At 44.3% G+C, this 140,369-nt stretch overlaps 1 protein-coding gene, 1 non-coding gene and 1 pseudogene across 3 annotated transcripts; 1 reads left to right on the top strand and 2 right to left on the bottom strand.

Moving 5' to 3' along the window:
* Window positions 1-21,613: 21,613 nt before the first annotated feature.
* On the bottom strand, window positions 21,614-58,174 carry ATP6V1C1 (ATPase H+ transporting V1 subunit C1). 2 transcript variants are annotated; one of them, XM_059672003.1, is made up of 13 exons: window positions 57,989-58,174; window positions 38,594-38,764; window positions 37,801-37,868; window positions 35,142-35,227; window positions 33,613-33,707; window positions 31,568-31,659; window positions 30,440-30,538; window positions 29,195-29,263; window positions 25,265-25,357; window positions 25,082-25,175; window positions 24,273-24,370; window positions 23,332-23,458; window positions 21,614-22,231 (listed from the first exon to the last, which is right to left on the bottom strand). In XM_059672003.1, exons 2-13 carry the CDS (start codon window positions 38,723-38,725, stop codon window positions 22,136-22,138), a joined length of 1,149 nt encoding a protein of 382 aa, XP_059527986.1. In that variant the 5' UTR covers window positions 38,726-38,764; window positions 57,989-58,174; the 3' UTR covers window positions 21,614-22,135. The 2 variants fall into 2 exon arrangements, with proteins under 2 accessions (XP_059527986.1, XP_059527987.1); XM_059672004.1 differs by lacking the exons at window positions 37,801-37,868; window positions 57,989-58,174 and having other exon boundaries at window positions 38,594-38,729.
* Window positions 58,175-70,414: 12,240 nt separating this feature from the next.
* Window positions 70,415-70,518, bottom strand: LOC132220235 (U6 spliceosomal RNA). Its single transcript, XR_009449737.1, has one exon. It is a non-coding gene; the product is annotated as a U6 spliceosomal RNA (small nuclear RNA).
* A 51,216-nt stretch (window positions 70,519-121,734) lies between these two features.
* On the top strand, window positions 121,735-121,792 carry LOC132220247 (U7 small nuclear RNA; annotated as a pseudogene).
* Window positions 121,793-140,369: the final 18,577 nt, after the last annotated feature.

Here is a 140,369-nt window from a genome sequence, read left to right on the forward strand (position 1 = left end):
TCCTTCCTTCCTTCCTTCGTTAACCTAGGATATTTTTCCACTGATTTTTAGAGAGAGTGGAAGGGAAGGGAAGAGACAGGGAGAGAAAGAAACATCAATGTGAAAGAGACACATCGATTGGTTGCCTCCTGCATGTGGCCCGATCAGAGGGTCTGGTGCCCGGACCAGGGGGCCTGCAACTGAGGTAGATGCCCTTGACTGGAATCGAACCCAGGACCCTTCAGTCCACAGGTTGACACTATCCACTGAGCCAAACCGGCCAGGGCTTCAGCACGTTCTTTCTTTCAGTGTCTTCAGAACGGTCTCTGCCTGAGTTGGCGTCCTGTGGCACTTTATCATTCCCCAGGTGGAAACCCAGGAAAAAGCCGCTGCTGATGTTTCAAGCTTCTGATTTCATTATACCTCCTTCCATTGAGAAGATGTAACGAATAACTGATTTGTTCTCTCCCGAGGGAATGTGTGCCGCCTTCTGCGGGAAATGGCCTGGGGGAGAAATCTGGTGAAGATGAGGTGGATGGGCAATTTTTTTTTTTAAATGAAAAACAGCTTCAAGTTGTGCATTATAATAGGAGAAAAGGGGACCGGATTATAGGTGAGAATAGAAAGCCATATTCCCACAGAACTAATTCCAAAGAGAATTCTGAAAACCCAGAGAAATTTTGATAAAACATCTACGTAGCATTCCATATTCTTCAGGACCTTTAGAGCATCATTATCTGTATCTTCTAACACTGGAGTGGGGTGGGGGTGGGGGGGCGGCTAGTGAGATTGTCCTCTGCTTCCTCTTCACCTGGAACAAGAAACGGGTGAGTAATTTGCCAAAGGTTAGGTTTCCTTAAACCAGTGGTTGCCAACCTTTTGGACCTCACAGACCACCAGTTCGCGACTGCTCTAAGTGTCAGGCGCAGGGGTCCTCAAACTACGGCCCGCGGGCCACATGCGGCCTGCCGAGAACATTTATCCGGCCCGCCGGGTGTTTTTGCTGCCGCTGTGTACATAGGAATTTGTTCATAGTTTTTTTTAAACTATAGTCCGGCCCTCCAACGGTCTGAGGGACAGTGAACTGGCCCCCTGTTTAAAAAGTTTGAGGACCTCTGGATTAGAGCCTAGGTCTCCCAGTTCACATGCATGGAGTCTGACTCCTCGTTAGAAAAAAAGGAGTGGTTTTCCATGGATTTGAATAATGCCTTCCGCAATGTTCATTAAGACCCAGGGTCCTGCTCCCATGCGTCAGCTTTCTCTGATTGTCCCTTCACCTTGAACCCATGAAGATTTTGATAGCGCACGAAGCTGAAGAGTAGTTTGAGACTCAGCAGGCCTCCGTGAGAATATAATCTGATGAAAAGAGAAGAACTGAAATAGATGGGATCGATTTTGGCTGGCACTTTTTGGCAGAAGATGACTAGTTTGCCATGCCAGGAGCCCAAGAGCACAGGGCTTGGGTTTCTAAGGCAAAGCTCAAGATGAGGAATAGAATGTTCTCACCTCTGACCACGGCCACAAGCATGGAGACAAACTAGTTTCCTGGAGCTTTGGAAAGTTCTCAGAAATGTTTGCGCAGCGCAAAGTAGGCCAGATAATTGAGATTCTTTCTCAAAGAGAAAAGAGAGTGCTTTCAGACAATGTTGATTTGCTGTTTGCTTAATTATAACCTGGAACTCCCATCATTAACAACGAGAGACGTGGTACATCGTATTCATTTCCTTTTGCAAAGAGTTGCTTTGCAAATAAAAACGAGTCCCGGGGAGGTGGGAAAAATACACATTTATTTTCATGCTTATTATACTGCTCCTAGGGTGGGGCGGGCTGTCACTGTACTTATGTGGAAAGTTAGACCACACCACAGCAAAGAAGCTGGGGGGGAGGGGGGGGCACGGATGGTGACTTTCATTCATCATTTCCCAGATAAGGGGGACAGGACCACAGTCATTTACACCGTCAATGCCATTTGGGCTGTTGCTGCCATGATTGAGGTAGAGCGATGACGGGAGGGGTCGAGACGCTGGGGAGCCAGGCTATCTCTCAATCCCGCCTCCCTAAATTATTGTGGAAATGAGGCTCCGTCTGCTTTCTGCCAGTCTTCAGTCGACAGGAAAGTAATTGCCTATCCTCAATGAAAAACATGACTTCCTGATTATAGTAAATAGGGGGAAGAGAAAAAATGAACAGAGCAGACAACCAGGTCTTTCATCTGTAATTACCCGGTGGAAATGCTGCCTGGGGGGCGAGGAGGGGAGGGGCTCAGAGCTGGCGGCTCAGGAGCTGATGGAAAAGAAGACGAGGTGCCCACAGGTCTTTTTTGAAGGCCGAAGTTGTCCATATGCATGAAGCTCCTTGCACACTGCCCATGAGAGGGGTAGACCTGACTCTGCCTGTGTTTGGGGGTAATTAAAGCAAGAAGTTAGAGTGTTTTGTGCATTCTTTCTCCCCTCAAACAAAGCTGTGTTCAAATTCTGGTTCAACATCATGGGCACCTTTCTGTCTTCCAGCCTCATTTACGAAATGGAAATGAGTGTGGAACCTGCTTCATGGTGTTGTCGGGGAGACGGGGCAGTACGCGGTAAGTTCTGAAGACGCTCGTTTTTCAACCTTTAAACATGTTTTATTCTTCTCATTGTCATTTCTTGATCGACTGGGGCAGCGGGGTCTAATTTCTGTCCTGCCTTTGCCATTGTAGAACTGCCTTTGCCTGCTCCCTCACAGTGTCCCGGAAGTCCTGGCATCCTCAGAGCAAGACAGAGTTAACCCCCAGAGGGTCTCCAAGGTGTGGAGGCAGCTCTCCCTTTGTCTGTGTCCCCACCTCCAGGCAGAGAAGCAGAGGTCACAGTCAGGACCAGGTTTCTGCACAGATGCAACTGCATTTTGCACCCAGAGTCAACCAGGGGAACCAGCTGGAGACGCCGGCGGGTGACATCCCTGCAAGGACACTCCTGAAAAACAGTGACTCAGCGGGACCCTTGGTGCCCTGGAGCAGGCTTCCCAGGCTGCCACGGGAACCCTCAGAGGGAGGCACGGTCCTCCACCCGCCCCGATGACTAATCGCTCACATTTATGGAGCACTTGTATGTTCCAGTCTCTGTGTAATGAGTACTTTGAACATAGATCAGCTCATTTAATCTTCACAGCAACGCTAGGAGGACTCATAATGAGAACACCGAGGCTGAGGAAGGTTAAACGACTTGTGATTTGTCCCCTGTCAACCATAACACGAAAGCCCGGATTTAAACTCGGGTCTATATGACACCAAAGTCCATGCATTGATCACAAGGGGGAAAATCAGGAGTTCTGTTTTGCAACTCAACAAAATTATGATTTTTTTTTTAAAAAAAGGAGACATTGCCACAGATATCACAGATATACAAAGGTTCATAAGAGGCTACTAGAAATAAGTAGACACGAACAAATTCCTGGACAGCCTAGAAGACACGGAAACATTCTTAGAAACTTAAAACCTACCAAGACTGAATCGGGGAGAAATAGGAAATCTGAATAGACCAATCACTAGTAAGGAGATTGAGCCAGTAATCAAATGTCTCCCAACAAAGGAGTTCTGTTTTGGATACCTGGAAGTTAAACATGCCTGGGAGAGAAGTAGGCAATCGGATAAAAAAGCTGAGAAATAAAAGAGAGGTCTGGGTTGGTGCCAGGAACAAAAGTGTGAGATTCCCTGAGGGAGAGAAGAGATCAAGCCCCGAGGAAACTTCTCTTTAGAGAATGGACAGAGGAAAATGAACTTGAGGAGAAAACTGAGAAGGGGAAATCAGAGAAGCAGGAAGCAAACCCAGCAGATGTGTTGTTCCAGGAGCCAAGAAGAGAGCCTGCCAAGCAGAGAGCACCTGGTTTAACTACGGCTGCTGAGAGTTGGCGGCGGTCAAGGATGAAACTCAGCCTGTTGGATTCCAGTGCGTGGAGGTCACAGGTGACTTGGTGAGAGGGATATCCGTGGAGGGGTGGAGTCAGAGCCAGAGGTAAGTGGGTGACTGAGTGAGTGAGCATATGATTCTAATTTTACTCGTTCTTGAAACCCCACAATAGCAACTTAATAAAGTGATCGTCTTGAACATAAATCCATGTGGAGGGTGAAATGGGGTGGGGGTTGGGGACGAAACAAACCACAAAGTTTTGAGAAATGGACACCGTTTAGATAAGTTTTAACTTATTTAGGAGCCTGAAGAAAGCTGAATCCTAAGTCAGTAGTGAGGCAACTTAAAACCAACACAATTTACACCTTTAAAGTCTCAGGAAACTTTAAAAGTGGAGTTGATTGCCTGGCCAAACTGGCTTAGTAGTTGAGAGGTGACCTCTGAATCAGGAGGTCACGGTTCATTCCTAGTCAGGGTACATGCTTGGGTTGCAGGCTAGATCCCCAGTGTGGGGCGTGCAGGAGGCAGCCGATCAATGATTCCCTCTCATCATTGATGTTTCTATCTCCCTCTCCCTTGCTCTCTGAAATCAATAAAAATATATTTTTTTAAAAACAGGATGGCTTTGAAAGAGGCATTTCAATTTATCAGGACAATATCCCCCATTAAAAAAAAGTGTAGGTGAGATAAGGGGACTGAGAATTGGCATTAAACCAGAAAAACTGGTTGAATATAGTTTAAAAAGAAATATCTGCAGAACCTCTACCATCCTCTGAGTAGTCTTTTAGCAGTTCTTCCCCATCTGGCAGAAGATTGGATTTGTTCTCTGCAAAAAAACTCACCGTGAGGCCCTAGATGGGGGCACTAAGTGGGAAGATTAAGAAACTATATGCTGCCCGGCCGGTGTGGCTCGGTGATTGAGCGTCGACCCGTGAACCAGAAGGTCACAGTTCAATTCCCAGGCAGGGCACATGCCTGGGTTTCAGGCTCAGTCCCCAGTAGGGGGCATGCAGGAGGCAGCGGATTGGTGATTCTCTCCTATCATTGATGTTTCTCTCTCCATCTCCCTTCCTCTCTCTCTGAAAGCACTAAAAACATATTTAAAAAAATAAAAAAGGAAATAAAACACCTGTGTTGCTTTCCCAAGTATAGCCTTTGGAACACGTGTACCACTATCACCTGAGTGCTTACTACTAGTAAAATGCACACTCCTGGGTCCCATTCCAGACCTACTGAGCCTGGCCTCTCGGGGTTGAGCCTAAGAATCTGTATTAATGCTCAGTCCCCACAGAGGGAAAATCGGACACAGAGACCCAGCTTTCCTTTCCACAGTCATATTCCTGTAGCTTTTGTCCATTCATCATGGTATGAACATACCCAGTGCATCCATTATAAAGCTAAAGCAAAACTAAGAAAATAGTAGCTAAAAAGATAGCACCCCCTAGTGCCAACAAGACGGGAACTGAATTGGCTTGGGTGCTGTCTGTCTCCTGTCAGAACACAGCACGGGCCTAGTCCAGACCTGGGCCCTGGAGCCATTGCTGTGCTGGGATTCTGGTCACAGCTCAGTGATTATAATGCACAAAATAATGTGATTGAAGATGATGGGAAGTGGGGGCCATAATAAGAGCTAATATAATAACTTAATGTAGACTGTGTTCACCAGGAATTTAGAAGTGTTTCGAGAAGCCATGGCTGAGTAGTCAGGAGACTCTTTGCAGGTGGGACCCAGGAGGGGCTGGGAGAAGAACTCACTCTAAAGCAAGGGAGAGTCAGACGTGGGCTGGGTCCAAAGAAAATGAGCCCATTTCAAATAGAAGAGCTAATTTTGAATACAGCAGAGGCTGATTCTAAATTTCCACTTCTTTTAAAAATATTTTTTTCTTGATTTCAGAGAGGAAGGAAGAGGGAGAGAGGATAGAAACATCTATGATGAGAGAGAATTATCGATCAGCTGCCTCCCGCATGCCCCCCATCGGGAACTAAGTCCTCAACCCAGGCATGTGCCCTGACCAGGAATCCAATCTTGACCTCCTGATTCATGGGCTGATGCTCAACCACCGAGCTACACTGGCCAGGCACTCTTCCACTTCTTAAGCACAGACCATGTGCCAGTCACCTTATACCCACAAGATAGGGGGTGTTATCATCCCATTTTACAGATGAAAAAAATAAGGCTCTGAGATGTTACCTTACTTACACGAGGCTATAATACTAAGTAGCTGACAGAGCCAGGAATTGAACTGAGCTCTATTCTGCATGGTTGCCTCTGTACCAGGCTGTCTGGAAACCATAGCTTGTTGTTGAACAAGCCAGGAGGCGTGGGTCACCCTGGACTCTACCCACCTCCCCCACCACACCCCCACTTTCCACTCCAAAGCAACTCCAGAGCCAAGCCAATCAATTCTACCACCTAAATGTTTCTCAGGTTGTACCTCCTCTCCATTCAACGGCCACACTCTTGGTTCAGCCTCTAAATTATTTCTCCTCCTTTACAATTCTTTGTCTCTAGCAACACCCCTACTCCAAACCCTCTCTCCGTGAACGAACTTTCTCCGATACACCTGACCATTGCGCTCCTGCAACTGAGATCTTCCACAGGCTTCCTATTCCCTTGAGGCTGAAATCCCAACTCCCTGTTCCTGACACTGCCTGTCCCCAGGTGAGCTCTTGTTGGGTCTCTGCAAAACCTGTGACATAATTAATAAAAATGGGCTTCTCTCTTGGAGGTTCCCATTAACCAATACGACCTACCATCAGAGCATCACTTCCTCCATACTCTATTAGTTAAGGCAATCACAAAAGCCCAACCAGGTGTAAAGAGAGGGAACATGAACTTCATCTCTTGAAGGAGAGTGGCAAGGTCCTAAAAGAATATATGGGGCCTGGCAGGTGTGGCTCAGTGGTTGAGTGTCAACCTATGAACCAGGAGGTCAAGGTTCGATTCCCAGCACATGCCCAGGTTTTGGGCTTGATCCCCAGTAGGGGCCGTGCAGGAGGCAGCCGATCAATGATTCTCAAATTGATGTTTCTATCTCTCTCTCTCCCTCTCCTTTCCTCTCTGAAATAAATAAAAATATGTATTTAAAAAAAACAATATATGGGGTGAAAAATATTGTTATGACCTTTTTTTGGAAAACACAATTTGATGCAGTATTACTATAGTTTCCATTTACATAGTTGCTTAGAGTTGCAGCTCAGAGGCCTGCAGCGGCAGGCGGGGAACGTTGGAGTCCTCCGTCACTGAAGCAAGCAAGCCTCATGTTAGTTTCAAGCTGCCTGGCTGCCGGCAGCCATCTTGGCTGGCAGTTAATTTGCATATTGCCCTGATTAGCCAATGGGAAGGGTAGCAGTCGTACGCCAATTACCATGTTTCTCTTTTATTAGATAGGATATATTATTGATTTCAGAGAGGAAGGGAGAGGGAGAGAGAGATAGAAGCATCAATGAGGAGAGAGAACCATTAATTGGCTGCCAACTGGAGATGAACCTGCAACCGGGGCATGTGCCCTTGGTCGGAATCAAACCTCGGGACCCTTTAGTCCGCAGGTCGAGGCTCTATCCACTGAGCCACACAGGCTAGGGCCTGCATGCTCTTTCATTGGTAAATGCTAGCTGGGGCTGGGAGTACCCCCGTGGCCATGTGGGCTCAGTCCCCAGGGTGCAGGTCACAGCAGCCCAGCCAGAGGGGATCGCACAGCCTCTTCTCACGCGTGACCTTCCTCCGGACGCACGGGGTGCGCCTCTGTATTCGCTTCCTGGGGCCCCTGGAACAAAGCGCCCTGTGCTCTCTCCCAGTTCTGGGGGCCAGAAGTCTGAAGTCAGGTGTCGGCAGGTTCTGAAGGTGAACCTGTCCCCTGCCTCTCTCCTGGAATCCCTGGTGGCTCTGTGACTTATCCATGCATCGCTGCAGTCTCTGCTCTGTCACTTCCTTCCCCAAGCCTTCCAGCGAGCCCACCCCCAGGGGGATGGAAGCCCCATGAATGCACAAAGGCCTCTTTAAAAATCTCTCCAGGCTCCCTCTCTGTTATGTGCTGGCTTCACGGCATCTGTTTTCACCCCCTGGGTTACAATTCAGGCCCATCTTCCCCTTCCGGAGCCTCTATTGAGGGTTGGAAACCCAGTCAGAGGACGATGCCACCGCCTTCCTTGGCCACACAGGAGCGATGGCTCCATGACACACAGAGCTGGTGTTTCTCCTGCCCCCCACCCCCACCCCCCAAGTCTTGTTCTGAAGGATTTGTCTTAACCACACACAAACCTGACAGGTATTTCTCCCAAAGCATCAGTGGGGAGGAGCTGAAGTGACATTTTTTTAAAAATAAAGAGATGTAATATTTAAAGAGGGAGTTTTCTATGTCACCCCCTTGGGGAAGGGAGCCCTTAATATTCCCATCAACGTTGACACGTGTGAATCACAGCCGTTTCGTTCCTCTGAAAGCATCGTGACTCATCACGAGAAGCCGGCTGTGGGCTGCACATTCTTCTTCCGACGGAGCAGGCTCTGCCCAAGGAAGACCCGCGCACACCACTCCCAGCCGCGTGCGACCACTCCCAGCCTTCCGTTTACTTCTTTCCAGACACTGCAGACTGACTGGGGTGACCTTAGCAGAGGTTCTCAACCTGTGGGTCGCGACCCCTTTGGCGGTCGAACGACCCTTTCACAGGGGTCGCCTAAGACCATCCTGCATATCAGATATTTACATGACGATTCATCACAGTAGCAACATTACAGTGATGAAGTAGCAACGACAATAATTTTATGGTTGGGTCACAACAGGAGGAACTGTATTCAAAGGGCCAGAAGGTTGAGAACCACTAATCTAACTCCTTCCATCTCCACCTGGTTTTTTATGCGAGGCGGCTGCTCCTGAGAAATCACCCTCCTCTCCTCCATGGCTAGGGTGAAGGCTTTGAGTCTTGTTCGAGTCCCTGCAATCCTTGCGAAGCCCCAGCAAAGTCCTAGACCCCTCTCCTCTGGAGGCACCTGGGGTCAAGGACCACACGAGACTCCCGGGGTGGCCGGGCACTTTTTGGTCCCCTGAGTCAGCCTCTGCGCCGGTCACAGGAAACTCCAGAGATCCAGACCCGGCCTCGACCCGCGCCCTCTTTCCTCAGCTGATTCCCCTATTGTTCTGCCTGAAAAGAGACATCTGTAAGCTGCCGGCTCCAATTACTGCCGTTTCTCTCTAAAATGCTACCATTTCTAAACGTTTTCAACTGAAATTGGGTGGCTTCCCTTTCTAATTAACTCAAGTGGCCTCTTCCCTGATGGTGGCAGCTATAATTATGCCCCACTTAACTCAGAGAGGGCTGTGCAAACCAGGGGGATGTCCAAGGTCACCTTGCTGTCACTCCTCGTTTATCTGGGCTTGGATTCTGGAAAGAGAAGGACATTGCTGACAGATGGGTTGTTTTCTCCCTCCGGCTCAGAGGGATGGGCTGACATGCACGTGTCAGTCCCTTCCTTTCAGCCCCTGAGAGCAGCCGACTCAGCCAGGGCAGGCCCAGGGTGTGTGTTCAGTGATGTTGTGTGACGGCGGGAGGAGGAAGACGGCTGGTCCCGTCATTATTTAAAATCACTTCCACCCACTGGGCTGAGTCGCCGGAACGTCACTGCCTGGGTTTTGCATCCGTCTGAGAAGTATACCTCTGTGGAGCTTTCCACGCTCGGCCGGCCAGGTGCCCTTCGCTCACTCGGCCCCCTGAAGGGAAGGCTGCGGGGATCTCACCCACAGCTGCTTCTCTCCCAGGCGCCTAAATAGTCCCTCTTCCTGACAACAGCGATGCCCACGCCTGTGCAGCACCTGACGTTGCCAACCTGAGCTCTCAGGGAGGCAGTGCGACACCCACGTCACACAAGAAAACTACGATTTTTATGGGCTGAGAGGGACTTGACCCAAGGCAACCGGAGAGCAGTCTGGACCAGAATCCAGGTGTCCTGCCTCCTGGCCTAATCCTGGACCAACAGAGGACCTTTGGGTTTAAAAACACAGACCCCCTGACCCAGCCAGAGTGGCTCAGCTCAGTTGCTTGAACGTCATCCTGTGCACTGAACTGAAAGGTTGCCAGTTTGGTTCCCATCAGGCTGTGTACAGAAGGCAGCTGATCAATGTTTCTCTCTCACATCGATGTTTCTCTCTCTCTCTCTCTGTTCCCCTCTCTAAGCATGACTTCCAGTGAGGATTTCAAAAAATAATAAATTAATTAATTAATAATAAAAACACAGACCCCTGTTTTCAAATGCACCCGCAGCAGGCCAATGGACAGAGAGGAAAATCCACTTTGGCCGAAATGATGTGAACACCTGGCACTTGATTTCAGAACAAATAAGACCATTTCCTTTTTTTCCTTGAACCTCAGGTTATGATAAATATTCTCTCCCTGATGATCAAAATCTCAAACAAGAATATAAAAGGCTTGGCTGGTTTTCAGAACACTCATGACTGTTCAAAAGGAAAAGGATGATTCCCCCAAGCAGTGAGCTCTGGTGCTTCTGGGAACACAGCCTTGGGCCAGGCAGGCGTGGGGAAGAGCCCTGTGTGACTTGGGGCAGGTGACCATGGCTCTGGATCTCATTACATGTGGTTGTCGCCATCACAAAAGTGTTATAAAGATTAAATGAGATCATGAATATAAAGCTCTTAGCACAGAGTCTGTCACTTATAAAACCCTCTATAAATGTTGGTGATATTATAAATAGTCAATAATTGTCTTCTGCGAAATAGAGTTACATACTAAGTAAGTAATGGCTCTGGCCTCACTTTTTAAAATTTTAATTTTTGATTAACCAAACCATTTGTTTATTTATTTTACAGTCAATATTATTTTATGTTAGTTTCAGGTATATAACATAGTTATTAAACAATTATATATTTTATAAAGTGATACCCCCCATATTGCCAGTACCCACCTGGCACCATACCTAATTATTACAATATTATTGACTATATTCCCTATGCTGTATTTTACATCCCCGTGACTATTTTGTAACTAGCAACCTGTACCTCTTAATCCCTTCACCTTTCACCCAGTCCCCCAATTCCCTCCTCTCTGGCAGCCATCAGTCTGTTCTCTATATCTATGAGTCTGTTTCTGTTTTGTTTGTTCACTGTTTTTTAAGATTCCACATACAAGTGAAATCATATGGTATTTGTCCTCTGTCTGACTTATTTCACTCAGCACAATACACTGCAGTCCAACCTCTGGTCTCACCTTTTTTTTTTTTCATTTGTTTCCTCCCATTCACCACCACATTGGTTTTTTTTCCTCAAACACTAGGGCAGTGGTCGGCAAACTGTGGCTCGGCAAACTGCGGCTCGCGAACCACATGCGGCTCTTTGACCCCTGAGTGTGGCTCTTCCACAAAATACCGACTTCTGCGCACAGGCCACGAAGTTTCAATCACACTGTACGTGCGCGCCCGCATGTGGTATTTTGTTGAAGAGCAACACTCAAGGGGCCAAAGAGCCGCATGTGGCTCGGGAGCCGCAGTTTGCTGACTATGGCACTAGGGGATTCCTGGATGTTAGCTCCTCTGTGTACTCCAGCGTCCCTCTGGGCCTGTCTGTGGGGCGCCTTTTGAGCAGGCCCCCCTTCTCCCCTTGCTGGGTGTTGGAGCCCCTCAGAACTGCCCGCCTGTGGCCAGCACTCGCTGTCCTGTGGCATCATCTCCTTACCGCAGCTTGGCACTGAATATTAAGGAATTTACAAATGAAGGACCTACCACTGAAACTAGGTGTGTCTCTCCAGAGAGCCTCTTCCCCTAAGTCGTAGGAGCCGTTGATCCTCAGATAAATGCCAGAGAAACCATAACAAGCACCACAGAGAGTATAAGATCACTCAGCAACATCACGGTGAGGGCCTGGAAGACGGAGCTACAGGACCTGCACACATAAATCCTGTGAGTCCGCCTTCGCTCCCTGTTTTAGGACGGCGGTCATCACAAACACAACCTAACCCGCTAAGGCTGGAGAGGGGAACGTGCAGGCACGGAACTCCCAAGTGCAGGCACGCATCAGGCTTCAGGCGATTCTGACTCCAGGGGCTCCATCTACTGGTTTCCATGTTTCCCTTTTGTTGTTGTTAATCCTCAACCGAGGATACTTTTCCCATTGATTTTTAGAGAGAGTGGGAGGGAGGGAGGGAGGGAGGGAGGGAGGGAGGGATGGAGAGAGAAACCTCCATGGGTTGCCTCCAGCAGCTTTAGGAATAAATGGATGGGATTTGGTGACCAGTTAAAAGTGAGGGAGGCTGAGTGGGTGGGATAGGCCTCCCCTTGATTAACTAGGTGTGCCCCAGGGGACAGGGGACAGGCTGGGGAAAGCCAGTGCTCTCAGCCAGGGGCAGCACCGCATCCCTGGGGGCATTTGGAAATGGGGGGAAGTGAGGCCGGTGTTTGGGTTGTTCCAGTGAGCAGACAGGACCAAACACCCTTCAAGCCACAGGGACAGTCTCCTCCACGGAGAACTGTCAGATCCCAAAAGCCAAAAGTGCCCCCTCTGAGACATGCTGGCGACGATCTCAAAGGACACCCACCTGCCAGACTGCAGAGATGTGGGAATGAGTGACCAAACCTCAGGAAAGAGGTGACCCCGGAATCCATGCGCTAGACGGATGGCACGAAGGAGCGCTCACAGTGCAGGCCATTCTGAAACCCCAGCCAGCCGACGTCAAGGCGTGGTCTCGGGGGCAGCAGCACGTGGGTCCATCAGCATCACCTGGGGTCCATTAGCAAAGCCGCGGGCCCCGCCCTAACCCGCTGAATCAGGAGTCCCGCGTGGCCGACCGCCTGCGGTGGAGCGAGCCCGCCAGCACGGTGACGCTGATGAGCAACCACGTGTGAGAGCCACTGGGCAGCAGGGCCAGAAACAAGAAATGAGAGTTTCTGAAAACAAAGAACAAAGAAAAAGGAGTGATAAAAAGTGACAAATGCTATGGAGTCAAGCAGAGCAGCCACTGCATTTGATTAAACAGGATGCTTTCAATGACGTGACCAAGACTCGTTGTAGCGGATGGGCCGACAGTGGCCAGCGGCGTTCAGCAGGCTGAGGCTGACTTGGAGGTAAGAAGAACAAAGAATGGAAGTAAAAGCAACAGGAGGAATCAGCAGTAGCTCCAGGGGACATAGGGCCCAGGAGGGTTCTCAGGATGGAAGAACAGACTCATGCTTACATAACACAGATATAACGAGAAAAAATAAACCGGGAAGAGGAGAAAATGATAGGAGTACAAACAGTGCCGGAGACCTATGCACCAGGAGGCGGGCGCTGGGCGGTAAGACTGGAGCAGAGTAGAGTGTTGCCTTCGGAAGGGGCAGGGAAACGCTGGTAGGAGGACACACCTTCCCAGAAATGGGAGGGCAGAGGCACAGCAGCCTGGAGGTGCTGGAAAACGAGGGCGTTCAGCTCGTGGCATGAGCACCCCGTAGCTCAGTGGTTCTCAACCTTGGCTGCACGTTAGAATCACCTGGGAATCTTTTTAAAATCCTGATTTCTGGACCTCATCCTCCGGAATGACTTTAAAATCAGGATTTTAAGAAGATTCCCAGGTGATTCTAATGTGCAGCCAAGGTTGAGAACCACTGCAGTAGCTTCCCAGGAGTAACAAGCCCAGTTGCCTCCAGTTAAATCCCAGTTTGACCATTCAATAGCTGTGACCTTAGGCAAAGTCACTCACCTCTCTGAATCTCAAGTCTCTCCCACTGGGAAAGAGGAGGGCTGATCTTAGGCAGAGAGCAAAGGGGCAGGAGTTGGGACGGGACCTTGAGAAATGGGGACATTTGGAACGATTCCTGTGGGGAATGGGAGACGGTTGACCAGAGACCAGTAAAAAGAGCACATGGTAAAAGGGTACACGACCAGAATGCAAAACCAAGGTGACAAAAAACTTAAAAAAAAAAAAAACACAATGTCACAGCTCTGAACGCAGATTTCAGTTTTTTCTCTTGGTTCAGCTTCTGTATATATCCAACAACAAATAACCAATAACCCCCAAACCCAGGAATGATGCGTGGTGACTGAGAAAGCAAGTGCTGCCTGTGATGAGTTGATTTGATGTGTCAACCTGACTGGGCCACGGGGTGCCCAGATAGGTGGTCAAACATTATTCTGGGTGTTTCTGTGAGGGTGTTTTGGGAGGAGAATAACATTTAAATTGATGGAGTTGAGTGAGCAGATTGCCCTCCCTGATGTGGGTGGGCCTCGTCCAATCAGTTGAAGGCCCACCCACATCCATCCTCCAAGTAAGGGAGAATTCCGATGGCCTTTGATCTGGGACATCAACTCTTCCTGGTTCTATAGCAGCTTCTGGACTTTAGTCTCAAAGTGGGCTACTGGCTCCAGATATTTTGGACTTTGCAGCCTCCATGATCCTATGAGCCAGTTCATTATAAAAATCCCATACGTAGATCTCCCATTGGTTTTCTTCTCCTGGAGAACTCTGACTGATACGCTGCCTGATTGCAGGGTCTAGCATTCTCCCTCTCAACTTCAGAAAATATTTGACATGGCTGCACACCCCCTGCTTTCTTTTAAACTGCAATCCTCCCAGGAGAAAAAGCAGGTTTGTTGGAAAGGGGTTCTGAAATGAAGGGGGTGGAGGGAAGAAAAAAATAAACAGAAGGAATTACCCAGGTGAAGACTACCTGAGTGTTAAAAAAAAAAAAAAATATATATATATATATATATATATATATATATATATATATATATATATATATATATATATATATCGTATAAAATTAAGAAGCAGAGAATAGGAGGGGAAACTAGAAAACAAAAAAAGCATAAAAATAAGTTAAACAATGGCATTTAAGAAAGAGAAAAAGAAGAGGAGCCCAGTAAGTGTTTCTGTGGCTTTACAAGTTTCATGTGGGATTCGGTGGGTTCTGGAGGCTGGTTAAACCAGGACAACGCTGCACCTCATCAGAGCTGCAGAGCTGACTCCCCGGCCGGAGGAACTGCCGCTGTGTGCCTGGTGTGCAGATAAGAGCCTTCCAGATCAAGTATTTTAGAAAAGAAACCCTGACGCAAGGGCAAGCAGCCAATGAAAAGCTGGAAAGCTATGACTGTGGAAAATTTGACATTTCCTTTCAACATCAGTACCTGATTACACAGCCCTGTTCCAGAGTGGTACACTAACACTTCCCAATTCCTATATCCCAATGCTATTTCCTCTGGAAGAACGGGAGGGAGCCGTAATAGCTGAGACAAATGAACACCTCAAATGACTTTAGAGGCAGAGGCCACAGAGAGGTTGAGTAGCAAGAATTTAATGACAGATTTACATTTCTTCTGTTAATGAGTGGAGGTCACAGCCACTGGTCTCCCAGGAAAAGGCTGTAGCAGTTTGAAGCTGTTCATTATAAAAATAAGAAGCAGCCCTAACTGGTTTGGCTCAGTGGATAGAGCATCAGCCTGCGGACTAAAGGATCCCAGGTTCGATTCCGGTCAAGGGCATGTACCTTGGTTGCAGGTACATACCCAGCAGGGGGTGTGCAGGAGACAGCTGATGGATGTTTCTCTCTCATCAATGTTTCTAACTCTCTCTCTCTCCCTTCCTCTCTGTAAAAAATCAATAAAATATATATATTTTTAAAAAGAAGCCATCCCTTCCTCTTTAAAAAAAAAAAAAAAAAAAAAAAGAAGAAGAAGAAGCAAAGGCCCAGCTGGCGTGGCTCAGTGGTTGAGCATTGACCTATGAACCAGGAGGTCATGGTCTGATTCCCAGTCAGGGCACATGCTTGGGTTGCAAGCTCAATCCCCAGCAGGGTGCAGGAGGCAGCCAATCAATGATCTCTCTCCCTTCCTCTCTGAAATCAATAAAAATATATTTTTTAAAAAAAGAAAGCAAGCACAGATTAAAACCTGGCAGATGGGGCAGCTCCTGGAGGCAGGAGAGAAAAGCAGACCAGCCCTGGGAGCATTCACAACCATCACCCCGTGGTCAGTTCCCCCATCAAAGAGACTCTGGTCCAAGTGAAAAACGAGTATTAAACAGTATTCGACTTGTAGAAAAGACACAGAGAGGCAAATTCAAATTTCAAAAAATAAAGGAAAAATTCCAATTTGGACAAAGGGACCCTTTTCTGGGAGAAAAAGAGGAGTGGGGGGCCTTGGGATGTGAGCAGGGCCTTGGCATTCCTGTCGGTGGTGCCAGGGTGGTTGGGGGCAGCTAGTTAGTTATTAACCAAAGAGAAGGCCCTAAGCCTGATTGACTAGGAAGCTACAGCGTCCAGACACTCCGGGGACGGGACAGCTGCATTGCCGCCAAGGGGATCAGCCTCTCTCTGTGCCCGCCCCGCCTCCCCGCCCTGCAGAGGGAGGAATCCTGGGGGTTTGGGGGTGGGGGAATGGTACTGGGGAAATTCCTCTACGAGGCATGCGCAGAGGCTAAGATGGTGCAGGGAATGGGCCCAGCGCAAGCCCTCGATGTGCCAGGAAAGAGATTGGGGGGTAGTTTGAAAGAAAGCTTACTCCTTCCCAAACCCAAGGAGATAGAATCAAAGCTTAACGAAGGCTTGGGGTTTGTTCATTCATTGGCTCATCCTCGCCATCCAGCCTGGGTGGCAGCCGTGCGGCCGGGGCAGTGAGACGCAGGCCAGCGCAGCCGGGAACAGAGGCTAAGCCAGACTAGGGATAATGGCACAGCATCCCTGGGCCCTGGCCCCTCTCCTGGGATCGGTGAGGACAAGTGTGGGCCGTCCGCTCAGAGGCTGCACTCCTTTCCAAGTGAGATGGAGCCAGGCCAGCGGGCACCTGGGGACAGTCTTTGTTTTCGCTCCCGTAACTTTCGCCACAGTACCGCCTCCTGCCACAATGCATGCATCCTTGAAATGCGTTTCCCACGATACCGTGAAAGAATCCTGTTTCCATCAGCAACAGGGTGAAGGAAAGGTGAGCAGGGAGGGGGACAGGGAGGCCCGTTGGAGGCTGCCAGCAGACTGGGGGGAGGGGGGCTGGGAGTGGAGGAGGGAAGGAGGGCCCCTGGGTGCTTGAGGGCCTGAACGCCAAGGGTGAGAGACACCCCGTGAGCCAAGAGCAGGGAAAGGGGAGAAGCTAGAGCACTGGCTACACTCCCTCCCCCCTTGGCCGGTTGTCCTGCAGTGCCCAGCGGCGCCACTGGCCTGGAGGAAGAGGTAAGATCCCTGCCACCTATCACTGATGAAAACAACCCAAGACAAGGTGCTACCCTTCCGTATACAGCCTGCCTCTTTCCCAGGGCCCCAGTACGGCACTAGGCTTCTTGTCAGAGACTGGAACTGTTCATTATTATCTGAACCTCCTAAACTCCTAACAGTCAACAGAGACAACTAAGGTTCAAGATCCTGTGCTGAGCGTCTCCTTGCTGCCTCCCTACAGAGCCTGGCCCAGCAAACGGCCGCACACAACGTGCTCTCAGGGAGCACTGACAGCAGAAATGACGCTGCCGTCAGAACCGCACAGCTGTGTTTTCAGTCCCGCTGAGTCAATATTTTCCATCAGAAACAGCTTTGGGTCTTTCAGTATCGCACCCCATTCACCCTCATACACAAAGGCACAGAGTACGTGTAGTTGTCTTCTGTGACCAGAGAGAAAGACAGCTGTCTGGGCAGCCGACCGAGGCACATCCTCAGTGGTTCAGAAAGCAACCTCTCCTCTCCTCGTGTCTCAGACTCGTGGGGAAATTAAACCTGGAGAGCAGAGTGACTAGGAGCCAGGCTGGCTCTTCCAGTTAGAGGAACAAATGACGCCAAAGGACACGCGGCATATTGGAAACTCAAGTTATGGGGCTCATGACTCCAATGTGACCAACTACCTGCCCTGTCCAAGGCAGGCGCCACTAGCCACTGTGCCTCCTTACTGCTCAGCAGCATGTGTCCAGGACCTAAATCAAGGCCTGGTCCCTAGTTTGTCCTCAGTAACTATTGGCTGAATACGTGCTTATTTATCTATGTATGCACACCCAGAGATGGACATGTGGACATGTATCTTTACTTTTTTCATTTTACCTTTGTTTGACATGTGGGAATTTTGTCACTGGTTGGCACAAGTCATCTGAAAGGTGTTTGGGTTCTACACACACACACACACACACACACGCTGGATTAAGTCACAGAATGAATGAGTCGTCTACCATTTTCTGAGAACTTTATGTCAATAAACACTTCTAACAAAACATTCCAAATCAGAATGGATTTCTCTACATTGACTGTATTTCATCACCAAACCATGAGGAGGGGCAGGGGGAAAACTACCTGCTTGCTTTTCGTGGCACCACAGTGCCCTCTTGCGGTAAAATCAGTACCCGTGCACAAAAGTCAATTTTTATTTTAAAACACAAGTTACTTTATGCTTCCAGTAACATTAAACCCTGTACCAAGGCATAATTACTTGGAAAATCGACCCAAATATGTACCTAGATAGTTAAATATGAAACCTGGCCAGTTGTATTGGTGAAAAGATAAATGATGGACGACCTGTCACAGAACTCTCCACACCAGGAAATGGTGAAGTACACGAAAGCTGCTCTTTGGATTTAATATTCTGATCATTTCTGTTCATCCTCTGGTTAAACAAATGCTTTCAAGTTCAGGTAGTGTTGTACATACAATTTATCTCTCCCCACCACCCCCAACCTTTTTTTGGTCTAAAACTAGGTTGTGGGTTAGATTCCCGGTGTGGGGCATGCAGGAGGCAGCCGATCAATGATTCTCTCATCATTGACATTCCTCTCTCTCTCCCTCTCCCCTCCTCTTTTTAATGCCGCTGTGCTCACCAGCTGTGAGCCCGGCTTCTGGCTGAGTGGTGCTCCCCCAGTGGGAGCGCACTGACCACCAGGGGGTAGCTCCTGCGTTGAGCGTCTGCCCCCTGATGGTCAGTGCACATCATAGTGACCGGTCATTCTGGTTGTCCCACTGTAAGGGTCGCCTAGGCTTTTATTATATAGATATTACTTTAAAGGTACTTGATTTGTGCTCATTCAAAAAGCCATATGGATTATGTTCCACCAGACCACAGTGTCTGCTTCAGAGCAACTCCAGCAGGTACTATCAGAGGCAGGGAAATGTTCGTGGTTGAGTAAGTCAGGCTACTGAAATTAGTATGCAACACCTAGACATCCTTGCCCATCGGTGACAAAATGTTCGGGGCTCCCGGGTTCCTGCCAAACACCTACACAACTTAATATCTCAAGATACACACCCAATGTCTTCTTTTTAATCCTCACCAGAGGATATTTTTCCTTTTTTTTTTTTTTTTAGAGAGAGTGGAAGGGGGAGAGAAAGAAACATTGATGTGAGAGAAACCCATCGATTAGTTGCCTCCCACACACGCCCTGACCGGGGCCAGGGATCGAACCCATGACCCTTGGGTCCACAGGCCAATGCTCAACACTGAGCACCTGGCCCAATGTCTTTTCTTCTCTTAAAATGTTTTTATTGATTTTTTTTTGAGAAAGGCAGAGGAATAGAAACATCAATGACAGGGACATCATCGATTGGCTGCCTCCTGCATGCCACCTACTGGGGATCAAGCCTGCAACTCAGGCATGTGCCCTGACCAGGGATCAAATCATGACCTCCTGGTTCATAGGTCGATGCTCAACCACTGAGCAACACCGGCTGGGCCCAATGTCTTCTCCACATCACTAACGTAAACTCTGGTTATGGAATGCGTTTGGCTCACTTACACAGTAAGTACCTAGTGGAGGGCAGGAGACATGGTGCCAAGGAATGATCTCAGCAGTCAGAACTTTGAGGTTCAAGTTCTAATTCCGACTCAAATTTTGTGAGTTTTAACAAAGAAATCCCTTCACTTCTTTGACCCTCGGCCCCTGCAGAGTAGAATGGGGACCAGCAGTCCTCCCACCATGAACAGGGAAGGGACGAGGTGGTGGGTGTGCACACCAGCTGAAGGGTCTCAGCTCTACCCTAGAGAACCAGTAGATTCGTCACAATGCAAGGCCAGCGATGAAACAGCCCCTTCCCAGGAAAGGGAGCTGCCAGTAACAACGTAAATAATCCACCACAACTGAGCTCGGAGACACTCAAACTGCTTTAATGTTATGTTACAGACACAAGCTCTGTTATTCACCTTGCCCGCCCCCACAATTACTTCTTTCTGGTCTTCAGACTCCACAGTGTCCCGGGCCATGAAATTCCAGATCACACACTCGTGAACGAGGAGCGACCAGCACTCCTCCAGGATTGTAAGTCCATGTTTCAAGCACTTACCAGGCACCTTTCTAAGTTCTCTATGTGCGTTTGGGAATTTGCCTCCCCAGCACAGCAGCCCTGTGAGAGGGGGATCTCTAGGCCGTGAAGGAGGGACCGAGCGTGGAGACCACAGAGCTGTTCCGTGGCAGAGCTGGGCTCTGGCTCCAGAGCTACACTCAGCCACTCCGCTGGACTGCGTCCCTGAGAAAAGTCATAGCGGAAGTCCCGTAGTTCCAGACCTATGCTGGGATTTTAGACTTGATACAATTCTACCTACTCCTATCAGGATAATATTAAAGTCTAAATCAAACCTTAAATATTGCGTAGGCCTACAAATCTTTTAATCAGCAAAACACATTGCCCATGATAGAGATTATATTCCTTTTACAGATCCTAAGACTCAAAGAATACTCGTAAGAAACAGAACCAGAATTTTATATCAACGGCAAAACTTTTCAGCTTCCTCTTATCCGAAGGAAAACTGAAAATAAAATCTGCATTCCAAACAGGTTTTCAATGAACATTAATGGATGACTTGGTAGTATGTGTCAAAATGTAAGCATACACACCTTCCAATCTGCTTCCAGGATCTCTTACAGAAATACTAATAGAAGGAAACAAAGACATCTGTGCCAGATGTTTACTAAAGCAGTAGCGAAAACTAATACAAGCTGACAGCCATCCCGTCAGCTGTATTATGGCACAAACACATGAGGGAAAACCACACAGCTGGTTAAAGAATGAGGTAGCTCTAGGTACACGGACACGTACGGTTATCTTGGGTATACTAGTAAGAAAAAAGGTGACAGAGTATGTGCAATATGCTCTTATTTTTGTTTAAAAATAAACTGTGTGCGCGTGTGTGTGTGTGTGTGTGTGCACATGCATGTATCTGTGTGTGACATATGCTGTGGAGATAAAAAAAAAAAAAAAGGCCTGGAAGAATACATACATAAACTCCCTTGGGAAGAAGCAATTGGCTGGGGGTGGGAAGGTGGGGAGGGCAGGGAGGGCTGTGGAGGGAGCAGGCATCATCTCTCATGTTTTACTTATAGAAGTCTATATAGTTTGAAGTTAACAATTAATTTTGAAATACAAAGATCTTGGAGACTAATTTTCTAGAGAAAATAGGATCGTTTATAAATGCCCTTAAAATGAAATGTAAACTTCTTTCTCCCACTTAACTAGGTGGTAAGGGCACAGGAAGGGCAGCTCTGCCACAAAACCCTCGTTTAAAAGCTCTAACGATGCTAAACTAAGTCGTGCACTAAGGCTAGCAATGCTTCTATCTTCAGACTATGTCATAAATGTCAAAATAAAGGCTTTTATAATTATAGAACTTTAAAATGTGTAAAATACTTAGACAAAACAAGTGACTAAAGCTGCAGTTTTGCTATACTTTATTCATAATCGGCCCTACTTCCTAATGATTTGAGAACTATGAGTCTAGTGTCCAAAGGTAAATGCCCATCCTGAAAGTGGCACAGCAAGTGAGCTCTGATCCGTCATTAAACTCTCAAGCTGAACTGTAATCTGAAGGTACGCACGCCACATACAGCTTTGCACAGGTAATTTTATTCTCTCCTGTGGATGTCAACAAAGCTCCGAGATTTCATTTGAAACATTGAGAAAGCACATACCTGAATATTGTCACATGTCTTTACATCACGATTCAGTAACTATTAAACAGTTATGTCTACTAAACACAGGGAGCAAAATGGCATACATGTTTACACCATTCCCTTGTAAACAAGGCTTCTGTGCACAACAGTAACAAATGGAATTACGCATATCACAACATTGTGAGGAAAGACCTCTTTAAATAAACTATTCTGTTTATAAATAGACTCTGATTTTTTTAGTACACATTTACAGACCTGATCAATAAAAAGAAACAAGACATACATTTTTCTTTTAAAGGAAAATGTTTGGAAATGGACCACGATGGGAGAATTCACCTAGGAAAAGGGTCAGAAGCAAGCAAAGGGCAATAGAGTTAAAAGCACTGCCATACTTCAGCCTATTTCTGTTAGCATACACCAACACAAGGACAGGGCTGTCTGGGAGGAGCTCGTTTTCACTTGAATTCCAGCAAGTTGCAATCGATCTTGTAGTATACATAGGGGTAGTATTCCTGCTGACTCAGGTTTAAGCCTGGGATATCCATAGGCGCCTATGGAAATCAGACAAAGTGCTCGATTATGTACTTACAGAATGCAAACAAAGAAGTAAAGTATTACCATGTACCGTCTATTAAACACCTCCTCTGAACTAAGTTTATGCATTTCTGCTCATTTAATTTGAGGTAGGCATTATCATCTTCATTTTGCAAATGAGGAAACCACCTCAGAAAGGTTGACTTGCCCTAGGAAACAGCGCAGTCAGGCCAAACGTCAAGCCTGTTGTGACTCCAAAGCCTGTGTGTCTACCTGGTCCTGCCAGCCCTTTTTATGCACACTGTAAAGAACTGTTTTTAAATCTCAGGCTTGGAGTATTGAGTTTCCAGGATAAAAGAAAATAAAGTATTGGATAAAATAAGCGAAGCTTTGTTTTAAAGATATCATAAATTACAAATGCATGTTATAAGAATTTACTGTTAGGAAATTATGTAGCAAATATTTAGACCTATTTTATAGACAATTCCATGAAAATGCAGACGGTCATTTCTTGCACTTTCTATCAAAAAAACCTTGATTTTCATAGGTTCTAACTAATACACATGTGAGATTTACCATCCTAAAGAGGGGTAAAAAAATCAAAATATTTGAAATAAAAAATATAAAAGCCCACTACAATTTTAAACAATGACAAAAACACATGTGCTTTATTTTCTATTTAAAAGATGAAATAAACACATACCATTTTAGAAAAACAATTTGCTTTACAATGCTCATCTATTAACTCATTACTTCTACCAAATAAAGTTAAAATAACTACTAATTTTCTTCTCTGCAAGAAAAGAATTATAATTTTTGTAAATAACTAGTATCACTGGTTGGTTCTGTATTTCTGCAACTATGACCATCTGGTTTAAAGCAAGATAATTATTGGCTTTTAGCATTCCCAGTTCTAACTAGTATAAAACAGGGTAAACAAGGTAAATTACTGGCTATGTTTATCAAACAATTAACTGAGAATCTCAAAAGTACTTAGAAATAACTTCTAAAAAATGGGTAACATGATATTCACTATCCCTTTTCTGTCTATCTTTTCCAATTTTTTCTGAAATTCATTCCAGTTCTTATTCTCCAAGGCTATCTAATAAGTACTTACATCAATGATCGCTGCTGCACTGCTATCTAGATGTTTATACAATTCATATAATACTTCTCTTAGTTTCTTCATTGTTTTCTTATTGGGCTGAAGTAGCATTGCTTGGAAGTTCACTGGCAAGCCATACCTTGTAAGGAAGCAAAAATATATTATGTAACACAAACACACACATAGACTTTATTGTGAAAGCAAGTATTTTCATACTCTTCTTTAATCACAGCTAATGGGGAGATGGTACCTCATTTTACAAGTTCAACTAATATACATAGAAACTCAAGCCTTCTCTGGTCCTCATTGTCCACTAGGTATTTTTCTTTAAAATGAGAGCCAATTATCTATTAGGAATTACTTTAATTACTCTTTAATTTTTAAGGAAATCTATGAATAAAATAGTGATAATGTGTAAACTTAGTAAATACTTTCAAGATAAACAATGAGATTACTCACATCTACTTTGAAAATTCCAAGTAATTTTAAAATAGCATAGCTGCAGGTATGTCTATAACAATTTCTAATAGGAGTAACATGTACACAGGATCACAAGATGATTTAGATTTTATGTCAAAATATTAAATATTATAGGTTAAATGAAACAATGATTTCATATAAGTCATTAGTATACTGTGTACATGTAAATATCTGAAAGATCTTCTTTTAAACAAACATTGGCTAATATTGTATAATCTATGTTTGGCTTAAACACATGAGAAGAGACTCTGAGAGCATAGCAGCAGGGAGCTCTGGTCCTAAACCCAGTGTTAAGAGACACGACTAACACACAATCAATAGCTGGATGACACCGACAGCCTCTCCTCACGACTGGCCCTTTGGTTTCTACAAGCCCATTTCCTATGACTGGGCTGTGTGATATAATAAAGGGGTCCAATATAAAGGCATCTATAAGCTCTTCATACCCATGTTTCTCAATTAACTTTCTTTACCTTAAAACAGACTCTACAAAAACCCTCAATGCTTTCACATGAATCCATGCAATAAATGCTTCACTGAAATTCACTTTCAGCCACCGCACAAGTGGTCCCTATAAAAGAGGGAAAAAATTACCACAAATCTGGTCTTGAAAATGGCAAGTAGGAATTAGATGAACCAATTGGTTTGCTTAGCTATTACTTGGTTAGGGTTAGTTTTCTTCCAACTAAGATAATATGGTTTATAAAGTTCTTAGAAATAACTTTAAATGAAATTTGCTTTTCTTTTCTCTTTCATTACAAGAGAAACACCTTTTCACTAGTCACGTCTCCCCTTCCTCACAATCTTTTGGTCTTCACAATAGTCCTGTATTTGAAGATGGCAAGAAAGTGGACACCAAATCCATTCCTGTTCCCATTTTGCCTAGAACATAACAATTCTCCAATGATTTCAATAAATTGCTTCAGTAAAATATTGTGGCATTAAAAACATTTGCCTCAAGAAAAGAAAAAGTCTTACTGGAAAGGAAAGTTACTACTTAAATAACGCTTCCACCACAGGGGTTCCAATCAAAACTCTGCATTTAAAATTAATTTCTGATATCGATTAAATGGGAGTAATTAATTTTAGGTATGTATTTTAAGATAACCACTCACAAATCTCAGCTTTAGAAAAAACTCATTCTGCTTATTTAATAGAAAAAATACTTAAAATCAAATGTCTTAAAAGCAAAATGGGAGCTTTGCTTTCTTAAATCAAATAAAAGCAACATCAGGTTTTCTTCTGTTTAACAAGGCTACTGCTAAATGTTAAGAACACATACAAATTGCTTCTTCTTGTCAGTAGAAAGCCTGTTCATTTCTTCTTTGTCTGCTTTCATCTCCTCTTCATTATACTGGAAATCACGAACAATGAATCTAAACGTGGGGGGAAAACAAAATTGTCCACACCAGTGTATAGGTGATTTAACAAAATAAAAAAAACAAAGAAAAAATAATGATCTTACTTGTTTTCCCTGGCTTTGTGTCTGAAGTCATCAACTGCCTTCCTAAACAAGGTGACATTACAAAGGTAACTGTCTTGGTCCTCTGAGAGCACACTACGGAAAGAAGACGAAGTCTGGTTAAAACTTACGTTGACTTGTTCTCTTTAATAGTGAAGACAGGATTCAGAAACACTGGGGGAGGAGGAGGAAGAGTAGGGTGTGGCAGCCCTCCCAAACCATCTCAATGCTACCCATCTGTATTGCCTCAAACACTGAGGACACTGAGTCTTGGACGTTCTTACTCACCGTAATAGCCCTGTATTACATTGACTGCATCCTAGCCGATAATATTACACAGTAACTCAAGGAGAGCTCCCAAACTCTGAGAACCACGCTGTTCAATCCACATCCGTGCCGGGCTGGCCGAGGCAACCGTCCGGCAGCTGGGTTGTATCCAGAGTCTCCTTGCTTCCTTGCTGCATCCTCTTCTCTTCTGGAAACCTCATTCTCTCTCCAGGCCAGCCCAACCCCCGGGCCTGGCCCACCCACTGCACTGCCAGAACCTCTCACCTCAGATCCTTCCTTTTCTCCCAGCACACCCTAGATCAAAACTAACACAGACGTCTAAATAACCTCTGAAAAAACACTCTTTTATGCATCTCGGGGCTCCATGTTAGGCTTTTTAAAAAAATATATATTTTTTTTTATTGATTTCTAAGAGGAAGGGAGAGGGAGAGAGAGAATCATTGATGGGCTGCCTCCTGCACGCTCCCACTGAGGACTGAGCGAGCAACCTGAGCATGTGCCCTGACCTGGAATCGAACCGTGACCTCCTGGTTCATAGGTCCATGTTCAACCACTAAGCCATATGGGTCGGTCCATGTTAACCTTTATAACGGGGTGGGGAACATCTGGCCAGTGAGAATCATTTGGTCTGGCCCTGCCAAGACAATAGGGGTGAGTTAATTAAATGTTTTACCAAATACTAGTATAGCAGGCTAATCTTTAAGTTGATAATTTTGTATGGCCTGTGAATGATGTTATAAATATCCAAATAAGGCTTGGCAGAAAATGGTTCCCCACCCCTGCTTTAGAAGAACCCAGAGAGGTCGGCACGTCCATCCAGTCACAGCTCTCAGGGACGTCACTGAAAAGACCTGCCATATGCACTGCTCCCAGTCAACCTAGCTGCTTCATCGTCAAGACATCTTCCCTGATTTTCTTCATAAACGTGATCTCTGCAGCCCTAACCAGTTTAGCTCAGTGGATAGAGCATCAGCCTGCAGACTCAAGGGTCCCAGGTTCGATTCCGGTCAAGGGCATGTACCTTGGTTGCGGGCACATCCCCAGTAAGGGGTGTGCAGGAGGCAGCTGATGGATGTTTCTCTCTCATTGATGTTTCTAACTCTCTATCCCTCTCCCTTCCTCTCTGTAAAAAATCAATAGAATATATATTTTTTAAAAAGTGATCTCTGCAACCTCTGTCCCAAAACAAGAGGAAGTGTCCTCTGCACAGTGGCTCGTGTGTCTTTTTCTAGGCCTTCCTAGCGAGGCTCCTGAGCCTCATCTGGAGCTCTAGCTCCTTGAATTAAAACCTCCATGAAGCAGCAATGAGTTTTTTTCTGACAACAGAGGCAGAGGTGAACCAGTGACCTGACCCTTTCAAATGACCTTAACAAGCAAAAGCAGACAGACAAAAAGGAAAGTGGTAATTCTGAAAGCATAAATGCCAAGTACCTCTTTCCGAACTGCTTTTTTTTTTTTTTTTTTTTTTTTTTTTTTTTTTTTAACAAAAGAAGCAGAACAGCAGCCCGGCCTCCACTTTCTTGGTTGTTAATACTGACATGGTATTTATACACATCCATGCACATAACACACAATAATGGCAATATTTCAAACTGCCCAATACTTGAAGACTTTAGGTAGAATATTTTGCAAATAGCTAGATTTTATGCATTTTTAAATATATTTTTATTGATTTCAGAGAGGAAGGGAGAGGGGGAGAGAGATAGAAATATTGATGATGAGAGAGAATCATTGATTGGCTGCCTCCTGCACTGCGCCCCCATCCCTACTGGGGATCAAGCCCCCAAACCAGGCATGTGCCCTGACCGGGAATGGAACTGTGACCTCCTGGTTTCTAGGTTGACACTCAACCACTGAACCATATGAGTCTAGATTTTATGCATTTTTAAATGAATGTTTCTTTCAGGTTTGAGATAGTATTTTTCAATCTATTCTTCTACCTCAGAATTCCACTTTCATCTTCACTCCTCCCAAGTATCATGCCAAAAAGCCACAAGTATTACTGCTTATAACTGAGTTAAAAATAAAGCACTTAGGACAATGACTAGCACGTAGTAATTACTCCAAAATGTTAGTTATTATGATAACCACAAACCCAGCACACGCCACAGAGCCCTTTCCTCAACAGCGGACAGGATTCCAGACGAACCCACTAGCCTGTCCCCACAGGCACTGACCTTCCTCCCCCGGCCCGGTGCTGGCTGCACGCTGCTCTGCTCTGGACTACATTTAGACAGTAAGGTTTCAAGTCAGTGATTCCAAATGACTTCTGAGCTGAGAAACAGAGTAGAACAGATGTCTTCACTGGGTGAGGAAGGGCTGGGACTCTCAGGTGGTCATGAGCACTTATAGGTCGTTCAGAAGACTGGTACTGCCTGGGCTAACCTGTTACTGCCTGACACTTTTTCTTTGAAACTACTATAGTGACTTTAAAAGATGGACATCTCTAAAGTAAGATTATTTACTTATTTACTTAGTGTTTTTTTGTTTTTATATATTTTTTTTATTGATTTCAGAGAAGAAGGGAGAGGGACAGAGAGAGAAACATCAATGATAAGAGAGAATGATTGGTAGGCTGCCTCCTGCATACCCCACACTGGGGATTGAGCCCACAACCCAGGCATGTGCCCTGACTGGTAATCAAACCTGTGACCTTCTGGTTCATAGGTCAATGCTCAACCACTTAGCCATGCCAGCCGGGTTCTAAAGTAATATTTTAAAGTCCTTCCTTTAGAATAAATCAGGGCTTACTTAACTAGCCTACACACCACTCCCCTGGAACCCAGGTTTGGCAAATGTACAACTTGGGGGGGACATACCGTGTGCATGGGGTCCTTCTTCTCCTCCCTCCCCTGCCTCCCAGACAAAGTCAGCCCCTACGGCTTTAATGCCCACAGAGGTATAAGAGGTGTGATCTGTCAGGATAAAGAGCTTCCGTGGGAAACTAGTGTCAAGACACATTAGTCTTCAATTTACCATGGGAAGGGCTGGTGTGAATGAAAGGGACAGCCCCCCTCCCTCACCATACTCCCTCCAAAAAAATATTTCATGATGGGCACTGGTTTGTGGTTTAGGTTTCAAAAAAATCAACATCTGGCCCAGCTGGCGTGGCTCAGTGGTTAAGTGTTGGCCTATGAACCAGGAGGTTACGGTTTGATTCCTGGTCAGCGCAAATGCCCAGGTTGCGAGCTCAATCCCCAGTGTGGGGCGTGCAGGAGGCAGCCTATCAATGATTCTCTCTCATCATTGATGTTTCTATATCTTCCTCTCCCATCCTCTCTAAAAGCAATAAAAATATATTTTTAAAAAGAATTTTCAGAAGGTAGCAGCAGGGAAAGTGCCACATGAGACCCGGGTTCTAGTACTGGCCCTGCATGAACAGACGTGTGACTCTGGACAAACCACCTCACTTCTATGGCCTCAAATGTCTGTACCAGTCAACATGAGCAGGCCAACCAGATTGTGCAATCCCAGGTCTAAAAGTATGACAGCTGGAGTTAATATAACTCATTGATAAGGTGAAAAGATGATTTTAAAATATAAATTTACCACAAAGGAAAGACATAAAGGCATTTCCTAACCCAACATCCAGACTGTAAAAGGAATTCCAGGAAAGAAACGGGTTTTACAAATACTCTGACTTACTTGCTAGACCTGGGAACAACCATCTCGGCTAGTGTTTCATACTGCTTCATCCAGTCATTGTGGTTTAACCTGCAGGAAAGGTGCAGTAAGTACTGGGGGAAAACAAGTCCTACCTCCTGCCATACCCAGGTGGAGAAAAATGATGGGACAAACAGGAAATGTGGCTATAGTAAGTATACGTCAAACCTATTTAACAAAATATTCAAGTATCCTACTGAGAATGAATTTCAAACACACTTGGTGAGTGAAACGGGAACTACATTACATCCAGGAACTACTGCAAAGCAGACACAGCCCAGAACGAAGTTTAGAAAGGAAATAAAGCAAAGTATAGATTCTCAACTACTTTCAAACTTTAGGGTTGAAGTATATTACCTCATTTTTTAAAAAGAAAGAAAAAGGCCATGCATGACAAACCATGACCATTTCTTTTCAGGGCCATTAAGAAAGGCTGGAAGGAACTATATTTACTGAAAGCACCAAGTACCAGGAAGTGTTCAGTAAATAAAGGGACAGCAAACTATGCTGCCACAGCGAATTGTGCAACACCCTTCTCTAAAGAACACTGGCTTTTGGGGGTGTGGAAAGTGACACTTATGTCAGTAATTTAAAATAAAGAACTTTAGTATTTGTGGACCAGGACAGAAAATAATTCATTGTTTAAGGTGCTTAGGTTCTATGTTTCAATTACTGTATACAGAAAACTGTGAAAACTTCTGGTTTTAAACACAAATTTTAAATAAAGGTTAAATGAGACCAATCTTTTATCTGGGCAAAGGTATTTTCCTATATATTATAAAAACACAAATACACAGAAATTGATGATAAAAAAAATCAGTGTTCCAGTACAGCAGGGCTGAGTTACATAACTCACACACGAAATACAACTTCTGGAGCCCTTAGTTTCTGTGTTGTGTGTTTTTTTAAACTAGGTAATTAGTCTTCCTTTGCTTATATTTGAATTTTGTTGTTGTGGTTAATCCTCACTCGAGGATATTTTTTCCATTGCTATTCTGAGAGAGAGGAAAGGAGTGAGGGAAGGGGAGAGAGAGACGCACACACCAATTGGTTGCCTCCCACATGAGCTCTGGAACCTGCAACTCTTGACCAGGGAATCGAACCTGGCACCCTTTAGTGCGAGTCCCTTTACACTTGGATTTTATGGAAAACTTCAAATTAAAATGTCAGATACAAACATTTTTCTTGTATTTTAACAGGCAAAAAATCTTTTTAATAAAAACATACTTGGGAACTACAACCAGTAACGTGACGAGATACTCTGAGTCAAGAACAAAGTCATCCTTCTTCACAATTTCTGAGAGGCTTCTAGTTAGCAAACTTCCTCTGAGGGAGAAGGAAAAATCATTAGGCTGATAATATGGGCTCCCACAACACAAGAAAGAAACAGCAAGCTAATTATATTCACACACTAGAAAGACATCTCAAGAGAGGCATTAGTATAGTTAACATTTTTACTTTATAAGTCATCAAAATTTAGCTATTTCTCACCCCTGCGATGAAGGAAATGGCAACATTTATCAAAATCTGTCTCTAGTGTCTGCCTTTGTGTTTGCCTTAATTATTGGAAGATGGGTCTTCTGTTGACTACATTTATAATATCTTGACTGGGAAAGTGTTATTCATTAGATATCAACTAAAGTCTATTTCATCATAATTATGAAATTATATCATCTATACCTTGGTTTTCCTCCCTCTCCCTGGGTATCTTTGATACCAGGCAATTTTGGTTAGTTAACCCAATAATCAACTCTTCCAATCAGTCTTCATGTAGTGTACCAGTACTGATCCTTTCATAATAAAAATGTCTTGCCTGTTTGCACCACTGACAGTAAATATATCAACCACCTTTTCCTCTGGGATATAAATGCTTAACTTCAACAGTTAAGTGCTTAAAGCTACATCTGTAGTACTTATGCTACAAGGAGATCAACCAGAAGAAGTGTATTTGATTTTAAGTAAACCTAAGGTGGAAAACACCTAAACTTGGAAAACAAAGAATGAATATCGGATTATAAAAGAATTCCTCTATAGAATTCTTCTAAACAGACTGTGCAATTAAACTATGATTTGATTTGAAACAATTAATTTTAGACATTTTTCTACCAAATGCATAAAGCAGGGCTGAGCGCTTGAGCAGCACTCACAGGTGTTATTTATGAAACAAGTATAATAAATCAACCTCACATCTGTTTTGACTAGACTCAATTAATACACTTTTCTCCATGAAGTGAAAAAATACCACTTTGATTATAGAAACAGCTGGAACTTTACTAAACCCCAACAATATCTCATTCAGTGTATGCTACAGTGCTTCTCTAATTCTTAATATTCACAAATACTTGATATGCTTACGCATTCTTTCGTTCCAAATTCTGAAGATTCCCTTTCAGGTTATTATATGCAGATGCTCGAGATTTCAGGTCATTGTCGATCTGAGTCACTCCCTTTAAAAATAAAATAGGCCCAGAGACAAAGAAGCATGGAACAGACTGTCAAATCTCAGAGGGAAGGTGGGGGTGGGTGGGTGGGTGGGAAGAGATCAACCAAAGAACTTGTATGCATATATGCATAACTCATGGACACAGACAACAGGGTGATGGAGGCCTAAGGTAGGGGGTGGGGGGCAGGGGTGGCTTATAAGGGATCAATGGGAGGAAGAAAGGGACATATGTAATACTTTCAACAATAAAGATTTAATAAAAAAATAAAATCAATAAAAAATAAATAAAATAAGCAATATTTTCCTAAATCCACCTCTATTAATACAATTAAAGTAGCTGTACTTAAACACTAACTTCAAAAAATAACAACAATTAGTTCCTAATGTAAAAATATTTTAAAAGCACATCTTCATAAGGTCATTTTTAAAATAACCTACTTTATTTTTAATAACCATGGTAATTTCTATATGAATCTTTTCTACTAAAGATAATGTTTTAGACCACATGTATTTTAATTATTTACTATATTACTTCTTAAACCTAAATGGAATCTAGGCCACCAGTTTAGAGATTACTAATTAAAAGGCCTCAATTTATACGGCTGAAGGATTAATTCCCAAAGGAACTAAATTAAAGTTGTATTGTTCACAACTCTATTATTACTATTATTACACAAAATGTTTTCTCAATATACTCTGAATTGTAGTTGAATTTATTTATAAATTTTACAAAAGCTGATTTTTCAAAAAGATGACTAAAACTACTAATACTTTAGGGAGACAACACAAAGCAGATTTCACATTTGAAAGATTTCACACTTGAGTCTGAGGCCTTTGTCCACTCAGCAATCCTGACAGTATCTGAAAAACTAGTTTCAACTCAGCTCTACCATTATTAGCTTTGTGTACTGGTAAGTCCCTTGACTTTCTCTGAGCCTGTTTCCTCATCTATATAGTATCAGGAAGAAGAACACTAAATCCTTGATAAGAATAAAAAAATAAGGCTCAGTCTTAGTAAGAACACCATTTTATATTATCAAAATACTCAAGTTCATTGAATTTTATGATTTTAGTTAAAATCCTTGATAATCTTTTTTTTAATTTAATTTTTTTTTTATTGCTTAAAGTATTACAAAGGGTATTACATATGTGTCCATTAAAATCCTTGATAATCTATTCAGTTACATTTAACTATAGAGCACACTATACAAGTAAAATCATAGAGGGTTAAGCAAAGTCTGTCCAAGTAGTTTAAACCATACTTTTCACCCTAGCCAGGTCATAAAAATGTTGACAAATAGCTCTTTGTCTATTTGCCTCGTTATAATTTCAGGTAAGACTTTTACATTTTTTCTCAAGCTCCAGGACTTTGCAATATAAAAGGAGCTTTTAACTCAGTGAGTTCATGGATGGGCTTCAGGATCTGTGTACTCTCTGAAACTGTACACAGATTCATGTGGTATATGAGCGTGGCGTCCTTCTGGGCAGAGAAGCAATAATGACTGTCAGAAGGCGCCAGAGAACACATAAAGTTTAACGTCTAAATCAGCACTGCACATAAAACATAAGTGGCCATTGCCATCCACATGACTCATAAATCCTTAATAGACTCCATTTTCCTGCTCTACAACACCTCAGTTACCCTTAAAATGTGTATAAGCGATAATTACAGAATTTTAAAGATTCTTATTTTACCATTGTTGATGCAATATTTAAATGAACTATGTAAATAAGTAAACTATACAACTTGGATACTTTACACATGAAAGTGCTATACTTATTAACATTTTTTTTTTTTTTAGTAAAGTTGTAGTTAGGGTAGCTCCTGTTTGTATCAATCATCTGTAATTAAGTTGCCTTGTCAAAACCTAAAGCGTATTTCCATAGCTAAATGCTAATAAAATGAAAGTAGCCACTATAAATCGATGTGTCCTACCTGTGTTATTTTTTATCTTACCTTGGCAATTATTTCAGAAATATTTTTCAGAGACTGTTTGATTGGATATTTAGCCATGTCCCACTGAAATCTTGTTATATAAGTAACCAAGTCAACTGAAATAAGGAAATAAATTAATTACTGAGGAGAAGCAATAGAATTTTTTGTAGTCTGTTACACAGTAAACATTCAGATATTTGAAATTGGCATTTGGAAAATCAGTAAAGATATATCATCATTTCTGAAATGTTCTGATTAAATAAATGTATAACATATGTTAACATCAGTTACTCAAAATTTTATGTTGCAATTTGATTGAATCATTTTTTTTTGATTGAATCTTTTATACTTACTCAAAAATATTTTAAATAATATATCTTTATTGATTTCTCAGAGGAAAGGAGAGAGAGGTAGAAACATCAATGATTAGAATCATTGATCGGCTGCCTCCTGCACACACTACACTGGGGGTCGGGCCCATAACCTCGGTATGTGCCCTGACCAGGAATTGAACCCAAGAACCTGTAACCTATTGGTGCATAGATCAACACTCAACCATTGAGCCACACTGGCCAGGCAAAATACTGCTACTTTTGAGAGTCTGACCACACTACTCCATAATGCTGCCTCGGCATCCATCCCTTTTGTGTGGCCAACTGGCCTGCAGGGGCCTAGAAATTACACTCCCTCTCCCTCAATAACAGCCGTAAATAACAGCCTCCAGAGTCACAACCAAGTGTAAGTTCCTGACTGAACTCTCCCTGATCCCTCACTGCCCAGGGCCTTCCCCTGTGTACCCTTTAGAGAAGGCCCTCTCCAAGTTACCAAAACCTACTCTTTTTGGTCTCAATTGACCAATCAGGACTTAGCCTGGGAATCCCAAAGCACTCCATCCACGGACCCTATTAAAGGCATGTGTCCTGATGCTCTGGCCTGTACCCTGCCTTGACCTCTCCATGGGCCCTACCTCCTCCAGGACCTGAGAGTAATAAACTTCTCAATTTCACTTTCCCTTTTGTTGAACAGTGGCTCACCATCCCATGACGCCCTGGGGCTCTACTTAATAAATGTTAATTTAACAAAGTCACATTAGTGACTTTATAGTAGGCAATACAGAATAGAAGGAAATACAGAATAGAAAGTTATTTTGTATTGTAATGACATAAAACTAAAGATCAGCCTAATTTAAAATAAAGAAAATGCTAAAGTGGTATTTCATAACAAACAACAAATGCAGTACAAATGACAACAATGATGTCAAAGCCACCTTTATAAAGCTACTAGTAGCCTGCACACAAATCTGTGCGCCAGTAGCTCACTGCCGCCCTCCTGTAGCTCTCCACTGCCCACTTGCCCACTTATAGCTCGCTGACCCACCCTCCTGCTGATCCCTGATCCAGTCGTTATGTGGTCGGTTGTTATGTAACGACCATTTGCATATTACATCTTTATTATCTAGGATTATTTCACAAAGCAAACTCTTTTTTGTTTTTGTAGCTTAGTCATTCACTTTGTATAAGTCAACATCAAATCATGAGACATTAGCTTACCTCCATTTGCCAGCAGATTCTCCTGGACTTTATCTTTACTATCCTCCAATACATCAGCCATATATTGGGCCACTTTCTTAACCACCCTTGGGAGAAAAGAAAATCAACAATAACTTTCAGGAGAAAGACCCAAATTCCATGCTATACAATGAACACACTACATAAAGACATGAAACTGATTATATATGTTCCCCTTACACATCTACACTAATAAAAGAGAAACATGTAAAGTGACCGTCCCTGCGCTATGCCCACCAGCCAATCAGAGTGATATGCAAATTAACCCAACAAAGATGGCAGTTAATTTGCATACACAGGCACGGAGTGAAGACTAAAGACAGTGTAGAAGGAAGCCAAGCGCTGCAGAAGGGAGCGAAGCGGCGGAGAAGGGAGGGAGCGAGGTGGTGGAGACGGGAGGGAGGGAAGTGGCAGAGATGGAGGGAGCAAAGTGGCCGAGAAGGGAGGGAGCCGAGGCAGCGGAGACAGGAGGGAGCGAGGCAGCGGAGAAGGGAGCGAAGCCTGCCTCGGTCGGCTTCGCTCCCTTCTCTGCTTCGCTCCGGCCTCAGGAAGCCCTACTCTTGCAGGAATCTTCCTGCAACGGGCCTCTAGTATCTATATAATATGAAACAAATGGGTCCTAACTTCTTTAAATAATGTTTTAAGGATAAAATGGACCAAAATTTTGTTTTATGCAAAACTCAACTGAATAACCATAGAGTTTCAAAGAGACTACATGAAATATATTTATTAATCTGAAAAGGTAGTGAGAAACAGTTTGTAAATAGCCATATATTATAAACTGAAAAACTGGGCAATGGATCTGCAAGGACCAAGAACAAAGGAGGAGGCAGAGAGCTAGTGAGCATTCACCAATTATATGCTTTCACTTAGGATGAAAGGGAGCTGGTAGGCAACAGAATACAAGCAACAGTAATGATTCAGCAACATTTGCAAGAAGCAATCATATACAAGAAACCTCAATGCCAAACTTCTGAGGCACCTAGATATCACCCTGTCAATTTCTTCATTTTATAAGTAAAGACATCGAATTATAAATAGAATAAGTGACTTAGTAACAAAACCAGTTAGTGGCGGATTTGTGACTAGAAATGTGGTGTTTTGACTCTGATGTCTGGTGTTCTTTCCCTTATCCAGTTGTGCCACTAGGCCCTGGATGAAATTCAAATGTATACAAGACAAAATCACTAACTTCGCATTGCTTAAAGTTGAATTGGAGAGCTACCAAAATATACAAATGACTAAATACAAAGCAATCTGTGGTAAGTGCCAGCTAAGATTACCAAGCTATAGAAAGAGAAGCATAAAGGAAGAAGGGATCACTCCCAACTGCTGTAATCAAGAAGCATATGGCTCCTGAACTGTGTAACGAAGGAAAGGAATGGTTTTGAAAGGATGACTAGACAGGAAGAAAGTATACTCTTGCCACAGGGCAGCACATGAGTCAAGACCAGAAGAGGTAGAAAAGCAACAGGCAATCAGAGAATGATGAGCAGTCCAGACTGCCTGGAATGTCATGCTGACGAGAAGGGGATGTTATGCTGGAAAGGTAGGCTAGGCCAGACTGCAGACAGATAGCCTCTGATGTCAGACTTTAGAGAGAGGGATAACAGAGTCAGAACAGGGCTCGGACAATCTGATGACTGTCTGCTCAATGGCAGGAAGGGTAAATTGAAAGACAAATTCAGAAACTCCTGCACAAGAACCAATAATAAGGACCAGAAAAATTGAAAGAAGGGCTAAATTTGAATGACCTCAACCTAAGGAAGTGGAACAATTTCAGAAAAAAATATAAGCCATAAATCTTCAACATGTTTAACCTGGGATTTGTACATACACTTGGCTGTGTCTCCAAAATTCACCTATGCCTTCAAAGGAGACAAACTATTATTCCCCTATAAATTAACAAGTATCTTTTAAACAGAACCATTGCTATGAACATTCAAAAATGTGCATATGTTCATGGTTGATAAAAATATACTAAGGTTGATTATGGTGATGGCTGCACAACTCTGTGAATATACTAAGAATCAATGCACTGTACATTTTAAATAGGTGAATTGCATGACATGTAAAGTATATCTCAATAAAAATGATAACATCACACTTCGAACAGGTGTATTTTATTGTATGGAAATTATATATATATATATATATATATATATATATATATATATATATATATATGTGCCTAAGCAACTGTTCAACCGTTCGCTATGACATGCACTGACCACCAGGGGGCAGACGCTCAATGCACAGGCATGGAAACATGGAACAGACTGATGAATCTCAGAGGGAAGGGGGGGGGGGCGGAGATTAACCAAAAATCTTATATGCATACTAGAGGGTGCACCGGTGGGGTCCCTCAGCCTGGCCTGCGGGGATCAGGCCAAAACCAGCAGTCCGACATCCCCTGAGGGGTTCCAGATTGTGAGAGGGCACAGGCCAGGCCGAGGGATCCCACCAGTTCACGAATCCATGCACTGGGCCTCTAGTACCATCATAAAGTCGATTGCAAAAAAAAAAAAAAAAAGAGTCAACATTTCTAAAATCAATCTATGTGTGATAATAAACCAAATGTCTAGTAGCCTGGTAACAGTGACTTTCATTTTGCTCTAGTCTGTGCGTATAAGTACATTACCCTTCTACAAATGCATCCAGTTTAGCCAGTTCATCCGACAAACCAACCAAGACATCCAGTGTGCCAACCTAGAGGGGCAATACAGCATTTTATTACTTAGGTTTCTCTCTCTCTCTCTTTTTTTTACAAGATGGTTACAACATCTTAATTTGAAGGGCCCACAAACTTAAGTTCTCCTTTTTTTATTTCATAATGTGCAAGTGTGGTTAAAAAATGTTTGCCAGACATTTCCAAACTATTACATGTACAAGATAATCCTCTAATGCAGGGGTATAACCACTGTTTAAGACATGACAATTCTGCAAAGACAGGTCTATGCCTCTGCTTGTCCTGCCCAGTGATGGTGGATCGTCTGAAGCCATGGTTTACAATAGCAGCTCTTAAGCACAGATCCGTGACTGCATTAGAGGGTCTGTAACTGAATTTATATGCAAAACTGTGTGTGTGTAAATGAGCATGTTTTGGAAGAAATGTCCATAGTCTATATCAGTGTCTTGAAGGAATTCATAACTCCCAAAATATGTATCAAATCTTTTTATAAGATTTCTCATTACAATTTAGAAAAGCATAAATGTTTAGAAAAAAATGTTATTTTGTTTAGGTAGCTCACTTCTAAAATCTCAATTTACTTATTATCTAAAATCTGAAGATTGGAAAGAACAAGAACAGGTTTTAAATTATGCCAATGGCCAGAGAAGGAACTTGGGTATCTCATTTCTACCAAAAGGGAAGCAGAGATACACTGTCTCCTTTTCATGATGAACTCATACACTGCTGCAGAGTGCAGTTTTACCTTTAAGTCAGGAATGTTGAACTTTGAACTAACAGCAAGATTATTGTTCTTTGTGGTTGCCGCATGCAATTTCTCCCACGTTTGTTGACATGTTTTCTCCCCAGGAGCCGAAATAAGCCAGAACTCAGTCATGTTTGTTACCGGGTAATTCTTCCAAAATCAACAGAGACTCTGAAATACAAAGTAAAACAAAAAATAAATTTAGTATCGTTTGCTTCTAAAGCACTTCAGAGTCACAGTATAAGTGATAAATATAACCTATTTCAAAACTAATCTACCACTGATATATGATCCCAAAGTCAAAATTACTTACTTGGAAGTAAATCCATATAAATGGTAAAAGGTGATATATTTATGATAATATAAAAGAGATGATAAAGACCTAATACATTAAGTATCTAATTTTTTTTTAAATTACAAAACATCCTAAAAGGGGAATTATTTAAGAAGATAGACTACCCAAAATACCAATCACCAACAGTTACATTCCACAAAAGTCAGAGAGTCAAATATTTTTAAGTTTCTCTTAAACTTTTAAAGCATGAAATAAAATAAAAAAACATTCAGCCCTAGCCAGTGTGGCTCATTTGGTTGGAGCGTTGTCCCATGCACTGAAAGGTGGTGGGTTCGATTCCCAGTCAGGGCACATACCCAGGTTGCAAGTTCCATCACCAGTTGGCAGATGTATGGGAGGCAACTCATCGATGTTTCTCTCTCACATTGATATTTCTCTCCCCCTCTCCCTTTCTCTCTCTCGCAAAACAATAAAAACATATACTTAGATGAGGATTCAAAAAAATTAGTTTAATATGCATAAATTGAATCAAAGCATTTGAATAATAGCCACCAAATATATTTGTCATACTTGGCTTAGCAAATCCTACATGGTTAGCCAAACTGGGGTTAATTTTAATCCATATTCTACCTAAGGAATTCTCCTCAAATCCCTGGCATATACTTAGCTGCCATAAAACATTTATACATTTGCAAAGAAAAAAAGAAAAGAAAGAAAGAAGAATCTTGACAATCAGCCCTGCATTTAAAAACATGACCTTAGGGTAGGAGTGGAGGATACAACACTATTGGATCTGCGTGAGAAAGAGGCTGTGGATCTCCTTTTTCAGCAGTTCCAGTCCCATTAAGACACAACCAACCCTCTTCTACAGTCCTTCTCTCTCCCCTTTCTCTCCCTCCCTCTCCCCCTCTCTCATACACACATGCAAACACGAAAAGTACAGAGCCAGATGTATTCAGAATCTAAGTAGTAAAGCACACAAACCAAAAAGAACTCATAAAAATTAAAATATAATAGTATCATTATTTCTACTTTTTTTTTGTTTTTTTTAAAATATATTTTATTGATTTTTTACAGAGAGGAAGGGAGAGAGATAGAGAGTTAGAAACATCGATGAGAAAGAAACATCGATCAGCTGCCTCCCGCACATCTCCCACTGGGGATGTGCCCGCAACCAACGCACATGCCCTTGACCGGAATCGAACCTGGGACCCTTCAGGCCGACACTCTATCCACTGAGCCAAACCGGCTTCGGCTCATTATTTCTACTTTAATATGCCTTCATTACAACCACTATCAGCTTTCTACTACCACTGCTTGTTTAACCTGTCCTGAAACTTGAAGGCTATCTTAGATAGAAGATAACTATCTTACAAAGTTGTCTTGGTAACAAAATCAGATAGTGAACTTTATAAAGAACTTGAAAAATTTAAATTACCTTTAAAATGTAAATTATAGTTAATCATAATGAACTTTCATAATTTCAGAAGCCCACTGCAATTAAAGTAATCCTACCTAGTCATTACACAATTGAAAGTGAATTTAACATAGATGCCATTCTATATGTTTGTGTGTGTTTTTGAACTTCAGTTTGTAGAGCACCTGCATTATATCAGGTACTGGTCTAAAGTTTTATGCATTATTATCCCAGTCATCCCATCACCTCTATGAAATACATATCGCCCTACCCACTTACAGGTAAGAAACTCAGAGAAGATAAACTGGCATAAGTTTAGACAGTAAAGAATTGTACTCTAAGTGTCTTTTCCAACAATACTGATAAAGCTGCATAAAGAGCTACAATCGAATGGCCAACAAACTAAACACAGACTTGTTAGTGATGGCTAGACCAGACAAAGCACTTGGTCTGGCCAGAAAACAGTACAACTTAACTGGCTGTCCAAGGATGGAAGCTACTCAAAGCACCAGTTCTAAGGAGGCCATCCAAAGATAAGCTGAGATTTAAAACAAAAGCAAAACCAAAATCCTCACTAGCCTACACGAGAAACTTCAAATGTTAAACTTCAAAGTTATTACAAAAACACCAGAGGCCCAGTGCACGAGATTCATGCGAGAGTCCCTCAGCCCGGCCTGTGCCCTCTGGCAGTCCAGGAGCCCTCCTTAGCCCTTGGGGGGTATCCCTCCACCACCACTGCGCTCGCCAGCCTTGAGCTGAGCTGGCTTCTGGCTGAGCGGTGCTCCCCCTGTGGGAGCGCACTGACCACCAGGGGACAGCTCCTGCATTGAGCGTCTTCCCCCCTGGTGGTCAGTGCACATCATAGCGACCGGCTGTTCCGCTGTTCGGTTGATTTGCATGTTACCCTTTTATTATATAGGATAAGTCTACCCATATTCTTTCCAACCTGACTTTTTCACTCAACCTATTTTTAGAATTATTCATGGTGATTCATATAGACATAGTTCATTAATTTTAAATGCTATATGGTATTTTTTAAGCAAACTAAAATTTATCCATTTTCCTCTGAAAGATAGTTATATTGTTTTACTTTTTGGCTATTATAAACAAGTCTGCAGTGCACAACTTTGTACTACATGTCTCTGTTTTGTAAGTTTCTCCAGGACAGAGAGGAGTAAAACAGCTGAATTGAAGGGTATGATAATGTGGTAGAATTTTCTCAAAAATGAAGGCTTGCTTTGACCAACAAAACACATGGAAGCCACACTATTATAAGTTCAGGGCCCAGGCCATGAGAGACCTTGAAACTTCAACGTATGTTTACTGGATGGCTGCCCTCGGACCACCATGGAAGGAGGCCAGTCTAGCCTATTGTGAGACAAGAGGCCACATGGCAGAGGAACAGCACTGTAGCTGACAATCAGCATAAACTGGCAAACACGTGAGTGAGACCATCTTGAAGCTTTCTGCCCAGCCGGTGTCCCAGCTAAATCAGGCCCATTAATGAGCACAGATGAAACAAACAGAAGAACCACCGAGACAACCCACAGAACCAGTAGAAATAAGAAATCATTGTGTCAGGCACTAAATTTTGGGGTGGTTTGTTATGTACCATGAGATAACTGACAAAGACCAACATCAATTCTATTGGGTATTGCCAAACTGTTCTCCAAAGCAATTACCAACATACATTCACATACAATGGTATACATTGTTCATAACTATATGCTTACAGAAAGCACAAAAGCATACATAAAAGGGGCTTTTTTAGTTGTTTATATAAGACATTATTTCTTTAAAAAATATTTGGGGTAAATATGACAAAATGTAATACCTATTAAAACTGGGTAGTGGGTACATGGATGTCTATTAATCTAAAATACTTCAACTTTTCCTGTATACTTGAAATATTTCAAAATTAAATACTTAAAATCTGTTACAAGAATTAATTTATGGTAAATTAAATAGAATACTTAGCAAATTTATAAAAAATACAAGTTTCATGAAACTTCAAATGGAATAGCCAGAGAATAGTCTAGTTACCAGATTAATCCTCCAAGCACAACTTATCTGTGTTTTTTAACTTTTCTGTTTTAACCCTAGCAGATATGCTTTCTAAACTGTTTATATCCTCTTATAACCAAGTGTAATATATTGAACACAAATCTTTTTGATGTTTCAGGATTTTTTAGGAAATATTTTCGAGCCCTGGCCAGCATTGGTCAGTGGGTTGGGTGTCATCCCATGCACCAAAAGGTTGCCAGTTCGATTCCTAGTCAGGGCACATGCCTGGGTTGCGGGCTCGATCCCCAGTAAGGGGCATGCTGATCAGTGTTTTTTTTCTCTCTCTATTCCCGTCCTCTCTCTCTCTCTAAAACAAAATTTTTAATTTAATTTAAAAATTAAAATCCTAGTGAAATGATGTGGGTCTATCACCTGCTTTCCTGTCATCCCCTTTGTGCTCTCCTGCAACACCCAGGGCACCTCACATCAGCTGCTCCAATACTTGTCACCTTTTCACTTTCCTTTGTCCTCTTTGGCCTTGGTTATCACCTTATCTCTGGTCTCCTGAATCTAATATTCTTGCACTTCACCAATCTAGCTTTTTCAGCCCAAACACCAATTATAGGACTACCTTGGCCTTTTAAATTCTCAGTTGAATTCAATACATCTTTAAATTTATTTTAATAATCCCAATCTTCTAAGTCAGTGGTCGGCAAACTCATTAGTCAACAGAGCCAAATATCAACAGTACAACGACTGAAATTTCTTTTGAGAGCCAAATTTTTTAAACTTAAACTATATAGGTAGGTACATTCAACTTTAAATTCACGGTTTTCGTCTTCCGTTTTTCTTTGCTTCTTCTTTGTAGCCATCTCAAAGAGGGCATCTAAAAAAATGTTTCATTTTATAATAAAGCCACCAACACAAAAGAATTACAATTCTTAAAGTGATGACAAAAATACCTGTAGGATTTGCAGCTGGTTGGAAAAATACAGGTAACTTTATGCTTCGAGTAGGTACTTTTGTCACCTGTGCACAATTTGCGGACGCGACTAGCACTAACCATTGCACATCGAGACTGCTGACTGACTGGCTCACTCAACTCGTGCATGAATCGCGCGGCCCCGCCTACACTGCATCTCCCATCGCCCAACGTACGGACACACCCCACTTCTAACGCCACTTCTTCAAAATAGACTCGCCCAGGCCAAAAACCGACTCCTGCGCATGGGCCACGAAGTTTCAATCACACTGTACGTGCGTGCCCGCACGTGCTATTTTGTGGAAGAGCCACACTCAAGGGGCCAAAGAGCCACATGTGGCTCGCGAGCCGCGGTTTGCCGACCACTGTTCTAAGTGATAGTAGTTTTGGAAAATTGAGGTTTTATTGTAATTATTTATACAAGTGATTCTGTTAAACAAAGTATAGTTGATCACATATTTTTATACCTCCTTTCTCCCCCAAAATGGGAAGTTTTGATAGTCAATTGTTAAGTCCTTACTGATTTTACTATTAAATTATCTAAACTGCAGCTTCTTAAAAGACTGTAATAATATGAGCTATTACTGTAGATGTCACTATCATACCATTAAGAGTTCTAGGAAATCTTTTTCATCTAATAGGTTTCCAAAGGACTTCAAGAAATCAGAACCTCCTGGTTCATAGGTCAACACTCAACCACAGAGCCACACTGGCCAGGCACATGCCCTGGTTTTGGGCTCCATGGGGGGGTGGGGGGGGTGGCGTGTAAGTGGCAGCCAATCAATGATTCTCTCTCATTATTAATGTTTCTATCTCTCTCGTTTCCTCTCTGAAATCAATAAAAATATATTTTTAAAACTTATTCTCATAATTGATGTTTCTCTCTCCCTCTATGAATATTTTTAAATACTTAAATTTTTAAAAAAATAAATTAGAAAAAGGATCCCATTTTCTCATCTATAAATACCTGCTCTATCCTACTTCACTGAGCTTTTATCAAGATCAAATAAAATGATTATCACGATAATTCTAAAATAAACTGGAGTCCAAAAATGTTTAGGAAAATTATAGAATGTTCTCTAGTTCCATTTTTTAACTGAAGCTTTCTCTAGAGCCTGTTTGGAGTTGAGGAGGCAAAGACCTCTTCCGTGCTTAATATGTGTTATATACACTTCTCATTCATTATCTTAATTCTCACGTCATCCCTCAGGGGTGGGCAAACTTTTATTTTTATTTTATTTTTTTAATATATTTTATTGATTTTTCACAGAGAGGAAGGGAGAGAGATAGAAAGTTAGAAACATCGATGAGAGAGAAACATCGATCAGCTGCCTCCTGCACATCTCCCGCTGGGGATGTGCCCGCAACCCAGGTACATGCCCTTGACCGGAATTGAACCTGGGACCTTTCAGTCCGCAGGCCGACGCTCTATCCACTGAGCCAAACCGGTTCTGGCTGGGCAAACTTTTTGACTCGAGGGCCACAATGGGTTCTTAAACTGGACCGGAGGGTCGGAACAAAAGCATGGATGGAGTGTTTGTGTGAACTAATATAAATTCAAAGTAAACATCATTACATAAAAGGGTACGGTCTTTTTTTTTCAATAGTTTTATTCATTTCAAACGGGCCGGATCCGGCCCACGGGCCGTAGTTTGCCCACGGCTGCATGTAATACTCAGAGAGGTTAGTCATTTACCAAGGTCACACAACTAGCAAATGGGGTTCAAATCTCGTTGTACTGCACTATTAAGACCATGTTATTTCTATTGTGTCATGCTAGGAGAGAATGTTCTGCACCTAAGCCTACCTGAGCTCTCCTATTGGAAGAGTGATCCACACACAGCCTTAAACCCTTTCACCTCATGTTTGATTCCAGGTCAGAAAACCCTGTAGGCCCAGTGAATTCTGCTACTAGATAAAGGGACCTGAGCTTCCTTTCCCTTTTGTTTTCATTCCTAAAACAGCAGCATCCAACCTTCAATACTATCCTATCTCCTAGAACAATGATTCCTCCAAATAGAAAAGCAATTTTTTTTTAAATTAGAGATTCAAGAGACCTGGCGCTCAAGAGCACAAACTTTGGAGTCTCACATAGTTAAAACCCTGACTCTCTCCTCTTACTAGTTCCCACATCTGTGAAGTGGAATATTACAAATCTCCTCCCAGAGCTGTTGGAAGGAATGAATAAAATGATGCATCTAGATCTTCCCCTTTCCATTCAACCTCCCTTCCTGGGGGTGACTGTATTTGCTGCTGCCCCAACCCATCCTAATTCCAAAGGCTGTTCCCAGTATTCCAGATGGAAAAGATATTGTTTACTTAATATCTTACAAATGTTACTATTATGCATTTATCACACTATCCTCCCTCTTTTTTAATAACATACTTTGTACTCCACCATACTGGGAAATCCTGAAGGGCCAAAATCATCTCATCCCTGAAGCCCTGAACGCCAGCATACACAATTAATAAAGAGTTGTCTTATGAATAAATGAAGGGTAATTATAACAGTGACTCTGAATTAATCAAAACATCTAATTAGGGGGAAAATAAGGACCAAGAAAAATATGTAATCATTTTTTATTTAGGGGCTTTCAGAAAACAAATCCTAATTTTAGTTTATAAGTTAAAAATTGGTTAAGTTGCAGATTACTAAGCCTTTGTCTTTTGTTATTTTAAGGGTGAATCCAATCAAAATATAAAAGAGAGGGCTTGAGGAAAACAAACTTATCTGTGCTTTAGCAAAGCCATGGCTTCAGTCCTTTTATCTCCTAGTCAAAGCAAACTGTAAAAAAGAACCTGATGGGAAAGACAAGCTACTTAAATACCTAAGGATAAATGTAAGAACTGCCCATGAGGACAGCATCAGTAAGTCTTTTGCAAAATCCCTGTTTTCTCTGTCTTGAAACAATGTTCACTTTTATCCTATCATCTATGCAAGTCACATAAAAAAACTCTTCTTGAAATTTAAGAACAATTTAAGCTCAGTTCCAAACAAAAGTTTTCGTTGCAGGTCAATGTATATGCTTTTTTTGGGTTAGAAAATGAAATCCATGTTGCTAAACACATTTCCCTTCTCTCGGCTGCATGTAAGCAGAGTGAAAATTGGTGTCCATCTCACCAAGAACCTGGACTTCTGTTTTTATTCCTAATTATTTCCTTTTGTTTCAGCTTGTATTTTGGAAGACAGGAACAAATGCAGCAAATCATACTAAAGAGGAAATGATTAAAAAGGCATACCAATTAAATGCTGGAGTTCCTCAAGACTCACATCTAGGTCTCAGTCTGTTATATGTAGGTATGGATGTGTGCATAAACAGTTTTTCTCTCTACACTCAAGGCAACTTCAGTCTAGATGCTGAACACTCTCCCAAATTTCTATCTCCAGCCCAGGCCCCTCCACTGCTTCTAGAGCTGTACCTAGCAAGTCCCCACAACCGCTTACAGGATAGCTTCACTGGGGTGTCTCAAAAGCACCTAAAACCCAACATTTCTCATCAAACTCATAATCTCGTCCCCCAAACCTGGTCATACTCCAGTGTTTCCTGAGTCAGTCCAGGCGACAACTAGAACTGTCAAATGTCATCAAGAAAGCAGCCAATACTTCCTGGGCACTTCCTGTCTACTAGCACCAGTCAAAACACTTTACAGGTATTAAGTCACTTAGTATTTTTAAAACAACCCTATCAGATGGGTAGTAGTTGCAAATGAAGAAACCAAGGCACAGACCACATATGTATTCATGTAATGTGTCACAAGAACATATATGCTAAAGATAAATGTTTTATATGCTCTCATAGCACCTTCCCAAGGGGCACTGTTTATTAATGTTTCTCTTTCAAATAAACTGCCCATTAGGGTAAGTGGAAACACTGATAGATTTCGCTCACAACTATATCTGCAGTACCTGGCACAGAAAGCTGGTATGTAGAGCCTCAAAAAGTTTATGTTGAATATTCTCAAATGAATAAATAATTGTAAGGGTTAAATGAGATAATATAAAGTACCTGGCTTATAATTGTATCTTCACATAAAAGTGTCAAAAATCAACTTTACTGAAATATAATTTATATACAATAAAATATACTCATTATAAGAGTAGTTTCATGAGTTATTGACAAACACATATACGGTGGGGCCTTGACTTACAAGTGTCCCGACTAACGAGTTTTTCGAGATACGAGCCATCTCTCGGCCGATTTTTTGCTTTGAGTTGCGAGCTAAAATTAGGGTTACAAGCCAGCTTCAGATACCCCACCGCTAGTTGGCGCAGCGAACATCACAGTGAACGCCACAGCATCAGCCCAGCATCACGTGTCTCACTCGTTCACAACTGATTTGACATACGAGTAATTTGAGTTACGAGCTCCATCACGGAACGAATTAAACTCGTAAGTCAAGGCCCCACTGTATCTGTATAACTAGCACTAAAACCAAATTTAAGAACATTTCTGTCATCCCAAAGCCTTCCCTCCTACCCAGTCCCAATCAGTCCCTACCCCATGCCAGCCCTGGGCAGATGCTAATCCGCTTTGTGTCACACTATGGATGACTTCTGTTCTGCCTGATCTAGAATTTCATTGCAAATTCATGGAAGCATACATTATGTACTCTTTTGTCCCTGGCTTCTTCCGCTCAGCATGTCTGACCTTTGTCCATGCTGAGTGTATCAGCAGTTCATTCTGTTTATTGCTTAGTATTCCATTACATAAATGTACTAGTTTGCTTATCTATTCATCTGTTGATGGAAATTTGGATTGTTACTGGTTTGGGGCCATTAACAACAAGGGTGCTATGAACATTCCTCTACAAAGTTTTTTGTAAAAATATTTATTAATTTCTTTCGGATAGACATCTTAAAATGAAATTTCTGAGTTGACTAATTAGCATATATTTAACTTTATAAGAAGCTGCCAAACTGTTTTCCAAAATAGTTATAACATTTTATATTCCATTAGCAAGATATACAAGTTCCAGTTGTTCCACATGCTCACGAACACGGAGTTCTGTGAAGTTTTCAATTGGGATGTCTAATATATCAGTTTATTTTATAATACAGAGTGGGGCAAAAGGAAGTTTACAGTTTTGAGTACCTGAAAGTTTATTATTGTATTACTAGAGGCTCAGTGCACAAAATTCATGCACTGGGGGCGGGAGGGGGGGGCGGGGGGGTTCCCTCAACCCAGCCTGCCCCTCTCACAGTCCAGGAGCCCTCAGTGGATGTCCTACTGACGGCCACAGTCTGTCAGCAGAGGCTCAGAGCAGGCGTCCTGTGTGTGTGTGTGTGTGTGTGTGTGTGTGTGTGTGTGTCCCCGCTGGGGGCCTGCCGCATTGGAGGCTCAAAGCAGGTGCTCTGTGTGTATATGTGTGTGTGTGTGTGTGTGTGTGTGTGTGTGTGTGTGTGTGTCTGCTGGGGGCCTGCCCCCAGCCACACCATGGAGGCTTGGAGCAGGCACCCCTCTGTGTTGATCTCTCAGGCTCCTGGCCTCCACTGCATGTTTTTCTTTCCCTTGAGCTGTGGCCAGGGTGGGGTGCTGCCTGCAGGCTGTGCTTTCCTGCTCATGGATTACCGGATCACTGCAGAGACCAGGGGCAGGCCCTGCTGGGTGCTGCCTGTGGGGAACTTTCCTGCTCTGGGATTGCCATGGCGATCCCAGGAGCAGGCCCACCTAGGGGCGGCCGCCCTCCGCACTTGCCTGCTCTGGGATCGCCATGGGGTCCCAGCTGGCAGCGGGGCTTAGGCGGCACACGGGGGTCCCGGCTGGGGCGGGGCTTAGGTGACGCAATCGTGCCGCCTAAACCCGGCCGCCCAGGGCTGCACATGGGGCCCGGATGGCGTCTGGCACTGGCCAGCCCTGCCTGCAGTATGCAAATTAGCTGATGGGAAGCGTAGTGAAGGTACGGTCAATTACCATGTTTGTCTATTATTAGATAGGATTATGTATTATTATATTGTTCTCCATATGAAAAATTGTAAACCTACTTTGCCCAACCCTGAATATACTTTCTGAGCATAAGAAAAACGTGCCTACCCCAAGGTCACAAAGATTTATCTTGCTTGGACTTCATGAGCTTCTTGAATCTGTGTTTATAGTTTTCATCAAATTTGGAAATATTTCATCCATTATTTTCTTCAAAATTTTTTCTGCTTCCCTTTCACTTCTTTTGAGATAGAAGTTACATGTTAAACTACCTGCTATTGTCCCACACGTCAATGAGCTTCTAGTCATTTTTTTAGCTGTTTTGTTTGTTCTTTGTGCTTCAGTTTGGATATTCTTGCTGTATCTTTCCATTTGCTGACCCTTTCCTTAGAATAATCTGCTATTCATCTCATAAAGTGAATTTTTCCCACTTTAGATGTATTTTTAAGCTTTATAAGTTCCATATTTTTACACTTTCCATTTCTTTCCTAACAATGCTCATGTTTTCTGTTAAATCACTAAGAATATTCATAATTTATAATGTTATTAGTGTTGCTCACTGGATTTTATCTTTTTTTTTTTTTCAGAAAGAAGGCAAAGAGGGAAAGGGAGGGAGAGGGAGAGAGAAACATTGATTAAATCGAACCCACAATCTAGGTAAGTGCCCTGACCAGTAATCGAACCCACAACCTTTCAGTGTATGGATGATGCTCCTACCACTGAGCCAACTGGCCAGGGCTTGTCTTCCTTTTTAAAGAATGTTGTATTTTGCTTTGACAAGCAGTCAAGTCACTTGAGAATCAGCATGATCAGCCGTGGGCAAACTACAGCCTGCGGGCCGGATCCGGCCCGTTCGGCTGTTCTATCCGGCCCGCGGAGCCGAAAGAGCGGAGGGTTCTCTTGCTCTCCCCTCCGCTCCTTCACCAGCAGCAGTGTTAACATGTATTAGTTCACACAAACACTCCATCCATGCTTTTGTTCCGGCCCTCCGGTCCAGTTTAAGAACCCATTGTGGCCCTCGAGTCAAAAAGTTTGCCCACCCGAGCATGATCCATTCAAAGCTTGTTTTTAAACTGTTCAGATGTGTCTAAGGTGGCACTCTAGGACTACTCTAGCTCTACTACCAAGAGCTGAGCTTCTGGGGATCCTACTGAATGCTCCAGGTATTTAAGAAAGTATCCCAATGCCTCTTGGCCCCAGGAACCCTAGAAATTATTCAGCTTAAAGCTCTCAAGGGATTTTTGCTGGCCCCTGTGCAGAGATACCTGAACAGGTTTCTGTCTACCTCCCTCCTCTCTGCCAATCCGACGTGCAAATTCCAGCCAGACAAGCCTCCCCCAACTCCAGTCTCCTCAACTCAGCATGACAACATGCTTTGCTTGATTTCCCCTTCCCAAACCAGGGTCAAGAGAGTGGCTCCAGGCAGAAAGATGGAGGGATTATAGAGCTCGCTTCACCTGTTTCCTCTCAGTTCCTATACTACCTGTTATCCAAGATCTGGAAGCAGTTTTTTCATATATTTTGTTGTTTTCTAGTTGTTTATGGAAAGAAAATATGTTGCCAGTTATTTCATTGTGGCCAAACATTGAAGTCTTATCCAGTTTTGTTGTATGAATTTTTCTTGAGTTTTTGGGTTTTGCTATCTAATTGCTGTTTGTTTCTACGTAAGAATCCGGCCACAACCTCCCAGCCTCTCTCAGTCCCATATTTTAACATTTAACAAAAAACAGGAGTAACAACAACAGGACATGAAAAATGTAACAAGTCTAGGCTGAAAGACTATAGTAATACTGTGTTTGTGAAGAATGAAGCACACCAATGAACATGTACTGCTTTGGTAATAAGGACGAAAAATGTTCATTTTCTTAAATATAAAAAGAACAGATGCAGCTTGAACAAATGTCCCGCACATGCACATATGTGTCATTAATGTGCCAATGTATGGCATGGTATCATAACTAATAAAATATAAATTCATTTAAAAGTGTTAATAAAGATGTAACTTGCCATCATTAATATATTCTTAATTTAAAATTTTATCACATGAGACCCCCCAAAAATGTTGTGATTAAAAAGGGAGGACAGCCCTAGCTGGTTTGGCTCAGTGGATAGAGCATCGGCCTGTGGGCTGAAGGGTCCCGGTTTGATTCCAGTCAAGGGCACATGCTCGGGTTGTGCTGGATCCCCAGTAAGTAGTAGGGGGTGTGCAGGAGGCAGCAGATCAATGATTCTCTCTCATCATCAATGTTTCTATCTCTCTCTCTCCTTTTCTCTTCCTCTCTGAAATCAATAAAAATATATTTTTTTAAAAAAAGGGAGGACAATTTCTGAAAGGCAGTTTGTCAATATTTATCGATAGCCAAATTATGTGCACACATTTTAGCCCAACTTTAAGGAAACAAAGATATGTATTGGTATAAACATTAAATTTTTAAAACTGTTAAATATTACCTCCTGGAAATGGATTAAAAATGTTTATTTACAACCTTTCTGTATATTTCTATTTCTTAATTTTTTTTTTAAATATATTTTATTGATTTTTTACAGAGAGGAAGGGAGAGCGATAGAGAGTTAGAAACATCGATGAGAGAGAAACATCGATCAGCTGCCTCCTGCACATCTCCCACTGGGGATGTGCCCGCAACCCAGGTACATGCCCCTGACCGGAATCGAACCTGGGACCCTTCAGTCCGCAGGCCGACGCTCTATCCACTGAGCCAAACCGGTTTCAGCTATTTCTTAATTTTTAAATAAAATACATATAAACACACACAAAAACAACAAAATACTTTTTAAAAAGTATTCTAACCTCACACTTGAAAACACTGAAAAGTTTAGAGACCACTCATTAAATGGTGTGGCAACGAAGAACTCCAGTGATAATACCAAAGAGAAGGAAAAGCTGGTTAGCAGTAGCTATCTATGTCTGAAGCATGAGATCAAAGCTAGTTAACAGCCTATCTCACCAGGAATTACAGCCAGAGAAAACCCACAAGTGAACTTCAGGGAGCATACTGTTAAGGCCAGAGAACTGCACTGAGACTATGAAGACTTGGAATCGAATCTCAGTTCTGTGTATCACTGTCTGCATAAATTTCATTTGTAAAATGAAAGGATTGGATTATGATATCCAGGATCTTTTTCCGTTCCTTTATACCATGAATCTATATTGGTCGAGATTTAAAACTTCTTTTTTTCTATTTTCTTGTTATGTCCCTCAGGTAATTCAGATGATTGGTTCAGTTTCAGAACCACTGTACTAAAACAGGCATTTCTGTGGTTATATAGTGATTAGTGAATGTTACAACAAATAGCAAATATTCTTTAATAAGATGGCTGAAAGTCATATCACCATTACCAAGAATCACACACTACTGTTAGCCCTGTATTACATAAATGATTTTTGTGCTCTGTTGTTTAGAAACTTTATATATATCAACTGCCTTATTGCATGCTGTCTGTGGAAGCTTACAAACTTTAAAAAAGTGAAAGCAATCTATAACAATAGAAGTGTAATATGCTAATTAAACCAGATAACCGAACGACCTTCCGGACGTCCTTCCTGACAAAGCTGCGGTGGTGGGGGCTGAGGCAGAGGTGGTTGGGCAATCAGGCAGGCAGGCAGGCAGTCAAACAGTTACGGGCGATCAGGCAGGCAGAGCAGTTAGGGGCAATTAGGCAGGCAGGCAGGCGAGCAGTTGGGAGCGATCAGGCAGACAGAGGGGTTAGGGGCAATCAGGCAGGTAGGCAGGCGAGCTGTTAGGAGCCAGCGGTCCCCCATTGCAAGAGGGTGCAGGTCAGGCTGAGGGACCCCCTCTAACCCCCCTCTACCCCCTTTGCATGAATTTTGTGCACCAGGCCTCTAGTATGATACATAAAATTGAGTACAGGGCAAAACAAAATCTGGTTAAACTCTTTTTTTATTCAAAAAATGCACAATTTTATTTAATTTATGGAGGACAGAATACAGGGGATTTTAAATGGCAGAAAATTTCTTGTAATTTCTGGGAAGGCCAGAAAAATTGGTAGGCATGGCAAAGGAGGGCACTGTACACCTATTACTGAAGTCATCATTGGAACCTTCTGAGTTCCCAGACACTTCCTCTCTGCCTCGGGCAACTCAGCAGTGACCCAGGGAGCAAACAATGCCTTCCATGCCAGGGGGTTCCCTGAGTCTACACTCATGGCTCCCAACATGTTACTTCCCTTTTTTACTGGTAATGGCAATCACTTATTGAATATGTACTATATAATAAGCACTTTATTACGCCAAGCAATTTTGTGCTTAATTCTTTCAAAATGTTATCACCACCCCCACCTGCAAAGGAGAGAAGTGAATGAAATTACTTGCCCAAGGTCACACTGCTAGCAACTGCATACATTTTACATGCTTGTTTATTAAAATACTACTCTTAACTTCTATATCCTCAACATCTAGGAGACTGCCTGTCACTAACAAGCACTCAGGTATCTGTCCAACAAATATGATGGCACCACATATAGGGTTTTACAACCAAATGGTACCTCTATCATGAGGGTCAATATCAGCAATGAGTGGGTAAGGGCTAAATAAGGGTCTATCCCAAATGCCAATAGCACCCACAGAAAAACACTAAACTATAGGCTGATTCATAAAAATAATAATCTTTCATGGTAAAGTTAACCCACCTGTTAATGAGCTTAATTTACAAGTAACTTCATATTCATTGATAGTTGCCTTAAAATACCTTAAAAGGTACATCAGTCTCATTTTATATAACACCATTTTTGCTGTTGTTAATCCTCACCAGAGGGTATTTTTTCCATTGATTTTTAGAGTGAAAGGAAAGGGGAAAGAGGAAGGGGAGGGAGGGGAGGGAGAAAGGAACAAGGAGAGGGAGAGAGACATCAATGTGAGAGAGGCACATCGATTGGTTGATTGATTGCCTCCCACAGCCACCCCAACTGGGGACCGGGACTGAACCTGCAACCCAGTTACATGCCCTTGACCTGAAACAAACCCGAGATCCTTTGTTGAGCAGGATCTGGTCTCTAACCACCAAACACCCCTGCAGGGCTTATCTGGCATTTTATTTTCAAACTAGAGACCCGGTACACGAATTCGTGCACCAGCGGGGTCCCTTGGCCTGGCCTGCGGGATCAGGCCAAAACGGCTCTCTGACATCCCCTGAGCGGTCCCAGATTGCGAGAGGGTGCAGGCCAGGCCGAGGGACCCCACCGGTGCACGAGGGGGACCAGGGAGGGACACGGAAGGTTGGCTAGCCAGGGACAGTCCGAGGGAAGGCTCCAGGGTATGTCGCTCAGTCCTGATCAGCTAACCCCAGCAGCAAGCTAACCTACCAGTCAGAGCGACTGGCCGACCAGTCAACTGTCTGCCCCCTAGTGGTCAGTGCACATCATAGCGAGCAATTGAGCGACCTTAGCATATCATTAGCATATAACGCTTTGATTGGTTAAACAGCCGACTGGTCGACCAGACACAGCATATCTTTCCAAGGGCATTATGCTAATGGTTTCTACTATGTCTTAAAAGTATCATTGAAATGGGAATTTAATATGAATTAGATTACAACTAAAATTGTATAAAAATCCACATCCAAAGAGTGAAAGAGATATACTATTGCAGACAGATCAGAATATAGACAAGAACAAAACTTAACTAAGAATACTTAGTTACAAAACCTAGTTCCGCCTGAACAGACTTAAGTTCAAAAGACTGTTTAGGGCAGGGGTGGGCAAACTTTTTGACTCGAGGGCCACAATGGGTTCTTAAACTGGACCGGAGGGCCGGAACAAAAGCATGGATGGAGTGTTTGTATGAACTAATATAAATTCAAAGTAAACATCATTACATAAAAGGGTACGGTCTTTTTTTTCAATAGTTTTATTCGTTTCAAACGGGCTGGATCCGGCCCACGGGCCGTAGTTTGCCCACGGCTGGTTTAGGGGCTGATGGACTATAAGGAGAGCCTATTGCAAAGGTTTATTCTGGTATTCCAGTTTTGCTTTTTGGCCAATGGATTATTTCACAAGTTGGGGGGGGGGGGGGGGTCAGAGAATGAGATTTCTGAAGCCAGAAGTTTCTTTTTAGTTATAAAAACAAATTTATATGAGGCTCCTGACTAATATGCCAAAAAATAAAAATGAGCATATCCGGCACAGTTTTAAAAGCAGAATTACTTTAGTCACCTAGCTCTCAGCATTTATTTTAGTCAGACCCCAAGTACCGTTTCTTTACATTTTATCTAGGCTAGTCCCTGCAAGACATACCAAAAGAGAAAAAGATCCGGGAATTCTGAGACAACCCTGAGGCTCAGTCTTCAGCAAAATGTGAGACTTGCTTATTGACAAAATAACCCTGACTGACAACCTGAGCACTTTCAGCTTGCTGTTTGTTATTACCTCCAACTAAACTGTAAACTGAATAGCTTTACTCAAGCTTACAGAAAACAGTTTTTAACCAGCTGCCAATCCCCTGGAGCTATCCTACCAGAAAAAGTTCACCCAAAGTTCTGAACCACAGATTACAGTGCAGTTTCAAGAAACTCACCCTTCTCTCTAGATGGGATTGTGGTAAGTACTGTGTAGGTAGTCAGCAGGAACAATAGACCAGCTACTGTGGAAGTTATGCTAGACTTGGACTAATCACTATATCTGTTTCTTAGTTCCAAAGTCCAAGATCGGTTCCTATTTATACAGTGAATAGCATTTTCATCTACTTCCCTCAAAGGCCTGTGAGAATAAACATGAAAGGTAACTGAGTCCTCCCTGTGACTGACTACTGTTCCATAGAAGATATTTTGGAAGATAACATTACCAAAGGATAAAATTGGAAAGCCAAAACAGATTTTTGCAAAGGAGTCAACCACAAAACGATCCAGCTCCCCCACCCCCCTACCCCCTGTACTTCAGGGCTGCTTAGGGGTACAGGTAGTTATAATAACCCGCAGTGAAGGATGCAAATAGAGTCATCCTTTCCCTCCCCAAATCTTAGCCCCTAAATCTCTAAAAGTTTATACAGCATTCTCCTTAACTACCTTTTGGAAGAGATAAGGTGTCTGGCCTTCCAGTCTTTCAGAGGAGGCTCTTCACTTCCTGCAGGAAAGTTTAAACTGCTTTGCCATCTCTTGGTGAAAGTACAACGCCCTTCTGAGATGATCTCTCTTCATTCACTTTTGCATCCTCCACATTCTCAACAAAATTTTCTTTTCAAATCCATGTCGACTCACTTCACTGCCTATAACCTTCTCTGGCTTCCCTCTGCTTTTGGGAATAAAAGCCCTGCTGGGCCTGACCGCCGGCTTCCCCCACCTGCCTGCCTTACGTGGCTCCCTCCAGGTTCAGCCTTGCGAGTCCCCCTACCACTTCTCAGAAGCTTTATTCTTCCTCACATCTCAGGGCATTAACATTTGCTGCCCCCTCAGCCGGGAATGTTTCCCCTTACACCTTAACCTCCTTTTCGGGCATTAAGTCCAAAAGTCATGGCCTCCAAAAAGCCTTCTTTGAACCTTCTGTAAAGGCTATGTCCTTTACACACGCTTACAGATCACCCTCGGTTATTCCTCCAAAGCAAATTTCAGACTCAAAAGCATGTCCTCTGCTTGACTGTAAGCCCTATGAGACCCTGTGTGTTTTCTAAATCCTAGGACCAACACAGTGCCTGGTATATATATAGCTGAGCCTGTAGTAGTTGAATGAATAAGTAAAGAAAGCATTGAAAAGTCTGCGTGACCTGACCCCCAACTTTCCTTCCCACTTCTCCGCAATTCCAATCCACCAAACTGGGCTTTGGACGCTCCTAGAAGCACCCCTTCCCTCACCTTCAGGCCTTCAAATCCTGTGGCTTTCCCGGCCAAGCAAGTTCCCCCCGTGTCTCTCCATCTCCTCCGGGATATTTCGTGGTAGTGCCCGTCCATTCATTCGCCCGTCCCTGCTCCACCATGCCCCAGCACTCAGCACTCTTTCTTTTAATTGCACAGAATCTCACCGCGTCATGTCCGTGACTTATCTCCCCGACACGGGTGCCAGCTCCTCAGGCTGCCCTGTTCACACCCCACTAAGGACCGCGCGCTCACTGAGGTCTTCCCCCGCCCCCCCGGACACACCCCGTTTTTCCTCGGAAGAGAATATGCGCTTCCCCCAACGCCTGTTTCCCAGGTGATTCAATCTGCCTTACGTGACTCTCCCCTCGAGCTCCTTTCCAGGAGGCTCTTGCCCACCCTTCCCCCATCCTAATGAATGGTTTGAATTCTCTGGATTCTTGCTCTCCCCATGCCTGCAAGGACCCCGAGTCCTCGGTGAGGGCCCCCGGCTCGCAAACCCTTCAAACTGCCATCAACACCCGCCCCCCTTCACGCCCCTACACCCAGCGAGGGCTCTCTCGCTCGCGGTGACCTCACACACACCACCCCGGGTCCTCCCCTGGGCCACTCACCTTCATCCCCCTCAACCAAGGGGGCGTGGGTACCCTGGACACCCCCTCCCTCCTCCAAGGGGAAATGTCCCAGGCCCGCAGCGTTTCTCCTTTTCGCCTCTGCCATTGAGTACCCTCGTCGCGTCCTTTCTTTTTCCCTCCTTCCTCTTCTTAAGGGGCAGAGCCTGGGCCTAAGATGACGAAGAACCGGTGCCGAGAAACCAGTCACAGCCACCCAAGCCGGCGCCAACGCCACAGCCCCGGGCCCCGCGCCCGCCCCCATCCATCCATCCCATCCGGCGACCGCCACGCCAGCTCCAGCCCGGCCGGGACGCCCACCCCGGGTCGCCATCGCTCACTGACCCAGGCAGGTGTCCAACGAGGATGTGGTGGCAGAAACAGGTGCGGAGGCGGACGGCCTGGCAGACGTTAAGGGCTCAGCGCTCCATCCCTTCCCGGACCTAAGCTCGGGCCTCACGGCTTCCAGGACCCCAGCGCCCGAGGAGCGAGTCACGTGCCAGCCGGGGCAGTCAGCTGACCGCGGCGCGCGCCCTCCCGCCCCCGCGCGCGCTCCAGCGCAGCCGCAGCTCCGGCCGCCGAAGGGGGCGGGGCTGGGAGACCCGGGAGAGGGGCGGGCCGATCTCCGAAGGGGGCGGGGCTGGGAGGCCCGGGAGAGAGGGGCGGGCCGATCTCCGAAGGGGGCGGGGCTGGGAGGCCCGGGAGAGCGGGGCGGGCGGCCCTGCTCCGCGGGGGGTGGAGTCTCCCGCTCAGCCAGGCGATGGCGGAGTCCGGTTCGCCCCCGCGAGTGTCAGCGCCCCCATTCCTCATGCCTAACGTGATCCCACGTCTTCAGGTTCCTGCGGATCGGTCCCGGTCTCCCCTTCTGCACGGCCTTCTCCCCTCGGGGCTTGGCTCGGGCAGCCCCGTTTTCTGAGTCATAGCCTTACGGGTTCATTGTAGCTGGTTCACATTTTCCTGCCCGTCCACTTGACGTTAATTCCATAAATGCTCACCGCGCGTTTACCGTGCACTAGGAATTGAGTTCTTTTTTTTTTTTAGGATGAGGTACCGGAGCGATTCGCTTCTTGAGCATGTTACCTAGTAATGTTATCTAATTCATGGGTTTGTATGGTGCGTGGTAAACGTAACTTGTTGAAACCACTTGGGAAGGGGAAACCAAGGAAGGTGTGGGGACAAAGACACCGACGGGAGGAAGCATGACCTTTGCGGGGCGGGCAACCCTTTGAGACTGGTATATTATTTACCCCATTTACGTGTGCGCAAACTGAGACCGGTGATTATGTAATTGGGCCCGGGGGTGAGTGGCAGATCTGAGTTCTGACCCCAGGGGTCTGGCTCCGGTGTTCCTGCTCAACCTCTGGAGCAGAAAGCTTCTTCTGATCTGCCTCCTTTCATACCCTCCTTTCATACCCTGCATGCTCATGCACTCACGGCATGTAGCTCACTTCACTTGCATTCGTCCTGACCTTACAAAGGCCACCTTTTCCTCCGAGTCTTACGTAGGCATTGTACATAGTACATCGTAAGTATTTAACCACATAGATTTCACAACGAAAGCGCAGGCGAGGTTTCCAAACATTTTATGATGGAGGGCAAGGGAAGAGGTTATCTGGGTAATTAAACTGTAAGTTCTTTTCTTCTGTTCCCTAAACTAATAGAAATTATCGTCTTTGTCATTATCTTCTTGGAAATGTTATGAAACCTGGGCAGCAGCAAATGTTCATAGACATAGAAAAACATTTTTTTAAAAGTAGTTCTGCCCTCCGACCTTTATTTCAAGGTTTTGTTACCTTTATTATTAGTCAAATTTGCTCAATGGTTGCTCATGAACAAAATCTATTTAATTTTCATGTTATTTACACAAATATTCTAAAGTACCACAGTAAGTTAGCATTCAATAGTTATAATGAACCAATCAGTTAACCAAAAAAAAGCAAAAACATGCAAAAAAGACCTAGTATTTAATAATTATAAACATCTATTTCATCTCCTATTTTATTGTTACACCTAATTTCTCAATTTATAAACATCGTTCCAAAAAAATTGATTTACTGAAGGGAGAATGTGTATAAAAATTATCAACAGAAATAATGAACACCCATTTTAAGCACCCTTTGAATATTACTATTTTATTGAGTGTATTTATTTATGTGACTACTGTAGGAAAATAATTATTCATGGATCTGTCACATTTCTGTATATCTTGTGAATAGAAACACTAACTCCCTTCTTTCCAAACTATCTTTTCAAGGATATTTGTAGAGCAAACAGCATTAGAAGAGAAATAACATTCCCTCTGAAGAACTGAATAGCCACACTTACTGTATAGCCTAAAAGATTTGGGTTCTCTAAGCCCAGTTACTCTCCTGTAATGACTGTGTGTCCCCTCATCCATCTGGGCCCCTCTGTGTCCCATTGTGGGAATTAGGGGCACGGGGAACTGATGCAGATATGCCTGTGCTCATACCGCTTGCTGTGCTGTGTGTAAAAATCCCGCCTCTGACCCAGGGATCTTGTGCCAGCTGCCAGTATCCATGAGACTGTGACATGCCAGGCTAACTTATAGGGCAAAATCTCAGGCCTTCCTCGGTTCTCGAAAGTGTGGGTGACAGTGATGGAATACATCAAAGACAGGGCTTTCTCGAAGAGAAAGGATGAGGATCTCATGGGCCAATAATGGAATTTTCAAGAAGTCCATAGAAATTGATAGTGAGCCAAATTGTATTGAAACAGGAATTTTAGGGGAATATAGGCAGGCTTAGGGAATTTTTAGAATTGAAAAACACAGGGCTACAGATTGGGAGAAGGTACATCTCCATAACACAAGGAAGCCAGGTGCAGTTACATCTCCTTAGGACAAGGGAGCAGCAACAGGTACAGCGCCATAACACAAGTAAGCCAGATGCAGGGAGCAGCAACAGTTGCATTTACATAAGACAAGGGAGCTGGAAGTAGCCAAAAGGGTCTATATTTACAAAGTAAAGAAGAAGGAAGAAAGCCAGAAAGAAAAGAACAATGCGGGAGGAGGGCTTCACACGTCCCCTGTGGTGTTTGACCTTTGAGTTCAGGAGTTACTATAGTAACCTGTCTAAGGGAACAGTGACCAATCAGAGGGGATATCAAGGCGCCAGGATCTGCAGCCTTTATAAGCCTTAGGGAAAAAGAACTCAGTGGGACCCTTTTCCCCCTCCCCACGTGGGAATCCATTCTGTGGGACTCTTTCCCTTTCCCCACGTGGGAGTCTGTACTTGTGCTTCAATAAATTTCCACCTTTACTATACTACCCTCTGTCCATGGATTCATTCTTTGACTCCGGTGGACAAAGAATCCGGGTTCCAGTCCAAAAATTCCATTTCAGTGTGGTCCCTTGGAATCATAAATTGTATGGCCTACTGAACAATAAATTGCCCTCCGCTTTATTGCCTGTTAATGCAGAAGAATTGGGGAAGTTGTTGCAGGCCAGGTTGTCTCAAAGACTCCAAATGGGGCCATGGTTGCTATGCTACTAAAGTTCCTCCTCCAGACAGAGGCACTTCCTCACCATTTTGGCAATCAGCCTCAGGTTTGCCCCTTATAATGACTAGTACTGGTATTTGTCCTGGGTAGGCAGAAGGTCCCACCCTCTATTGAACAATAATTACAGGGATCATACGGATAATGACCACTTGGTTGAGTACATTACTTGCCAAGTCTCCCTACAGTGGCCTGTGTGGGCCAAAGTGGAGACATAAGTCTCTGTAATTTATAAAAAAAAAATGCCTTGTCCCTCATGTATAACTCTTCTAGATGAAAGGTCTGGGTGAGAGTAGGGAATGATTGGGGAGATGTAAAGGTATAGCAGCTGATCAATGATTCTCTCTCATCATATGCTATAGCTACTGGAATGGGACAGACCGATTTTGTGATGGTAAAGGGAGAACAGCAACCCACACCTGGGAAAGGAACACCTTAGACCTCAGCAGGAGTCGGGGAGGAAGGACCTCCAGTGTCTTTGTCTTTCAGAATCATCCCTGGAGGCTTTTTTCCAGGAAGGAAAACATCTTAGAGTGATTCTCCGAAACTGTTGAGCACCTTCTGTTTAATTCACTGTTGGGTCCACCATCCCCTGCCAGACGGCTCTGAGCACAGTGGAGGCTTGATTGCCATTCCCTTTAACCTTAAAGGATGTCTACCTGATTAGCAAGGGATGGCCCCAGCTCCTAACCCTCCCCCACAAAATACCTGTCAACACCTCTGGATGTCATCCCCAACCCCATTCTATAGCCATTGCTCAGCCATTCCATGGGGTGGATAAATGCCACCTTCCTGGTGACATGGACAAACAGCAATCTGACTGCCCTCGGGCAGCTCCTCCATAAACAAGGACTGAACTCGATTATTCAAAAGCTGCCTGAAAACTATAAGATTTAACAGCTGGTGAAGAGGCCATGTTGGGGGTATTGTTAATCTATGCCCACTGAATGGTATAGTTCTGACTTGGGGGCCCCAACTGTTGTAAGTAATACTTTCTTTTCACGGTTACCATGTGCACCCTCAGAACTATATTGCTTGCATGGAAGCCAGGCATTATCTTGACTCGCTTTTAAAAGCATGGTATCTTGAACCTTAGGGAGTGATCATAAGATACCTTCAAGAATTTAAGGAAACACAACTAGTAAAGAGCATAGCCCTTGAGTGACTGTGGGGATTTCTCCAAAATGAAGCTTCCTTTGATTATGCAGTTATTTATGCACAATCAGCAACCAGTTGTTGCTACAATGAAGGTCAATTAGAAAAAGCAGTGCAAAAATTGTCCCTGAGTTTAGTTGAAGTGATGACACCAACTCAACGCCGGAAGGCATTCACGTCAACCTCAACTTATTGGCCAGAGAAATATTATAACATGGTAGAATTGTTTCAAACGCCTTCCTCATGGGCCAAGACCATCTATAATATAGACTCTATATTATTGCTGATACTGTACATCCTGCTGAGCCTACATGAATGGCTTGGGCCAAGGGGAAAGATCAGTACAGAAACTTCAGGAGAGAGTCCCGTGACTTTTCTTAAGTTAGACTGTGATGGCTTCTAGGATGTGTTCATGGATTGAGTCTGAGACCCCAGAAGACTTAGAAGAGGCCTCTGGCTGCTGGGATGCCTGATCATAGTGGCCTCAATAAAATCTATATGAGACAGCGAACGGATGTGGTACCAGCCTGTCAGTTAGGTTAATCACAGGGGCCAGTGGAGTGGCCTCTTTATGGGAAAACTCACCAAGACAGTGGAGAAACTGGGAAACAATGCCTCATAGGGTTTCTTGCATTTCTGCCATTGTTCTGGGCTCGCTTTTCAAGGATGTCTCTATAACAAACAGTGTTGGGAGACAGAGATAGTATTTCCCTCCAGAGCAAGGGTTAGGTAAGCATGTATTACAACAAACACTTATTTTAGAATAGTTTTAGATTTACAGAAAGGTTGTAAAGATAATAGAGTTTCCATAAACCCTACACTCAGTTTCCACAATTCGCTTACCTTGTATTAATTAGTATGGTGTATTTGTCTAGGTAAGCTTTTCTACCATCTAGTCTGAAAGATTTGGTTCCCTCAGCTTAGGGTTTCTCTCCTGTAATGCAACCCACCATGTATCCAGGTGTCCAGCTGCGTCTGTCTATACAATCCTATAGGACTCAGAGGCCAGGGAAGCTGACGTAAACATGACTATGCTCATGCCGATTACTGTGCCATGAATAATAAAGTCCTTTCTCTCTGTCCCAAAGGCTTGTCTCTTATACGGTATCCATTAAAATATGTCAGACTGACTGGATAGCTTACACGCAGGATAAAATCCCCTATTCTTCACATTTTTAACAATATCCTCCTTCCCCTACCCACTCCCCACATGACTGTAAGCTCCTTGCAGGCCTGAAATAGGTTCCTGTTTGATAGAGACATATTGAACTGAACTAAATGGGGTCATAGTTTATTTTATCAATTGTGTGGAGTGAATTTGAGGTCAGAGGTCAGGCGGGTATCTGCATAGAATTGGTTCATATTACTCAGACTTTGCCTAGTAATTGAAAGGGAATGGAACACACTCCGTGGGCCCATGGGAGTAAAGCGACCATCGGAGTGAAGGTGAGAGAAAGCAGAGTGTTGGGGAGTTGGACAAGTGAGGGCTATCTGCAGGTGACAGAGAAGGCTAGGCCAGTTGGTAAGCCTGGTGTCTGAAGGATGCAGGAATAGACCCTCAGGTATTGCCGTCATGCGGTCATGAGGGTGCATGAGGAGCACGGTAACACACCATAAGTCACGTCAGCGTAGCTCAGTGACAGGAGGGCCCGGCGGACATTCAGCGAGGTCCATGAGCCTTTGGGCGGGCCCTGGCTCTTGGCCTGGAGTTCAGCAGTGGGAGTCCAGTCCTGAACTGTACAGCAGCAAAAGGGACCTGGATTCCAAAGTAGGGATCCTCCGACAGAGCGGGATGTACTCTGAAAAGTACAATTAATATCATAATATCACTTTATTTTTGGAGGGGAACACAGTGTATCAAATAGAAATTACAGAAATTAACATCTGACAAAATACTCTTGGCATAACTGATTCTCTGGGGGCCTTGGGCAATAGCCAAGTTACCAAAACAGTAGTTGGTCCATTGGGCACAGGGCGATGATCGTGAATCTCAGCATGGTGAGCTGGAGGGTCTCCTGTCTCTGCTCCCTCATCCCTCAAGGTTGGCCTCAGAGACTGACACAGAGCCCTGAGCCTCCAGGAAAAAAGCTGCCTCAGAAGCTGAACACAAGCTGGACAACCATGTGAATAATCACAACCTGTTAACACACATGCCACACATTTGCTTTTTTTTAATATATATTTTTATTGATTTCAGAGAGGAAGGGAGAGACAGAAACATCAATGATGAGAGAGAATCATTGATCAGCTGCCTCCTGCACGCCCCTCATTGGGGATCGAGCCTGCAACCTGGGCATGCGCCCTGCACCTGACCTGCAATCGAACGGCGACCTCCTGGTTCCTAGGTCGATGCTAAACCACTGAGCCATGCCAGCGGGGCCACACATTTACTTTTAAAGCTTTTTCACTTTTAAAAGTTAAAGCATCATTACACAATTGGATTATGACAAAACAATCCCTGACATGAATTAAACCCCCAAAGTAGCAATTTCCTTAGAAACCATCTAAATATAGCTACTAATGTATATTAGCATATGAGACGACCTCTTAACTTTACAAAATAATCCTATAATAGTAAATCCAGCTTATATGACACCACCAAATCTACTGTGGCATATATAAAAAAAAAAACCACACTTTTTTCTGGCTCCTTTATTTACTAGCTTTATGATCCTGGGAAAATATCACGTTCCTAACCTATTAAATGAGATTAATATTAGCACCTCATAAATTTTGAGATTTGAGATCATGGAAGTGGGAGTTCTTGAAATCATACTCACTATATACTTAAAAAAATAAATAATTAAAATAAAAAGCAAAACAGAGACAAATACTTCTTTTACATTAAATGGGTATAGGATGGTTAGCAATGAATGTTTACAGCGCACAGAGATGGTATTTGGGCAACAAAATATCGATGAGGGGTGCTGTAGTCTCTGTTCTGGTGGGAGATTGTGCCCTGAGGAGGTCTGGGAAAAGGGGGATCACCCTGGGATTCCAAAGGTATGTTATCCTAAATGCAAAAATAAATAAACAGACAGACAGGCTAAGTTAAGGTAAAGATTGACCTTTGTCAAGGAAGCCACAGGCATAGGATGCAACTACCCACTACGACTCGCTTTTAGTTGGAATTTTTATCTTCAGACCATCCTATGTGGCTCTGCGTTTGTAAGGCCGGCCACCGTGCAGGCCTCCCCTGAGCCTGTCACGTTTACATTGTAGCCCCTTCTTCATCCACAGTGTCTTAGTTCCGAATCACATAGATTGTCTGGTGATGTGCCTGTTCTTTACATTTCTCTTACGTGTGTCCCTGACATACACCTCCCTTCACTTCCCTGTTCCGGAGCCCAAATGCAGAACTCGGATAACACTGGGAAACATGAGGTTCTTTCCGATGTGATCAGAGACACGAAGTCATGTGGGAGGCTGAAGAGAAAGCTCTTTCATGGTTGGCAGAGGCTCTTCAAACATTTTCACGCCCTTTAAACTAAACGACGAAGTTCTCCCATCGTGCTGAACTGCTCTTGCTGCTTCCCAGACTGAAAAGCAACCGAAGAGACAGTTACTGCTTAGGAATGTTAAATGCATATGTGGCTCTCCTGCTAAATCTGACAACCCTCCCTCACCAGCCCAGGCTGGGAAATTAGCGATGTAAAGCTCTCTTTGAAACATACAGTGGATTTATTCCTCAGAATTAAACACACACACACACCCCAAAAAAACGCACTTCATTCAATTACACTAAGATTAGGATGTTGTGATTTACATAGTATTTTTAATAAGTAAATATTTCACTCTATAAAACTGAGATAGGAAGTGTAGTTAGAATACAGACCTACTTTAAAAGATTTATCTAGTTCAAGGAAAGCCCAGACCTGGGTCTTTGAAAAATAGGGCGCCATACATTGTGAATGACACATGACTTAAAATTTCTGGTGGGTGGAAGGTCCAACTGCCTCAGTGGGAGGCTGGGTTATAACCTGCAAGATCGCAATCTCCACTTCTTGGGAATTCAGGCACAAATGAGCATGACAAGAACAGCCCAGTTGTTCCCTGGAAAGCTACAGCATTTTCTTCCATTCCAGCATTCTTTTTTTTTTTTCCTAAAATAAATTTTTATTCATTTCAGAGAGGAAGGGAGATGGAGAGAGAGAAATAGAAACATCAATGATGAGAGAGGATCATTGATTGGCTCCCTCCCACACACCCCACACTGGCATGTGCCCTGACTGGGAATCGAACCGTCACCTCCTGGTTCAGAGGTTGATGCTCAACCACTGAGCCACACCAGCTGGACTTCAGAGAGTTCTTTAAAGGAATGGCACAGTCCTGCCTGGAGCCTCAGTCATGACGGGGCTCCTCCAGCAGACCCACTAGTTAGTGATGGACAATAGGGAAGGGACAGCTCTCTCTGCCCCCCTGGGAGTCTCATAAAAATGCTTGTCACTCCCTGGCCAAACTAATTCAGAATAGTCTTCTCTTTTGGCAACATCCATCCCAACATTCTCACCTGGGCAAGACGCCCTACTTAAGTTTTATCCCCCACATCAGCTGGGGTGCTTGTTAAAAATGCAAATGCTCACACATAACGCTAGGCCTGGGAATTTGTATTTTTAACAAACAGCCCAGTGGTGTCGGACTCATCCTCAGTCCACAGCTCCGTTTCAGAAAGAAGGATGTTTTTTGTCTTTGGTGCGGTGGTAACAGATCCCCTGCCTTCTCTTTGGGGAGCAGGTGCTCCCAGGGTGTGAAGAGCCCCCAGGTGTGGTGACCACACCCAGCCCTGTCCTCCCAGCACGTCTTTCTCTTCTCTCTCCCCCGTCAGACTTCCTTTCCTCACAGGAGCTCCAGGCCCATCTTAGTGTCAAAGGAAAACAGCAACTATTCCTCACATGAGCTTTTTTTTTTTTTTTTTTTACTCTGTGGCTTTCAATTCTTTTGCTTCCAGGGACCCATCTTCGGAATACTGGTTTTAAATGCATCAAATAAAATAAAAAAGAAACCCATGACATCAAAATGCTGCTTTCCTAATATGTTTTAAAATGCGATGTAGTCATACATGTTCGTCTTTATTAGTACATTAGAAAACACGATCTAGAGGCAGGCCTAGGACTTTTCTTAATTTCAAACCAGAAAGAGTATATGGTATTTCGAAATATTCACAGCAACTATAATTTTACCCAAAACTATGTATGATTTCTCTGGTGACAAAGTCTTAGGTAGTTCTACGGTTTGTGGGCTACATTTGTTACCAAGGTTAAATATTAACAAGAAGGAAGCAAAAGGAATCAGACATTGTTGAGCCGAATGGGCTGGTACACTGCGCGTGTTCACTGCACCTGGAAGCTACAGTTAACAACTATCCCTTCCCCCATGTAAGGAGCAGCCCCCCCCCCCACCCCCACAGGATTGGGGGGGGGGACTACGATGTTATTAGGGAGTGTTCCCAGGAAAAATCACAAGGAGAATAAGGAAGTGGGGCAGGAAAAAAAGGGGGACCAAAAAAGGGGTGACACCAAGCAGAGGGGACTTGGGATGAGGTAGAGGCCATCTCAGAGTTGTCCAATGAACAAAAGTTTGAGAGCTTTTCTATTCCCATGCCTGCTCCTGGTCCATGTGGAGGAGGCGTAATCACCAGGGCAACCTGGCTCCCCCGGGAGCAGGGGTGAGGTGGGCTATGGCCGAGAAGGGGTGGCCGGTGGCGGAAAGCACGGTGCATGCTGACAGCACGGCTAAGGTGGGCTCGAAAACGGAGCAGCTAGGTAACACAGTGCAGCTCTGATTTTGCTGTTTTGTCTTCGTAGGGACACCAACATAGCGTTCAGTGCCGAAGAGAAAGCGATCTGAAGAGAGTAACAGCACAATCTTCCCTTTGGAAGGCCTAGGCTCTGTTCCCAGCTTGTCAGCATCATGACCCCAGAGGAGCCATTATCTCTGAGGCCCTCAGCTTCCCCTCTGGACCACAGGCAACCTTAGAGGCCACACTGAGGGCGCTAAGTAGACACTTTGTGATGGACTACAATTACTTTATTCCTTTGGCACCGTAGGAATTCGGGTTGTGACTGACCTACAAGCTCCCTTCCTGCTGGGTCTCTCACCACAAGTGCCTCTCAGTTTCCATGTTTCTGTTATTTCTCCCAGGGGCGTTTGCTTGTGGGTAGGTGATTCAGCTCTTCAGAGGGAACCCATGACCGTCATGTGAGCCGTGTTTAATTTTGCACAGTTCAATTGTCTATTAGTCAGGCTGTACGAGGTGACTCTACTTTTCCAATGATACCGCACAGGAAAAATCATTCAAGATTTTTTTTCTAGGAGGTTTAAAAGAGGGAAATATAAGTGACTCATCTCTTTGTGAGGATCCGTATTGTAATGAAGACATAGCAGAGCCTGTTATGTCCTTCAAGCATGTGTGAATAAGTGACCTGTCTTCCAGTGTTGGCATGAGACTGATGCTACTAGACTTGTACTGCGGTTTTACTAGTATGATATTCTAAATTGGTTAGCAACCGGAATGAACTTCGGTAATGCTGCTGGGTGTGAGGAATGTGACCCCATGGATGTGGTGGACACAAGAGATGTGGCCCCCAGATGCCCCGAGGTTCCAGGTTCGATCCCTGGTCAGGGCACATACCAGAAGCAACCAATGAATGCATAAATAAGTGGAACGACAAATCAATGTTTCTCTCTCCCCGCCCCCCTTCTTCTTTCTCTCTAAAATCAATCAATAAATTTTTTTTAAAAGCCAAAATAGACCGAAACCGGTTTGGCTCAGTGGATAGAGCGTCGGCCTGCGGACTGAAGGGTCCCGGGTTCGATTCCGGTCAAGGGCATGTACCTGGGTTGCGGGCATATCCCCAGTGGGAGATGTGCAGGAGGCAGCTGATCGATGTTTCTCTCTCATCGATGTTTCTAACTCTCTGTCTCTCTCCCTTCCTCTCTGTAAAAAATCAATAAAATATATTAAAAAAATAATAATAAAAATAAAAGCCAAAATAGGCCTAAAGCTAGGCCTCTTGCACCAAACAATTAGTGAATGCAAAAAAAAAAAAAAGGTATTGAAGAAAATAAATAAAGTCCATGCAACGCATTTTATTGCAATATTTGCTTTATCGTGGTGTTCTGAAACCAAACTGGCACTATCTCCAAAGTCTGCCTGTCCTGTGATATCATCTAGGTAAATGTTGAAATAATGTAAAAACAATGTTAAAATGTTAATAAAGCTGTAGAACTTTTAAAGTGTTTTTAAATACCCTGATTAGACACATACTACACTCTTCAAGGATTCCAGTGGTGAGAATAAAAGCAGGAAAGATTCTTTGCTTTGCAAGAATTTTTCTTTAAAATATATATATATATTTCAGAGAGGAAGGGAGAGGGAGAGAGAGATAAAAACATCATGATGAGAGATGCAGCCCACCCCACCCCCCCCCACCCCCCCCCCCACCCCCGCACTGGGTATAGAGTCTGCAACCCAGACATGTGCCCTGGCCGGAAATTGAACTGTGACATCCTGGTTCATAGGTTGACACTTAACCACTGAACACACCAGCAGGGTGGAATTTTTCTTTTTTTAAAAAAAAAATGTTTATTTTGTTAATCCCCACCCAAAGATATTTCTTTCCATTGATATTTAGAGAGAGTTGAAGGGAGGGGAGGAGAGGAAGAGAAAGAGAGAAAGAAACATTGATCTGAGAGAGACACATCGATTGGTTGCCTCCTGCACTAGAGATCAAACTTGCAACCCAGGTATGTGCCCTTGACTGGAAATTGAACCCATGACCCTTTGGTGTGCAGGCCAATGCTCTAACCACTGAGAAACACCGGCCAGGGCTTTAAAAAATATGTTTTTATTGATTTGAGAGAGAGAGAAACTTTGATCCATTCCCCCTACTGGCACTGAGTCCTGAAACCCTGGCATGTTTCCTGACCAGGAATCGAACCAGCAACCTTTTGGTGCGTTGGCCGATGCTCATCCAACTGAGCCACACCGGCCTTGGCTGCAGGAATTTTTCTTGGATTTAAGGTACTTTTAAGGCTGCATTGGGAGCCAGCATTAGGAACCATGCTTGGTAAGTGACACAGCCTGATTTTTTTTTTTTTTTTCACATGGAAGGCTTCACGAATTGGCGTGTCATCCTTGCACAAGGGCCATGCTAATCTTCTCCGTACCGTTTCAGTTTCAGTGTATGTGCTGCCGCGAGCACAGCACAGCCTGCTTTTGTAGCTTCCAGCCCTTTTCAGAGACCCAAGATCCTCATTTCCTGTTCTCCAGGGCTAACCCACCTCTTCCCACGCTCAGATTTCTGCTTCTGGAATACAACATGTGCTCTGTGAAAGTCCCCGAGAAAGGAATGCCCCTCACAACCTAAGCCATCTATCCCCTCAGCGCCCCAACACAATTAGATTTAGTTCTGGGGCTCAGACCAGTGGCGGTGAGAGCTAGGACTCAGCCTTCCCCTGTGCACTGGGGGCAGTTTTAGGGACCCTCTGTCTGAAGAGAACAGCTGGTGGAGACCCACTGAATCTGGCTTATTGAAAGGCGCTTAGTCAGAACAGGAGGTTCCCTGAAAACCAAACCAGTGAGCACATGTTCATGGCCCTCCCTAGCGCCCAACATCTGGGTTGCTGCTGCTACTCCTTCTGTTCAGTGTGGGCTGAGCATGGAACTCACGGAGGCACAAGAGGGTATAAGAACTTCATCTGTTCCAGTCTGGACAAGGCAAGAAAAAACTGCCTCAATGCCCCCTTGAGAAACCAACCTCCCCACCCCCACCCCGCATAAACTGCCGAGGCATGCAGCACTGCAGGAGTACCCAGGATGCACTCCAAATGCTCCAAGATTTGGCTCAATCTGGTGTATCGTTCCCAAATTCCACTTCGTAGTATGTATTTCTTGCCATTTTTATTCTATTTCACCCCTGCCCTAAGCGAAGTGCTTTTGAGTTGCCTCTCCTTTCTCGTCGGTCGAAATTATCAAGGCATCTGAGATCACCCCAGCTGTGAGTTTGCAACCCAGGAAACAAAGAGAGCGAAGAAATCTGATGTCAAAATATTTTACATATTAAAATTCAAAAAGCGATTATTTGAAGTTTTTAAGACACAAATGGATTCTTTACACCAACGTCAACCAAAGGGGTCACAGAGAGCAGAGCAGATTATTTCAATTGTTTAGAATAAAGACCAGCTCTATTTTACACGCCTGGGACATTTGAGAATCAATAGGACAGAGTTTGCAAAGCACTGGGTAGTTCGCTGGCTCATAGTAGGTGCTTAATAAACTCTGTTACCATTCCATTTCGTGTGCATCATAGCAACTCCTCAGGGCATTTTCGGAAGATTCAAGCTCTCTTAAACAGCCCTTCTCACAGGTGATGTGCAAATAAGTTACCTGGGGATTTGGTGAAATTGCAGATTCTGACTCTGTGGGTGTGGAGTGAGGACTGACAATCCGAATTTCTAACCAGCTCCGGGGATTGCTGACACTGCTAGAATGAGATCCATACTCTGAGTATCAAGGGGTTGAAATGATCATTCCTACTCCCCCGACTGTACTCACAGTCATCCCTTGGTACTCTCAGGGGATTGATTTCAGTGCCCCCTGCAAATACCAAAATTTGAGGATGTTCAAGTCCCTTATAGAAATAGCATAGTATTTGCATAGAGCCTCCACACATCTTCTTGAATACTTTAAGCCATCTCTAGATTACTGATAATACCTAATGCAATGCAAATGCTATGTAAATGTGTCTTACACTGTATTGTTTAGGGAATGTTGACAAGAAAACAAATGTCTGTACATGCTCAGTACAGATGCAACCATCATAGGCCCAATCCCATTGGACACATCAGCAACAGCATAATTGTTTTCTGAATATTTTCCATCCGCGCTGGTTGAATCCTCAGATGCAGAACCCCTGGGTAGTGAGGGGCAGGGTGTTTCACGCCTTTGTGCCTTCCTTGACCCCCAATCACCTGTTTGGAGCCTACATAATTTTCAAGGTGTAGTTTAAGCCCCACTCATTTGATTAAACTTTCTTCCCAAATTTCTTCAGCCACAAATGATCAATATTGTCTCTGAAACCCTGAATCAAATTTAATAGGATCCCTTTTATTAAAACGGATGAGAGATTGCTTAGGTTCTCTAAAAGGTTGGTGAAAGCGGAAATAGGGGAATTTAACACACCTATGTTAAGCTTTTAATAAGAACATTTAAATGCACATTTGTTCCACAATTTTGTGGACTTCTGACCCCCGGACCTGTAAGCTGTGGGGAACTAGCACAGGCCCAAGTGCAACGCTCCAGGGAAGCGCTCAGTGCTGCCGGCAGACTAGTTCTGCAAGGATGTGTGGTTGGTCTGGCAAGTGCAGTAAGTAGAGAGTAATTAAAAGCATTTCTACTGTAATTAATGCAGAACTGCATTTTGTTCACTAATTCTTTCATATGTCTTGCCAGACAGATGGTGAGGGCCTCAACATGTTCTTTTGCTGGCCTTTGCCTCTTAGAGATAGCATTTTAAGTCAGCAGCTAATCACTTTATTTATAATTTAAAAAGAGTCTATGTGGAATTTGGGGAGGGGGGGCTTAAACTTTAGATAGTATATTTAAAATTTGTTTTCCCTCTCAAGAAAATTGAATTCTCTATTGTGCTAAAAACCTTTAATATAGGAAGCATGAGATGGAGAAAACATCACAAAGGTTTGGAGTCCCACTGGCTTGCTTCCTGCTGTTACCAACTCTATAGCCTTGAACTGTTGGGGAGCACGTGAAACTTGGTTGGAAAGCTGTAAGGAGGATATTCCAAGAAAAGGGAGGTGTGTGGACGGCTGCCTGCCCTGCTTATGGGAATTCCGACTTAGGGGAGACGTAGGAGAGAGTTGAAGGCAGCGCCCCTAATTATTCCTTGACCTTTCCAAACAAGCCTGTGCATGTGCAGACCCCCAAGTGTTTACTGGAATCCTTATGCTTAATCCCTGGATGCCTTTGCCTAGGACAATGTAAACACGTGTGTCCTCCCAAGATTACTCACCCTACTGATTGTATCTAAAATATAAACTTTATCTCAAACTGTAATAAAAGCCTAATTAGGCAGGCAATCGGGGCTGCTTGGTGCCTTGAGCCAGGCAACCCCTTAGCCCTCTCTTTCACAGTGAAACTGTGTCGGAGTAATCTGTTCATCCATTGTTCAGGGCCTGCTGGTCAGCCCTGGCATTGGACCTATTAAGGAACCTCTCTCAACTTAGTTCCTTCTTATGTAAAATGGCGATTATAATAGTATCCACCTAATAGTCTTGCTGGGAGGAATAAATAAAGTACACACACACACACACACACACACACACACACACACGTGCTGGGTTCACGCATACACAGATAAGTGGGTGGTAGTAATTCTTCCCACTGTATTGCTGGTAGAGAGAATGCTCCAGAATGATGTGAAGGAGTAAAAGGACACTGATAACACCGTGTAAATTATCAGACCGTTTATATTTTAAAGCCAGAAGGACTCCCCAGGACCATTGAGAATAGGGGTTGGCAAACTGTGGCGCACAGGCCAAGTTGGCCTGCTTCCTATTTTCCTAGATGACTTTTACTGGAACAGCCATGCCCATTCGGTTACCTGTTATCCTTGGCGGCTTTTGCACTACAATGGTAAAGTTGAGCAGTTGCGACTTTACGTGGCCAGCAGCGTCTAAAATACTTACTATCTGGCCCTTTCAGAAAAAGTTGGACAACCCTGATCTATAACACCTAATTTTCCAGATAAGGAAAAGGCACAAATAAGAGTAGTAACTTTGTCTGCAGTCACATGGCTAGTTAGGGACAAAACCAGGACTAAAATTTAGATGTCTCGACTCTCACTTCAAAGCCTGAATGAGGCAGAGAAAATGACAGTTCTCCGAGTCCAGCTCAAAAGGGAGTCATTGGTGGAGCTTGGCTCTGGTCTAGGCTTCTATGAAACGACTGCCAAGTGCCTCCCACAGGTGCCTCCCGGTTAGTCCACACGTCCAAGTCCTGACACGTGCAACTTGTAGACCTGCCCAATGAGAAATGCTAAAAGGAGTCCTTCAGGCGAAAAGGAAAGGATGCTGGACAAGAACTGGAAGCAATGTGAAGAAATAGAGAGCAATGGTATATACATAGGTATATATAAAGTATTATTATATTTTTCTCCTATTGATTTAAAGTACAAAGGCATAAACAATAATTATAGATCCATGTTAATGAGCATAGACTGTGTAAACATGTAATTTATGATGACAATAGCCACATAAAAGGGAGATGGAGTTGTATAAAAGCAGAAGTGTTTTATACTATTGAAGCTAAAGTGGTGATAATTCAAAGCAGATCCTTCTATGTTTTAGAGTTGAGTGTAATCTCTAGAGTAACCACTGAGGATAGAACTAAAAAACAAAGGAAAGGAAATAAGACAGGAATCAAAACAGTACACCGCAGAAGAAATCAAACACAGGAGAAAGCATACATGGAAGAACTGAGCGCTGGCTTCTCTCCCAGTCCTTCTCTCGACGTAACCTGTGTTATATTAAGACTGCAAAATAAGCCCGGCCAGCATGGCTCAGTGGTTGAGCATCAACCTATGAACCAGGAGGTCACAGTTAAATTCCCAGCCCAGGAGCCCATATGGGGCATGCAGGAGGCAGCTGATCAATAATTCTCTTTCATCATTGATGTTTCTATATCTCTCTCCCTCTCCTTTTCCTCTCTGAATCAATAAAAATATTTTTTAAATTCTTAAAAAAGTCTGCAAAATAAAAAAAAAAAAATGAAACGCGGCTTATATAAGATTGTTTTGAAATGCTCCTCAGGCAATTGAGTGTCACAAACAGAACTCATCCTTCCTCGTTGCCTTTCAATAGTTGCCTACTTACTGTAAATTCTCCTTTTAGTGTGCTGGCTTGCTGGTTTCACACAAGTGCGTCTGTAGAGCGACACTGACACTGACTTAATTCATTTCTTTAGGTTTTATTATGCTGTTTGATTTTTTAGGTACCTTTATTGTATTATTTTTGGCCATGGTCTTATGTATACTTTGCATAGAAAATACCTGAAGATGTCCAGATAGACAGTGAATGAAGGGAAACTGCCTTAATGTCAGGATAGAATAACTGATGTCCACATTTGAAACTATCAAGTGCTTTTAAATGAAATTGGGTGCCAATAAAACAAGATTTGGAAACGTTAGGATTCTTTCTGCATAGGACAGAAACCTGAACGTAGGTGAGGCCAAGAAGAAAGGCTGTTGGTTCAAGGAACTGAAAAGCCCAAGGCTTCAGGCACTTGAACTATGTCATCAGGACCTCTGACGTTTCTCTGACTCTTGGCTCTCCTGCTTCTATGTTGGCTCTTTTCTGGGACAGGTGGTCCTGATGATAAGATGGCCACAGCACTGCCAACTTTACATCCTTCCAGGTTCAGGTAGAAAGACAGAAGGCTGGAGGTCTATTCTGATTGGACTGGTCATGGGTCCTGAGGGATTTGGGGCACTGATGTCCTGGGGCCAGGCCGAGCCCCACTCAGAGCACATGGACAGGGGGTGGGAGTGAAGTGGGAGAGAATGGCCAGAAGGGAGTCAGAGTCCCAGGATGTTAGAGGTAGCTGCATCCAAAGAAACTGAAACCAGGGAAACTAATGACTTCCACAAGGTTACAATAGCTTCATAGCATGGGGGTGAGGAGAATGGGTGGGAAGGTAAGTCTAGGTACTCTGACCCCTCATGTAGACAGCTCCCCTCAGCAACCCTAGGAGAAGAGATTAATTAGTGTCTTAGGACAAAAATATTTCTCAGAAGTAGGCAAAAGTCATGACTTGTTCTTTCTCTATTCTCCATATACTCAATAAGATGTTGAAATAGATATCTGTATATGTACACATATGTCTATATAGAGATTTTATAATGGTATTATGTATAGTAGATAGATATATGTATAGATATAGATCGATATATGTATGTCTATGTATGTATACAGGGTGGGGCAAAAGTAGGTTTACAGTTGTGAGTATGTGAAACAGTATATTCTCATATTACTATTTACTTATTATTGTATTGTTTTCTATACAAACTATAAACCTACTTTTGCCCCACCCGGTATATGGCAAGAGAGAGGGATTGATTGCATTTTAGACTCATGCGTTTCTAGGAATACATTTCTAAGTGTTTTTTTCCCCGTCAAATGAAGAGCTACAGGATAATTATTGTTCAACACCGGGGAGAAGGCACTGATGATCTCAAAGTTTTCCCACAGTTTGTGGTGTTTTTATTGATTTTTCTCAAGCTTATTTGCAAACATCTGAGTAAATATACAAAGTCAATAGTCTTCTGAAGTCATTGCTATTGTTGCTGGGGCCAGGCCGTTGCATCTGCCCCCTTCCCACAAGCATCGGTACAGTGCCAAATGCACAGACGGGCTGTGTGCTCTGTGAAACATCTGGCAAGCGTGGGCTGTGTTTGGCTACAGAGTCACACACATGGCCGGTGCTGCATAGCACCAGAGGCTAATCCAAGAGTAACTTCTTTGACCTATTATACAGGAAGCAAAAGGCCATGAACCAAGGACATGAATATGGAAATCTCACACTTGCAACAGAGGAGTGTTTTTGCCCTATGATTTAGAGACACAAGTAAATTAATCAAACATTGGTCCTAAATCCGATCTTTGACACTTTTTCCCCCTCCATGCAAGAGATCCCACCAAAAATAAGCCTTATTAAAGCTCTCTTTTGTAAGTTGGCTGCTCACTTGGCCTTTTCACTGTGGCCACTATGGTTGACTACAGTTCTTAGGTGTGGTTCGCATGCTAGGTGTCTAAAGGAGTCCTCTGACTTACAGCTCTATAAGTGTATGTCATCAAATGAACTTGGTACAGCCACTTTGGAAGTCAGTTTGGCAGTTTCTTACAAATTAAACATACTTTAGGCATATGATCCAGCAATTGTGCTCCTAGGTCCTTACGCAAAAGAATTGAAAATTTATGTCCATACAAAAACCTGTATGTTAATTGCAGCTTTATTCCTAATTGTCAAAATTTGAAAGCAACCAAGATGCCCTTCAGTAGATGAAGAGATAAATGAGCTATGATCTACCTAGACAAGGGGTGGGGAACGTTCAGTCTGAAGGCCCTATGAGGCCTGCGAAATCATTTGGTCCGGCCCTGCCGAAGGATTGGGGGTGAGTTAATTAAATGTTTAATCAGATACAGCAGGAAGTTGATAAGTTTATATGACCCACAAGAGATGTTATAAGTATCCAAATGGCCTTTGGCAGAAAAAAAGGTTCCCCGCCCCTGAACTAGACAATGGAATGTTATTCAGTACTAAAAAAATGAACGACAAGCCATGAAACGACATGGAGGAACCTTAAATGGATATTACCAAGTGAAAGAAGCCAATCTGAAAAGACCACATACAATAGTATTCCAACTATATGAAATTCTGGAAAAGGCAAAATTATGGAGACAATGAAAAGATCAGTGGTTTCCAGGGGGGGGAGAGATGAATAGGAAGAGCAAAGAGGATTTTTAGGGTAGTGAAAATACAACATTTAGGATATCATACTTATACTATAACCATTATATATTTGTCTAAACCCATGGAATGTACCACACCAAGAACCCTAAAATAAACTGTAGACTTTGGGTGACATAATGCGTCAATGTAGATTCATTAATTGGTACAAAGGTACCACTATGGTGGGAGCTGTTGGTAATGGGGGAGGTTATGCATGTCTAGGGGAACGGGGTATTTGGGAAATCTCTGTATTTTCTCCTCAATTTTTCCTGTGAACCTAAAACCACCCTAAAGAAATAAAGTCTTGATAATATAAAAAAACATTAAACTCCCTGCAATAGCCACCAGTTAATTTAAGCTACTTATATTTATTTATTTATTAATTCTAAAAGGTTTTTTAGTGCTGCCTATATTCTAGGCCCTGAGCTACTGAGGAAAGGGCAGGAAGCAAAACTATAAGTGATATACAATGATTGTTTTTTATATAAACCCATCCTTCCTCTGTAGTGAATTGGTAAATATCCTCAGAGAGTCTCATCCAGAGTCTATAGGGTTCAGCTTCGCCCCTTTTTTCTTATTGTTCATCTTTTCCGCCTCTCTCCCTTCAAGAGTTTGTGCTGTTGATGGTAATTAATCCCAATGATAGAAAAATTCTAAGCTTGTTCATTCATTCACACACAAATTCATTCTCTAAGTTCAACCATCATTTTTGTCATTAATTTGGCAGAAATCCACATAATGCTGGAATTTATGAAATGTCTTCTTTTTCAGGGTATATTTTTCATTGCCCTGTCAGCCCCTTTGCCTGAAAACTCTGCTCTCATTGTCCGTCTGAACTGGGGTAAAGTATTGAGAGGGGTTTCACAATCACTCATTTGTTGAAGGAAGTGGAAAGCTTCCAAACTGAAAACAAATTCCAGGTAGTTTAATTACTTGGAAGAGTTTCCTCTATTCTTCAGAAGTTCTTGAACTCTGTGATACTTCCTATTCAACACCATTAGAAGTTTCCTCATAAGTTGGCATTCCTCTTAACTCCCTCAAATTGCCATGATCTCTTCCACAGTCACTACTAGAATTAAGGGATTCCTAATGTTAAATAATCTGTCTAGTGTGCAACACAGGAAGTGAATGGTTTCAGTCCCTATTCTAGCAAATTAGCGGAAGGCTGCTTCTTCTGAATTTACTTTGTCATTACTAGGACTTAATCAGGTCAGCTCGCTAAAATCAACCAGGTTATTTACTTACTTAATAGAAGAAAACTGTTCAAATGATTTATCCAGTAGATGTCATTATCCTCTGTTCTCATCTCAAGATCCCTGATGCCACCAAACTTGGTGTGCATGAGTGGAGGATGGGTGAGTCAAGCGAGTGGGCTGCCTACTGTGGAATCTGTGCAGCAGATGAAAACAAGTGAAATGAATAGACAACAACATCCTTAGCTTTTTGAAACATAGTGCTGGGTGAACACAAGATAGTAAGAAAAAATAAAATATACAGCACAGACACACAAAACAAAATGCTTTCTCTTGTAAGATAAGTGCATATTTAAAGAAGTATAAGAAACACATGAAAGTGAGTACTTAAGTTGAGAAGTTGGGGTTAGGAATGAAAAGAGAAAAATCAAATCAAACAAGAGAAGCCCAGCTGAAAATGTGATCATAAGGTAGTGAGAAGTAAGATGAACTCTTTTTAAAAAATATATTTTTATTGATTTCAGAGAGGAAGGGAGAAGGAGAGAGATAGAAACATCAATGATGAGAGAGACTCATTGATCAGCTGCCTGTTGCATGCCCACACTGGGGATCAAGCCCACAACCCCAGCATATGGTCTTGACCAGAAATTAAACCGTGACTTCCTGGTTCATAGGTGATCCACACCAGTGATCCACACCAGTCGGGCAAGAAGAACTCTTTTGAGGCCTAAAAAAAGGCACACATAAATAATAGTTTCAGAAACATCATCTGAAAGATAGCTATTCCCCAAAAGCAGGTTCTATAATCAAACACATTTGGGAAACTTAAGTTAAATAAAGCTGATCAGGTTTATTTGCTTCAGGTGTTCTCAGATTATATAATAACAGTCTAACCTTAGACCTCAGCCAAGATATTTCCCAAACTTCTTTGCTCTTCCAATCTCTATGCCAAGTGCTGTTTTGCAAAATGCAGAGCAGGCAATGCTGCTCTAAACATCTCCTCATCCTTCAGGATCCATCCCTGCCTGTATTGCAGGTCTCATCTCTCTCCATGAAGCCCCCCTGGCAGCCCACAATAATCTCCATTCTGACCTTATCAATGTGGCTCTCTAAGGGCAAGAAGCAGTAAGATCAAACTACTTTACTGCAGCAATAAGATCAAAATACTCATTTCTGCAGCAGTAAGTTCAGAATACAGCAGGCAGACTTTACCGCTGCTTCTGCATAGACTATTTGTTTTCTTAAGGATGAATGTGACATGATTTTTCATCTTTATCCTAGCTTTTGGTTAAGTTGACTTGAATAAATTACATGGAAGGTCCTTTCATCCAATCATTTCACAGCATCTAATTAACTGAGGTTAAAGTAATATTTACGGCCTGCCTCTCTGACTGGGAGGTGAGGGTGGATGGGATGTATTTTACAGCCCCAGAAAACAGCTTCCTATGGAATATGTTGATGCTTCAATACATTTAAGGAAAAGTGAGGAGGAGAGACAAGGGAAACAACAGGCTTCCAAACACAGCTTCAAGTCCGTTGGTTTCTTAGCTTTGCTTCGTCCTATTCAGCACTGGTATGCTATGGTGGTGGTGGTGATGGTGATGGTGATGGTGATGATGATGGTGATGATGATAATGGTGATGATGATGATGGTGACGATAACGATGGTGGTGATGATGACGATGACAATGGAGAAGGAAAAGACTATGGATGTGGTGGTGTAGTGGTTACCTTATAAAGTCCATATTTCAGGCCAGGGGCCATGTTAAGCACCTCCTCCACCCTCACAGGTTTAACAAGAGTGGTCACTGAAAGCCCCTCTGACCAACAATGCCTTCCCCACCTACCTCCCAGAGACACAAACTTTCCATCTTTATATGCCAGTTCCCACAGCCCTTCCTACATCTATAAACATGCCTCCAGCATTACACCGGTGATGTCTTTGTATAAATTCATGTACCATAGGTTTTTAAAATACCCAACGGAAAACCCTGGTAAAAATATTCAGCGCTGCTGTAGTGCGCGGGGGTATTCTCTGGAAGAACAGAGCGATGAAACAAGGCAATGCACTTTTCCCTTCCTAGTTTTTACTTACTTACATACTTGGCGTTCACGAAGAACCCACCATTTATAAAAGATACTTTTAAGGTCCCTGGGGTTGCAATCTTTGCTCTTAGCACGTATCAGGGCGGCATCCGTAAACAAACACATAGTAGGATACAACTGCTTTACTCAGGCATGAGAATCATGTATGCAAAGTGCCCAGCCCACAGGCTCAGCACAGAGGAGCTGCTTTCTTCTCCCTGTTCCTCTGTGGGAGTCAAAGGCAGCTGCACAGAGCAGCACTCTGTCCTGGAGGATGCGTAGGACTCTTCCAGGCAGAGTGGGAGGCCACAGTGTGTGCTGGTGAATGTCGAACAATCCCTGATGTGTAGCATTTGTTCATTTCCCTGGTGTACATTCTTCTACTGCGGCAGATTTCAAGGTATCTATGTGATGTCACTGAAGAGAGTTGGGACTAGACGTGCGTGAGCTGGAAAGAGCCAGCTCCAGCACACCGCTGGAGGGACCAGAGGAAAGGAACAGCCCATGCAAAGGCACGGAGGTCTGAAAACATCTGGTGATGGGTGGGCTCTTGTCCTGCGGAGGGTGAGGCAGGGGCTGGAAAAGAGAAGGAAACGGGGAAGCATGCTTGGTCTGAACCAGTGAATCCACAAAGAGAAGACAGGAGAAGCAAGTGGTGAAAGGCGAGTTTGGCAAACAGTTTGGGAAGAGATTGCAAAAGGCATTGAATTTGCGCAATTGTCTCTTTTATGCAATTGATAGTGATCTGAGTCATCCAGGTTTTAGAGGAATACCCGGAGGATAGGGAGACTGGAAGTAGGGTAACTGGTTAATAAATGTTCCAAATAGTCTTGAAAGGAGATAGGACCTGCCGATGCTTAATATCCTTGGGCCGCAGCTCAGCCATTTTAGTACTACTTGCATATTTTCTACCTCAGTGGGTTCTTTAACTCAGGCCTCTGGGAAACAACAAAAGGAACAAAATAAAACTAAATTTAAAAGCACTACTAAATATAAACTGTACAACACAGCACTTGGCTTTATCGAACATAAATGTGCTTGTTTTTATACACAGCGGATTCTTTTATGAATCCCTGTCCCTCCAGAACTGGGGGTAGCTAATCTGCTTCTGCTTATCTCCTATTGCTCATTCTTACGGCCTCTTCCTGAGTATCACACTGGTCCCATTAAGCTCGCCGATTGGTTCTCTATTTGCTTGATGTTCGGTTATACAAGCGCTCACCCCCCTTTAACGCCAGGAGAGTTTGTTTCTGCAGCTGCAGCGCCCCTGGCACCCAGGAAGCTGAGCCAGATTTCCTTGGCACTCAGCGTTGGACCTGAACTCCACATCCACCCTGGAGACGGCACGCTTTCCCAGCCTCCTGGCCTAAGCAGCACTCTATCCACCTGCCAGAACCATGGCCCTGGATCTCTGTCAGCTGCCTGGGTGGACAGCACCCAGCAGAGTCCTAGCACCCTGGTCAATAGTTGTCCATAAGAGGGTTAGGTAACTGCTTCCTCTGTGGCTTTGCCACAGGCCTGCGAATGCTTTCTAGGCACACGCATTTACCCTCGGAGGTGGGCCTGCACTTTATAAAGGGAAGTGTGAGTTTGTTTGCTGTCGAGTTGTATGAGCTCTTTATAAATGTCTGCAGACTCCCATACTAACTTTCTCTCGCATGCCTTCATGTCTTCCTGTTTTTCTTTTCCTTCTCTATCTGGCATCAGAACCAAGCGTTGGCTCCACGTTGGCCAGCTCTTTTAACTCTTGTGTCACCAGCAGGTGGGGATAGCAGCAGCAGCAGCAGAGCAGGGAGGTGAGCTGAGCGAGGGTGGAAAAGTCCACTGCAGCTTCTCACCCCCTCAATCTAAGCTCGGAGCCAAGAGGACAAGTCTGCTCACTTCTTCCCAAGCATGCTGGTATTCATGCCAAGCCACGTCTCCAGCTGCACTGGAATGCCACTGTTAAGAACGCAGGCCCAAGTCTGATCACCTGCTTTAAACTTTGCTTATCAACTGCCAGCACGGTGACCTCGGTAGGATGGCCAGATTTAGCAAAAACCAACAAACGCAAACAGGTTGCCTATTTAAATCGTCAGATCAATGATAAATAGTTTTTAGTATAAGTATGCCCCATGCAATATTTATATTAACCTATTACTTGCTATATATCAAATTCGACTGGGCCTGTATTTTACCTGGCAAGTTACTTCATTTCTTTAGGTGGGCACGTTACTTCATTTCTGTGTCCAAGTTTCCTTATCCAGATCTTGAGAATAATGGGGTTCTCTGCCAGAAAGGCTTGTCTTGAGGATTAAATGAGATGATATATGTAAAATGTTAAGAACTGCCTCCTGGCACACACTGATAAGTGTTAGGTGGGTATTCACTATAGTAAAGTGCATGGACTTGGGAGTCATTCAGACCAGGTTATAAGATGACCTTGGGCAAGTTATTTCACTTCTCTGTGCTGCAGTCTCATCTTCTACAGAATGGGATAATTCTAGGTCTCCCCTTATGCTGTTGAGAAGAGCAAATAAGGCAACATATGGCAATCATTTAGCACAAAGCCTGGCTCAAAGTGAATGTGACAAACGGTATCGTAAACCATCATGGGAACACCCTCTTGGCGTCCCTCCATGGGCCATTTTGGCTGTGCATCATCTCCACACTATTCCCATGGGCCCTGGCGTCTCTGCCTCTGAATCTCTGCAGTCCTCGTTGATTTCACTAATTTTGTTCTTTAGATTCCACATGTAAGTGAAACCATATGGTATTTGTCTTTCTCTGACTTATTTCACGGAGTATCATACCCTCTAGGCCCATCCGTGCTATTGCACATGGTAAGGTTTCATTCTTCTTTATGGCTGCGTAATATTCCATTGTTTATATGTATCACCACATTTTTATCCACTCATCTGTTGATGGGCCCTTGGGTTGCTTCCATATACTGGCTATCTACACGGAAAAAAAGGAAATATGCAAATTGATCGTCCCTCCGCTATACCCACCAGCCAATCGGGTGAGTATGCAAATTAACCCAACAAAGATGATGGCTAATTTGCATACACAGGCGCCGAGCGAAGACTGAAGAGGTGTGGCTTCTCTGCTGTGGCCAGACCAAAGGCCTACGTCCCGGGTGCCGGAGGAAAACCGGTGCCAGCAGCCAGGAGAAGGAAGGCCTATTGTGCAAATCTTCGTGCAACGGGCCTCTAGTTGCAAATAACACTGCAGTGGACATAGGGGTGCTTATATTCCTTCAAATGAGTGCTTTGGATTTCTTGAAATAAATGCCCAGAAGTGGAATTGCTGGGTCATAAGGCAGTTCCATTTTTAATTTTTTGAGAAACCTCGTCATGTTTTCCCATAGTGGCTGCACCAGTCTGTATTCCCTGCAACAGTGTCCTTTTCTCCACATCCTCACCAGCACTTGCTATTTGTGGATTTATTGGCAGTAGCCATTCTGACAGGTATGAGTAATATCTTACGGTGGTTTTAATCGCATTTCTATGACAATTAGTGATGCTGAGCATCTCCTCATTTCTATTGGCCATTGTACATCCTCTTTGGAGAAGTATCTATTCAGGTCCTCTGCCTTTTTAAATTGGATTGCTTATTTGTTTGCTGTCGAGTGGTATGAGCTCTTTATAAATGTTGGATGTCAACCCCTTCTTGAATGTAGCTCCCATTCAATAGGTTGCTTTTTCATTTTGTTGGTGGTTTCTTTTACTGTGCAAAACCTTTTTAGTTTGATGTAGTCCCACTTGTTCATTTTTTCTTGTTTCCCTTTCCCAAGGAGCTATATTAGAAAAAAATCATCGCTAAGAGAAGCATCAGAAATCTTACTGCCTATCTTTCCTTCCAGGAGTAAAGGCTCTCCAGGTGATTCTATTGATCAGCGGTGACAGAAGAACTCTGCTTATATCGCTTTGCATGGGAGTGCCTGCCTGACCTGTGATTTTCCAAAGTACAGAATACTTTTAAATTGGCTACAGGTGTAACCAAACAGAAGGAGCATTTATCCCTCTCAGCACACAGCAGAGCCAGACACTGAACGCGGAGGGTTGCAGTGGAGAAATGAGAGCCGCTGTATTGCTACACCATGCCAGGAGAACAGGAAAGCTATTGCTCAAGAGCCCAATTCCCCGATGGCTTCCTATGGGAGGGTCTTCAGGAGCTGGGCGGGGGGGGGGGGGGGGGGGGGGAGAATAGACACTTAAGGGGAGGGCTGGAGCGCCAGATCTTCCTGGGCAACCTTCCCTCCGCTTCTGAAAGGGTTCCAGTGTCCCGGTTCTGGTCATGTCCTGATCCCTTGGTGGGGAGAGGCAAGACTTTGTTTCCCAGCACAGCTGGGGGACACGGTGGCATGCGCACGTGCAGTGCTGTCTCTGTAAAATAACGCAAGGATTGTGCGGATCGCCAACCTGTTTTAGGGCGCAGAACCAGGTGTAAGCTGGTCACTGTGATCTGTGTGCTGTTCCACAGGTTGAGACCTAAATACCCCTCCCCCCCCCCTTCTGCTTCTGGACAGTGGATAAAGCAAGTCTAAAGTGACTTGATGTTCTTCCAAATGACTGTGTAATTAACTATCACTGAACAAACTTCATGTAACGCTTTGCCCGTGGCATATTCCCATATCCTGTTCAGCCAGCAACCTGGAAGCCAATTTTCCAATGTGGGGTCAACACTGGTTTGTGGGAACCGATTACAAAAATCACCTGGTGGCCCCAAAGGCAGGAACAGGGATCACAAAACTGCAGACTGTGAGAGCCGGAGGGGACGTTGGAGCAGAGCTTTCCAAACTTTCAAGTGCACACGAGTCACCTGGGGTCTTGTTAATGCCCAGATGCGGAGTCGGTGGGACTGGAGAGGAGCCTGCAAGTTCACACGTCGAACAAGCTTCCAACTGGTCCCGGGGCCACATGTTGATAGCAAGGCCTTGGAGCAAGCCTGCCTTACAGAGCTTTTAAAAATCCCCCGCGTCTGAGCCCCGCTAGAGGTCTAGTGAATTAGAATCTCAAGGGGGTGGGGCCAGGTCACCAGCATGTTTTCAGTTTCCACGACTGAATCTAAGGTGAGCCAAGACTGAGAACCACCCATCTGGCAGCTGAGGAAACTGAGGCCAGAGCGATGAAGGAGTATAAGAGCCAGCGATGGTCCCGCATTTTGAAACCTGCATCCAAGACCCTGGCTATAAAAACCCTTCTTCCTTAATTACATCGACACGGAAAGTAGATTAGTGGTTGCCAGGGGCTAGAGAGAGGAAAGAAGGTGGGGAAAGGCATGCTTCACAGGTAACAGGACAGGATTTGGCCCTCCAGTCTTGGTTTGCCTATTCTTGAACAAAGTCACTTTCTTGCCAAAGGGGTGGGGGAAATCCCTGAAGATTTCCACTTTAATTTAGGCTGATGCATAAGACTTACTCCAAGCCAGCCACCAAACACCAATTAGCATTCTAGTGCCGGGAGCTTGACTGGAGTGCTCTCTTGGCAGAGGACAGCGTTGCGCTCCCAGGATGACTCCTGGCGAATAAAGAGAACCTCAGTGGGATCAACCGCCATCTTCCACTTAGTTTGGAAGACTTGGGTCATCACGACTCAGTGTCACTCTATCCCAGCCGTGGGCAAACTACGGCCCGCAGACCGGATCCGGCCCGTTTGAAATGAATAAAACTAAAAAAAAAAAAAAAAGACCGTACCCTTTTATGTAATGATGTTTACTTTGAATTTATATTAGTTCACACAAACACTCCATCCATGCTTTTGTTCCGACCCTCTGGTCCAGTTTAAGACCCCATTGTGGCCCTCGAGTCAAAAAGTTTGCCCACCCCTGCTCTAGACTCATTGCCCTCAGAACGTTTCACAGGTCACTTCAAGGATTTTCAAAGGAACTGGAGAAAGCTGACCTCCTGCCCATGAGGATTTTGAAAGGTAATGGGTGACAAGACAAAGGAAACGATAGGGAACTGGACATAAATTGATCAATCATGCCTGCTTATTTTCTTCTGGCTGGCATTTTCTCATTTTACATAGAGAAACGGTGGTGTGAGCACCTGGGTCATGTCCTTCAGTGGTTCTCAACCTATGGGTCGCGACCCCTTTGGCGGTCAAATGACCCTTTCACAGGGGTCACCTAAGACCATCCTGCATATCAGATATTTACATTACGATTCATAACAGTAGCAACATGACAGTTATGAAGTAGCAACGAAAATAATTTTATGGTTGGGTCACAACATGAGGAACTGTATTTAAAGGGCCAGAAGGTTGAGAACCACTGCTCTACCAGATTAGCAATGTGCTTTAATTAGATACCTTCATGCCTATTTTCTAAAGAAGTGATTCACAGGGCTACAGGCCGTCCAGGGAAATAAGGCTCATTTCATTTTCCTCTTTCCATCAGCCTTGGTGCTGAGGCTGGGAGAAGTAGCTGACTCCAGCTGACAGCTAGTACATAGAACAGAGCTGAGACCCTGATCTGAATACTGACCCTGGCCACTCTGGGCAGTTGAAGCAGCCACCCATGTTATTTGCATAAAAGGCCCTCTGTCCCCAGAGAGGAAGACTGAAGAAGGGCTCATACTTGATGCAGAGGTTAAAAGAGTTGAGGGGAGGGAGGGGAAGAGTTGAGGGAGATGAAGGTGCCCTAATCTCTCAGGAGACTAATCAGGGACTTTACCTTGAAAAGTAGTTTAATGCCTATCAAAGTTTGGCTGAAAGAGCATCTAACAACATCACCTTCCACCTGGGACAGAAAAGCGATGCCTCTTTACAGCTTTGTGGGAAACAATGGTGTGGTTAGGGTTTGCAGGGTGGCATGCCAGGAGTCCAGCCAGGATCAACTACCTGCTATTTCTGAACGAAGGCAGCAAGCTCTTTCATGCCTTTGTCAAAGGCACATGCTGTCCCCTCTGGAGTCGAGAGGGAAGGGGGCAGGGGGTGAGGTTCCTTCCCAACCCTTTACCTTGTGGTGACACCTCCTTCGCCTTTAGGACTTACTCTAAAATTAGCCCCTTTGGACAGTCCCCTCCAGTTCCCCAGGCGGCGTTAGTCACCTCTGTGCTCCGTTGAGGCATGTGCTATGGACTGAACCATCTCCATTTGGCAGGTGGGAAAAACCCGAACCTATACAGGCACTGAACAGGGGGAAAGGTGAAGGGCTGGGAGTAAACACTAGAAAATTCTGTATCACCTGAGCCGAACGGGGCAAGACAGTTTCCAGATGAGCCCTCTGGGCCTGATGGGGCGAGGATAGGGATCCAGGGAGGATGGCAGTGAAGGTAGAATAAGGGAAGGCCCATCTGAGAGGCAATAACCTTGGTCATTTTATTCTACTTCGTAAACCTTTTCCACTGAGGTTCACAGTGGAGATTATTCCTGGATATGTCTTTTCTCTGGAACTTCTGAGAGACGCTGGGGCCCTGAGGACCTAACTCCGTTTGCCTGCCTTATTCAAGAAGATGCCACGTGTGGCTCTTCACCAAGTGTCCTGAACTCATCCTGTTTGCACACGGCACTGTGCAAAGCCAATGAAAGAGAACTAGCCCCATTTTAGATCAATTGCTGAGTTCCTACTAAAGTTTGCAATTCACAAACTACCATATTGTTTCATTTTAAAGTTCACACAGAATCAGGGTGATTCTGCTGTAAATCCATGATACTGATGAAGAAATTGAGGTCCCAACAGGAAGCGGCAGGCAGGACTAGAACCCAGGTGCCCCCATTGGGTAGTACAGTACAGTACGCACCTAAATAACCACCAACAGATCTCCCCGGGGAAAGGCCTTGTTTCATCTCTCCTCAAAGCCTTAGACAATTTTAATTGCTTGACCTTCAGAACTCAGGAAGACCTTTCAGACTGTGGTTTGTGTTCTGGCCAACAAAAGCATTATTACAGGGACTTGCAAGAACAGCGGCAGTTTGCAGCATGCCCCAGCCCAACCAGGAAGAACTCCATCACAGGTTGATAAATAGCACCACTTCCATAAAAGAGAAATGAGTCCAGAAAAAACAAACTTACAGCAAATTGCTCCTTGTAGTAGGAATATTCCAGCTGCGGGTATAATAAAAAGCAATTTACAAGGAAGGAACAGAATAACGTTGAGGGATAGGAATAGGAGGTATTGTGAAAAAGAACTGAGAAGGAGCACGGCCAGTGTGGCTCAGTGGTTGAGCGTTGATCCAGGTCACATGCCCTGGTTTCAGGCTCGGTCCCCAGTAGGGGTGTGCAGGAGGCAGCTGATCAGTGATTCTCTCTCATCATTGATGTTCCTATCTCTCTGGCCCTCTCTCTTCCTCTCTGAAATCAATAATAAACAACCAAATAAGTAAATAAATAAAACAAATCACTACACATAATAAACTTAGAGATTTCGCAACCAAATCTTACTTTCACCTGTAGAAAAAACCTTAAAGAAAGAAAGAAAGAAGAACTGAGAAAGAATACCAAAGAACAAAAATTCGGAAGGAATCACTGAGGAGGGGAGGGGTGGGGGGGGACAACAACCATATAATGTGGCCCACGAAATGTCAAAGTTAAACATTTATTTAACATTCCAAAAATAAAAATAAAAGAAATTTGAGGTTCTGGGTTGAATCAATGTGTATCAAATCCTATAGGGTGATTATGCCATGGGAGACATCAATGACAAAAGAAGGAAGATTCATAATAGCTGTATTTATTGAGTTCTTGCTATGTGCCAGGTGCTGTCCTAGGCCTTTAAAGATATAATCTATTTAATGGGCACAATGACCCTCATCATTTTGCAGACTGTATAGGGGGGAAGCTAAGGCATTGACAGTGTAAGTCCCTTACCCAAGGTCACTTAGCTAGTTGGTGATGAAGGTAGGATATGAAACCAAGACTCTTGAACCAATGCACTTAAACCCTATGCTGTCACCTCATGTAGGTGGCCTGCCTTGACAACTCAAAGTTTATAAGGTAGTATTCAGACTAATGTTTAAATATATTGAAGTCTACACAGAGATTCTAGCAAATGTGTATGTGGGGGAGAGGACTTTGTATAGGAACTTAAACTAGCTGAAGTTAAAAAGAAGATTTTTGGCAACAGGTTGAGGTGGCTACCAGAATGAAAGATGAATTTGACAGTTAAGCCTTGGGAGTTCAGAAGACAGAATTTCTGAGAATTCAGCTCCTGGAATGAGGGATTTGAAAGCTCTCAGGTCTCTCCCACCTCTCATCCTGTTTATCTCCTTAGGTTGAATTCATTTTCTCCTATTGCTGGAGGATTGCTTTATGGGGAAGAAAATGGCCTCTGGTAGCCCTGTGTTCCCAGTCTAGTGAGCAACTCCACAAGGAGAAAGAGGAAAAGCCCTCTTCTTTCCAAGCTTCTTTTCCTCTCCCCCCAGCCCCACCCCCAGATAAAATAAAAGTTCCCAGGGAAGAACTATGATTGGTCCAGCTTGGGTCATGTGCTCAACCATGGACCAATCATCATGGCCCTGAGGGCAGGGTTCTATAGTTGTCAGCCCCCACCTACAAGGGTCACCTGGGCTTTGACAGAGCTTGTCACAGAAGAAGAGAGCTGCTGTTCCAGAGAGTAAAAACAATAAATGTTCATGAGAAATTGGACTACTGGCAAGAAAATTACAAAACATCAGAAGAGATGCAAAGACAGACAAGATCAAACAGTTTGATAGCAGGGATAAAATGCTTAATAAACTTTGGAAACACTATATAATGAAAATAGCATTTAGTCATGATGAGAGAAGATTTATCTAACAAAGCAGAGGTCTAAAAAACAACTTAAGAGATGAATTAGGATTCCAGCTCTGACACCTTTAAACAGTTCTATTATTAAGGCAGATGTATTCTTGGAGATGTAATGCAGGGTCATGCTCATAGTTTGTGCCCACTAAATATTAATTCATTTTGATGACAGGTTTTATTAGAAATTATTGCTCGCAGCACTTACATATTTATAACATATTTTTAGCAGAATACTTTGCATATATAAAATTCTATACAAATGCAACCAATAGTAATTTATTACAGAGTCATTTGGCTTATGTTTACTTTTTAATGCATGTATTTATTCATTCATCTGTTAGTTATTAATTGAGTAGATACTCTATTTCAAGTATTCTGTTAGCCACACCTGGTTTCTGCACTCAGGAGAGGGGGAGTTTCAAGGTTTTACTTGGGTGAGTGGTAGATGCTGTTTTAGAAAGAAGCACAAGAATGATCACTGGGAACTTTGCCACTACTGAGAGTTATACAAACAGGGTAAGCATGGTTTAAACAGACGGTGCAGAATAATGAGAGCTAAAACCTACATTTTCACTTTTTCCCACTTACTAGGACTTCTTCCTGGAGATAATACCTGCCCCTCCTATCTCACAAAGCACTTGGATCAGTCAGATTCTCCAAAGAAACAGAACCAATCCTATATAATAAAAGGCTAATATGCAAATAGACCAAACTGCAGAACGACCGGTTGCTATGACGCGCACTTGCCGGGAGCCGGTCCATCCTTGCTGTTTCAAGGGACCTGGCATATATGGCATACTGTTCTTAATATGTTTGCTCACCTTCTTGGCACTATGTGTTTTAACCAAGGTCACCTCTCCGAGAAAGGTTGAATCCCCAGGTAGGGATTTTCCCCTGAAGTTAGGGAGGGAATAAAACCCCTTAACTAAGTGCCAGGCAGGTAATTAATCATTTTAACTACGAACAATCATGCTTAAGCTACATAATCTTTACTCCCTGGAATGGAGATAAGAAACGCCCTAACCTTTGGAATAGAGATTGATAGGCTTGGAATCAACTGGTATAAATACAGATGCAACAAGACAGCAAGGGACAGAATTCAGAACACAGAACCTACACAGAACGTTCTCTAGAGACAGAAGAACTTCGCTGGAGAGAACATGGCAAGAGATCCTGGACAGAAACTGGCCTCAGAACCTAGAGACAGAACCTAGCGAGAGAACATGGCAAAAGATCCTGGACTGAACCTGACTGGAGAACCTGAGCAGAACCTCTCTGGAGATCCAGACCAGAACTTGGCTGGAGATCCTGGCTAGGCTGCTGATCAACTGAACGCTGTCTCCATGTCATTCCTTCTTCGCCAACTCCGTCCACACCTTTGGGGACCCCTGGACCTGCTGGGGTTGGACCCCAGCACGCACTGACCACCAGGGGGCAGCTCCTGCATTGAGGGTCTGCCCCTTGATGGTCAGTGCACATTATAGCGACCAGTTGACCTGTCATTTGGTCGCTTAGACTTTTATATATATATAAATTCATGCAAGGGTAGGCCTTCCTTTCCCCAGCTGCCGGCATTGGCTTCCCTCCTCCGGCCACCAGCAGGCACCTGGGACCTGGGTTGCTTCCCTCTGGCCCTGGCTTTGTCAGGAAGGACATCCGGTCTAATTAGCATATTACCCTTTTATTATTATAGATAGATTGATTTCAGAGAGGAAGGGAGCAGGAGAGAGAGAGAAACATCAATGATGAGAAAGAATCATTGGTCGGCTGCCTCCTGCACACCCCACACTGGGGATCAAGCCCATAGCACAGGCATGTGCCCTGACCCAGAATCAAACTGTGACCTCCTGGTTCTTAGGTTGACGCTCAACCACTGAGCCATGCTGGCCAGGCCACTTCCTGTCTTTCTATGTTGCCCCAGTAGCAGCATCTACCGTTCTCAACTTCTAGAGCAGCGGTTCTCAACCTATGGGCTATGACCCCTTTGGTGGTCGAACGACCCTTTCACAGGGGTCACCTAAGACCATCGGAAAACACATATATAATTACATATTGTTTTTGTGATTAATCACTATGCTTTCATTATGTTCAATTTGTAACAATGAAAAGGCATCCTGCATATCAGATATTTACATGACGATTCATAACAGTAGCAAAATTACATTTATGAAGTAGCAACGAAAATAATTTTATGGTTGGGGGTCACCACAACATGAGGAACTGTATTAAAGGGTCGTGGGCCCTAACCGGTTTGGTTCAGTGGATAGAGCGTCAGCCTGCGGACTCAAGGGTCCCAGGTTCGATTCCGGTCAAGGACATGTACCTTGGTTTCGGGCACATCCCCAGTGGGGAGTGTGCAGGAGGCAGCTGATCGCTGTTTCTAACTATCCCTCTCCCTTCCTCTCTGTAAAAAAATCAATAAAATATATTTTAAAATAAAAAATAAATAAAGGGTCGCGGCATTAGGAAGGTTGAGAACCACTGTTCTAGAGACTTGAGCACTCCCAGCACCCACAAGTACCAGCGGCAGCCACACTCTTTCACCTGCTGGGCTGTGCCCCTGTGGCGTCTGAGAAGCTGCAGAGCCACACCCCTTTGGTGGAAGCACCAGCCCCCAGCACCCCCTTCTCACGGGTCTGAGCAGGGCAGAGCTTCCCTCAGAGACCCAAGCACCAGCCCCATGGGGCCCTCCTCCAGGCTCCTGGACAACAGTGATACCACCTGCTCTCCAGCCTCAGGAGGTAAGAGCTGCTTCTTGCGGTTGTTAATTCCTAGGTGACAACGCTCTTCCTTTTTTCTTTTACTCTTTCTAATGCCTGTGAACGCACTCTTTTCTTTTTTAGTATATTTTTTAATTGATTTCAGAGAGGAAGGGAGAGGGAGAGAGAGATAGAAACATCAATGATGAGAATCACTGATAGGCTGCCTCCTGCATGCCCCCCACTGGGATCAAGCCCGCAACCTGGGCATGTGCCCTTGACCAGAATCGAATCCAGGACCTTTCAGTCCGTAGGCCGACGCTCTATCCACTGAACCAAACCAGCCAGGGCAAGCTTCCTGTCTATGAAAGCCCCTCTATTTGAAAGATTTAGTGTGATTTTCTGACTGGCCCCTGGCCAAAGCCTTCCCCCTTTTAAAAATATATTTTTATTGATTTCAGAGAGGAAGGGAGAGGGAGAGAGAAATAGAAACATCAGTGATGAGAGAGAATCATTGATAGGTTGCCTCCTGCACTCAACACACTGGGGATCGAGCCTGCAACCCAGGCATGTGTCCTGACCGGGAATCAAACCATGACCTCCTGGTTCATAGGTCGACACTCAACCGCTGAGCCATGCCGGCCAGGCCTGATGCCCCTTTTAATCCCTTTTCCACTTTTGAAAGTGTGCCTCAGATTATTATATCCCTCCTCTGCTGAACTAGTCCAGACACTGGGTTTCAAACAATAGAAACCAGCACTGGCTCACTTTCAAAGAGAAGAGAAATGTGCTGAGAGTGACTGTGTGGCTCAGAGAATCAAGAGGAATCCTGGAGGCCGAGGGGCAGAGGAAGGTTGGCCCAGTGAAGCCCCCGGATGGTTTGCTGAGGATGCAACCCTGATCCCTTTCCACCGGACACTGAGGGGCAGCCAGAGCCCGTGCACATCGGTCACCATATGCTGGACTCTGCTGCCCTTGCACACTTATCCGCGTGCACACCTGACGGCACCACGGCCACCTTAATTCCTAACTGACCTAGCATCTTTGAGACACACCCTCACGATTCAGTCCCAGGTGGGAGCACCTGATGGGCCTTTTCTAAATGCCACAGGAGAGAGTATCTCTCTTACCCCTGCTAAGTCTTGGCTTCTATGGTGAGAACTAGGACCCTGCTACCCATTAGTTTTGTGATTCCCCAAAATAAGAAGGGCTTTTAAGTGCTGGCCAGCCAGAGTGACAAATTTCTGCCATTCTAGTAGCCTCCCCTGTCACTTAGAGTAAAGTCCCCGCATCTGGCCCTGGCCTGTGCTTCTCAGTAGTTAGAGCATCGGCTCACACACCAAAGGGTTATGGTTTCGATTCCTGGTCAAGGGCACGGACCAGGAATGACCTGGTTTGACATCCCCACCCCCACCCCACCCCCCGCCGCCCCAGTTGGGGGGGGGGGGGCATGCGGAAGGCAACCAATCGATGTATCTCTCTCAAATCCTATGTTTCTCTCTCTCCTCCCCTCCCTTCCACCCTAAAAAAGACCAATGGAAAAACATATTCTCGGGAGAGGATGAACAACAACAAAATCCCCACATCTGGCTCATTAAGCTTTCTGACCTCTCCTCATGCCTCTCGCCCTTTCTCCTGTCCCTGTCCCATGGGGTTTCTGCCTTCCCTGAACATGTCACACTCATTCCGACCTCCGGGAATCACTGTTCCCTCCACCTGGGGGACCTTCCCTGCTCTCCTCAAAGGGTTTCCTTCTCACTTCCCAGTTTCCGCTTGAACATTTTCTCCTCCATGAAACCTTCCTAACGGAGCCTCCCCCACACACCTTTCTCTGTAGCATTTGTACCTGATGTTTTCTTGTGTCTGTTCATCATCAGCCTCCGCTCATCCAGAATGTGACTTCGACAGTGTCTGTCCGTTGCTGCAGTATCCCAGGACGAGGGTGAGTGCCTGGCAGAGGGCAGAGACTGAATGTTTACTGAATGATTGGACACAGGAGCTCAGACTCTTGGCAAAAGAGCTCAGGAATGGCCCGTCATGGGGGGGAGCAGGTGAAGAGGGTGAAGGCTGTAACTGTTTTGAGGGGGCGCAGGATTGGGGTCAGCTGAGCCGGTTGGTGAGCTCTATGCTGACCTCAGGAGGTGGTGCCCTAGAAAGTGCGTTTTAAACATCTGCCCAGGTGGCTTTGAGGTAGGTGAGGAGCAGGTCACAAGGAATCATTGAAAACACCAGGGCCTGGGAAAGCTGGGGCAGCTGGGGAATAGGGTTAGGGTTAGGGTTAGGGCTAGAGTTAGGGCTAGGGTTAGGGATAGGGTTAAGGTTAGGGTTAGGGCTAGGGTTTAGGGTTAGGGTTAGGGATAAGGCTAGATCTAGAGTTATGGTGAGGGGTAGGGTTAGGTTTAGGGGTAAGGCTAGATCTAGAGTTATGGTGAGGGGTAGAATTAGGACTAGGGCGAGGACAAGGGTGAGTGCAAGGACTGTGGCTGGGTTTAGGGTTAGGTCTAGTATTAGGGCTACGGCTATGGTTAGGGTTAGTGTTTCGGTTGGTTTAGGATTAGTGGTATGGTTAAGGCACAAGGAGCTCAGCTTCTTGGCAGAGGAACTCAGAGATGGCCAGGTATGGGTAGTGCTGGTGAAGAGGGTGAAGGCTGTAGCAGTTTTGAGGGGGCGAAGGACTGGCATCAGCTGAGCCTGGTCTGTGGGATCTGATCCTTATTTAGTAATTTATAATGGAAACAATGGCAAATGGGATTCCATGGGTGCTGTTTTACAATATTTAACTTTCTGGAATCCATCTCGGACTTTTCTTTTGGAGGTTTTACTAAGGAGTTGGGTCTCAAAGTTGGGCTCTAAGAAGGCTGCTGTGTTCCTGGGAAGAAACCATGGGTTTCCTCCTAATGGCTACCAACTAATAGGCCTCATTTTGTGAGTTAAAGCAGAAGGTAAGGGCGGTAAGGAAAACTTCAGAGCACAGCACACTCATATTGAGTGTGAAAGAAGCCGTAGAGCATAACTGTTATAAGCATAGATTTGAGTGTCAGACAGTCCTGATTCTAAGAATCACTCACCTGGAGAGTTCTGTAAAAATACAAACTCTCAGTCCCCATTCCAGGAATCAACCCTGAAATCTTCTACATCTGCCACATCTGTGTCAACCTAACTCTGGGTTTTTTGGTCTAAATGACTCAGCAATTTTTTTTTTAACATAATACAGAGGCATGTCATTTGAAACACAAACATGGATTGAATGTTACTATGAGTCAGGTACTGCTCTAAGCACTTTACATGGTCTCACTCATCTAGGTCGTATTATTCCCCTTTATACAGATCAGGAAACTGAGGCTCAGAGAGGCTAACCAACTCGTTCAAGGTCACACACTAATAAATTGGGGAGCTGGGATTTAAGCCCAGGCAGTCTGGCTCCTGAGAGACTAATCTCTATCCTCTCCCACCCTCCAAACTATATTGAACAATTAGGGCACTTCAAAACAAATTATTTAAAAATTTGAACAGCCCTGGCTGGGTAGCTCATTTGGTTACAGCGGTGGTTCTCAACCTTCCTAATGCCACAACCCTTTAATACAGTTCCTCATGTTGTGGTGACCCCGAATTTCATTGTTACAAATTGAACATAATTAAAGCATAGTGATTAATCACAAAAACAATATGTAATTATATGTGTGTTTTCCGATGGTCTTAGGCAACCCCTGTGAAAGGGTCGTTGGACCCCCAAAGGGGTCACGACCCACAGGTTGAGAACCGCTGGGTTAGAGCATCATCCTGATATGCCACGGTTGAAGGTGTAATCCTTGGTCAGGGCACATATAAGAACCAGCCAAGGGATGCATACATAAGTGGAACAACAAATTAATGTTTCTCTCTGTCCCTCAAATCAATCAATCAATAAAAATAAAAAAACAAAAATTTGAACAGATGTCCTCCTCGCATCTATTAAGTAAAATGTAAGGTAATCTTATTCATGATCATTTATCTTCCCAAGTATATCGTGGATAGATAAGTTTGTTACAAAAGTATTCCAAGGCAGCCATCAAAAATAGTGTTGAAACTATATTTTTATGTGTGGGTATGTTCATATGATGCTCTTCCTATAAGGAAATATATCCACAACCACATATACTTATACACATACACACAGTAATGCCTAGAGGAAGTCTGGGAGAAAACAGCAAAGTGCTACAGTTAATTCTGTGTAGTATCATCCTTTATTTATGTGAAATAAACATTTGAATTTTGTCTAATAAAAAAATTTTAATTTTAAATATAAGGGACTTTATGTATTTTGAAGCAAAAACAATGTAAAACAATGATATCCTCTCTGTTTTCTCTTAAATTCCACCTATGAGACCCTTTAAAAAGAAATCTGAGGGAAGTATTGGATTATAGGTGCGCCTGCATGGTGGCTACTGGTTTTACAGATGTTTCAGTCTTGGCTGTGAGGCTTCCTGGCCGAGACACAGATGTCAGACAGGTTCCTGAATAACCCTGCTTCACTCACTCACCTGTGTAGAGGTTGGAGGGCTGATGCATTTCCCAGGGCTGAACACAAATACAGGGAGGTGCTTGATACAAGGTAATGATGATGGTTAGCAAGGGGCGGTCATCCCCAGAATAGAACCCAGGATTACTAAATGCGAAACGGCGCCTTTTTGGCTAATACTAAAGATTGTAAATAATTGACTAATTGGAGGTAAGCAGCCACTCTCAGGAAGAGATCTGGGGAGTGGCAAAGGTCAGGCTGCCCTTGCAGATCCGGCTGAGGTTGGTTTCTGGTGTTGTTTCTAGTTCAATGCATGTACGTTCCCGGGACAGGCAAGCACCCTAAGCCCTGACCTACCAGCTTCTGAACATTCTGTTTTCCAAAACAGGAATTTGTGGGTAATCACACCCTTGAGTCCCTTTCTCCTGTTGCTGAGGTCTGGCTGTTCCCACTCTACCCACGGCATCTCCTGTGCTCCAGCGGCAGCTCTTGAGCCCTTGCCCTCCTCACTCCACTTCCCTCTGCTCCACACCCTGCCACCCCCAACTCCCGCCATGCTGCTGAGCCTGCTGTCTTGGAGGTTACCAGTGACATTCTCATTGCCAAAGCCAGGCTCAGCTTTATCTTCCTGTACCTTGCTCTATTAATCATTACTCTCTTCATGTCTCCAGGTGCCTTTCTTTTGGTCTGTAAACATGCTCCAATCTCCGGTAGCCTGAAAAAAATAATAAAAATGTAATAACCTTGTATTCATGTCACTCCATGTCATTGGCTCAGGTCCTACCCAATCCTGAGATACTGCTTTGTAAAGGTCAGCAATGACCTATTCCTTGTTGTTCGATGGCCCTCGGTTGCATTTGACGTTCTTAGTGACTTCCTCCTTCCTGAAACTCTCCCTTCGCTCTGCTGCACACATCATCATGCCCTGGTTAAAATGAATGAATACATGCACACACCACCCAACTAGGGTTTCTTACTTTCAAGTCTGCTCTCACTGACATCACCATCACCAGAGGACCCCTTCTCACTCTTGCCTTCACCTCCAATGCCCAACCCCCACTTGTCACCCTTCCGATCCTCCTCTCCCCCAGGTTAACTTCCAAGTCCCCCGGAATCTCTCCTTAACATCCTCTCCCACCAAAGCTGGGTTCGGTGCTCCTTCGTGGTGTTTACATAACACTCAGGTACTTCTCACACCGTATTCTAATCCTGTCTCCCTTGATGTGGTGCCAGATACACAGTAGGAACTCAATAAATGTTTATAAAATTATATACCCAATTAAGTAATATCAACACCTGTGTAAGATCCCCTGAGCCCTCGGTCGCAGGATACAGGGCAAATAAACTCACAGGGAGTCAGGGGGTTAGAAAGAAATCAGAGGCCAGGGGGAGACGCGTGCGGTTTGACCATGTGTTGGTAAGGAAGTTGGAGGAATTGGCAGTTTGGCAGGACCGAGAGGGGTGCCATGAAAAGAAACTCTTAAAATGGAGGGGCAGTGCCCTCGGGGGGCTGACTTCACCTTCCTCCTAGCTCTTCGTCCTCGGGTTCTCTTGCGAAAAGAAGTGCTGAAGAGATGTAAAGAAGAGTATATTCCCTTTCCTTCTTGCTCTTTCTAAACGAGAACAGTCACAACCATATTGCTTGAAAACTTCCAGATGCGTGCTATTTTTTCTTCCAGCTACATGCTATCTGTGTTTATGCTCGAAAATGAGAAAGAAAAAAATTGTTTTCAAACACTTAGAAGAAATTTAGAACATTCTCTTCAGGATGACATAGATAACCACAGGCACAGTTTATTATCTGCTCGCCGGCATCTTCTTCGTAAGCCAACTATTACACCCTGAAGGACAGCATCCAAGAATTTTTGGATTTTTCAGTATCTTTGTTATTGCCTTTTCAAAAAAGATTTTTACTGATTTTTAGAGAGAGAGAGAGAGAGAGAGAGAGAGACATCAATTAGCTGCCTCCTGCACACCCCCTACCAGGGATTGAATCCAAAAGCTGGGCATGTGCCCTGAGCAGGAATCCAACTGGCAACCTTTGTGGTGGATGGAACGACGCCCAATCAACTGAGCCATACCAGCCAGGGCTCTTGGTTATTGCCTCTGACTCTCAAGTTAGTTATTATTAGAAGAGATGTAACATTCCTAGGTCCAGTCATCACATAACAAGGCAGAGGCATTGCGCATCAGTACTAACAATCAAGTTTTCAAAAATCAGAATTTTGCCTTTTTTTTAAAAGAGATAATGCATTCACACAGTTCAAAATTCAAGAGATACAAAAGAGTGTACACTAAGAATCTTTTCTTCTACTCCGTTCTTTCAGAGACCTTCGGGTTATACGAGAGGATACGTACACATATACATTTTCCCCATGGCCTGCTCTTTGCTGGGTCCTACACTACATCTGATCTTGCACCTTGCTTTTTCACCAGTCTATTTTTGAAAGTGTTCCATATCAGCACGTAAAGAAACTTTCTCATTTTATTTGCCACGTTATATATTTAACCAGTTCCCTACTAATGGATATAGATGTTGCTTCCAGTATTTTGATACTCGAAAAGTGCTGCAATCACCTTTCCATACATCATTTTGTCCACGTGCCAGAATAGCTGCAGCAAAAATTCCTAGAAGGGGACTAGCTGAGCCAACGCGTACGTTCACTTGGAATTTTGGTAGCTATTGCCAATGTTCTCTGCAGGGGTGCGGGGGGGAGGGGGTGTTGTACCAGTTCACCCTCCCACCAGCTTCCTTACATCTCCACCAACAGTGTCAGCTGACTTTCTAGGCTTTGCCAATTTGGAAGGTGCTGAATGAGATCTCAATGTACTTCTAGCATGCATTTTTCTTATTATGAGCATGGTAGTACCCTTTTTTTTTTTTTTTGAGTCCTCGGTATTATTCATAGTTTCCTCTCTCTCATTATAAAATAATGGCAGCAATATGGGGTGGCTTACCATTTGCCTAGTTTATTATCCCGATCTATATATGAGGAAACTGGGGCTTACAGAGTGTCAGGAGCTTGCCCAAGGTCTCACAGCAGTAAATGGCAGAGCCAGAGCTTGAACCCAGACATCTCTGACCACAACACTCAGGTTCTTAAAAACTAAGCAACTCCCCCTACTGCAGTACACAACAACCACACAACAAAAATAGAGGCCCTCAGGCATCGGCTCGGATTTCCTCCCAAGAAAGTAGCCTGCTGACGTCCTCTTCCCATTCTCGCCTCCTGTTGAGGTTAATGTCTTCTTGGGTTCTTGCCTCCTCGTGAGATGTGCTCTGGGAGGACCACGCCATCATGTGGACCAGGGCCACAGAGACGAGGCACTGCCTGCAGGCTCCTAGACACACAGCCACACGAGAGGAGTAAGTGGGCCTCTGGTGGATACTAGTTCACACACAGCAACCTCAGGCCTACAAAGAAGGAAGAAGTAAAGTTCACTCAGTAAATATTTATTGAGCATCTACTATGTGCCAGGCAGTTCCAGGTAGTTGGACACTGCAGTGAACAAGACAAACCTGGTCCCTATTCTCATAATATTTAGATTACATTTGTCAATAAGTAAACAAGACAATAATTTAATTGATAGTAGTAAGTGCTATGCAGAGGGTTAAAACCATGCAGTTTGGTAGAGGGGCTCCTTCGGTGAGTTGATGAAGGTCTCGCTAAAGGTGCCACTTTCAATGAGAAGCCAGTGGCATGAGGAAATCAGCTATTAAAGTTCAAGGGAAGAGCACGTCAGGCAGAGGAACAGCCAGTACACGCCGGGAACAAGGTGGGTGCACCTGTCGAAGGGAGGGGCCGTTTACCTGGAGGCTGGAGGCAGTGGGAAGGGAGGTGCTGGCAGAGGCAGGAGTGACAGGCGTGGCCAGATCTCACCTTGGGACTCTGTGGACCAGAAAAGAGAACCCGGATTGTACTATGTCCAGTGGGAAGCTATGGGAGGTTTTACACTGGTGATGGGGGCGGGGAAGGTGTGTACATGTGTGATGTAATCTGATTTAATTGTTTTTCTTTTAGGAACACTCAATCTGGCTGCTAGGAGAACAGGCTGTAGGGAGGCAAAGCGGTAAATCTAGAGACCAGTTGGAGCAGTAGTTCTCAACCTTCCTCATGCCGCGACCCTTTAATACAGTTCCCCCTGTTGTGGTGACCCCCAATTTCATTGTTACAAATTGAACATAATTAAAGCATAGTGATTAATCACAAAAACAATATGTAATTACAAATGTTTTCCGACGGTCTTAGGCGACTCCGTGAAAGGGTCGTTCGACCCCCAAAGGGTCGCGACCCACAGGTTGAGAACCTCTGAGTTGGAGGTTATTGAGGTGGCCTGGACAGAGATCATAAAGGCTTGTAGCAGAGTACTGCTTTTCAAACTTTAGGGAGCATCAGAATCCTCCGAAGGTCCCCATCCCAGGGTTTCTGATTCTCAAGATTTTTTAATTTCTTTTTTTTTTTAAAGTATTTTTAATTTTTAAAAATGATTTGAGAGAGAGAGCAACATCGATTGGTTACCTCCCACACATGCCCCAACCAGGGATCGAACCCACAACCTGGGTTTGTATCCTGAGTCAGAATGGAACCTGCCACCTTTGGGACTAGGCTCCAACCAGCTGAGCCACACCGGTCAGGGCAAGATTTCTGCATTTCTAACAAGCTCGCAGGTGCTGCTGACACCACTGGTCTGCAAACCACTTTTTGAGTAGCACTGATCTAGACTGGAGATGGAGGGCATGCGCAGATTTCAATATATCTTAGATGGCGAGTCAAAAGGATTTACTGGTGGATTCCATTTGGGAGGCAAGTGAAAGAGAAGAATGAAGGATGACTTGGGTTTTGGTTAAGAAAACAAGGAAAAATTACCAGCATATATTGAGTTGAATTAGAGGGAAGGCAGATGGAAGGGAAGAAAATTGGGGCGTGGTAAGATTGAGAGGCCTGTGAGACAGCCCCGTGAAAATATCAGTCACAAGGAGGGGAGTTCTGGTGTTGGAGTGCAAGGTCAGAACTGGGGAGACTTTGCCACAGAGATGTGGATAAAAAAGGGGTTCTACAGAAAGTCACCTCACGGGGGGAGCTGGTCATAAATTCCTAACTGGGCAGAGGACGGTGGGTAGTCCCGCCCCAGGCCTGTAACTATTTTAGTGACGGTTCTAAGCCAGCCCTATCAACTGTTTTTGCATCTAGGTCAACACACCTTAGAAATGCCAGAAGTAATAACCTCTTAGAGGCATAACCACCCTCAAGAGGGCACATAATCTTAACTTTTTCATAATCCATTGATTTTCAACTTTTTTCTCACCTCATGGCACACATCAACGAATTACTAAAGTTTTGTGGCACACCAAGAAATATGTTTTTTGCCAATCTGACAAAAAGTGGGTAAAATTTTGATTCATTCACACCCAACAGCTATTGTTGTGTTGGCCGTTGTCATCTTTTAATTTGACAATCTAAGGAAAAAGAGCTCAGTGCCCCTGACTAAATAGTCAGGTATGGCATGTTTTAAAACTTCTTGCGGCACACCAGTTGAAAATCCCTGCTGTAATCCAATCCCCACCTTGCTTTCTCCCATCTTCGTGTAATGTTCCTTACATTCCCTCCTTAATTTCCAATCCATAAAGAAACTGCAAAACGTTATTCTCTGGAGCATCTGAGCGCTTGCTTCCTGGCAATTGTCATCAGTTCAGCTCAAATAGACTCTTCAAAAAACTCTCCACAGGTTTAGACATTTCTTATGTCAGCAGAGAGGAGAGTTAAAGTGATGGGACTGGATGAGATGACCCAGAGAGAGAGAGAGTATTTGGGAAAAAGAAGAGCTTAGGACAGAGCCCTGGGCAGGGGAATGTGGGCAGGAGGACAACAAGGAAATTTAATATCATTAATACCAGGCAGAGAAAGCCTTTTTTAAAAAAAAAAAAAAAGATTTTATTGATTTTAGAGCAAAAGGCTGGGAGAGGGAGAGAGAATCATCAATGAGAGGGAAGCCTCAACATCGATCAGTTGCCTCCTGCATGCCCCTTACCGGGGACCGAGCCCACAACCCAGGCATTTCCCTGGGGCCAGGAATTGAACCTGCAACCCCCTGGTGCATGGGTCCACGCCTAACCACTGAGCACACCTGCCGGGCAGGAGACAGCCTCTTACGAAGGAGGGAATGGTCAGCAAAGCACCTGGAAGCAAGATGCCATGTGAGAGCTCAGAGAGGAGAGGAAAAGGAAAAATGGACCAGTGTTAGTGACTGAAGAATCTGAGAATCCATAACTCCTGTGACTTCAGCTGGATTCTCCGCACATGGTGAGTAACCACCAACTCCAAACCGCTAAAGGCCCAGCTTCTCCTTTGGAGACACGAAGGTGAAGCCTCAGATATTACAGCTACTCGCCAGCCAGCCTCAGTCTGGAGTGGTGGCAGCATCCGAGGGGGAAAGAACAGGTTGCATTCTGGGAACTGGGACTGGAAAGGAGAATGGCTAGGAAGCTGTCCTGGGAGACTAAATGACCGTGGATGGCTTCCCAGGCAGAAGGACTGGACCATTCTCGAAACTCCTTTTCTTCTACCTCAAAGGAACAATATCCCTACTGTTACCCAAGAGCAATTCTTCTCCCAGCGTTTGTGAGCCCTGGGCTGCCTGCCGAAGCTGAGCCCTGGCTCCACCGGCCGTCTCCTCCCTCGTCTGTATTTTTGATGGCTTCCTCCGGCCTGGCTCCTTCCCCTCAGACTACAATAACGCCACTCCAACCTAAAAGAAAGCTCTCATCCTCCACCCTTCCTCCCCTGCAACTACTGCTTTCATTGCTTTTACCCCAAACTTCCTACACCGATGCGCGCGCTTCCTCACTTTCTTCTTGCCTGCACCCACTGGAATTTGGCTTCTGTCCCTGCCACTGTCTCCAAAGCCATGGCCACCTCCTAATTATCGAGCCCAGGGGCTGCTCCTCCTGGTCCTCGCCTCAGGCCTTCTCTCTGCTGTATTTTACACAATGGCTGCCCATCCGCGGCTTCTGGGAACTCTTGCCCCTTTCCTGGCCCTCACCGTCCCACGCAAATGCTTTTCTCTCCCTCAGCGTGGCCTCCAGAGTCCATGTCCCTCTCAGTTCCAGAACTGGTGGTCTTGCCTCCTTCTCTGGTCTCCTGAATGATCTCATCCATAGCCTTCCACCACCAGCTGGCCATGAACTGATGACTGACAACTACTTGCACTGGTATTTGCAGCTGCCTGTGTGACATTTCCATGTTCTACGGGCAAACAAAATCCGTTTGCACTTAGTAAGTGTATACAGATGCTCCTTGACTTAAGATTAGGTGATATACCAATGAACACATTGTAAGCTGAAAATGTCGTAAGTTGAAAATGCATTTACTATACATAACTTGCGAAACATCGCTTAGCTTACCTTAAACATGCCCAGAGCACTTACACTAGCATACAGTTGAGCAAAGCCATATTATAACACAAAGCCAATTTTATAATAAAGCGTTGAATATCTCACATAATTCATTATGCATATTGCTTTTGCACCATTGGAAAGAGGAAAATTTGTAAGTCAAACCACTGTTAAGTCAGGACTTTGTTTATTAAGTACATGTTTGTTGAATAAACTGTTTTTTTCCCTTGCCAACTCCTGCCTCCTACATATTAAAGAAACAGCAATAAATAATAACCAAAACGTAAACACCTCTGGGGTCCCCTCCTGTGTGGGTTAATGGGATGACCTCACACCTTTTTCTCTCACGACTTCTAATTAGTCACACAGGCTTATTGATTATCTCTCCAAAATGTTTCTGAAATCTGTCAACCAGTGGTCATTGGCACTAACTCAGCACCAACAGGAATCCCCAATTTGGGGTTGACGACGAAGGCAACTGTTCCGGGCAAACAGCTCAATTGTGATATAGCAAGGCTGTGAGTGGTCCTGGGTCAGGTAGCCCTCTCCAGCTAGACAGCTCTGCTCTGCTGTGGTCCAGTCCAGTAGCGCTGTCTTCGCAGCCCCAGGCCCAGGCCCACCCCCAGCCCAGTCTTTAGTCTTTGGTGGGAAGGGAACGTGCACTCCCCAAGCCACAGGGGAGCTTACATACTAGTGTATACAGAGAAATCCCGGATCCTGGTCCTCTCCAGCTAGACAGCTCTGCTCTGCTGTGGTCCAGTCCAGTAGCACTGTCTTCGCAGCCCCAGGCCTAGGCCCACCTGATTGGTCTGTCCTCATGCAGATGAGGACTCCAAATCCTCACAGTTTGGTTGGTCCAAAGAGCACTGTCCTTATTGGTCAGAATGGGGCCACTCTAATTGGTCAATACAGCTCCAATTGGATGGAAAAAGTCTCAGTCCTATTGGTTGAAATATGACTCAGGTGTTCCTTTATAAGAACTGGCTCAGCTGCCAGGAACACAGTGCAGACAGACAGTTCAGTGTGGGAGGCAGGCACCTTAGTGCAGGCTTTTCCCTGGAGTGTGGCTTATGTGAGAGGCACCTGTTAGAAATAGCTGTTAAGCGCTGTTTTTAACTTTGAGCCCAGTTACCCACCAGGAACTCTTCTTGGTAGGCATTTTCTTTCTCAGGGTTCACAAGTCTTTCCTCTTTTCTCCTTCCCATGCCTACTCTGCTGCTATTCTCCTCTCTCCAGCTGACTAACACTGAACCTAATTCAGTGGTTTTCAAATCTGGCTACACATTAGAATCACCTGAAAGGTTTTTAAATCCTGATGCCAGGCCCTGGCTGATGTGGCTCAGTTGGTTGAGAGTCCACCTATGAACCAACAGGTCACGGTTTAATTACCAGTCAGGACACATGCCTGGGTTGTGGGCTCGATCTCCAGTAGAGGGCATGCAGGAGGCAGCCAATCAATTATTCTCATCATTGGTGTTTCTATCTCTCTCTTTCTCTCCCTTCCTCTCTGAAATCAATAAAAAAAAATGTTTAATAATAAAATAAAAACATTTTTTTTAAAAAAACCCTGATGCCTGGCCCTATCCCAGACTAATTAAATCAGAATATCCAGGGAGTGAAGCTGGGAGCAGAAGATTATAATGGGCAGTCAGATTTGAGAACCACAGATGGTTTCCTTCTCCAGTACCCAGTATTTTCCTCCAAAAAAATCAAATCTGATCTTAACACTCTTCTCCGTTGATTTTTTTTTTTTTTAGAGAGAGAGAGAGTGTGTGGTGGGGGCGGGGTGGGGAGAGAAACATCAATGTGAGAGAGACACATTAATTGATTGCCTCCTGCATGAGCCCCAACTGGGGCCACAACTGAGGTACCTGCCCTTGACCGAGATTCAAACCTGAGACACTTAGGTGCTCAAGCCAATGCTCTAGCCACTGAGCAACACAGGCCAGGGCTGATCTTAATACTCTTCTGCTTTAAAATTTCAGATGACTCCCTATATCTTACAGCAGGATTCTTAACTTGGAATCCAGTGTCGGGGGAGTGGGGGTGGGGAGGGAGTGCTGTGAACCCCGTTGAATCATACACAAAATACTGTGCGGAGGAAAAAGCTTCATCCGTTCTAAAAGGAATCGGATGCAGAAAAGGTAAAGAAATATTAGCAAGATGTAGTGATAGCTATTGACTACCTACTGTGTTCCAGGCACTATGTTAAACACTTTACACATACGCTAGCTCGTTAACGTCCAAAACTAACTCGTAAGTATGAGTGTTACCTCCATTTTACAGATGGTGGTAAAGCAACTTCCCCAAGTCAACAAGCCCGTGGAGTCTGGGCTCACATCCTGCTAAATCTCTTTTCCACCTCCCTAGTTTGAGGAAAGGACTCAAACACTGTGGCACGGCAAACAAGGCCCTCCACCATCCACTTAACTGGACGCATCCCTCCTCCCCACCCATGCTCTACCAGCGGTTCTCAACCTGTGGGTCGCGACCCCTTCGGCGGTCGAACGACCCTTTCACAGGGGTCGCCTAAGACCATCCTGCATGTCAGATATTTACATGACGATTCATCACAGTAGCAACATGACAGTGATGAAGTAGCAACGAAAATAATTGTATGGTTGGGTCACAACATGAGGAACTGTATTTAAAGGGCCAGAAGGTTGAGAACCACTGCTCTAGCCACACACTTCTCTCACTTTTCTGAAGAAGTTGTGCAGACCAAGCCTCTGTCCCCCGTACATGCCGTGACCACTCTCTACAATGTCCTCCCTGTGCGTTCCTGCCAGGCATTATCCTACTTACGCTTCAGGACTGAGCACAAAGGTCCCCTACAAATCTCTGAAGCCTGCTTTCCCCTCACACTTTGCCAGAAGACATGGATGATGGCACGATCAGCATCTGATGATAGATAGTGGTGCTCACCTCCCGCCCCTCCCCCAGCAGGCGGAGTTCCCTGAGGGAAGCAACTATGTCTTGCTCATCTGTGGCTCCCCAACACTTTGCAATGCCCTGGCCCAGAGGCGGGGCTCAATGAGCATTTGTTGAAAAAAATAATATAATTAGGTGTGCTTAAATTATATTGACTAGCAGTATAGTTACCGTAATCTCCCTACGTGCTGGGGAGTCCCCAGGTTCGAAAGTCCGGGGAGCAGGGCTTTATCTTCCAAGAATGACGTGTAGGATGTTCTTCAGTTGCCAGTCTGTCCCTACTGACCTCATAGAGCTATTGTTAAGATCCGATGACATAATTATTTAAAAGCACTTTGCATTGTTCAGCACGTTAGGAAAAATAAGTTATTAACTAACTTTCTGCTCACAATCCAGGGCTCACGTCCATTGTGAATGTCAGGAAATGCAGACTCAACAGCCACCAGCTCCATGCCTTAAAAAAATGTCTGTCATCACATTGGCATCTCCTGCTCTGGAACAAACAATGTCCTCATTGCTATGGCATTCTGCACAGCTGACGGAGCCACACCAGGAATGCTCAATTGAATGAATACGCACTTAAAATTAGTTTTGTAAAACATGTCTCAAGTGTCTTCAGAGGTTCCAACAAAATTGCTTTTGTCGTGGAGGGAGAGGGGCACCAGGGGTGCAGTTGTACACACACAGGCCGTGAGGAAGCTTCTTGATTGTGATAGTATCCCACTGAGCTGAAACAGAGCACTTGGGAATGAATGAGATAAAATTAATCTTTTCATAAGAATGATCATATTGAGGCAAATTCGTTTCGTTTGATACTGATTTGGAATGTTCTCGTGCTTTCCAAGTACTCTTAAAGGTGACCCTAGCTTGCCCCACTTGCTAATGAAAGATGGGGTAATTTCATCTGTGAGGAGTGATTTCCAGGCCCATACAGTCTGGTGGCAGAGAAAATTGCTAAAACTGATGATGGTATGATTCATTAAGCATCATGAAGTGTGAGGCATTTGGCAACTTGAGGAGGAAGGAAGGAAGAAGGAAGGAAGGAAGGAAGGAAGGAAGGAAGGAAGGAAGGAAGGAAGGAAGGAAGGAAGGGAAAATGAAATAAAAAAGAAAACTTAAAAATTGAAAGTCTATAAGTAAAGAATGACCGAAAACATTACCTGGTTCCCCATCAATGGATACCTATCTCTAAAAACTCTAACTGGGAGAGTTATAAGCTATATCGTGTGTGTGTGTGTGTGTGCGTGTGTGTGTGTGTGTTTGCTCATGGGCATGTACTTAAAGTAGAATATTAAAAGAACGTCTCAAACTGTTGGGAGGGAGCCGGGGAGGATCAGAAAGACCCTACCAACTCTTGACCTCATTCGATCTTCTTAGACAACAGTATGATGAGTAGTGAAGAGTTTTGGTTTGGAAGTCAAACTGTTGGGTTTGGAGCCCAGTTCTACCTCTGAGTGTGGCAGAGATCACTGTTTGATTTCCAGTATCCATTCTCCCCTTCTTCCCTGAACTGTAACCGGACATGTGACCAGAATAAAGACCACATTTCTTAGCCTCCTTTGCAAGGAGATGTGACCATGTGACCATGTGGCCAATGGAGTGTGAACACAACTTCCAGGCCATGCCCTTGAAAAGAGGGCTGGATCCTCCATTTCCTTCCCCTCCCCTCCCCACAATGGAATGCAGAGGTGACATTGTTCCTTCTTTGACAAGGTGGAAGAGGGCAGCCCTTAGGGAAGGCAGAGCAACATGAAAGTAGCATGTTGCTCTGCCTTAGCAGCCCTGGCCTGCTCGTAGTGAGACTGACATGAGAGAGAATTAAGCTTCAATCTTGTCTAAGCCATTGCTACTTTGGGCCTGTTAGCAGCCAAATTAATATCCTAATAGTAACTGATTAAAAGCAAGTTACTTAACCTCTCTGGACCTCAGTTTCCTCATCTGTAAAATGTGGAAAATACAATAACACTAGCCAACAATAATAATACCTTCATTAATGTAATGAGTGCATGTCAAATGATTAGGTGAATTTTTGTCACATAGTGTGCACTGGAGATGCTCTTATTATTAAAGTAAAATTATTGAATTCTGGTAATATGCATGGAATGATAGTAGTCTCTGGTAGTTCTAAGTTTATTTTTTATTCAGCCATCCTCTCCTCATTGGCATTTGAATATCTTTTTTAAAACTTTTTTTATTGATTTCAGAGAGAATGGGAGAAGGAGATAGAAACATCAATGATGAGAGAGAATCATTGATCGGCTGCCTCCTGTACACCCTCTACTGGAAATGGAGCCTGCAACCCGGGCATGTGCTCTGACCTGGAATCGAACCTTGACCTCCTACTCATGGGTCAAAGCTCAACCACGGAGACATACCAGCTGGGTGGCATTTGAATATCTTTAGTCAATTACTAAACACTATTGTAATTATATTTGGTGGGTATAAGTTCTGTCCCCTGAGCATTGCATGCTGTATTTTTTTTAAAAAAATAGCTATCCTATATATCCTGTATAGGTTCCAGAATATGACTTTCACTACTTAAGAAAATGCAGGGCAAGCTTAAAGATAATCACAAAGGCTGGTATATACTTGATAGGTGGGCAGGTGTGAAACTCCATTAAAATCTGGATTTAGCCCTAGCCAGTTTGGCTCAGTGTGTAGAGCGTTGGCCTGTGGACTAAAGGATCCCAAGTTGGATTCCAGCCAAGGGCACATGCCCCGGTTGCAGGCTCAATCCCCCCATAGGGGGTGTGCAGGAGGCAGCCAATTGGTAATTCTCTCTCATCATTGATGTTTCTATCTCTCTATCTTCCTTCTTCTCTGAAATCAATAAAAAAAATATATTTTTTTAAAAAATCAGAATTTATAATAGGAAGAATAGTCATACAGATAAACTCATTATGTTCAGAACAGATTTCATCTCCCAGGCCCTCTCCTTAGTCAGGACTAGCCTCCTTGCAGTGTCTTCAGCCCAGGATCAATTATAGCCAGGTGGAAACACTTTACCCTGTAACCAAATATCTATGAAGCATTTTCCCGTGCCTCATCTCATTTGATCCTCACAGAAGTCCTGGAGTAAGTAGATAGGAGACTCAGTGGAATCCTATTTTCTTTTCATTTAGCCAGAAAAACGGAGATTTAGAAAGCTTAGAAACTTGACCCTACTGAAAAGAAGTACAAAATGGTGGACCTTGAAAATGACTTCAGGTTTTCTTACTGTGCAGAATATAGTCAAACACTGCTGCAGTTCAATATTTTACCCTTTGTTCTCCCTGCCTGATCTACAATAATAATCTGCTTTGTGTTGATATTTACTGCTGTGTTGCTGACAATTACCTGAAAGAGAAGTTGGGGTGCTTCACTGGGCTGGAAAAAGTTTAGCTAAATCAGAAAGCAGGTCTAATTAAGCAAGTTTGTTCTATATACATATATAAAAGGCTAAGTTGATTCACACATGCGTGATACATATAAAGCTCTCGCTGGCACCAATCGCACTTGTGTGTTTCCATTTGTCATTGTCGATTGTGAATTTGGTTGACACTTTTATTCTAGAGAAAGGACAAATGGTGATATTAAAATATTTCTTCTAATTAATTTCCTTTCAATGTGCACAAATTTGTGCACCGGGTCACTAGTAGTAAAATAAAAGACATATATTCAGATAATTTAGGTAGGCTAAGCAGGGTGCACTGGAGAGGAGGAAGGAGAGGGGAGACAGCTGCAGACCTGGCTCCCATCGAGAGGCTCCCACATCTTTGTCATGAGAAGGGAGCATGGGAGGACCAGCTTCCTTTCAGCTCTGCAGGCTCGCTCCATCTCACTATTAAGTCCAAGATGAAAAGAAATGTAACCTCATTTAGGACCTCAATCTACTACAATAGTTACACTTATGATCTTGTCTCTGATATCCTCTTGAATCTGGGCTTTCTTCATCTCTCACCTTGATTACTCTGACAACCTTTCTACTGGCCTCCTTGGGCCAAGCTTCCAACTCCTCAAACTCATCCTCTAAACTTTACATTTATTTTAGGAAATGAATACCTGGTCATGCCCCTCCAGGCTCCCTCCATGCTTAAAATCCCACAGTTACCCAGTGAGCACAAGACAACATCTACATTCCTTCTCCATCCTTCTATAATCTTGCCTCTCCCCACTTATCTTTGCTCTGCCCACCCATGGCTGTGTGTGGTTTTCTGAATGGCCCAGCCTGTCATACTTTGTGGCTTTGAAGGATATGTTGATCCTTCTCCCTGAAGCCCCGCCCCCCCTTCCTGTATTGTCACCTGGAAAACTCCATTCTTTCATCAGGATTGGGCTCAAATGCCATCTTGTCTTTGTGACCCAAGATGACTCCTCTTTTTTGCCTCCCCCCGCCCCCAACCATGATCCCGATCACCCACACACGTTGGACACGTGCCTCTTAACACTTTACCCTATATTAACATTATTTCTACACATTTATTAGACTCTCTGCTGCATGAGTACAGGAGTTATAACTTACTCATCTTTATATTTCCAGCATGTTCCATGAAGAAACTTGGAAGAGCAGTTTGTTCTGGATTAAATCCTCAGGATTGGCCACAAAGAATAATAGCTAAGGTAGCCTGAGGTTGCCTTCCAGAATTCTGTAAACTTGGCTCTGTCCCTGTCTAAATAATGATGAAGTTTAAACATTACAATTGGCTCTGCCCCTGACTAAACAATGATTGGAGTTGAAACTCCAGCCAGCTCAATGTTTAGCTCAATTGTGTGTGTGTGTGTGTGTGTGTGTGTGTGTGTGTGTGTGTGTGTGTGTGTTTAATGCTTAAGTACTTGAAGAGATGTGGCCTTATACCAGGGAACACAGAGTGGATTTATGTGCTATGTGAATGCTTTGAAAGTTAGGACATGTCACATTCCTTAGTAACAGCACAGCGATACTGTGGCAACAGGTAGGCTCCAATAGCAACCATGTGTGGACAGAGTCGCTTTGGGGGAACTCCAAGCAGTAGAGTAGTGGTGTTCGTGGTTCCAGACTGGAGAGCCAAGTGTGACTTTTGCACAGTGCGCCTCTCTGTAGGGTGCTTGTGGTGAATGCGAATGAAATGAGAAACTACTGAAAGACTAAAGCCCATAAAACTTTTTGCATACTTTTTTTTGGCATCTCTTTTATTGTAGTAAAATAGACATCACACACAAACTTACCATTTTAACCACTGAAAACAAGCATGTCAAACTCAAAGGCTAACATAGGCCAAATAAACAAGGTTTAAGTTTCTGTGGGCCGCAAAAAAATAAAAGCTTCCATTTTCATAGAAACGTAGGTTTATTTCAATTGAGACATGCTGAATACAAAGGGCTGAAATCAACAAGTCATCGTGAACCTAAAATAATAGAACATTTTAATAAAAATTAATATTTTTTCTTGAACATTAACTTACCAGACATTGAATAACTGCACAAATTAATAAGCGTAATGCAAATAAACCTATTCTTTTTTTTGTTTTCCGAAAGCGAAATATTTCCTGTTGCTCACACCAAACATGTCAGTACAGGACTAATGATGTGGCAATCGGCTGCTAAAATATTTGCAACTAGTATTTGTGGAGAGATATAGTACACCTGTGCATAAGGCACGTAAGGGAAATGAATGCAATGCGATTATAGTAATCGGTCATTAGCGAATGTTGTAGTTTGTTATTAATAACTAGAGGCCCGGTGCACAAAATTTGTGCACTTGGTGGCGGGGGGGTCCCCTCAGCCCAGCCTGCGCCCTCTTGTCCAGGAGCCCTTGGGGGATGTCTGACTGCCAGCTTAGGCCCGCTCGCCTACGGAGGCGAGAGAGGCTCCTGCCACTGCTGCTATGCTCGCCAGCTGTGAGCCTGGCTTCTGGCTGAGCGGTGCTCCACCTGTGGGAGCGCACTGACCACCAGGGGGGCAGCTCCTGCATCGAGTGTCTTCCCCCTGGTGGTCAGTGCACATCATAGTGACTGGTCGTTCCACAGTTTGGTCATTTTGAATCATGTTTCCAGGTTCATCCATGTTAGGGCATGGATCAGGACTTCATTCCTTTTTATGACTGATAATATTCCACAATTTGTTCATCCATTCACTTTTTTTTGTAATCCTCACCCAAGGATATTTTTCCCATTGATTCTCTTAGAGAGAGTAGAAGGAAGGGAGGGAGGGGGAGAAAGAGCCAAAAACATCAATGTGAGAGAGACACATCGATTGAACCTGCAACCCAGGAACGTGTCCTTGACCGGGAATCAAACCGGAGACCCTTTGGTGTTCGGACAGACTTTCTAACCACTGAGTGACACTGGACAGGGCCATCCATTCACTCTTTCTAAAAAAATATATATAGATAGATATATTTTATTGATTTCAGAGAGGAAGGAAGAGGGAGAAAGAGATAGAAACATCAATGATAAGGGGAAATCATTGATTGCTGCCTCCTGTTCGCCCACAATCCGGGCATCAAACTATGGCCTCCTGGTTCATAGGTCAATTCTCAGCCACTGAGCCACGCCGGCTGGGTTCTACTCACTTTTTTTAAAAAATATATATTTTATTGATTTTTTACAGAGAGAAAGGGAGAGGGATAGAGAGTTAGAAACATCGATGAGAGAGAAACATCGATCAGCTGCCTCCTGCACACTCCCCACTGGGTATGTGCCCGCAACCAAGGTACATGCCCTTGGCCAGAATCGAACCCGGGACCCTTGGGTCCACAGGCCGACGCTCAATCCACTGAGCCAAACTGGTTAGGGCATCTACTCACTTTTTGATAGCCATTTGAGTTGTTCCACCTTTTGGCTACTGTGAATAATGCTGCTGAACAATAGTGTACAAGAATCTGAGGTCTTGTTTTAATTCTTTTGGGTATATACCTAGAAGTAGAATTGCTGTATCATTTGGTAATTCTATGCTCAACTTTTTGGGGGACTTGCCCAATTGTTTTCCACAACAACTGCACCAGTTTACATGCACACAGGGCTTCCACTTTCTCCACATCCTTGCTAACACTTGTTGTTTTGTTTTGCTTTGCTTGTTTTAATAACCATTCTAATGGGCTTCGTGCAGTTTTTAATTACATTTCCCTAGTGATAGTGAGCACCTTTCCATGTGTTTATTGGCCATTTGTGTATCTTCTTTAGAGAAATGTCTATTCAAATCCCTTTTTAAGTTGAGTTTCTTTCTTTCTTTATTTTATTTTTCTTCTTCTTTTCGAATTTCTTTCTTGTTGAGTTGTAGGAGCTCCCTTTCTATTCTAGATTTTAATCCCTTATCAGATATATGACTTGCAAATATGCTTTTGCATAATTTTAAAACTTCATCCAAAAGAAAGTAGCAATGCTATCATTAATAGCCATCAAAGTGGTAACGGCCTGCCTGTCGAATGCTAGCTAACGTCAAATGCGTTGCCAGCTGCGAGACTAGCTTCCTTCCTGTGAGCGCCTCAGAAATGGGGCAAGCCACCAACAGGTGGCAAGAATGAGAGCCCCACGGGGTCAGGACACAAGGGGGAGAACAGCCAGAGCTGGAGTCCTGTTTCAGAAACTTGGAAGGTCCAGCGATAGACCCTGGCTTCTCCCTCCTCCTGCCCCATAGCCACGCCTATTGACTGGGAAAGCCTCTTCCCAGTCTTCCTCCCAAGTGGCCCGCCCTCCTCCTCCAGCTTCACTTGCTGAGTTTATCACCTCCTCCCCTCCTGACCCTGTTCCCCAACAGGGAGCCAAGCCGTTCCTAGTATTTCAGGCCAGGCTTTCTTCTCACTTTGTTTCTAGGGCCTCATTCATCTGACGCTGACCGTGGAGCTGGCAGTAAGATGGCTGACAGTCCACATCTCTCCAAAACAGGGCTGGGGTTAAAGACGCAGGCTCAGGCCTCAGGGGTAGTGCCATGTTTGAGCTCAGTCGTCGAAGCTGTGTTTGAATCCTGGATCCCCTCTTTCTGAGCCCTGTGATCTTGGGAAACCACTTCTCTGAGCCTCATTTTTCTCGTTTGCCATTGGGGACTCATCAGAGGGCTGTGGTAAGCCTTAGATGAGATAGTTCCTGGAATGTGTCTAGACCAGGGATAGCATGTTGTATGGGCTTAAGAAGCTATTATTGTCGTCACTCGCTCCACAGTTCTTCTGGAGTTCTGGAATCGGCACGTCCCTGTGAGTAGCCCCAACCATGCTATGATTTTCTGCTCGGTGCCTTTCCCGGGTTGCTGACTGCATGCTCCACGAATAGACAATGATGCCGCCCAAGGTGTCCCGATAACATTAGAAACTGAATCACGGTGCCCAGATACAAAGCAAGAGAAGAGGGTGTCCCAGAGAAAGATGGGTCGCTCAGAGCCACCCTGTGGAGCATCGACAACACTATGTGATATCTTCCTTGACTGCCTAAAACAGCATCACACTCACCTGGGAACATGACGTAATTTCAGTGTTGCGGCCAAGATACAGTTGTGGGCAGTGGGAATGCCACCAGGCGTTAGAGTGGTGAGGTCAGACCGGGCCTCAGTTCAGCAACCTGGGTTCTTGAGTTCTGGCTAAGAAAGAATTCAGAGCCAAGACTCAAACTATAAGAGAAAGTTTATTTAAAAAGTCACAAAATGCCTGTTTGATTCTCAATCAGGGGGTGGGGTGTGCAGGAGGCAGCTGATGGATGTTTCTCTCTCATCGATGTTACTGTCTCTATCCCTCTCCCTTCCTTTCTCTCTAAAAGTCAATTTAAAAATTTATAGAAAGTCACAGAGGTAGAAGAAGTGAACTGTAGAAGACATGGGCTCAGGAAACGAGTTGCAGAGGCAAAAGAAGGGACCCCTGGTGCTTAGGAGAGAAGGTAAAGGTATGCACCTGGTGGGAAGGGGAGGGGGTGGGAAGGGCGTGGGCGTACTCCTCATACGGAGAAGGCACTGGGTCCTCTGTCCTAAGGGCTTTTAAGGGTGACTATTTTAGGGGCGCTCTCAGGGAAGGATCTCAATAGAATATTCATCAGCTTTCCAGGTGTGTCCTTTCGGGGTGATTGGTCACACCAGGGCAGGGAGTCATTACTCAATGCAGCTGGTCCTGATGTCAGCCATGGCACTGCTTGTCTGGTTTTGCTGCTTTTCTAGGCCTGTAGCTGAAACACAGCTGAGGCCTAGATGTTATCCCTGGGGGCTAGGGCTTAAGGGAGTGGTTGTGCCAGGGCCTACTTGGAAGTTGCTTGAGACCACTCTTTGGCCCCTTGTTCCTCCTCTGGGGGAGGTGGGGGGTCAACCGCATGAGCAGCGCTATGAAAGGTCAGGGCGTGTAAACCGCATGACCAGCAATATGCTAAGGGAGGAAAGATGACCCTGGGGACAAGGTCCTTGTTTGCCAGTTTTGCCCATAATTAGGCACCTGGGGCTTCCCACCCCGGTGACCTTCTGTACCTGGCCCACCAGCCTTGTTTTGATCTTGTCTAACTGCCTACCACACGGCGTGGCAGCAGCAACCCAGCCATGGATAGGTCTGGCGTGCCCAGGAAGGGATGCCTGAACGAACACCCTGACTCAGTGCAGAATCACTATGGCAGAGCAGCTAAGAGCATGGGTATGAGAGTTAGGCAGTACTACTCATCAGCTGTGTGACAGAGGCAAGTAGCTTCACCTCTCCGGGCCCCAACTATTTACCACCCGTAAACGGAGATGTTAGTACTACCCACTTCATACTATTTTATGTGGATAAAAAGAGTTCAAGTGTGCACAGGACACAGAGCAGGGCCTGGCATTTGGTAAGCACGCTCTTAAACAATGCACGTTATGTTCTGGATTCATCCATCATGAGGACGCAGTAATGGAAGAGAAATGTAACTATCAGGGTGAAACACACGGACAGAATGACCTGAGACCCGCCAAGCAACATGCTTGGCTGTGCAGGGAGGAAGAAGATAGCTGGGTGCCAGGCCTTGGTGTTGGTACTTAACTGGCATAGTTCCGTCACTATCACCCAGAGACACCTGCACCCAGCGGGGCGGGGCAGGAAGCTGAGGTGAGGAAGGAGAAAGAGCCCTCACTGGGGCTCTTCTGGGGAAGCACCCTGGGGAGGAGCACTCATTTCATTCAAAACATCTTAGCAGACATCTCAGGACTTGCTAGTAAGCTTCGTCATTATTATTACTTATTATTTTGCCCCAACAACATACATTGAAATAAATTCTAACATCCTCCTGTGGCTTTCCACACTGCGTTAGTGTCAGGCAGCGGCTAAGGTGCTGCCTTTTTATACTTCTGCCAAAGGAACTCAAAGAGTCTGGAGCCCAGCCAGCGTGGCTCAGTGGTTGAGTGTAGCCCTGTGAATCAGGAGGTGACGGTTTGATTCCTGGTCAGGGCACATGCCTGGGTTTCGGTCTCGATTCCCAGTGTGGGACATACAGGAGGCAGTTGATCAATGATTCTTTCTCATCATTGATGTTTCTATCTCTTTATCTCCATCTCTCTTCCTCTCTGAAATATATATATATTAAAGAGTCTGGAGGCTTGAGCTAGAAATAAATGTTAAAGATTTATTCACCGGTTTTAGCCTTTGCAAGCTGGCAACACAACTAGGCAGAAAAACTAGATGTGTTTCAGAGAAGAGAAGTTAAGAGTTCTTATACTAAAAAGTACATTTTGAGAATTATCAGTCCTGTATTTTTAGCCCTAGGATAGACCAGGATGGTTATCAGCCAGACATCATGAGGTCTGAACAATGGGTATCAGGTGGGTGTTAGGTGGTCTGGGTGAGTGACTCTTGGGGGCGGGCGGGGGTGGAGGGGCTGTAATCAGAGGGTTATCTGGAGGTCTGGATATCCAGGAATTGACCCAGGACTGAAAAGTTTACAAAGTTAAGTTTCCAGTCTAGTGAGGGCAAGAATAGTGTTTCCTCAGCCCCAATCTCAATAATGTTAATAGCTTTGGAGCTTGGCTAAAGTGACCCCATTTTATAGATTCCTTAGCTTTCCTCTTCCCTCGTGTCTCCAGGGGCACGCAGGGTCTGCTGTTTGTGTCCCACTCCGTGTCCCAGGAACACCTCCTACCCCCTTCGCTCCCCTCCCCCCCCACACACACTGGGGTTTCCAGGAGGCGATCTGTCAATTCTCAGGTTTCAAACCCCTTTCGGTTTGGCATTTGGCAATGGCTCCCTTCCTGGCTCAATTGGCATTTCCTGGCACCCACTCTCCTTAAATTCACCGGCTGGAAGAAACAGCAGTGTCGCATGGCGCTTAAAAGCACAGAATCAGATGAGAGTTCAAACCGGTACTTACTGGCTGTGTGGATTTAGGTAAATGACCCCACCTCTCAGAGCCTCAGTTTCCCCATCATCCACATGGGAATCACCTGCCCTTTCTAGCACGGTGGTGAGGATTACCAGAGATAAAGGAGCAGCGCTTAGCACATACCTGGCGGAGTGAGTGCTAGATAAATGGGAGCTATTATTAGCTGGCATCTGATAGCTCAGCCAGGCCCTGCAGCTGCTCTTTTGAGTCCCCACCCAGACTCCCTCCTCCCTCCCAGCCGCCAGGGTTGAGGAGTAGGATAATTACTAACGTGTTGAAAACTGGGTGGGGCACAGGTATATTTAAAATTACAAACCAGTTTGATTTCGGGCGGGCAGATTGTAGGGTACCATTTGCTCCAGGCTGATGGTTGCTGTTTTAATCATTTGGGTTGGGGGTGGGAGTGGGGAACCAAGACAGGGTCCCAGATGCTGGGCGCTGTTGTTGGCTGGCCTAGGAAGCCACCCACAATAAGGGGGAGGTCACATCCCTCTCTGTTCTCCTTGTTCCAACTGGAGTACTTGCGAGGGCTGCGGACAACTGAGCCACAAGTAGGAGGTACCAGAATTTGTTGCTGGCACCAAGGAAACCAGGCTCTAAGCGGCTCATAAGACTCACTCTTTCGAAACAAAACAAAACAAAACACACAACTAAACCAGGCGTCTCTGGCCAGTATGAGGCACAATGTTGACCTCTGAAGCAAGTTCACAGAAACAGTTGCTATCAGGAGTGGAGTATTTGGTGACTTTTCATAAAGCTGGAATGAGTTCTACTTGTCTTCCAGTCAGAAACGAAAACAAAACAAAAGAGATCTTGGGTCCTCTGGTGCAATGGAGAACAGTCTTTATCTCTTTGAGGTTCGTTCATGTCAAATGAAGGACACAAAGAGGTCAAAAGAGCCCATGCTTATCTCTTAGCTAAACCTGGGCTTTCCTTGCTTGCAGCAAGGTTCTAGGCCAGGCTCAGGTGTATCAGGGCATTGTCCCTGGAGTTCCCTCTCACGGCTGCCCTTGGGGTCCGAGAGCCTGCAAAGGTCCTCTTTTGGGGACCAGGAAGCATTGAGTTCCAGCCTCTCAGCTTCAGGAAAGCCGATGTAATGTGGCCAAATGGACTGCGTCGCACATCCTGTGTTGCATTTGGAATCCAAACTGGAGCTTTCTGCTGAATGAGAGGAGACAGAGTGAAAGGGAATGGAGGAAACTGAGAGAGAGAGAAAATTCCTTGTGGCATTTCTAAGTGCGGCTGTAATTAAACACACAAATATAGTATCTGCTCTAAAAACAAAACTTGTTTGGAGGGTAGTTTTGGGCCTGATGAACCTTCCCTGAAAATCTCCTAAGAGAGTCCTAGGTCTTGGTTTTTCTATTTTTTCCTTTTCCACTCATCTTTCCTAATTCCTTTCTCCTTTGCTCCCCTCCGCGGACATTTTTGGAGGAAGGCAAATGGGCTCTATCAGCCAATTGCAATGCTCAAATCCTATATAATATGCAAGTTGACCAAATGGTGGAACGACCAGTGGCGATGACGTGCACTGACCACCAGGGGGCAGATGCTCAATGCAGGAGCTGCCCCCTGGTGGTCAGTGTGCTCCCACAGCGGGAGCACCACTCAGCCAGAGGCCGGGCTCATGGCTGGTGATCTCAGCGGCAGTGGCAGGAGCCTCATCAGCCTCCATTGCAGTGCTAAGGACTCCTCGGGGGATTTCCAACTGCCGGCTTAGGCTGGCTCCCCGCAGGCCTAAGCTGGCAGTCAGACATCCCCCCAGGGGTCCCAGACTGTGAGAGGGCACAGGCCAGGCTGAGGGGACTCCCCCCACGCCCCTACCCCACCCCCAGTGCATGAATGTTGTGCACTGGGCCTCTAATATGGAAATAAAGATGCATCACAGCTGAAATCTCAGTGTTCTCTGACAGCCATGTCTCTGAACAGAGCGTCCCAGAACAGCAAGAGAGGTCTTGAGGCATGGCTTGGGCGTTTCAGGTCTTTAATCCTCAAAGCCACCAACTCTCTGCAGGGCTCTTGGGGTGACCTTGGAAGCAGCCCACTTCACCCAGCCCTCTCTGCTCGATCCCTCCTACAGTGGTCCAGCAGTGCCAGGAGCATCCTAGGGTGCAGACATAAAGACTGGAGCAGAGTGCTTACAGCTCTTTTAGAATTTGTCCAGCAGGTTGTTAACATAAAAAAACCATTGAAACCTGTAAAGAATTTTTGTGAGTTCATTTGAGCCAAACTGTCGACATAAGCCAGGAAGCAGAACCTCAAGGAAATGCTCCAGAGAATGGCCAGTTACATCTGTATTTATACATAGCAATCAAAGGAAGGGACATAGGTGGGTTACATGAAATCCATTGGTGATAGATTAGAGAGGCAGGAGAAAGCAAAGGCGGGGGGGGGGGGGGGGGGGGGGGAGAACCCCTGAGATTGGATAAAAAGTAAAATGATGGACACATACTTAGGTGGGTGCAGGAACAATTAACATGATAATGAAGGAATTTGTGGTATCTGTCCTGGGGCCCAGCACACCTGGTTGTGCCCCAGGGGCTCCAGAAAAAGGGAAGTTACAAATTACCCAGACACTTCAAGGGTATGTTATCATAGATGCAAAAAGACAGATAGGCTCAGTTAAAGTAAAGGTTGACCTTGTCAGTGAAGATACTGGCCTAGGACGTAGCTGCCTACCATAACTGCTTTTAAAGTTTAATTTCAGACCATCTTTTGTGGTTACTTTAGGTCTCTGAGTTTGCAAGACTGCCATGCAGGCCTCCCCTGAGCTTGTCAGGTCAGCATGTGGCCCCTTTCGTCCACAAGGTCTTCCGGCTTTTACCAGAAGCCTCTCCCTCCCCCCTCCACCACAACTTCCCCCCCAACCCCAACCCCCCCCCCACCCCCCCCCGCACCTGCCAAAAAAAAAAAAAAAAAGACTGGGGCAGTTGCCCGGCCAGCATGGCTTAGAGGTTGAGGGTCAACCATGAACCAGGAGCTCATGGTTAATTCCCAGTCAGAACATGCCCGGGGTTGCTCAATCCCCAGTAGGGGGCGTGCAGGAAACAGCTGATCAATGATTCTCTCTCATCATTGATGCTTCTATCTCTCCCTTCCTCTCTGAAATTAATAAAAATACATTTAAAAAACAACGGAGACTGGAGCAGTTAAAGCACATGGGTAAGTTTAAGGATATAAGGTCTCTGGGCCTGCAGCTCCCCAATGTCCAGGCAACACATACTTGAGCCCAATAGGGAACCCCAGAGTGCCCGCAGCCCCAAACCCCTACGTACCTTCTTGGAGGTGGGTGAGTAGGAACTTCTCCCCACGGAGGGGCTGGGCTGCATCCTAGCATCTCCGACCTTGAAGGGAAACTCAAAACCCTAACTACACAGGGAAACAAAGCCTGGAAATGCCCTGGGGCTTCACTTGGGTGAGTCTCTCCTCAGCGTTGGAATTGGAGGGGAGGCACGGGGCTGTGGGAAACCCCTCCCTGCCCAAGAGGGGAAAGGCTTTTCTGTGTGTGCCTGGGAGCCACGAAGAAACAAAACCAGGAGGGCTGTTGTGATTGTGATGGAGATTTCTTTCTTTGCAGTTAAACAAAGGCTCAGAGGACCAAACTTGAACTTCCATCCTTGAAGGATTCCTGGAATACTGCTTAGGTGAGCAGAGAACCCCCACTTATCCCCAGGGTGTTTGATCCTTGCTACCCGGCCCTTCTACACATGCCAAATAGGCAACATGTGCTAACCCACGAAGCTGAAGGTCTTGTGAAATTCAAGCAGAAAATTGTCTGAAGGAGGCTGACAAGCAACAGAAAGGGCAGCAAGGCGCAGAGAGGCCTTGATGAATCACACCCAGAGTAGCTCACAGTTTTGCCTGCAGGCACGGTGCCCAAGCTGTTAAGTGATTATCCTATGTGAATATGTAAATACGAAATTGCATCGACACCCATTTTACAATCTGTGAATCAGAGGCAGCCTAGGAGAGCGGCCCAGCGCTCAGTTCCCAGAGCCACACAACCAGGTTCAAATCCTGACTCCATCACTGCCCAGCCATGTGACCTTCAGCGAACTACCTACCTATCCCAGGCCTCGGTTTCCTCTTCTGTGATCGGGGAAAATAATAGTACCTGAAGTGCTGTGAAAAGTACGTGAAATAAGCCCAGCCAGTGTGGCTCAGAGGTTGAGTGTTGACCTATGAACCTAGAGGTCATGGTTCAATTCCCAGTCAGGGCACATGCCCGGATTGCAGGCTCCATCCCCAATGTGGGGTGCGCAGGAGGCAGCCGATCAATGATTCTCATCATTGATGTTTCTGTCTCTCTCCCTCTCCTTTCCTCTCTGAAATCAATACATAAAAGTAAGGTAAGAGTCGCAAAGTGCTCGGGGCAGTGCTGTGCACACGCAAACACACACAGTAAAGTATGTGTTTTATCATCAGAACCTTGTTTACCCTGCTGGGAGGCCACGGAGCCAGGATTAGACCCGAGTCACCTGGCCACCAAGGCCTCTGGTTGTGCCGGTGGATTCTAGGAAATAAGGAGCTGCTGACAAAGTCCTGGAAGCAGAGCACGGCCTTTGCTGCTCCTGTTTCGGGTGCCTCCTGCTCAGGCAGGTCTGGGTTTTTCCTTTCAGCCAGAGGCTGAGCCGCAGCTCTGACTCCCTCTGACACATCCATCAGCAGCAAGCCACAGGCCGACAGACAAAACCTGTGAGCTCCATCTGTCCCTGCAGTGGCCAGTTTTTGATGCAAAATGTTCCTCCGATTCTGAGAGGCCCTCGCCGAACCTTCCAGGCTGGTGTCCTGCCAAGCACTGTGCTTGAGGCGGCCTCGTTCTCCAGGCCTGGCCTCGCGGGCACCACTCTTTTCCACGAACAATTCAATGAGCTCTTTCTTCAGCCCAGCCATGCATCACCGCGGCACGACATGGGCTTGGCTCACCACCTCCGAGCAGTGGGACTTCTGGACTCCAATGCCCAGTTGAGTTGGCTGCCCTCCCTGCTGAGGGCTGCTCTTTCTTGGGTATTCCCCTGGCTTATACCCTCACCCTGGGAACTATTCCCAAGGGACTTCAGTGATTGTTGCTAAAGCAACTTCCCACCCTCACCCTGACACACACTCACACCATTGTCAGGCAGGGCCCTCCTAAGCTCAGGGAAATAGGCCAGAATTCAAGTCCATGTTCTGCACGTGGAGAGGCTCATGGGACATCAAGAAACCACTGCCCCGCCCTAACTGGTTTGGCTCAGTGGATAGAGCGTTGGCCTGCGGACTGAAGGGTCCCGGGTTCGATTCCAGTCAAAGGCATGCACCTTGGTTGCAGGCACATCCCTGGTGGGGGGTGTGCAGGAGGCAGCTGATCGATGTTTCTCACTCATTGATATTTCTAACTCTCTATTCCTCTCCTTTCCTCTCTGTAGAAAGTCAATAAAATATATTTTTAAAAAAAGAAAGAAACCACCGCCCCAAATCTCCGCTGATCAGGCTTCTAGCCCAGGAATCTGTTCATTGCAGGCGTTCCTTCAGGTTATATTTAGCCTAAACTTCTGTTCCAGGTTGCCAGGACACACCTAGGTTATACCTGTTATTCTTTATTTTTTCTTTGTTTTGTTAATCCTTACCCAAGGATCTTTTTCCATTGACTTAAATTTAGAGAGTGGAAGGGAGGGGGAGAGACAGAGAGAAACATGGATGTGAAAGAAACCCATCGATTGGTTGCCTCCTGCACATGCCCAACAAGGGCCGGGATGGAGCCTGCAACCAAGGCATGTGCCCGTGACCGGAATCAAACCTGGGACCCTTTCAATGAAGTAAAATGAATGGGGGTTTTGGGGGGAAGAACCAGGTGTTGGGAAGGGTGTACATACAACATTATTAGTCACAGAAAGTGGGGGTGAGGAGAAAGGGGGCAGAGCAAATATGAAAGAAGGGTGTTCCCAGGGCACCTTCATCAGCTTTGTAGGACTGTGCAGGACCAAGATGACAGCTGCGTGTCCTATGGCATCCTCACAGAGTCCTATGCAGGGGGCATTATTACCCCTTTCACCGGAGAACACTGAGGAGAGTGGCCAGATAACTCCCCTAGGATTCAACAGCCGTTGAGAAGCAGCACTGAGCACTGACAGGCACTCCAGACCTGCCTGGGCCAGAGCTTCCACACAATCTTAGCTTGCTGCCCTCCTGGGGTAGGGAACGCAAGAAAGATCTGGAATGAGGTGGCCCAATTTCCATTTCCTGACCCAAGCTACTAGAGGTGGGATGCCGCTGGGCTCACCCCCCAGCACAGGGCCTGGTCTCCAATAGGCTCCCAGCCAACAGCGAATGAAGACAGTGAGAACCGAGTTCAGGTAAGCTCTTGCCGGCCCATGGCAGTAAGGCAGACACATCCCCAACCTGGAATTGTCATTGGCATCATTCCTGGATACTCTTTGCTTCTCACACAAGGATCTTGCATCAGGAACCGAGAGAGAAATGTAATTATGTATTTTGCTTGGAAACCATTACTTTTCATTTAATTTTTTAATTATTTATTTATTTATTATTTGTATTAGTTTTGGAGAGGGAAGGAGAGAGAGAGAGAGAGACAGACAGACAGACAGACAGACAGACATCGATTTGTTGTTCCACTTATCTATGAATTCATTGGTTGATTCTTGTAGGTGCCCTGACGGGTGCCCAAACTCAACCTTGGCACATTGGGATGATGCTCTAACCAACGAAGCTACCTGATTGGGGATCATTTTATTTTTTTAAATAGGAGAAATAAAATAAGAGTGCCCATTAGATGCCTATAAAAGTAAGGTTAGCCTATATAATGTATATACAACTTAAAATTCATGCTTAATGACTTTTCTTCCATTCTAATACTTTTTTAAAAATTAGAATGTAGCCCTAACAGGTTTGGCTCAGTGGATAGAGCGTCGGCCTGTGGACTGAGGGGTCCCGGGTTCAATTCCGGTCAAGGGCATGTACCTTGGTTGTGGGCACATCCCCAGTAGGGGGTGTGCAGGAGGCAGCTGATCAATGTTTCTCTCTCAACTATGTTTCTAACTCTCTGTCCCTCTCCCTTCCTCTCTGTAAAAAATCAATAAAATATATTTTAAAAAATTAGAATGTATACTTATAATATTTTGGAGCTTGGCATTTCTCTGATCAAACACCCACTCTTCAGATGAGAAAGTTGAGGACAATTCGTATCATGTGGCCAAGCTCTGTGGAGCTTGGTTAAAAGGCACTCCCTCTAGACTACAAGTTTTCAAATTGTGAAGAGTGACCCATTAGTGGGTAATAATATCAATTTTATAAAGTTATAACCAACTTTTATTTTACTTGAATTTTTTAAAAAATAAACTTCATTTTTAGAGCAGTTTGAGGTTAACAGAAAAATTGCACAGAAGGTGAAGCATAGTAATCTCTATTTTGTAAAACTGCTGTTTGAAATTCTCTGCTATTTTTAGACTATCCCTTGTTCTGTGAATTAACTCTGCTTTTTAGCGTCTGTAAACACACGCTTCATGCTTGCTTGAATAATAGGGAAGATAAGCTTAGCTGTCTGACCTTGCAGGCTAGTCATCTAACATAAGGGGCTGATACTCCCATGCTCCCATACCAGGTGCCTTTTAGTTATCTGTACTCAAGGCTACTGAACTGTGTTGTATTCTCAAGGCTACATACAGGCTTCCTGCGAGATATCTGCTAAGCATTCATAGGGCTCTTTTGAAAACTTGCACAAGGGACCGGAAGTCCCATATTTAGGAGACAAAGACATTAGAAACGTATAAAGGGAAAATTTCCCCCATAATTGCTTTGCTCAGACTCTGGAAGCATTATTCCTTTGAGCCCGCTAGCGTAATAAAAGACTCCAAATTAATTTGGCTTATTAAGGCGTCCTATGTTCAGCTCGCTGATTTACAATATAACAAAGGTACATTTGTTACAATTGATGAACCCATATTGATACATGATTATTAACTGGAATCCATAGTTTATGTTAGTGTTCACTGTGTTTTATTGGGTCTTGACAAATGCTTGTCCTGTGTCCATCATTAGCATATCATACGGAGCAGCCTCGCTGACTTAAAGGTGCCCTGTGCTCTGCCTGTGCATCCTTCCCCAACACCTGCTGAGCCTCTAGTGCGGTATCTTTACATGTAAGATAGAATACAATTTTAAAAAATCATAGTACACACCTCACAGCATGGGTATTATTTCATGAAACTTTTGCTTTATATGCATATATATGTAAATATATGTATACTTAGGTTAGAATGTAAAATATATTTCTTATTGTGGATTGGAGGGGGGGAAAGTCCAAGAAACACTGCTTTAAACTGTCTCTTACTTAAAATTCTAGGGACTAAATCTAGAAAATGAAATACACAGATGGAACATTTCATATGTGAAACCAAAACAAGATAGATCACAACCAAGAGACATTAAGAAAATAAACAAGCACACAAAAATTTCCTGAAGAGTGAGTACAAAGAGGTCAGAAAGTTTCCCCCTAAATCAGTTTTGATTTTAGTTTCCCCGTTGAACTGCAAACCATTCAGATTTGAAAACTTTAATGTTCTCAAAGGACAAGCTATGGAAAGTTTCAGGGGGACGGGTAAGAGGAGCAAGAATTTCATCCTTGGGAATCGATTCTGTTCAAAGTTACTAAAAACGTTTTTTGGGCTGTAAGCAACAAAGAAGGGCTTTTTGAGGTTGGTTTGGCTCTACAGCTTCAATTTCTTACCTTTTTTTTTCAAGTTATTAAATTTAATTACAGAGCAGTTATGGAGATGGTGATGAATGAGAATAGGTTAAGAGTAAGTCTCTTTAGTGTAGAAGTAACTATAGTTGATAGTCCACATAGTTTGGGGGCAGTAGTTTATTTATTTATTATTATTATTTTTTTTTTATCAGAAACATCAGGGAAGTAACAGGGATGCTGATATATTTAACTTCATGTCAAGCCAAGGGTCTAAAGATTTCTAAAGGATTCTACTTAATGCTTGAGCTAGAGTCCTATATTTTAAAAACTCTCCCTTCCATGTGTATTGATGCTTCATCTGTCCAGGAGCAATGTGGAATCTAGATACGCCAGGGTCTCAGAGAAATCCTGATTTCAAACTTTGAATCACGTCGGCCAATCATGTGGCCTGCCCCTCAGACGAGGATTCGAATCCCAGGTTCTAGTACTGATTACTGCGTGAGCCTGAGAAGGGATCCTCTCTGAGTATTCTTTTTCAAGCATGCTATGTAAACAGTCCACATTAAATGATGCTAAGATTCTATTAGGAGCTTCTTATGAGTAACATGTTGGACTAAACCCTTTGCATGTGTCTCAGCCTATTAACAACCCTATGACAGAGAGATTATCATACTCATTTAACAGTTGAATAACCTTAAACTCAGAAAGCTCAGGGAACCTGCCCAAATCATCCATGATAGCAGTTAAACTGGTTGGGAGCCCATGCCTTCTGAGTGTCTCCAGGGCCTAACATAGTGCATGGTACATGGTACATGGTACATGGTACGCGCTCAGGAAATGTGTTCTGAAGGAATAGCTGATGTGAAGAGCAAGGCTTAGCAAAGACTGTTGGTGGTTGTAAGGATAAATTATACTTTTTTTTTATACTGCTACTATGCCTGTCATTCACTGAGCACTTGCTTTATGTCAGGCATTGTGCTAAAGGCTTCACCAGTACAGTTATGGAATGAACAGGAGGCATGGCCTGTAGTAAAGACATCAGTGTTCCTAACATCATTCTATGTCACTAGAATGCTAGCTATCCTCGTTATAACACTGCGATCACGTCCAACCCACACGCTGAGCCATGTGGAACAGGGCACGCTGAGGGGCGGCCCTCTCAGCCGTGAACTAGCCCCAACCTGGTTTCCCCTTCCACCTCCTTTTCACTTAGGTGCCATTACATCAGATTGTGTTGGTTGATCCCTAAATTACGTAAGGATCCCCCAGCGTGCTCTTTGGTGTGAGGGAGGAAGGGGGTTGTGTTCTGTGCTCGCACTTAGTTTGCATAACGTGTTCTTCTTTTTCAGGCTGAATTGAGAAAGAGGCGATGTGGTCTGGTGGCAGCAGCTGGGAGGAAAGTGTGTGACTCAGCAGTACTCTGCGTGGAACAGTGCAGGGCAGCTCCGAGGAGCAGCGAAGATGGGCCTCCCCCCAGCCGTGAGGGAGCTGCTTGCTCTGAGCAGAATCCGCCCCACAAAGCAGCCCTGGCTGGGAGGAAGGAGAGGATGAGAGCTCCCGTGGTGGGACCTGGTCAGGCTGTGTCAGTGGCCTTGAGGAAACTGAAGAAGTTGTGGGGAACTGGACCGCATGGTATCGAACTAATACTGAAAGTTCTCTGTTCCCTAGCTGGTTTGGTTCAGTCAATAGAGCGTCGGCCTGCGGACGGAAGGGTCCTGGATTCGGTCCCAGGTTCAATTCTAGTCAAGGGCACATGCCTAGTATATATTTTTTAAAAAACACACAAAAAAACTTCTGTGTAACCTGAGCTAACATATTTTTTAAAAAATATATTTTATTGATTTTTTTACAGAGAGCAAGGGAGAGGGATAGAGAGTTAGAAACATTGATGCATCGATCAGCTGCCTCCTGCACACCCTCTGCTGGGGATGTGCCCGTAACCGGTTGCCTCCTACCCCAAGGTACATGCCCTTGACCAGAATTGAACCTGGGACCCTTCAAGTCGACGCTCTAGCCACTGAGCAAAACCGGTTAGGGCTGAGCTAACATAGTTTAGCATGAGGAAGTACCAGGTATTGACTGCCCATGGGTCTAGGTTAGGTCTTGAGCCTACAGCCTTGAAATTAAACTTCTCAATGGTAACTGTAATCCAAGAAGCCTAGGCCACAGCAGGAGTATTATGCATATTTGTAGAAATGGAGCAGTTTATTATAACAATAGATCTTCAATCTAATGGTCCTACTATTAAACTCAGTATCAGTATATTTTAAAAGAGGACCCATATAAATATGAAGTTACTGTTAACTCTAATGACTTGAAAGTTTTTCACCAAAAGCTCTCAAGAAAGAGATCTTAGAGTTTATTCATTCATTTGTTCATTCATTCATTCATTCAATCAATCCATCTGCAATTTATCATCCTTAAAAATGATTCTTTATGTTCTTTGAGGTAGAGTTGATGGTGACCTGAGCAGATAGAAGCCAGAAGACTGGTGTGTAAGTCCCATTTGCACTAGAGGCTTAATTTTGAAATCTTGGGAAAGTTTCTAAGAGGTAAACAAAAATTCTTTGCTTGTATTCCAAGAACTTTTTAAAAATATTTTTTTATTGATTTCAGAGAGGAAGGCAGAGGGAGAGATAAATAAAAACAACAAAGATGAGAGAGAATCATTGACCGGTTGCCTCCTACCCCACACTGGAGATTGAGCCTGCAACCCAGGCATGTGCCTAACCAGGAATAGAACGATGACCGCCTGGTTCATAGGCCGATGCTCAACCACTGAGCCATACTGGCCGGGCCCAAACACTTATTAAAAATTCACCAGATAATGTATGAAAAGGGATTGGTAAGTGGTAAAGCACCATATGAAATTGTGGTGTTTTACCTATTAAAGAAACTGAGATAGGGAATGACAAAAAATTTGTCCAAGGTCATAATTAGCTACTAAGGGAGGGCCAATAAATTCAAGTGATTGAACACATTTCAGGCTGGAGTTGCTTCAGCAGAACAATTTTCACTTTGCGGCCAGGATGCCCGTGGCTGTGAGCAACATTAGTCCTTTGAGGCGAAAAGGGGTAGGGGCACTTACTGAGAGTATCCAGCGATCTCGCAGCATTCAAGGGTGGAAAACAAAGTGCTGCTGGGCTTCATTTAAATTAGCCAGAGAACGGGGAGCCCTCGGGGACAGGATGGCTCACCCCGTGTTTCTGTCTCTGCTCCTGAGCAGCTCCAGCCCTTCCTCCACTGTGCCTGCCTTCCTCTGCTCCTTCATCTTGCATGAGGCCCAACATGGCTGTTCCTCCAAGACCTCTAAGCGCCAGCACCCACCTTCGTTGGCAACACACTGAAATTCTAGGGAAGGAGGGACTGGCCTGGCTCAGAAATGACCTCTGCCCTAGCCGGTTTGGCTCAGTGGATAGAGCGTTGACCTGCGTACTGAAAGGTCCCAGGTTCGATTCCGGTCAAGGGCACATGCCTGGGTTGTGGGCTCGATCCCCAGCGGGGGACGTGCAGGAGGCAGCCAATCCATGATTCTCTCTCATCATGGATGTTTCTATCTCTCTCTCCCTCTTCCTTCCTCTCTGAAATCAATAAAAATAAAAATAATAATAATAAAAAAGAAATGACCTCTGAGTACTGGGGCCACACAGGTCATTTCTGAGCAAGGGAGTAATTCCTCCTGGGTCAGGTGTGTGCTCACCCCTGGTCCAATCAGCTCTGGGCTTCCCCACCCCCACCATCACCAGCTCGGTCCTTAGAAGTCACATTATCACACATTATCTTAAGCAGCTATAGCTTCCAGAGAGCTGTGGGTGGTAAGGGTGCTACATTGCCAGGCTGGATGTTATCACATAAAGAGAGGAACTATTTTTAGGGAGAGTGTAGTTGGAATGATTTTATGATGTAGTTCAATCATGAAATTTAAGACCCGGATTTCCTGGTCAAAAAAAATTAATTCAATGTAATAAATATTGTGTTGGGCTCTCTAGACAGACACATGTGTCTACAAGATATGTGCACAAATAACTGTAATATAAGATAGTCTATGGAAGCACAAAAAGAGGAGTAGCTCTAGCTAGTTTGGCTCAGTGGATAGAGCATCAACCTGTGCACTGAAGGATCCCAGGTTCCATTCTGGTCAAGGGCATGCGCCTGGGTTGCAGGCATGATCCCGTGCAGGTGGTAACCAATCAATGTGTCTCTCTCACATTGATGTTTCTCTCTCTCTCTTTCTCCCCACGCCCCTTCCACTCTCTCTAAAAATAATGGAAAGATATCCTCGGGTGAAGATTTAAAAAAAAAAAAAGAATTAAATCTGGGGGACTCTCAAAGGTTGCACTGAGTAAGTGCAATTTGAGATATATCTTTAGGTACTCATTTAATTTTTTATAGAGAGAGAGATGGGAGATCGGGAAGGCACACATGAAACAGTGGATAAGATATGAAGCAAAAAGTTGGAGAAATGAAATTACATGTATGCTCTGAGAGGGCACAACCTATAGTATGGCTGAAGAGCAGGGTGTAGAAGGGAGAAAAAGAAACCAGCATGAATTGACTGGTATCACTATATGGCTGACATCTGAAAATGTTTATAGCTTATCATAAGTTTTGAAATCAGGAAGTGTGAGTCCTTCAACTTTGTTGTTTTTCTAGGTTGTTTTGGCTGTTTGAGGTCCCTTTAGATTCTATATAAATTTTAGGGTGGGTTTTTCTTTTCTTTTTAAATATATTTTTATTGATTTCAGGGAAGAAGGAGCGAGAGATAGAAACATCAATGATGAGAATCATTGATTGGCTGCTTCCTGCAAGCCCCACTCTGGGGATCGAGCCCACACCCCAGGTCTATGCCCTGACTGGGAATCAAACTGTGACCTCTTGGTTCATAGGTCGAAGCTCAACCACGGATACATGCCGGCTGGTCAGGGTGGGTTTTTCTATTTCTGCAAAAAAGATGAGATTTTGAGAGTGATTATATTTGAATCTGTAGACTGCTTTGGGTAGTATTTGCATAGCATTTTGAATGCACTAAATTGTACCCTTTAACATGGTTAATTATGTGTAATGTGAATTTCAGCTCAATTAAAAAAGTGATAGGTTGATTACACCTGCAGAGCAGGTATGGGGGTGGCATGAGGCAGCTGGAAGGGAAAGGAGGTTGCAATCAGAGGGAGGAATGTTGGGCTTTAAGACCCCTAATACAGAACAGTGTAGGGTAGGTGAAGGAGTTGAGCAGATAAAAAGGCTGCGAGGCTAAGGTACGCCAAGGTAAGCAGAAAAGACACCCACTTCACAAGGAGACTCCAGACTGCACTTTCAGAGGGACACATGTGTATGTGGGAATGATGGGCATCACTGGAGTGTAGGGTTACAGGGGAATTTTATTATTTAAGGAGAAAAAAATAATGAAAACTGTTTTAAAGCTGTAATATAGAAAATATAAGAAGACAGTGAACAAGGTGCCTCTCTCTCACTTTCAACCATCGTGGGAGTGGCAGGAAGGTGTTAGATGATACGGGCATGGATAGAGAGGGGGTGGGCATACCAGCTGGTTTAATCTCTTATTTATTTTCAGTATAACGGTCTGGCAATAGCATTGTGGAGCTGGGAGAAGGCCAACCCTGCCTCCCAACCCTGAAGTGTATGAGGCTTGGTAGGGTAAACACCCCTCGATTCAAGACTTGGCAGGGGAAGCTATGTTCTTGTAAGACAGCCAACTTTCGGTTAAAGCAAGGAGTAAGAGACAGGCTGGGGATGCAGAAAGGTCTGTTCGTCATGAAATGATCTTCCACAGGGAACAGAAGCGAGTGTGAGGAGGAAAGCAGCAGTGCAGGAAGGCACAGGATGGGCTGGGGACCAGTGAATAGGATAAGATGGATGATTGAAGGCCCTGAAATTTTAGGTGCTTCTCTAGCACAGGCATCGAGGGGTTCAGTAGGGAATAGTGGCTTTGTCAAGTTTAGTCACAGTGGAACAGGCCTTCTGGGATCTGAACAGGATGTTGGACTTGAGCTGGGACACCTTGGATGGTAGAATTTGGGTAGACAAAACAACAGCAGAGCAGAGTCAGACACTAGCATGGATGACTTGAGGGCCAGTGAGCAAACTAGACAGAGCTAAGTTCAAGGTTTGTGTCAGGGATTAGAAAGCTGGCTCCCAAGGATGGAGCTGGGTTCTGAAGAACCTTATAAGCCAGCAGAAAAGTCAAGGCATGATTTGTAAAAAACAGAGGTTCATTATGGGTTTACCAGTGGAGGGACAGATTAAGGGAGATTAGTGTGAAAAATAGCCATGCAAAGTGGATTGGGGCAGGAAAACTTAGACTTGCTGAGGATTCTGCAACTATCCAAACATGATGTGGTGTAGGATTGGACTGGGAGGAGAAGGAAAAGATAATTTCAAAATAAAAACAGAATTTAATTTTTGTTGTTGAATTCATTGGGGTGACATTGGTTAATGAGATCATATAGGTTTCAGGTATACCACTCTATAATACATCATCTGTACATTGTATTGCGTGTTCACCACCCCAAGTCAAGTCTCCTTCCATCACCATGTATATCCTCTTTACTTCCTACCTCCCCACCTCCCATATTTCCCCCTGGTATTGTCTGGGTCTAGGAGGCTTTTTGTTTGTTTTTTGCTTAATCCCTTTACCTTTTTAACCCAGCCCCCAACCCCTCTCCCCTCTATATCTATGAATCTGTTTCTATGTTGTTTATTAGTGTACTAGAAGCCCAGTGTGCGAAATCTCGCGTTCCTGCCCACCAGCCCACTGGCCCGCCTGCTCGCTGGCTGCCAGGCACCTGGGACCTGGGCTGCTTTGCTCCGGCCGCTGCTAGGCACCTACCCGGGACCTGGGCTGTTTCACTCTGGCCACCACCGCCACCCACCTGGTTCCCCATGGTTCCCCGTCTGGTCGTTGGTCATTACGGTGTTACAGCCACAGGCCTTTTATAATATAAATTTTGTTCATTATATTACATGTATGAGTGAAATCATATACTTGTCTTTCTCTGACTGGCTTATTTCACTTAGCATAATGCTCTCCAGGTCCAGAACTTGTTTTATATATGGAGAGGTGAAGAAAAGGGATGAAAAATTTTCAAAATTTTGTACCTGGCTGATGAGTTATAATAAGAACATGGGCGGGGAGCCTGAAAGAGGAGGATCAGGTTAGGGGGAAGGAATGAACAATGATGAATTTAGTTTGGGACCTAGATTCCTTTGAATATTACAGCTAGATGAGACTTTGCATTAGACTATGTGGAACATCTAGAATATTTTATAGATGAAGAAATCTGGAGTTTGAGATAATACAGATCACCTTAGTAGAGTTGTCTTAGAGGCAGTTTGGCCATTTGTAGCTGGATTTTATCTGTGTACTTAAAAAAAATTTTTTTTTTAAATTTGTATATATTTTTATTTATTTCAGAGAGGAAAGGAGAGGGAGAGATAGAAACATAAATGATAGGAGAGAATCATTGATCAGCTGCTTCCTGCACGCCCCTTACTGAGGATTGAGCCCCCAATCTGGGCATGTGCCTTTGACTAGAATCAAACCTGGGCCCTTCAGTCTGCAGACCACCGCTCTATCCATTGAGCCAAACCAGCTGGGGCTATATGTGTGTATCTTTTGTTTTTTTTAGAGAGAAAGAGGAAAGGGTGAGGGGGGGAGAGAGAGAGAGAGAAAGAGACAGACATCAGATCAATTGCCTCCTGTACACTGGGGATCGAACCTACAACCTAGCTATGTGCCTTGACCAGGAATCAAACCCTCAACCTTTTTGGTGCATGGGATGATGCTCCAATCAACTGAGCCACCCATGAATTGTTCCCTTAAAGGTTATAATGAATTGTTCACTTAAAGGTTATCGCTGGATTTTAATGACAAAAAACTGTGATACCAATGTTGGATTCACAATAATAGTCTTGTCAAATAATTCTATAAGAATGGATGGATTATCTGAGAGAGGGAATGGAGAAAATGAGAAGAGGAGACGACTAAGGAAACAGAATTGAATCAAAAGGCAAAGGAGAGACAGGAATTTTAGCTTTGTTACTTACTAGCTATATGAACTTGACAATTTATTGAACTTCCCTGAGTCTCAAGCTGCAGTCATATCCAGGCTTGATGGGGGGGGGGGGGGGGGGCGGGGGGTGAAGGGTGGAAGGCTCTGCTTCCAAGCTCACTCATGTGGCCTCTGCTCCTTGCTGGCTGTTGGCTGGAGACATGGGTACCTTGCCATGTGGGTCTCTCCATAAGGGCACTCACTACGGAGCCGCTGGCTTCCCCAGAGTGTTCTTGCCTCCTTTGTCAAATACTAATAGGCCATGGAGGTATGGGTTGATTTCTGGGGTCTCTGTTCTGTCCCATTGATCTATATGCCTGTTCTTATGCCAGTACCAGGCTGTTTTTATTACAATGGCCTTGCAGTATAGTTTGATATCCAGTATTGTGATCACTCCAATTTTGTTCTCCTTTCTCAAGATTGCTAAGGCTACTTGAGATCTTTTTTGGCTCCATATACATTTTTAGAGTATTTTTTCTATATCTGTGAAATATGCCATTGTTATTTTAATAGGGATTGTGTTGCTTCTATGGATTGCTTTGGGTAGTATGGACATTTTAATTACGTTAATTATTCAAATCCATGACGATTATGCTTCCCCTTGTTTGCATCTTCCTCAATTGCTTCAATGTTCCATTGTTTTCCAAGTATAGGTCCTTTACCTCTATTCAATTTATTCCTAGGTACCTTGTTTTCTTAGTTGCAAGAGTAAATGGGATTGTTTTCTTAGCGTCTCTTTCTGATAGTTTATTATCGGTGTATAGGAATGCTTTCAATTCCTAGATATTGATTTTGTATCCTGCTACTTTCCTGAATTCATTTATTAGATCTAGTTATTTTCATAACATTTTAAAATGAAAAATTTTTAAATTATTTAAAACCTATATATTTGGGGTTTCTTTATAAGGAGTACTCAAAGAATGAAACTCAGCGATAAAAATTCCTATTAAGCTCTCTTTACACAGTCCCATTAAACTGGAATTTTTACTCTTAGTTACTATTGGACTCTTTACACTTATCATATTTATATGTGACTATAAAATATTTCTGTTATAGGCTGGTGATTTTAGGTTTACCTCTTGTTTTTGAGTGACTTGTCTTTATCAACAATCTAATTCATTCAATCTTTTATATCTATTGGTACAACAGTAAGTTTGAGTCAGTGTACCAGGATGACCTAAGTGTGAATGGTTATATCATTTTATCTTAGGGCTCTCTATTTAATGATAATATTTCCTCTGGCACTACCTGTGTATGTGTGTATGAGTAACCCAACTTGGCAAAAAATCCAAAACCTCAAACCCCAAACACAATTAAATATGCTGTTCTCATTGGGAAGCTATCCTTCTGTTAAAGTTACACACTATGCTGTCTATTTCATTGCAGTACAGTTTTCAAGGTTCTATTGTATTCATTAAAAGCTAGCATTATTCTTTAAATTTGAATACAACAATGTTAATCATGAGGACACACAGTTTGAATAATAAAAGTTCAAATTACTTCCCTATAAATGATGCCAGATTAGGCTCTAGTCCAGTAGCTTCCACTTTAAAGAGTGGTCACCATTCACCGACTTCATGTCAGCTGCTCCTCACTCCAACCTCTGCAACTCATCTGTGCCTCCCACTCCACTGAAATTGTTCACTTAAAGGTTACAGATAACTTCTTCTCAGGCCCTTATCATTCTTCTCTGTGAATCACTCCAATAGCTTTCCAGCCCAGCAGGCGTGGCTCAGTTGGTTGAGCATCGCCCGAGCATCAGGAGGTCACAGTTCAATTCTGGGTCAGAGCACATGCCCTGGTTGCGAGCACAATCCCCAGTAGGGGATATGCAGGAGGTAGCTGATCAGTGTTTCTCTCTCTCCCTATCCCTACCTCTCTCTGAAATCAATCTTTTTTTAAAAAACAAAACAAAACAGAAAACAACAATAGCTTTCCAAGTGTTTTCCCTGCCACACACAGTCCTTTCTCTTCCCAACTCCATATTATTCTCTTTTCTCAACTTCAAACTACCATCATGATTGAAACTTTTTCAGGATAAAAATTCAGACTTCTTTAGAAAAAAAATTCAAACTTTTCAATGTGGGACTGGATTTACCAATGATTTGCCCTTTGCCAAAATCAGAACCCCCTTTTCATCCTGCTTGAGGTACATGATATCCTGATCACTCATTCCATCTTGAATGGCTTGACAGTGTACAACTGGGACTATCCCACTTCTCTGGCTGGTCTTCTTGGTCTTCGTTGCCAGCATCCCTTCTCTCTGGCATTTCTGTAGATTCTGCGCTTATTTCCCTTTTCCTGTAGACCTCAACATTTCCTTAATTATCATGCCTGTAGAAGGGGCTCCCAAATTCACAGCCAAAAGGGCTCCAGATCTATTTCCAGGGGCCTCTGCACCATCTTTATATGGATATTTCATCAACAACTCAAACTATGCTCAAAGCAGGCTCATCTTCTTCCCTCCAAAATGGGTCCTTGTATGTCTATCTCTCATGGTTCCAGAATTCTCCCTGCTGATTAGCTTATATCCCCAAATCATGACACTTCCTTATGTCCCATGGCATTCAAGATTACCTCTACTTTTCCTGTCTTTTCCCTCCCATCCATTCTGAATCCTTTAGTCCCTTAATTGTGCTAAGAGTCTCTCTCCCAAACTTTCTCTTTTCAATCCCACTGATGCCAGGGTAACCTTTTAAACACATCTTTGGGTATACTGTGTCCCTGATTAGTGGTTCCAGAATAAAGTCCAAGCTCTGAACCCGTCTGGATCTCACCCTAACCTACCTTTTCAATCTCATTTGCAACCTTGCCCCAATGTTGGATCCCGAAAGCCCATTTGCAGTTCTACAAACTGACCCATTTCTCTGCCTTCTCTCACTCGTTTCCCTTACCTGGAATATCTGCTCTCAAAGTCACTTGTTTCCCATGTTTGGAACTTCTCTCAAAATCTATCTTTATCTTTCCCCAGCAGCCTATTTCTCACTTAGCTGCGATCATTTCCTCCTTCTATTAGATTCCACGCAGCATTTTATCTATCTGTCAACAGTTTATTTTGTGTCATCTTATTTCCCCTGCTAAATTGTAAGCAAGATTTCAAGTGGTGTATTCATTTCTTGCCTTCCTATTTCCACCAGGAGGTCTAGTGAAGTGTTCTTATAAATTTTCTGAATCAAAGAGAATTTTTAAAATGAAAGAGAAAGCCACGAAAGCAGAGTGAAATATGGAAAAACAAAACGGGGAATAGAGTCCACAGCTTCTGATTTCTACCTAATATTTTCATCCAAGAGCCAGCATTGCTCCCTTTCCACGCAGAAAGGCTCTCTTTCCATTTGATGATTTATTAATCACGCACCGAGCTGCTCACAAAGTAAACAGACGGCGGGGAAGGACGAGAAACCAAACAACTCAGGGTCTTAATCTCAAAAGACTTGAATGTTGGAGGGGTGTGTCAATCCATATTGCATTTGGGTCCCTGAGTCTGAGTGGCAAGGCGTTTTCACTCCCAGAACTCGGGGTTTCTAAATCACTAGTGCGAAGACATTTTTAAAAGATGAGAAATTAAAAGCTTTGTAGGTTGTCCCAGGTCCGCCAGTAGAAGTTTGTTATGCGGTAGTAACATTAAAATAACTGCGAAAACGAGACGGGGGCGATGACAGTAACGCGAGCTTGGAACATCAGCAATCCCCTCCCAACACTGGTTCTTTATTCATAAGGGCTGGGTCTGACTGCACCAACACCTCTTAAAATGAAGACATAAAAGCCACGCTCCTTAAAAAACAAATCCTGCTGCGCCGCACTGCAACTCCCGAGCACCCGGGACGTGCTCACGCGGTCGCTAACATGGGGCCCACGGGCCCTGGCCATTGGGAACCCGCTTCCGTTAGGGGCGCCGCAGCCCGCGCGGGCAGGAGCCTCCGCCTGGAAGGTGGTCCCCCGCTCGCCCGCCCTCACAAAGCCGAGGGCTCCCGAGGGGGGAGGACGCTCCCCGATGGCCCCGCGGGCCTCCTGCGCACCC

The sequence above is a fragment of the Myotis daubentonii genome, chromosome 17 (assembly GCF_963259705.1).
Source record: "Myotis daubentonii chromosome 17, mMyoDau2.1, whole genome shotgun sequence".
Taxonomy (NCBI): domain Eukaryota; kingdom Metazoa; phylum Chordata; class Mammalia; order Chiroptera; family Vespertilionidae; genus Myotis; species Myotis daubentonii.

Bases quoted from the DNA above. Each gene is read 5' to 3' on its own strand.
- ATP6V1C1 (XM_059672003.1), bottom strand. From the start codon at position 38,725: ATGACTGAGTTCTGGCTTATTTCGGCTCCTGGGGAGAAAACATGTCAA. The intron at 30,539-31,567 runs GTAAGCATATCA...CTTCTCCCTCAG, and splicing joins AATTTGGAACGAAAGAATGC to AGGAAGTTTGCTAACTAGAA. The intron at 23,459-24,272 runs GTAAAGAAAGTT...CTTCCTTACAAG, and splicing joins TTTGTAGAGTCTGTTTTAAG to GTATGGCTTGCCAGTGAACT.